We start from the raw sequence: 144,179 nt of genomic DNA, 5'->3' as shown, positions 1-144,179 counted from the left end.
GGAAGATCAATGTGTGTGGGGCAAGGTATTATACGAAGGTTCATTGACGAAAGCGGGAAGGGTAATGCAGGGGGAATACTGGCTTTGGACTGGCACACGGCATACGATTGTGTGGAGCGTGAGGCTTTATGGAAGTTTATGCAGTGGAAGGGATTCGGGAAGGAAATTGTAAGCTGGACGATGGCTTTGTATGAGCAGGCTATGTTTAGGGTACAGATAAACGGCAGGTTAGGGAATTTAATTGGAATGAAACGAGGTTTGAGGCAGGGGTGTCCTGTATCGCAGATTCTTTTTGCATTACTTCAGGACCCTTTTTTCAGAGCTGTACGGGAGTGTGAATGAGGGTGAAATGAGAGGGAGGGTGGGGATAAAAGCGGGAATCGTAGGTTATGTGGATGACACCACGATTTAATATAGGGGATCACAGGATTTACGAAAAGTGGGTGAATTGGTGGAATTTTTGGGGAGAGCAACAGGGATGATGATCAATAAGGAAAAGTCAATGCTTATGCACGTGGGAGATAGCATTAGTGGGGAAATAGGTCAGGAGGAGGGTTGGCCTTTAGTAAATCACATCAAGTTATGTGGGATTGTACATATGAGAAACATTCAGGAAGCGAGGAAGGTTAATTCGAGTGAGGTTGTGGATAGGGTGTTAGGTCGATTGGCGGGGTTGCGCGCAGGAGGCTTAACTTTGCATCAGCGTGTAATTGTGGCGAATGTGCTTTTGTTTGGCAAGTTGTGGCATGTGGTAAGTATGTATCCGTTAGTTGCGTGTGATGAGAAACGTTTATTGAAGCGTGTATTTAGATATATATGGGGTTCTGGTTGTGATTGGTTAGCGAGAGATGTTGTGTATTTACCGACCAGTCGGGGTGGACTGGGGTTAATGAATCTGCACATGAGAATCTTAGGTATGTACATTAAACATAGTTATTTGCGTGAGGGTCGGAGGGTTGGTACAGGTTTGAATTGGATTCGAGGGGATTTGGTACGATGGATGAATGGTGGGGACGTTACGAGATGCGAGAACATGCTGAGGGTTTTAATTTATGCAAGGGATCCAAGTCGAATCAAGATCAGAAAACTGGCAAGGGTGGGAGAGAGGGAGGGGGTGGCTAGCATAGAGGGTATATATCCAATGTATGCATGGCGTGATATTTTGGGTCGCTTGAAGGAGTTACGATTGAGGGCCGGGGTACAGGAGGTCATGTATAAATTCCTTCACAATATATTGCCTTCCGGGGAGGTTTTAGCGAATAGACGTGTGCAAGTGGGTAAGGAGCGTTGTGTGTGCGGGGATATTGACACGGCTTTCCACAGTGTATTTTTGCGAGAGATTGGAAGCGGTAAGAGTGTGGTTTAGCAGTTATACATATGGTGGGAGGTGGGGGAATTAGTGTCTTAAGAGCATTAAGTCTAGATGTGGGGGGTAGGGTTGCCGGTACAAAGGGCAATTGTATATCTAGTCACTGACTTTGTATATACTTCATGGGTCTGCAGAAACGTATCAGCAAGAGAGAGGATCAGGGCGCTGGCAGCGATTTTTTATGGTACACAGCAGAGGAATAGAGATTGCTGGAGGTAGATGGCTTTCGACTTTTTCGGTGGGATATTGTAATTTCCATGTTCGTGATTTATGGGCATTAGTACCGTAAAGGGTAGACGTGGCTGGCCTTTTCGTGTGTGGGCGAGGGTGACTGTTGGATTCGAAATGGTGAGGAATAATGATGAAACGTTGGGAAGGGGCGGTTATGCAAGGTCTAGAAGGTATAAACAAGAACGAACCGGGGCTTTGGAAAAAAACTTTATGTTGTATTGTATGCCAAGTGAATAGATCGCATAAAATGTACGATAACCTTTTATAATACACATAATTTGTGTAGCAGAATCAACACATGCTACATTGATATTGTCGTCAGTATGATGATGACTTAAGGTTAGATTTTGAAACTATAGGGTTTGAGCAATCCCTGGCATACGTCGGCGACCCTAGTCGCTATTAGTTGTACACTTATGTACCCTAGGGTCGACATTTAAGATAACTGTATTGTTATTGTGATACTAATAATAGATAAATATCGAACACCGACGCATGAGATAATCTCAAGCAATATCCTGTCGTGTATCACTAATAGGTGAACGTGACGGTCATGTGCATATATCCTGTTAATGCTTGGCTTAGCTCAAACATAGTCAAAAAAGTATGTACTTGATGTATGGTTCTTTAAAAGGTATCAGGAATCTACGGTTGTTTGACAAATAGGGACGTGGCAATAATGATTCGAGGCCCTGAAGAGCAGGTTAGAGTTAGCCTTCATATGGCTTCTATAATCTGAGATATATGTATATAAACCTACTATCACAATTTTTAATTATTATGTGTAAATGGTAGATCGGTGTGTACGTTTTGCGTGTTGGGTTATAGCGGGTTTCCCTTTAGCCGCAAGTACGTGGTGGGTACACGAGTTGGGTATGTATGTGTTAAATGTGTTCATCATATATTTCTTGAGGTCGTAATAGCACCGGATATTATGGCGTGATTATGGCATAACACAAAGAATGTTTTGCATTTTATTTCTACGTTAATGTTACTCAATGCCAGATTTAGGCTTGTTATATACTTTCTCATGTCAAAGCATGGTACAATTTAATTTTCGCAGTGATGTATTTTTGTGCTTCAAATAGGGAAATAAGGTTTTAATGTACTGTAACTAGATCGTTTTGATACCTTACGATAGGATTTTGTTATTTGTATGGACTGTACTTGTATACATAATGTTTAATCTTTTACTTGCGGCTGTGTCCTGCTCAGTGTTTAGGTGGGGGGGGGGGTTCATTGTGATATGCCCTAATGTAATGTTTATCATAGGCTTTGTTTTGCCTAACTTTTAGGTCAATGTTCTGTATCCTTTTAAAATTTGTAGGTTGTATGACATTTACAGTGCAACTTGTGCAAGGAGTCTTATTCAACAGAGCAGTGAGGGGTTGGTGTGAGCGCTGACATAAATCGTAAGCTTTGTTTGTGTTAATGGTTTTGTTCGGTACTGGAGCTCTCGCTATTTTATTGTCAAGCGGTTCCAGCAATTTGTGGGATGTATTATGGTGGTATGTCTTGGCAATTTTATTGAAGGCTTAAGTTTGCCTTTTGTTTCATTATTGTAATGTATAATGTTTTTATTCCTATGTTTATCATATCTTCTGTGTGCTTTGTGCAAGGGGGTTTTATTGTACAGTGTAACAGGAGTGTATTGTAGGTTTAGACTTAACGTATTTTCTGAGCAGGTGTTATCATGCTCTTTTCATAGTTAGGTGATGGTTTATCCTTTAATACGATATGATTGTAACACTTAGGGTCTGGTGGGGGTTGACGGTGGATCATTGTATTCGCAAATGGCTAATTATTGTATTATTTTATTTATTTATATCTTGTATTGTGTTTTTTTTAAATAAAAAAAAATTGTTACTACCTTGAATTACTTTAATAGCGGCGGCTTTCCCTTCCGCCTTGGTAGATGTCCTACTATACTTTCCTGGTGAAGAGGTTCTAGTTTGGCAGCCTGCCTGTTCAACCCCCCTACCCCCCCTTGTCTTTAGAACTATTCACCCCTTCATTACCCTTCCCCTATCTCCCCGTTTGGCTCACTTCCTTTTTCCAAGACTTTACCCCTGATCTCTGTCCTGGAGTGAGAACGTCATCCATTTCCGACGTTCCAGCCGATCGCTTACGCGAGCTTCCGTCACCACACGCTTCTTCATCTCTCGTTCCCTCCCTATGTATTTCTGCCACAACTGTGTGCACAGTGCTATTAGTGCGCAAATTTTCCCCAACCACCAAATCATTATGTGATGTCACCGACATGTGTGTACTCCTTGCTTCCTCCAGACCACCCTCAACTTCACTTAGAAAGGTGTTTATAACCTCCTCCAGTAATCCATCCTGTGGTCCTTCACACTCGTCATCACTCGTTCTCTTCGTCGCTGTTGCAGTCTGTGTCAACCGGTAACGTTACACATTCGTTCATTGCCTCCTCTGCCTTATCAACTTCCTCACTCCAACTACAAGGTGTCGTTTTGGGGCGTACCCCAGTCTCCGACGCCTCTATACTTTGCTGCTGACTTATAGGCAATGGTATCTGATCCCTCCTCCCTGCTTTCTTATGGCATTGGGCTGCCATATGGTCATAAGACCCACACAATCTGCATGTCTTCCTCTGTCCTGAGTAATACACGTAGACCTGAGTCCTGAAGACGTCCAGTAGCACATACGATGGAATTGGCTGCCGTAAGGTCATTTTCAGTGTAAATGATCCCTCAGGCAACCCCTCATAAGGTCCATCTTTTCACACTCCCAACTCAGCTGAGTGGATTTTTCCATAGTTACGGAAAACTGCTACCACATCATGCTCTGTCGCCTCAAATGGTACATTCCTTACTTTTACCCACGTCATTAACTCGACACATCATGGAGGCATACCTCCACTGCAGTGTTCACGGCCAGTCTTCTCTTGATATTTGTTAACGATGCTTGAGTAGAAGCCCTCCTCCTTAAACTTGATGAAGATCCTTGTGATTCCATTTATTGCTACCTGGAGTTTACCTGGAGAGAGTTCCGGGGGTCAACGCCCCCGCGGCCCGGTCTGTGGCCAGGCCTCCTGGTGGATCAGAGCCTGATCAACCAGGCTGTTGCTGCTGGCTGCACGCAAACTAACGTACGAGCCACAGCCCGGCTGATCAGGAACTGACTTACTCCATACAATTCGTCATTCGGTATGCCATATACCTCGCCGATGATCGTAGGCAGGAGCACCTGCATCGCTGAACTTGTAAGCGTTCCACGAACCAATTCGACACACACCGTATTTACACGGCGACCATGTCTATCCGCCATTTTGAATATTCAAAACAGGGAAAACTGCGCAGAAAGCCAGCCTAGACAGGAGCGTCTGTGCAGCAGGTCCACACGGCCCGAGAGCGATGCGAACAATGTTGCTAGATATTTAGATACTGTTCGGATTTTTAACCCAAAAAGAGTTAGCCACCCAGGATAACCCAAGAAAATCAGTGAGTCATCGAAGACTGTCTTATTTCTTGTCCCCTAGGATGCGACCCGCATCAGTCGGCTAACACCTAGGTACCTACTTACAGCTAGGTGAACAGGGACAGCAGGTGTAAGGACATATGCCCAAGGCTTCCACCCGTGCTAGGGACTGAACCATTAGCACTTAGTTTGAGGGAAGAACACTGCCACCCGAGCCACGTTGCTCCTCTAGAGTAAACTTGGAAGGTGTTCTGGGAGGGTCAACGCGCCCGCGGCACAGTCCTTGACCAGGCCTCCCGGTGGATCAGGACCCGATTAACCAGGCTGTTACCTCGTTGCTCATAGAGAAAAATTAATTTCCTTTTTATCTCAATATTGACTCAAGTTTTCCAGAGATACGGTGATCTGCATGTTAACCATTGCTTACATAGTTCGAACAATATTTCAGTAAAAACCTCGGTATCTTGACGACGTCCTTAAGAATAGCGAAATATGGACACAGTAAGAAATTACATATCGTCCAATGGTGTTCCAATAGAAAGAAACTAATACGTTGAGGAGATCAGGATCTTTTTTAACAAGTAAACAAATGGGTGATGACAGTATGAATGACATTCTGATAAATTATATTTATATTGTTACATAAGACTATAAATGTTGACAATAAGTACGTCTTAACCCATATAGTAATTGTAACACAATCATAAGGAAACGCTAAGCCCATTCGGGTTATACAGTGCCGTGAGAATGGACGGCAGGAGCCCTTCACCAGCATCCCTTGAAGGGATTATAACAAAATATTGCATATCATCGCCTGACAAAGTATATAATAAAGGATTTTCTAAGTAGTGACACAAGGATGACTGAGCATAAGTGGGACACTAAAACATTTAACAGTGTGCTTGTTAATTACTGTCCGATAACTGGATTTTTTTATGTAAAATCCTTTGTTTAAGTCTCACTTTCTCAAAGCTTGACAGAACATATTCTGATATGGCAACATTTCGCTTTCCATAAGCTCTTGGATCAAGAGCTCCTCACTGGCATCGAGGAGCTTTCCTTGGGAGGAAACAGTGTATCACGTCGAAGGCCAGGTTAGGCAAGATTCATCAGGAAACAGGAAAAGTGTTTCCTGACGCCGATCTTAAGTCACATTATGATCCGCCGCTGGAGCTTTTGGTCATCTGATAGAGGCCTTCCGCTGGCTTACCGGTCCACCCCTTTAAAAATTAGGGTTATATATCTATAACAAGTCGAAGAATAGCCTCGCTCAATAATGTCTTCCCCGTTACTCATGTACCGTTCATTATTAGATAATGAAGCACCATCTATTATATTTCATTGATCAGCAGTCACTGGCCTTCATACAATGCTATTTTATATAAGCATCCGTTAAAGCATAAAACATTTTATCTTCACGTTTTCCGTGATATAGACATGTTTTCTATTCAGAGTCCCCCCCCCCTTCCCCTCAAGGAAGGTTCCTTGATGTTGGTGAGGGGCTCTTGATTTCGGAAATTGAATCTGTGCTCGTTCCCCGAATTAAGCCTGAATGCCTTCCACATCCCCCCCCCCCCAGGCGCTGTATAATTCTCCGGGTTTAGCGCTTCCCCCTTGATTATAATAATAATAATAATAATAATAATAATAATAATAATAATATTATTCAGAGTTCTTCAAACATTCAGCCGGCCAAAAAACAGACCTTTCCGAAAACAAACACACACACACACACACACACACAACCAGTGTATGCATGAATATTGAAATGGTATAAAATACCGACAGGTTGTTAGGTAAGACACATATGCAACAGTTAGCTAGCTTTATTTCGAAACGTTTCAGCTACACAGTAGGCTTCTTCAGTCGAGTACAGAAAAGTTGATAGAAGCAGAAGAGACATGAAGACGATGTAATCAGTCCATCACCCTTGAAGTTTTGAGGTGGTCTTTTCCTCAGTATGGAGAAGAGTATTGTTTCATAGTCTGAAACAATATGGAGTTTAAGTGACAGGATGGAGCCTTATAAACCGCCAGGTGAGATGTAGGCCACTAGTAGAGGTAAGAATGTAGTCGTTGGGAGAATTGCTGGATTTGAGAGGGACGTGACCTCCCAACGACTACGTTCTTACCTCTACTAGTGGCCTATATCTCACCTCCTGGCGGTACATAAGGCCCCATCCTGTCACTTAAACTCCATACTGTTTCAGACTATGAAACAATACTCTTCTCCAGACTGAGGAAAAGACCACCTCAAAACTTCAAGGGTGATGGACTGATTACATCGTCTTCATGTCTCTTCTGCTTCTATCAACTTTTCTGTACTCGACTGAAGAAGCCTACTGTGTAGGTGAAACGTTTCGAAATAAAGCTACCTAACTGTTGCACGTGTGTCTTACCTAACAGTGTATGCGTGAACAAGTGTGAGTATATGAAAGTACATGTGAGCGTGTGTGCTGAAAACCCCACTTAAACTGAAATGACTGGCTATATATTTTGACCCCAATTGGGGTCTTCTTCAGCAGAATGTGCAAGTGATAGAAGGAGAGGGTTTCGGGGGTCAACGCCCCCGCGGCTCAGTCTGAGACGTAAGCGAAGTAATGGTAAAATTAAGTATATGACTGCACTAGGCCTACTGACACCTATTAGAATTCTTATATGGTTGCACTTAAATCTTTGTGTCTTGTCCTCAACTATGGTAAAGCAAAGAATACGATACAGTTACTAACCTATTGCTGAGGATGGATATTGGTACGATTTTACAGTGCAAATTTGACAATAACATCCAGCCTATAAATTTGTTGCTAACGCGATTATTCTCCTTTTGGACTGGCACTTTTTTTTATATGTGATATTCAAGCAATGCCAAGTGAATTCTAACATAGGCCAATAGGCCTACTCCTTGAAACTACTCGACATATGATGAACCCGCGATCTGAGAGTCATAAAACTCCAGTGCTGGAGTTTTATGACTGATGGCGGGTTTTAACCCCACCCGTGGTATGGTTTGTTTGCAATCGTGTCATTACGATTTCGCGAGTCATGCTTACAACTAGGTACTTGTTACCCTACACAGCCTATTCCTTACAGCTGGGGGTCGAAATACACATCCAATTTTTATGCGTTTTTTAAATAGGTTTCTTGATCATTCATAAATGCTCACTGCACTGCAACAACCTACCAACTCTCTAATTGCACGCACGCACAAGAGGTGGATAGTGAAGCATTTTCCCCTTCTACTAGGAGAATATTTAAATATTTAAACTAAAGGATAATTACCCCTGTTGTTTAAGACAAAAAGGAATTGGTGATCACCTATCAAGGATGAGGGACTGATCACATCAAAATTAACTCTCTACCTCTTTAGTGTTATAATCGTCTGTATTCGACTGAAGAAGCCTGCCGCGCAAGCGAATTTTTTCCAGTAATAAAACTACCCTTAAGATTGTTTTTAACAAATCAATTTTACAGAATAAAAACTTATCCTACCTTAGCTCAGCCCTATCTAAGGTATATTACCACCCACTGGAATGCGACCCACTACAACTAACACCCAAGTACTTACTGCTGAGTGAACAGGGGCAGCAGGTGTAAGAAGGAAAAAAAACATGCCCAACGGTCCACCAGTGCTATGGATCGAACCACGGACACTCAGTTGCGCAGGAAAGTGCTGCTTACAGTGTATATATTGTCTGGACAATATACAACTATCTTTCAAATGATCAAATCTGAATGAATCATTCCACAGGCACCACATGACGCTTCTAATTATAACATGCACCTCTAAAAAGTTTACAGTGGATTGTAGCGACAATGTGCAATACAGTTCTGATTTGTTAGGGTTAAAGCCTATCAACCGCATGGTGTCATATCACATACACCACCACCACTAGTCAAATATTTTATTTTCTAAAATAGGAGTTAAATTATTTATACACAAAAACATCGTGTATGTATACCACATGGTGATACTACTGAAAAACACCAGTTATTTATTCTACGAGACTTCAAACAGAAAAAAGTATGGAGAAATGTTATTCTGTTTATGAATTCATCACTACCTTAATACATATGACTAAGTCTGTAGGCAAACATAGTAACTGCATCTTGGTACATACCTAGAGGTTCACTGGCGTAAATAGTAAGGAACTTGAGGCCGTGAGAGTCTATAACATCTACACTTAGCAACATCAAATTTTGGTACAATGTTCTTTGTTCTTGTAGTGCAGATATTCCCCGCTCATGCCTGGTTGTTCTCCACCCTCCTGCACCATCATGGGTGTTCATGGTGAAGACGTCTACGATACCATTCATCCATCCATCTCCACTAACAAGCTGTGTTAAGGGCTTCTCAGAGGTGTCTATTAATTTATTACTGTTATAATGGACTTGGCAGTCACTGTACCTTGCCAATGGTGTTTCTGATGCCACAATGTTGTTTACTGGCTGCGAGAAATATAAATTTGTCCACATATTGCCGCCCTCTTTTCTTAGTGTTATTCCACGGACTTGTACGTAGATGACGCATAAAATAAATATAATTTCATTTAAACTAATCATTGTGCAATATTTAGACATGTTGCCTTGTCACATGCTTGTTATAATACGTGATACTCTTAACTGAAATATAAAAGTAATGAATTAAAATGCTTATATTTTAACGAGCTAAGATAGATCTTTGGTATAAAAAAAACAGTAACCTCATCCCAAAAGTTGCAATTTTTATGTAAATGGAACACTAATATCTAGAAAAACTAATACACAGACTTCGAAAAATTTTAAGTGACCATCTGTCTGTATTATTATTATTATAATCAAAGGGAAGCGCTAAACCCGTAGGGTTATACAGCGCCTGAGGGGGAAGTGGAAGGTTTTTTTTTTTTTTTTTCAACAAGTCGGCCGTCTCCCACCGAGGCAGGGTGACCCAAAAAAGAAAGAAAATCCCCAAAAAGAAAATACTTTCATCATCATTCAACACTTTCACCACACTCGCACATTATCACTGTTTTTGCAGAGGTGCTGAGAATACAACAGTCTAGAAGCATACACATATAAAGATACACAACATATCCCTCCAAACTGCCAATATCCCAAACCCCTCCTTTAAAGTGCAGGCATTGTACTTCCCATTTCCAGGACTCAAGTCCGACTATATGAAAATAACCGGTTTCCCTGAATCCCTTCACTAAATATTACCCTGCTCACACTCCAACAGATCGTCAGGTCCCAAGTACCATTCGTCTCCATTCACTCCTATCTAACACGCTCACGCACGCTTGCTGGAAGTCCAAGCCCCTTGCCCACAAAACCTCCTTTACCCCCTCTCTCCAACCCTTTCGAGGACGACCCCTACCCCGCCTTCCTTCCCCTATAGATTTATATGCTTTCCATGTCATTCTACTTTGATCCATTCTCTCTAAATGACAAGTGGAAGGTATTCAGGTTTAATTCAGGGAACGAGAACAGATCCAATTCCCTAGATCAAGAGCCCCTCACCAGCATCAAGGAACCTTCCTTGAGGGGCCATCTGTCTGTAATACAACAGTAGTCCATGACCCATTACATACAGCTAGTCCAAAGATTCGCTAGTATAGTACTTATTAAGTATCAAGTTCAACACGTGTGTACGAATTTATAAACAAAAAATCAGGATTTTCATCCAGAGGCAAGTAACACATGTACTCTGTGAATGGTTGTGGAATTTTGTACATACACCTAAATCTTCCGCCATAGGCTAATAAAAATTAAAGTATTTACTATTTTATTTTGCATACCCGTTAAAGTCATGTTACCCTTCATAACCCTGTGAATCCATAGACTCGCATTTTTTCAGAGGGTTTAGGCCTTAATATAAATTCAGGGTAACAAGGTAACAACCTGACAACACTCACCCAGGGTAATCAGTTTACTAATTACTTGTGTACGAATTATCCCAAGGAAAGTATAATGACCTTTGTAAAACAAGGTAAAAGATATTAAAATTTTACATTTATCTTTTCAAATGTAATTCAGCATGTTAGAAAAAAAAATGACTAATGTTAGGGAGCATTCTCATTTTATTTGATGTTTAGTTATGTGACGTTGTTAATATGGACATTATTGATGTCTGAAGGAAAAAAATAGTTCATGCAGAGATTTTATTTTTTTTCCTCATTTATGGAGGGGTGGGCTAAATCCGCAGGGTTCATACACTGCCTGGGGAACGGGAGACAATATAATCCGATCGAATGAAGGGTAGTTTCAATTCCACAGATCAAAAGCCCTTTCGCCAGCATCGAGACCCCTCCCCCTCCTTGCTCCAGGAGCACAGACAACCCAGCTGGTATTAACTATCTGGATCGGTAGTTGACGCACTCATTAATAAGCCTTGACAGCAACACTTCTGAATATTTCAGAGCTTCTGTGTACTCGTCAAAGTGTACAAAATTATTTAATTGTATTCAATAGCACTATTATACACCGAACCCAACGATGGAAAGGAGCGATTAACGCAATTCTGTACAGTCAGTAACACGAAAGTTTAGACGAATTAGTGGAAAAGGGAGGGGCTGATTTAGTTATGTTCGTCCAGTTACTAGTGTCTGAAGCTATGACTGGTATACTACCTGTCTATTTCTCTATGTAATACGAGTCTCCTGGCCCGGTGGCCTGGTGGCTAAAGTTCCCGCTTCACACACGGAGGGCCCGTTCGATTCCCGGCGGGTGGAAACATTTCGACACGTTTCCTTACACCTGTTGTCCTGTTCACCTAGCAGCAAATAGGTACCTGGGTGTTAGTCGACTGGTGTGGGTCGCATCCTGGGGGACAAGATTAAGGACCCCAATGGAAATAAGTTAGACAGTCCTCGATGACGCACTGACTTTCTTGGGCTATCCTGGGTGGCTAACCCTCCGGGGTTAAAAATCCGAACGAAATCTTATCTTATCTTTAATAAAGTAAACATGGTGATTTTTTTAGCACTGATCGTCCCCTCATAAAAGCTATAATCGTGTGATAGTCTTATTCAATTTCTTTTATATATTATCGCTCAGGTAACAGTGAAGAATATTCGTGCCCCTGTTCCCATAAGAGGCTATCACAATGCCAAAATTGTGTGTTTATGCATTTCTTACTAAATATTCTTTAGCATAAAAAAACGAAGTGATTTTTACCAATAATGAAAATTTGTAGAAATTTTCTATAATCTTTTTTTTTACATACCAAAACTAATCAGAGTGGCAACTGAGTTCATGGAACTTGACGTTTGAGCAATACTTCCCACAGGTGTGATAAAAAAAATCCTATGCATCATTCATTTAAAGCGAGATAGTTTTGATAGATAACATGCTAATGAATATCCGTTCCCCTGCTGCCACAAAAACTGCTCACTAACTGCCTGGTTAGTAATTTGCTACTGTATGGACAAGTGTTACTAAACTACTTGTTTTCTTAATTTAGCAAGGAGCTTAGATGCAGTTTTAATGTTTTGGAAAAGTGCTTGAGGACTACAGGTGGGTTGGCTCAAACATCTTAATACCAATTAGGGTATTAATTACAGATACAAGACCTTGGCTGCTAAGAATATTAAGATCTTAAGCTCTCGACTTGCTAAATTGTAAATATTTTCACTGTTTATTCACAGATTATCCAAATTATCCGTCTTTATCTCTTCGTGCAGCCTTTATAGTTTTAGCATTATTACAACGTAAACATACTTCCACATGACTGAAGCGAGTTTGCTTTTTGGCAAATATTTGTTAATACCTAGAGCATTCCTGGAGAGTTTCGGGGGTCAACGCCCCCGCGGCTTGGTCCGAGACCAGGCCTCGTGGTGACAAAATTACCTACTAATACAGGTGGTTCAGCAGGTTTATAGTTATTTATAACATCAAGGTAATTTTCTACCTTTGCAATGCCATATCGCTAAATTTAAGTAAAAATATTTGCTTTAGCTTACCGTGCTAATCATCACTGTCGTAAGAGTAATAATCATAAGAACTTTCTATGTATCCGAGTTAGTGAGCCAACAATTAATTACTTTACAAGAAATCCTGCCCTTAACATATTAAGATTACCTCACAGCAGCTACGTTGCTAATGATATTCCAAAGTTTTAAGATTATCAAGAACTCGTGGAGCACCGTACACAACACAACGCCTGTGTGGAGCACCGTACACAACACCTGTGTGGAGCACCGTACACAACACCTGTGTGGAGCACCGTACACAACACCTGTGTGGAGCACCGTACACAACACCTGTGTGGAGCACCGTACACAACACCTGTGTGGAGCACCGTACACAACACCTGTGTGGAGCACCGTACACAACACCTGTGTGGAGCACCGTACACAACACCTGTGTGGAGCACCGTACACAACACCTGTGTGGAGCACTGTACACAACACCTGTGTGGAGCACTGTACACAACACCTGTGTGGAGCACTGTACACAACACCTGTGTGGAGCACTGTACACAACACCTGTGTGGGGCACTGTACACAACACCTGTGTGGGGCACTGTACACAACACCTGTGTGGGGCACTGTACACAACACGTGGAGCACCGTACACAACACCTGTGTGGAGCACCGCACACAACACCTGTGTGGAGCACAGTACACAACACCTGTGTAGAGCACCGTACACAACACCTGTGTAGAGCACCGTACACAACACCTGTGTAGAGCACAGTACACAACACCTGTGTGGAGCACCGTACACGACACCTGTGTGGAGCACCGTACACAACACCTGTGTGGAGCACTGTACACAACACCTGTGTGGAGCACTGTACACAACACCTGTGTGGAGCACTGTACACAACACGTGGAGCACCGTACACAACACGTGGAGCACCGTACACAACACCTGTGTGGAGCACAGTACACAACACCTGTGTAGAGCACCGTACACAACAAACCTGTATGGAGCAACGTACACAACACCTGTGTGGAGCACCGCACACAACACCTGTGTGGAGCACCGTACACAACACCTGTGTGGAGCACAGTACACAACACCTGTGTAGAGCACCGTACACAACACACCTGTATAGAGCAACGTACACAACACTTGTGTGGAGCACCGTACACAACACCTGTGTGGAGCACCGTACACAACACCTGTGACTGGGGACTGATAGAGGAGCACTATGAACGTTACCAGGGAGCGGGACAGTCAGTAGAGTGCGATGGTTGCCTGTGTCTACCAGCCCAGGCTACCTTCCCATCCTGTGGGTGGTAGTCAATTGCTTATTCCCGGATTATTATTTATTCTACCTTTAGACCCCACCTTATAACATTGTTATAAACAACCCTCATAATAATTTAACAAACCAAACTTCATCGAAGTAAACCTCTTTACCAAGCCTTTCCAACTATCCTCACAATGATTACCCCTCTAGGGGGTTCCTTGACGCTGGTGAAGGACTCTTGGTCTAGGGAACTATCTGTGGTCCAGTTCCCTGAATTAAGCCCAAATACCTTCCATCCCCTCCCCCACAGGAGCTGTATAATCCTACGGATTTAGCGCTTCCTCATGATTATAATAATTATAATAACTCTCACTGATTACGACTCCACCATTCGTTATATCTACCCGTACCCTTTAGTCTCTTCAAAAAAACGCGCATTGAGATTCTTATATAACGGAGACTCCAGCCACCAAGTTATCTACATTAAATCCCGGGAAAGCCCTCACTGATTTAATATGCGTTGAAACCATTACGTAAATTTTACCTAAATGTAAACCGTATGTTCCCCGGACATAGGTATGCGGGGGAAGGCCTGGATGTTGTGGCATCCAATACACTCGTCTCTCAGTACCCCATTCAGTGCCTGGGAGTAGTAACACGCTACTCTAGGCGACATAGCATACCTCCTCTTGACTAACCTCAAAAACCATTGAGTATGGCTGATAATTAACTTTCCCTGACATGACCGTTAACAAATCATATAGTATCTCACTCATCCAGAATTGCCTCTGTCCCCATCGCAGTAGGATGTTCCTCGACACCTTCCATCACAATCTGTTGGGTGTTAACCTCAGGTGTTATAACACCTACAAGTGATGACAAGCCCTGCCACCAGTCGCACTCCAAGGTTATTCACGTTTCCGACCTGATGTAGCTCACTCCTCTGCCTGCTGCGCCTCATCCTCCCTAAGGCTCCCAACCACTAACATCTGGGTTCTTGCTTTCGCGTCTCGACCCTCCTGATTGAAACTTCAAGTGAGCATTGCCTCTTCTGATGTGTCTCCCCTTGAGGCTGGTCCCCTGGTCTTCGAATTCCCCAGACATTCTACAGCCATATGATCAGATGCATCACAAATGCGACACGTCCTTCTTCCCACATAAGCAACCATGACCTGAAACCCAATAGAGGATCGGTTGGTAAGGCTCTCGTCTCACATACTGAATGTTCCGTGGTTCAATCCCTGGCCAGGTGGAAACGTTAGGCAAGATTCCTTACACCTGCTATACCTGTTCATCTAGCAGTAAGTAGGTACCTGGGTGTTTGTTAGCTGGTGTATGTGTCGCATCCTTGGAGACAAGACCGAAGGACCCGTGAAAATAAAGTCCTCGATGACACACTGACTTTCTTGGGTTATTTTGGGTTACTAACCCTCCCTCCTGGCTAAATATCTGAACACATCTTATCTGAGTTATAATGTCGGCACGCCTCTGGTAAGACGGTACTCACCTAATTGTGGTTGCAAGGGTCGAGACTCAGCTCCTGGCCCCGCCTCTTCACTGATTGCTACTAGGTCCTCTCTGGTGGATGGTGAATGTGGAAAATTGCATTTACCTGAATGTATCATTATATACATAACAGTAAATGAACATAGATAATTATTATTTATCAGTTAGACAAGTAGGAATTTGGGACACCTAGGTCGCAAAAAATGTCCCCCTTCGATACCTACCACTGTCATATCCACAAGTTGCTCTGGACCTATTAATTAAATGAAATATACATCACCAGGAATTCTGGTAAATATATAAATTTGTGGACTGTATATTAAATTAAAAAATTATTATATATTACCATAAGTAATGATTATATATTACCATAAGTGACTTTCAACAAGTCAACTGCTTCCTTGTAAGAGTCATTTACATTGGGAAAGGCTTGTATGAGTATGTGAGCATCTCCTCTTACCTGTCCTTTGAGGTAAAATAATTTAGTTACACAGGCTAGGTCACTCCTGTCATGCACAGCTGCTTTAAAAATTGACCAAAATTCCTCCCAGTTTTCTCCAGGATTAAAAACAGGTAAACATAGTTCTGGGAGTTTTGGCAAAGACATATTATTTGTTGAAGCAGACTGATTAACTGCCTGGTTTACACATTTTAATTTATTCAAAGCCTGACTTTTACAAGAATCTTTTCTTCTAATTCATAATTATTATAATTATAATCATGGGGAGCGCTAAACCCGTAGGATTATACAGCGCATGTGGGGGGATGGAAGGTATTCAGGTTCAATTCAGGGAACCGGAGCACAGATCCAATTACTGATTAATCATGAGATCTACTTCAGTTTCATCTACACAGTTTACTAACAAATCTCCTTCATATTTGTTGTAATATAATTTTTATGAATCATATCTATTATCTAAAGCATCTAAATACAATTTTAAATCATCAGTATTCACAGTTTCTTGATTCATTAATTCCAAGCATTTATTGTATGCTTTTGTTACATGCCCCTTTCTAGCTTGCAGAGATGCTTTCTTTGCTCTATATTCCATATGTTTGTCTTCTACATTAATTTCCTCAATTTCAGCCATGATGCAATGTATTAAACTCATCTTAATAACACTGATTATGTACTAAATTATGTACTTTATAAAGGTAAATAGTACAACTTACCTTTGAATAAATCCTAGCTACCTGAGCTTAGCAATTACATGTATAATATAAATTTTAAATGTACAGTAACACAAACTTGGCTCATCAAAATTAATATTATACAAATTAATAAATCCTTGCCAGAATTTGGCATAGCACAATTAATATACACATTAATAATTAGCTACACATGGCTTATCAATTACACATACACTGATATAAATCTTGGCCAAAATTGGCTTATCAAATTAATATTATACAAATATAAATCCTTGCCAGAATTTGGCATAGCAAAATTAATATTATACACAATATAATCTTTATCCACACTTGTCTTATCAATTACACTTACACTGATATAAATCTTGGCCAGAATTGTCTTATCAAATTAGTATTATACAAATTAATATAAACTTAGCCAGACTTGAGCTAAGCTTATCAAAATTAATATTGTAATAATTATAATCCACTATACATTAAGTAAATTTATGAACTTAACATCCACCTCCTTCTGTCATTTCACATATAATTATTAAGTAATTAACTAATTAATGACTTCACTAATTACCTCCGGTTCAAGAAGGACCAACGGGCAAATTAAATGTGGAAAATTGCATTTATCTGTATGTATAATTATGTACATAACAATAAATGAGCATAGATAATTATTATTTATCAGTTAGACAAGTAGGAATTTGGGACACCTAGGTCGCAAAAATGTCCCCCTTCGATACCTACCACTGTCATATCCACAAGTTGCTCTGGACCTATTAATTAAATGAATTATACATCACCAGGAATTCTGGTAAATATATAAATTTGTGGACTGTATATTAAATTAAAAAATTATTATATATAAATACACATATACAGGGCCGGATTAAGAAGTCTCCGGGCCCTAGGCTATTCAGATTGGCGGGGCCCCTTTGAGTTACGGGTAAGCGAAGCGACCCCTTCCAGCTTGGGGGGTTGGGGGGTTGGGGGGGGTCGGTGTGAGCCTGTTTAACCCTTTGACTGTCGAAGGGCCCAATCCTGAAGTTGCTCCTGGTGTCGCAAAATATTCGAAAAAAAAAAAAAATATTTTTTCTTATGAAAATGTTAAGATTATTTTTCTGATTGTTTTAGTCCCCAAAAAAATTTTTTCCCATCAGTACTTACCGAGATATAGAGGCATGAAGTTTGCAGAAAATGAGCCGCGTATGGCAACAGCGGCGACTGCCGCTCACCCGGTAAACTTTGGTTTACTTGTATTTGAAGGTTTGTTGTTTTTTTCACTATTTTATTTTTTTACATAACTTATGTGGCCTGTGAGACCAAAGTAAGGTGCAATGTACATATATACACTCGTTGTATACAACACAATAAGCACACAAACATAATTATCAATATATTGTTTACAAAACTTGTTTACAAAAACAAACAATACAAAAAATTGTTTATTACTATTGTTCTATAATATATATACCAATATACAGTCACTGAACATACTCCTAGAAGTTCTGTAGCTTGTGGAACTCTGTGAAACATGGTGTCATACACAGTGGTGTTTTACACTCTTACACATAAAACATGGTGTCATACACAGTGGTGTTTTACACTCTTACACATAAAACATGGTGTCATACACAATGGTGTTTTACACTCTTACACATAAAACATGGTGTCATACACAATGGTGTTTTACACTCTTACACATAAAACATGGTGTCATACACAATGGTGTTTTACACTCTTACACATAAAACATGGTGTCATACACAATGGTGTTTTACACTCTCACACATAAAACATGGTGTCATACACAGTGGTGTTTTACACTCTCACACATAAAACATGGTGTCATACACAATGGTGTTTTACACTCTCACACATAAAACATGGTGTCATACACAATGGTGTTTTACACTCTCACACATAAAACATGGTGTCATACACAGTGGTGTTTTACACTCTCACACATAAAACATGGTGTCATACACAGTGGTGTTTTACACTCTTACACACAAAATATGGTGTCATACACAGTGGTGTTTTATACTCTCACACATAAAACATGGTGTCATACACAATGGTGTTTTATACTCTCACACATAAAACATGGTGTCATACACAATGGTGTTTTATACTCTCACACATAAAACATGGTGTCATACACAGTGGTGTTTTACACTCCTCACACATAAAACATGGTGTCATACACAGTGGTGTTTTACACTCTCACACATAAAATCAGTGTGTGTGCATTTTTGTTGAATTTTTTTTTTTATGTGCAAAGACAAAACACCTCGTCTGAGCAGCTTTCTTCACAGTATTAGCAGGCAGTTGTGTTATGTAGTTATCCTAGGTAAATGGTCGTGTGTCATCATTCCTTCCTAATTTCCTTCATTCCTTTCCTACCTGGAGGCTACCTGGAGGGCATTCCACCTCTCTTCCTACATTCCTTCATCTGTCCTTCATTACTTTTTTCCTTCCTTTCATCTAGTCCTTCCTTCATTCCTGCCTTCCCTTCTTGCTTCTGGTTTCTATAATATATATACACATATATAGTCACTAGATACTTTCATAAAACTGCTATTATCACCCTTCAGCAAGCTTGTCTTGTGTGCGAGTGTGTGGCTTATAATTGTTTTGAGTCAGGAGTGGGCAGCTGTCAAAATGACATATTGTCTCATTAGTCACTGCCCCTACCGCCTGTCAAAACAATGGGGTCGGATGCTGCTTCCCCCTCCATTCTATCTAATTATCTTTCTCCCTCATTCTATCTCTTTCAATCTGTCTCTCTTTCTCTCTCTCTGTCTATCTCTGTCTCACAGGTACACATAAATACAACTATACATAGTGTAAATTACCTAGGATAACCCAAAAAATCCAGACAAAGTGCTATACTCTGCTTGAAGATGTGAGTAAACGTGATGATGACACAGTCTTGTGGCTCTCTCTGAGACAGAGCTAGACGGATAGACAGGGAGTTTGGCAGACAGACAAATAGACAGACAGACAAATGTTCCTCCTCCTCCTCCTCCTGTTCCTCCTCCTCCTCCTCTTCTTCCTCCTCCTCCTCTTCTTCTTCTTCTTCTTCTTCTTCTTCTTCTTCCTCCTCTTCCTCCTCCTCTTCCTCCTCCTCTTCCTCCTCCTCTTCCTCCTCCTCTTCCTTCTCCTCTTCCTCCTCCTCTTCCTCCTCCTCTTCCTCCTCCTCTTCCTCCTCCTCTTCCTTCTCTTCCTTCTCCTCTTCCTCCTCCTCTTCCTCCTCCTCTTCCTCCTCTTCCTCCTCTTCCTCCTCCTCCTCCTCCTCCTCCTCCTCCTCCTCCTCCTCCTCCTCCTCCTCCTCCTCCTGGCTCTTGACAGATGGACAGCTGCCCCCCCTCCCTCCACCCTCGTTTACGCTCATCAAAGGTCAGCTCTTATCAGATGTTATCTCCCCTTATCTTGTCACTGTCATGGGGTGAACTGTTTTCATGCCTCAAGGGAACATATTATTACATATTATTATTATTAGGTATTAGGTATTCTTCTTCTTCTTCTTCTTCTTCTTCTTCTTCTTCTTCTTCTTCTTCTTCTTCCTCCTCCTCCTTCCACCTTCCTCCTCCTCCCTCCCTCCTCCTCCCTCCCTCCTTTCTCCTCCCTCCCTCCGTCCTCCTCCTCCCTCCTTCGTCCTCCCTCCCTCCTTCCTCCTCCTCCCTCCCACCTCCTCCCTCCTTCTTCCTCCTCCCTCCTTCTTCCTCCTCCCTCCTTCCTCCTCCTCCCTCCTTCCTTCCTCTTCCTCCTTCCTTCCTCTTCCTCCTTCCTTCCTCCTCCTCTTCTTCCTCCTCCTCTTCTTCCTCCTTCTCTTCTTCCTCCTCCTCTTCCTCCTCCTCCTCTTCCTCCTCCTCCTCCTCCTCCATTGCTTTTGGTCTCAAACTCCTCGAAATCATGAAATTGATCTTCATTGACACTTCCATCGTGTTAGAGCATCACTTGGGAAGAGAAGAGTCCCAGATTTGAAGGGAAGTCACATATTTCTTACCGCTAGACATGCTGAAAAAGGACGACTGAAATGGTATTCCCACAATGCACCACTGGCTCCCCGATTTTTTTTATATGGTGCACACTGACCATGGAGACCCATTCTCTCACATGTGGGCCTACCAGCTTTCTCCTGCTTGATTTGAAGCCGCTAGAATTTATGCATATAGATACGTCAAACACGGTATCTCCTATGGCGTACATATACGACCGCGACAGTCAAAGGGTTAAGGTCTAATTAAATACATTCTGGCTATTTAGATTAAATTTAATAGGGAAAGTACATCAAGACAACCAAAACCATTTACCAACAGCCATTATAACTATCTTGTTAAATCATGCATTTTAAAGAGAATAAACTCAAGACAGCATAGTATTACTAGATTAGGCTATTAAAGTAGTGACATCATGTACCTATTATATTCAGCATAACCACTACAGCACTATTATTCCCTTTATAAATCACTGACCATTATTGTTATCATTGCATCATGCATAAGACTATCAAATCATATAAACTCAAGAAAGTAAAGAATTGTTTATATTCACAAGCACTTCTTAAATAAAATTTTTTCTGGATTTCATATTGGCAAAATCATCAATTATATTCTGAAAATCAATATTTCTTGTTAGATCAGACTCAATGGTCAACAAGGCTAGGTTACACAATTTGTCTTGGCTCATTGTTGAACGGAGCTGGTTTTTCACTCTTTTCAAAACAGAAAATGAACGTTCTCCTTCACAGTTAGTAGCTGGAAGTGTTAGGTAAAGGCGATACACTATGTCAACATTAGGGAAGGTTTCTGAGATACCTGCATTTCTTAAATGTTTCAAAGCAGCTGAGGGCGCACATTTTTCAGGTGGAGCTTTAATCTGATTCATATACCCAGAAAAATGAACTATTTCTTCAACAAATGTGTCCTGAACATCTGCTGAAAGGTGTTGTTGCAACTTTAATGCAGCTTCTCTCAGTTCTGCATCTGGCATAGTAGTAATTTTGAACAGAAATCCAAACTTATCATTGAGATTCTGGTAGATTTCTTTTCTTTTCACCAATTCTGTAATCAGTGAATCCAGAATGACGAAGTATGTAGCTGTCTTACATTTCTGCCTTGGTAGCAACAGAATTTCATTGTCTGGCTCTTCAAAATTGCGTTTCCTCTTCCTTGACCGCTGATGATCAGTCCGGTAACTGTAGTCTTTCACCAGCAGTTTAGCTTTCTCTTCAAACATTTCAAAAGCTTCATCATTGCGAAGTGAGCTTACAAATTCCACTAAGCCTGCATAGAGGTTAGCACAAGTAGCCATTTCAATTTAAATTTTCTGAAGTGTCTTCTTGTTCGTGGCATTTAACCGTTCCAGTATACAGTCCCAAAGCACACAGAGTAAGGCCAATTCAAAATCTTCCAATTTTGATGCTAAGCTGGCTGCTTCGCTTCTTGTAGTTGCTGTCTGGTCTTCATCCTCTGCTATTTGGATCAAAGCAGAACGTATTTCAGCAAAGCTGTCTTTCAAAGCATGTGTTGCATCATGCTGCGCTGACCACCTTGTTGTTGATAATGATTTGATGACATCTCCATGAATGGTTGACTTGAGTATAGTCCACCGATGCGTTGAAGCAGAGAAAAAATTAAAGAGTGCTTGTAAAAGTCCAAAAAATGAAACTGCAGCGACACAACACTCCGCAGCACATGACCCAACAAGATTAAGAGAATGTGCTAAGCAGGGCACATATTCAGCAAGTGGGTTGATTTGCTTGATACGGGCTTGCAATCCATTATATTTACCCGACATGTTACTTGCACTGTCGTAGCTCTGGCCACGGCAATCCATAATAGAGAGATCATGTTCAAGCAGAGTATCCAGTACTACATTCATCATTGTTTCTCCATCATGGCCTGAAAGAGGAATGAATTTTATAAAGCGCTCTACAGGCTTACCACTGGAGTCGACAAAGCGAACAATGAATGTCAATTGATCTGTATGTGAAATATCTGGTGTTGAATCTACACTTATTGCAAAGTATTTTGCAGTTTTCACAGCTGCTATGGTGTTATTGAGGACCTTCTTAGTCATCAGTTCAATAAATTCATTGCATATAGTAGATGACATGTAAGATACAGTGCCTCTTCCTGCATTCCCAAGGCGTGACACATGATTTGCTAAGAATGGATCGAATTGTGCTAACAGTTCTATGATCCCTAAGAAATTGCCATTGTTTTCCGAACCAAAAATCTCATTTTCTCCACGGAAAGCAAGTCCTCTTAGAGCTAAGAATTTTACAACAGCAACAACTCTTTCTAGAACTATTCTCCAATAAGTGCGCTCTTTTTCAGTTTGATTTTCCAAATGAGAATCCAATAAGCCTTTTTTTCTGTGCACGAAATACACTGGCTAAAATGCAGCTCCTGTGAGTGGTGCTGTTTTCATGTTCCTCGAAACGCTTGGAATTTTTCCAGTCATTGAACCCCTGTGTGAAGGTATTTTCTTTGGTAGAAAATAGCTTGCATGCTGAACAGTACACTTTTCCTGAGCTTTCAGAGTATACCATCCATGATCTTTTCACAGTTTCTGAATTTGCAAGCTTCCTATAAAACACAGATGACTTTAAACAACGACGACTTCCATCATCATAAACCCTTGCTGATTTCCTAAAGTCAATGTTCAGAGTTTGACTGAAGTTTTCTGCAATGAAAGCATTACGTAGAGAATCTGAGATTACATTTGGCCATGAGGCAGGATCTTTTAAGACAAATCCTGTGGATGAAATGTCCGTTGAGACATTGAGAGGAGACACAAAAGAAGTAGATGCTGGCTGAGAAATAATGGAGGGAGGGCTTCCTGTATGATCTGACGTATCTGCATATTCAACTGTACTGGTAACATCAGAAACTGTTTTCGTGAGCATGTCTGTGATCTTTCTGCAGCTTCCTACATCTTTCTTTTTCTGTTCTTCTTCTTGAATTTTCTTCTTTCTTTTCTGTGACCCACTCGCATAAGAACGTCCAACATCACGTTCACGAGATGCCATAATGAGGATGTATCACTGTCTGTAATCATGCAAATACAAATTTTTCATTATCAATTATTAATTTTTTAATTATTATTAAAAAAAATTTCTGTCAATTGGGGGGATATGGCCCTTGTAGCCCCCTTTCCTCTGGCTGCGCATCTAAAAATTCAAAACGTTACCAGAAAGGAGTCATATACAGAACTTTTACCATAGATTAGGTTAGTGATTTGGGCTACGAATATTTTATTAATTCATCCTCCTTGATCTCCAATTTACTTAAACAGAAATCATACTGAGTCCAAGAACAATGCACAATGGTATTTATATTACCATTTTCATAACTAAACTAATCATTATGTTTTGCATGATATATGGCCTACCACCATAGATAAGGACATGAGAATTAAAGAATGCAGGGACAATTTTCAGTTTCACCCAACCAACGATTTTCTGATGTGGCTTATGTGTTTCTGGGGAAATATGTAGTAAATTAATTGACGTTCTACATCACTTCCATCGCAACTTGAAAACTAAGCATTTGCGACGGAAGTGATGTAGAACATCAATCAATTGAGATCTGTTATTGAAATGATAAAGACTTAAAGACAGGACAAAGTGCTTTTAAAACCTACAAACGGAAGTCAGTTTGCGTTTTTAGGTTTTTCTTTATAGTATTTTTACCAAAAATGCGTCTTTACTGGTCCATGCGTCTTTACTGGTCAAGTAACCCTATCAGGTACCTCCCTTAACATTTAAAGGCGAAAACAAACATTTATCCATACACATCAATGTCTATCAACAACACTTCAGTTAATTTGTCACAGTACAAGTCTAGATAACGTGTAATTACTACAGAAAATTGGAGAGGAATCTCCCATACTCACCCATTAGCGGGAAAACACAGCTGTTCTGATGTAAACAAAGGCGTGTTGAGTGTTGCCATCTATGGTTAGGTTTATTTATTTTTATTTTATTTTATTTCACTATTTATTTTTGTTTTGATTATTTTTTAAAAATCAATTTTACTCTACAAACACTTGAACTTTTTAGGTAGGGACCCCTTTGCACTTGCACCATGTGCGCAGTCTTGGATGAGCCCCTGAACCCCTTGGACTGCGGGGCCCCCAAATGCGCGGGGCCCTAGGCAAATGCCTAGTTTGCCTATGCGGTAATCCGGCCCTGCGCATATACATAACAGAAGGAAAATATATCTTAATATCACTCACCAATTTGACTGGATATTAAGTGGTATCATACTCAGAAAAACCTCACTAACTAAATTTATGAAAATAATGCTGGCCAGAATTATACACAAATCTAGAGAGCTTATCTGAGGTTCCTGGAGCTGTCTTGTCCAGTCGTCTGATATCTCAAGTTATGCAGGAATGCACATCCAACAATTTCGCCTCCTATCTGAGAGGTGTCAATCCAATTTTAACCTCTAGAGCACGAAAAATTCTTCCCATTACAACGTTTCTAATACAAATTCAAAACCCAAGATGGCGAGTCTCCTACACAGACGCAGGTTTTCCGTTTTCTATGACATAAATATTATTAAATACAGTATGGCCATCTATTTACATATAAATACTGAATTTCTGGAAAATATATACAGTATTTTCCACATTAATATCACTCACCAATTTAACTAGAGATTAACTTGTATCATACTCAGAAAACCTCACTGTCTATCTATGAAAATAACACTGGCCAGGTTACTACATAAGACTTATCTGAGGTTCCTGGAGCTGTCTTGTCCAGTCGTCTGATATCTCAAGTTATGCAGGAATGCACGTCCAACAATTTCGCCTCCTATTTGAGAGGTGTCAGCCCAATTATAACCTCTAGAGCACGAAAATTCCTTCCCATTGCACTAACGTTGTATCCAATTCAAATTAACAATGGCGACTCTCCGGTCTGCGCAGGCGCAGGTCCAGTTTCCCATTTTCCATAATATAATTCTTTTAAATACAGTATGGCCATCTATTTACATATAACTACTGTATTTCTGGAAAATATATACAGTATTTTCCACAGTGAAAGTGTTCCTTCTTTTTTGGGTCACCCTACCTTGATGAGAGACGGCCGGTGTATTATACAAACCATAATAATAATCATAATAATAATAATAATTATAATAATAATATTATATGACTACTACACCTACAACTACTACCACTACTGCATCTACTACTACTACTACTACAGCTGCAACTACTACTACTTATACTACTACAAACAGTGTCCAGAATATCTTGCTGCCAATTTTGTCAAAGCTGGGAACCAAAGCAATCATAGTACTAGGGGGAAAGAACACAACTTTGTAGTATCCACAGTCAGTTTACCTGGAGTTTACCTGGAGAGAGTTTCGGGGGTCAACGCCCCCGCGGCCCGGTCTGTGACCAGGCCTCCTGGTGGATCAGCGCCTGATCAACCAGGCTGTTGCTGCTGGCTGCACGCAAACCAACGTACGAGCCACAGCCCGGCTGATCAGGAACTGACTTTAGGTGCTTGTCCAGTGCCAGCTTGAAGACTGCCAGGGGTCTGTTGGTAATCCCCCTTATGTGTGCTGGGAGGCAGTTGAACAGTCTCGGGCCCCTGACACTTATTGTATGGTCTCTTAACGTGCTAGTGACACCCCTGCTTTTCATTGGGGGGATGGTGCATCGTCTGCCAAGTCTTTTGCTTTCGTAGTGAGTGATTTTCGTGTGCAAGTTCGGTACTAGTCCCTCTAGGATTTTCCAGGTGTATATAATCATGTATCTCTCCCTCCTGCGTTCCAGGGAATACAGGTTTAGAAACCTCAAGCGCTCCCAGTAATTGAGGTGTTTTATCTCCGTTATGCGCGCCGTGAAAGTTCTCTGTACATTTTCTAGGTCGGCAATTTCACCTGCCTTGAAAGGTGCTGTTAGAGTGCAGCAATATTCCAGCCTAGATAGAACAAGTGACCTGAAGAGTGTCATCATGGGCTTGGCCTCCCTAGTTTTGAAGGTTCTCATTATCCATCCTGTCATTTTTCTAGCAGATGCGATTGATACAATGTTATGGTCCTTGAAGGTGAGATCCTCCGACATAATCACTCCCAGGTCTTTGACGTTGGTGTTTCGCTCTATTTCGTGGCCAGAATTTGTTTTGTACTCTGATGAAGATTTAATTTCCTCATGTTTACCATATCTGAGTAATTGAAATTTCTCATCGTTGAACTTCATATTGTTTTCTGCAGCCCACTGAAAGATTTGGTTGATGTCCGCCTGGAGCCTTGCAGTGTCTGCAATGGAAGACACTGTCATGCAGATTCGGGTGTCATCTGCAAAGGAAGACACGGTGCTGTGGCTGACATCCTTGTCTATGTCGGATATGAGGATGAGGAACAAGATGGGAGCTAGTACTGTGCCTTGTGGAACAGAGCTTTTCACCGTAGCTGCCTCGGACTTTACTCTGTTGACGACTACTCTCTGTGTTCTGTCAGTGGCCAGGCTTCAAGCACCTTTTATTGTACAACAGTAAAGGAATGGAACAGATTACCCGCAAATGTCAAAGCCAGTCATAGCATGAACCAGTTCAAGAAGAGTGCCAAAGGGTGCCTAATGAATGTAGCGACAGAAAGGGAGGAGAATGATTTTTTATTTTTTTTAGCTAACACACTTGTAAATATAAATAACTCATTCTACCTTATTCCTAGCATATCTCCTTTATAGTATAATAATAAGATACTATCTCCTTTCTAGTATAATAAGGTATTAAAAGTACCCCAATGGAAATAAGTTAATCTGACTTTTTTGGGTTATCCTAGGTTCTCTATACATATGCTGATATGTATGATAATCTATGTAACTGTATTTGTGTATACCTGAATAAACTTACTTACTATTACATCAATAACTACTACTAATAATAATTATAATAAAGAAAGTAAAGGCATCATGTTAGTGACGTCAGAGTGCACATGGCGGCTCACGAACGTCACCTCAGACACGTCAAAGCATCTCTGAAGCAAAACAAACAATAAATGTATGTTTTATGGTCAGTATGAATCGTGCCACACGTTTTTAATAGGCTTGCATTAGTTACTTTAAGGTGTTGTGCCCGTAAGTATCATTTTCTACTCTGAATAGGGGGGTGGGAGAGGAAAAACTGGTCATTATTATTCCAGGTTAGATGGAACCCATCTTTTGCCACGTAAGTATATTGCTGTTAAAATCATCACTCAGGAAGCTTATATTGGTTTACCCATTGGTTAATTTTATATATATATATAGCTTTTTAAGTATTCTAAATGTGAGAAAAACTATGAGTTACGAAGGGTAATCGCGGAGAGCTACGATAAACAAAATTCAGTGGGATTACAGTAACTTCCTTCACTAATATGTATAAATAAGTTTATTTAGGTACAGTTAGGCAACTTTTGGATGGTTGCAATTGTCATACATATCGTATGTGTAAATTAACATAGGATGACCCAAGAAGGTCAAAGAAAGTGAGTTATTTCAGCTGAGGTCTTTGGGGTCGTCTTAATAATAATAATAATAATAAATGTTTGCTTCCTTGCAAATCTTACAATGTATTGTTTGCATATTGTAAAATATTAATTACAAGGAAGGCCTCTAGCATGCCTAGGCATTTCAGGGATAAGATATGATTTTGTTTGGATTTTTAACCCCGGAGGGTTAGCCACCCAGGATAACCCAAGAAAAGCAGTTCGTCATCTAGGGACTCTGTCTTTTTTCCATTGGGGTCCTCAGTCTTGTTCTCCAGGATGCAACCTACACCAGTTGACTAACATCCAGGTACCTACTTGCTTGCTAGGTAAACAGAAACAAAAGGTTTAAGGAAACAAGCCCAGTGTTTCTACCCTTGCCGGGGATCGAACTACGGACACTCAACGTGTGAAGAGAGAGCATTGCCTAATTCTCCTTCATGGGATTATATCCCTGTTGGTGCCTTGATGTTGGTGAAGGGCTCTTGATCCAAGTCATGGGAGTTACCCAACTCCCACAGTTCTAACCTGATTATCTCTATTTACCAAAGTTACTAACCCCTAGAAGTTTAACATATCCCCTTGAATATTCTAATAATTCAAATATATAATAATTCAAGACTATAATAGGTAGTTTAATTCTTTAATTACAATGCATGTATAATACTGTAATTTGTATTTCATCTTGAATAATTACAATTTCCATAACTGCCCTTCACACTTACCCTTCGCACATTCCTACTTTTGCCCATCCCTCCCTGCAGTGCTCTATGACCCTTTTGAGTTCAGCGCTAAAAATTATTATAATAATTTTAGCAAAACTAGGGATGCCAAGCCCATGATGACACTCTTCAGGTCAGTTGTTCTATCTAGGCTGGAATATTGCTGCACACTAACAGCACCTTTCAAGGCAGGTGAAATTGCTGACCTAGAAAACGTACAGAGAACCTTCATGGCACACACAACTGCGATAAAACACCTCAGTTACTGGGAACACTAACCTCAACCTGTATTCCCTAGAATGCAGACAGGAGAGATACATGATTATATACACTTGGAAAATCCTAAAGGGATTAGTACCAAACTTGCACACGAAAATTACTCCCTATGAAAGCAAAAGGCTTGGCAGATGCTGCAACATTCCCCCAATGAAAAGCAGCAGTGCCACTAGCATGATAAGAGACAACACAATAAGTGTCAGGGGCCCAAGAGTGTTCAACTGCCTCCCAGCATACATAAGGTGCTGGACAGGCACCTAAAGTCAGTACCTGACCAGCCGGGCTGTGGTTCGTACATCAGGTTGCGTGCGGCCAACAGTAACCGCCTGGTTGATCAGGCCTTGATCCACAATGAAGCCTGGTCACAGACCGGGCCATGGGGATAGTGACCCTCGAAACCCTCTTCAGATATAGTCCAGGTAATTCCAAAATTATTATATATGAAAGTGTAAATAACTCAGTTTACCTTATTCCTATCACATCTATTGTAACTGCTTTTCACATAGTTAAGTCACTTAGCTGTTTTATTTTTTAAGGTTTCAAAAATAAGATATTACAACACCTCAATAGAAATAAGTTACTTTGTCTGACTTTTTTGAGTTATCCTAGGTAATCTACACATACGCTGCTATGTATGATAATGTATGTAATTGTATTTGTGTACTAATACAGGTCAGCCATCACTTATCTGGCATCATTGGGACCTGTAGTGTGCCGGATTAGTGAGTTTGCCGGATTACAGAGTGGTTAGGTTAGAATACACTCAATTAACCTATCAATAGAGAGACTTTCTGTTACATCTTCATTTTCATCACTGCTTTCTCCTCTGGCTTGCTGCTGTGGATTTACAACCATCTGCACAATTTCTGAGTCAGTATAATGATGAAATTTGAAATTATGCTAGCCGAAATTAGTACCGGATTACTGATGGAACCGAATAACTGATTGCCCGATTAGTGATGGCCGACCTGTACCTGAATAAACTACTTATTCCTGGCCCAAATTACCTTGCAGTACATAGGTACTTGAAAGTTATTTATCTATTATGGGGTTGCATCCTGGGGAAAAGGACCAAAAGACATCAAAGAAAAAAAGCCACAGTGATGGGCATTCTTGGTTTAGTAACCCTCCTGGGTTAATAATTTGGACAAAGTTTATTTCTTCTTTTGCATGATCACACTTATATGTTGTTATATACAACACGTGTGTAAAATGCACAACAATGACGTATAATTAAAAGCAGGTTATTATTTAAATTTTTACAATGGTCTTGTATAGTAACTTATATGTATATTAACTTAGGATAAACCAATAAAGTATAATACTGTACTGATAATTTGTTTGCCATATCTGACATATATTACAGATATGCTTCTTAGCCAGCCCTCACTTCAGCTAGTCAGAGGTGTGTGGTGTCTACACTTTCATTCTGCTCCAAACAGTGACATTCCAGGTAGTAGACTGGTAGACAGCAACCAACTAAGGAAGTCAAATGAATGTGAAGTGAAAAACCTGTTTTTTTTTTTTTTTTTTTTACTCTGGCAAGATTGCTGATCTTTTCTTTCTACCTCATGAATATGTAAGAGGATAGGTAAATCTTATAAACTTATGCTTACATTCATTATAACAATACCTTTACTTTCCCATGTGCTTTTTAATACAATAGTTTTTAATCCTGTAATATTTCCTTTTTATCCTAGGAGGCCTGGTCTGAGACCGGGCCATGGGGAAGATAATTTCCAGAACCACTAACAGATAAACGATAACAGATAAGATACAGTACAGGTATTTGCAGAATTGCGGTAGATAGGGGCGTGTATCTCTTAATGGTTTCAGGATCATCACCACCCACAGCTCAATCTTTGACCAGGCCTCCTAAATTGGAAAGGAAACGCTAGAGGAATGAGAACTATTAAATAATGCAAGAAAGTAATTGTGTTCTGAAAGCAAATAGAAATTTTAAGATTTACCTTCTATTTCATGTTCCTGAGACAGAAAGAAAAGACCAGCAGTCCTGTCAGAACAAAACATTTTACAGGATCCCATTTAACACTTAATTATATGGCAAGATGGTAGTACCTCCCTGGTGGAGTGCTGTCTATAAACCTACTGCTACTACTGTACTTACATTGCTAAGACAATTTTCAGTAAACAGCTTTTCAAATTTCATATTAACAATAAAAAATTGGGGTGTTACTTACCCTGTATATTAAGTTCTCTGATTATCTTGTTCAATTGTGGCCATTTTATATCTTTCTATTTTTATATACTGTAGATCAAAACTGATCAAATATGATGTGTCAGGTAAAGCTCTAAAGTTGTTTTTATTTGTGTAAAACATCAGTACTTTTATTCTATTAATATGCAAAACATGGTAGATGATAAGTGTGAAAAAGTCCATATTGTGCAATCAAAATTAAACTAATTGGTTCATCAGGTTATGTAAAATCATTGAAATTTAAGCAGACATGGCATGAAATATCAGATTCACTTGGCTGATAGATGATAGTGTGAAATCACTTGGACAGAAAAATGAGGCATATGCCAGTAATTTCCATATTTTTTGTCATCAGAGGTCAAAATATAGATCTCATCTGAGCTTATTGGCCCAATAGCATTTTTGTACTGTATGTAGGTCTTGGCATAACATCCACTTTATAATAGTTAACATTAGGTTAATCATTGAATGTTGTAAGATAACCTTCATTGACTTGTTTTTTATTTTTATTCCCTTTTATCAGTAAGCAGATAATACTTTAGTGCCTCAACAGTAACCATGATAGCATTAATGTCACATTATAGAGGAAATAACACTGCTTAACTAACCTAACCTAAGTTTAACCTAAGTGCATTCACCATAAAAACATAACCAAATCACCTGGATATATCCATAACAGTCATGTCAAATATAGGGCTATAGTGCTCTCGCATCAGCAGAAGAGATGCCCATCATCCCTACCCACAACATTGGAAATAGTATCAGACATTACTTCCCTGGAACTGTTTAATTAAATTGTCAATATAGAATTTTAAAAATATGTAATTTTGTATGACAGGCAGGAAAGGGATTTATAGTGTCCTTTTTGGATTTTAGTATACAATATACAAGAAGAACATAAGAAAGGAGGAACACTGCAGAAGGCCTGTTGGCCCATACTAGGCAGGTCCTTCACAATCCCAAGTGGGAAATTTATTTCCATTGCATTTTATCACGGTAGCCTTCAGTTAAAGTAAGCCTTTCAAATTTAAGTAGAGTTTGAAAATAAATTAGCATTTTTTAAGCTGAAATAACATGTAAAAATCAACATTTTACAAGTAAGGTTTCTTTGGTTAGATCCTAACCCTAAATTTACTGACACAATACCACTCGCACATAACTATTCATTACAGGCTGGCAGGAAAGATTGTATTGTGATACAGTCTAGCCTAGAAACCTCTATCATATTTCACTAAATTTTTGTGCAAATGAGGAATGGTTGTATGAAATTTTATCTTGAAAATGAAGTTGTAAGCCAAAATTTAAATTTTGCTGCACTGTATCCTGTGGCTTTTTCTCAGTAATTATTTTTAGTATTTTTTAAACTCCATATTTCCTTCTTCACATCTTTTTTTTTTTTTCTCTGCTTTGACAAGTAGATACAAGTTGCGTGTATGAGGAAATGACAAAGTGGCTTGTTAATGCTAACCTGGCAAATCCTACTTATTTTAGATAAATCTCAGCAAAAATGTTCCTTACCAGATATTGAAATAAAGCAGCTAAAGAAACCGAGAATTTTTTACTTAAAAACTCTAAATAATAAAGTGGTGTCCCTAAACTTGTTTTAACTGTATTTGCTCATTCAGTGGTATAAATCATTTTGTCTTGATTACCTGGTGGTACTGTATGGACAAATTTTCAATGTAAGCATTTAGTTTTCTTCCCTTGTGGTTATATTACTTAAAAGTGGGCAAATTGGTTATTGTATACTACTGTACTATTGTATGATTTATTTTTGAGTGTGTAAACTTAAACAGTATTCCACACTGGTTTCTCATTTTTTGTTGTTTCATTATCAATATCCATTAAGGGAAACTCATTTCTGCACTTATCCACTCCAGACCTCTTTACAACATAACTGATGGAAATGGACGGGAGTTTAAAGAAGAATGAAAATGGTGAGTTGGAGAGGAAAACTAGAGTAACGTTAAGTTTATGGACACCCATTTACATTTGAGTTTTTGAGTGTATATTTTATATTTGTGACTTATTTTGAGAGTTTTGTACAGTTGCATTCTATGCTTCATTGGTGAACTATATGGATGGACTCTGATGATGACCTTTCTTTTTTTTATCTTGTTGGAAATTTTGATTTTAGCCAATATGTTTTCACTAGCTTGCAGTCTTAATGCTCAATAAAAAATAGTCACACTTTTGGTGGAAAAAGAGAAATAAATGGGGTAACAGTACTTTAACTATTGGCTCTAATTTTAAGAGTATTTATGTACTGAAGGTGTACATGTTAAAACATGCACTATGAGTATTCCTTTTTACTGTAGAATTGTTTCAGTGTGTATGCAAACTAAATCAAACCTATAATAATACAGTATGATAATTTCCCTAAACTCTGCTTGCAAACTTGTGTAACACATACCATAGTATTAACTAACTCATTGATTTTTATCTGTTATTGAACAAAGTGCAACTCAGCCTCTCTGCATGCAGAAGTTCAAGTTTTGAACAGTATGATAGCTAAGATATAAATTGCCAGTGCTACTTTACAAATGTCAAAAGCAATTACGTACATCAGAATATAAAAATTTCTGCAGAGGTATCCAGAAGTGAGAAATAAAAAAAACATTTAATGTTTGTAAATATCTTACATGGTTAAGACAGGAAATATCTAATGTGAGATATCACAAACCTTACTTTACAAAGGCCTGCAGCACCTGGTCATGCCATGAACCAGCTTTTAGTGCAGACAACGAGTAAGCAGAAAATGAGGAATAAAGTATACAAAATAGATTAGATTTGGTTTCACATATATTCCCACCACTAGAACATGCATTCAGTCTTTATGCATTGTGTATATAGTTCAGGGACACATTAAACCTATTAGTGAATAGTTCTGAAGAGTAATAATGAGAACACACTCCCTACTACAGTTATTGTACATTCATACAGAATGACAGAACTGTTATGGAGTGACCCAGTCAGAGGCACGAGAGGGTTTGGTTGTTTGAGGTATTCCTAGATGTGAGGTGACCTTTCCCAGGCCACCAACTATCCATCTGAAATCTCAGAGAGCTGTAGCACCTTGTTAGCCACCCCATGCTAGGATGGTCAGCTCCTAGAAAACAATGACTAACTGTGCTTCCAACTGGCTAAGATGACATGTAAGAAAGTGGTTGTATGTGAGGTGTGTCTAATACAGAACAAATGCCCCATAACACATGCCACATGAGATAGGAAAATGTCTAATGTAAGAGAGACAGTAAATATTTAATATGGGAAAGGCAGGAAGTATGTAATGCAAATAAAAGCTATTGGAAGTTAACCCATAAATGGTCCAAGCAGATCTACGTTTACGTGTGTAGTGCTACAAAAGTAGATCTACGTTTTTTTACATATTTTCAAATATAACAAAAAAAAAAGTAGATCAAAGTTTTTTACACATTTTCAAATGTAAAAAAACAAAAAGATCTACTTTTTTTACATACTTTCAAATGTTGAAAAAATGTATATACTGTATACGTTTGGACCGTTTACGGGTTAATCAGGATTGTGCCCAGTCAGATCTTAAGTTTTCCCTGGTACAGTATGCTCCAGTGCTTCTAGTATTAAAAGATTTAGGATAAGGCTATTAACCCCTAAATGGTCCAAACGTTATGTATATACGTTCTCTCGCCCAGCGCCCCGAATATTTTGAAAAAAAAAAATAGTCTTTTTTTTTTATAGAAATAAAGAGCACATTTTTTTTAAGTGTTATAGGATAAAAAAATTTTTTAGGGTCACTACTTACCGAGATATGAGGCAGCAAAGTTGGCACTTGGCGATCACCTGACAGCAACATGGAGCGATGCTGCTTGCAGGAATTCTACATATTTACTGTTTTCTTCCATTTTTTTTTTTTTTAACCCTTTCAGGGTCCAAGGCCAAAATCTGAAGTCACGCACCAGTGTCCAAGAAATTTTGAAAAAAAAATTATTTTTTCTTACAGAATTAAAGAGCATATTTTTGTGAAGGTAATAAAACAAAAAAAATTAGAATCTGATCAGTACTTACCGAGATACAGTGCCAAGAAGTTTGTAGAAAATGATGTGGTGGCGGCAACATCGACGAATTCCACATACGCGTATTATATTATTTTGTTGTTTTAGTTGTTTTTTCTTTTCTTTTCCAATTTTTTTCTATTCCTACTAACATTTGGGGCCTGAGAGACCAATACTGTATATAATGTATATATATAAACTCACTGTATTGAACACAATAACCGCACTAAAGTTATTATCATATTATTGTTTACCACTGTTGTTTATTACAATAAACATGCACAAATATTGTATAATACTAATGTTCTATCATATATTTACATATTTACAATCACTGGACATGGTTTTAGAACTGCTGGAGCTTGTGGAACTCCTTGAAACAAGGCACCATGCACAGAGGCACCTTACATTCCTCACACATAAACCGAGTGTCTTTGCGTCTTTGTTGCCGTCGTTTTGTTTGTGCACAGACAATGCATCTCTTCTGAGCAAATTTCTTTTGAGTTGAAGGAAGCTGTATTATGAAATGATCACTTTCTCTTCTCAAACGCTTGGGTATATTGTGATGAATTCGAGGACCATGTTGTATTGCAGGTGTTGTTACCTGGTACTTCATTATGAGTTGTCTGACAACAGACAAACAAAATTCACCATACGGTGGTCTGTTACCAGTCTTTATTTGGTACATATTATATGCATTCAGCATTGAAATGTCCATGAGATGGAAGAAAAGTTTCATGTACCACTTGTAACTCTTACGAACACAGTCAACAAAACCAATCTGCATGTCACACTTGTCAACCAAGCGCATGTTTTGTGTATAATCAATCACTGTCACTGGTTTTCGAATACGTTCATTAGTCACTCGATCAACTTTGCCACTGTCTTGCATTTCATTACGGTGAATGGTTGTCAACAATGTGACATCTCGTTTGTCATGCCACCGTAATGCCATGATGTCATTGGCAGTAAACACCTGCACGTCATCACCACGAACACCTGCGTTGAGCCTGGGCATATGTTTACGATTAGAACGCACTGTGCCACACACATCTGTCTTGTTCACTCGCATGAAATCACTGAGTAATGGGCTTGTGTACCAGTTATCGGTATATAATGTATGGCCCTTACCAAGATAAGGTGCCATCATGTTTCTCACTACGTCACCTGATATACCCAATAACATCTTGGTATCTTTCAATGTTTTACTACCCGTGTATACAACAATATCCAACACCAGGCCACTGTCACAATCACAGAGTACAAACAATTTTATACCAAAGCGGTTCCTCTTGCTCGGTATATACTGCTTGAATGACAGTCTACCTTTGAACAAAATCAAAGACTCGTCAATTACAAGATTCTTGAATGGATAAAAGTATATCCTGAACTTTTGTTTGAGATACATGAAAACATTTCTAATCTTGTATAACCTGTCACTTCTGTCAGGCCTGGTTTTGTCAGAGAAGTGCAACATACGTAACAGTAAGATAAACCTGTTCACTGGTATTATTTCACTGAAGGATGGGGTACAAATTAGCCGATCTGTGGACCAGTATGCTTTTATATTATGCTTATAGACATGAGGCATAAGCATTATTGTTGCAAAAAGCAAATACATTTCTGCAACAGTCGTCTCTTTCCACCTGTGTAGTCTTGACTGTGGTGATAAGATCGTATTTGCCATGGTGTACTGAAAATACTTATTACTTTCCCTGACAATAATTTCCATCAATGGCTGGTCAAAGAATAATTCAAAGAATTCCAGTTCATTGGCCGTGGTTCCAAGGGGACAGGTAGGTAGAATTCCACTTTGCGAGTCATCAAAGTGGTGAGGGCTGGGAACAAAATTGGGATTTTGCTGCCAATCCCAGATACGGTTTGCTGGTGGATACTGGACATCATAGGCTGGTTGTACGGGTGGTTGTGGCGGGCTGGTGGGTGACGCTCCGCTTTGTCCTTGAACTGACGAGTCAGCAGCGTGGGTTCCCGCGTGGCACAGCGAGTCACGCATGGCGGTGCCACTACCACCACCAGCCCCACTAACACCATCCACTGATGTCTGTGGCCCATCCATGCCAAGTGTAGCCACATCATCCTCACTATCACTACCTAAAACGGGTGTAGGGCCACGGGATGTACTCCGGGATGAACTCCGTCCCCTGGGCACAGCATAGGGTACACTACCCGAGCGCATGCGGCGGCGAACATACCGACGCTTCACTGGTGAATATGTTTCCTCACTATCACTACTCGAATGATCGTCGAGCGCAATAAAATCACAATCCACGTCAGAATCATCGTCATTACTGAAGTCAGAGGCCAGGCCACGGGAAAATATTAGTTTTCTCTTAAGTTTAGGAACACCCGACCGTGAGTCACGAGTGCCCACACCAGAGGTAGAAGGTCGAGGATCGTCGGGGTTTTCTGCACTATTATCGATATCCTGGTCATTATTTTCGGTCACTAACTTATCAAAGCCGTAGAATTCGTCTTCATTTCCACTTCCATCAGTGTCAGAACTATCAGACAGGAAGAGGAGAGTCCCAATTTTCCGGGGAGTGAGAGCTGACTTGCGACGAGACATGGTGAACAAGGGTGACTGAGCCGGCGTTCCCACAATGCTATGCAGGCGCCTAGATTTTTTGTTTATGGCGCACACCCACGGCGCAGACCCATTCTCTCATATGTAGGCCTATGAGCGCTTTCGCGCTAAATTTGACGGCGCTAGAATTTTGGCGTAGATCTACGGTTTGGACACTCACCGACCAGCCGTAGATCTACGGGACGGACCCTGAAAGGGTTAATTTTCTTGGTTTTCATGATATGATAATCATGTTTTATAGTAAATCTTTTTATTTCAATGCCAATTGTTGTTTATATACCAATATTATATACAAAATTATCATCATATCGTCATAAACACACATGTACACTCTGACAGGTGATTTTGCACACCTGACTGAATCACATTCTATTATCAAAAACTATATATAGTGTACAAGTATTTACATGTCCCACTTATGTTTCTAGAATTCCATGATTGTATGATACTCCATGTAGCATGGATTCATACAGAGTGCCACCCCACACTGGTGACACATGAATCATGTGTCCTTTCTCTGTTGGGGTCATTTTATGGTGGTAGCAAACATAACACACTTTTTCTGGGAATTTTTCTTCTTTGGGGTAGGTGGTATTGGTACCAGGAAGTGACAGTTAGGGATGATTCAGTCTGGCACTTCCTCCACTGGCTGTTGTTTTGGGACAAGTCGCTGTTGAGGGGCAGGTACAGGTGTGGTGCCATACTTTCTTGCTATCTGTTTTACAACATTCAGGGAGAATTTGGCAAAACGTTGTCGTTTTCCAGTCTTTATTTCGTACATATTGAATGCATTGAGCACTGCAATGTCTACAAGGTGAAAAAGCAGTTTTATATACCACTTGCTACTCCTACGCACACAGTCAACGAACCCTGTCATCATGTCACACTTGTCAACTAGTCGCATATTGTTCGTATAATCCACGACAGCAGCTGGCTTTACAATGCATTCATTGGTCTCCCTGTTCACTTTGTCTGTTTGTACCATCCCGTTTCTGTGGATGATTGACAGCAATGTCTCATTCCGTTTGTCATGCCACGTTAGTGCCATGATGTCATTAGCATGAAACACTTGCACTGCACCTTCAACACTGCCTTCACTGAACCTTGGCATATGTTTCCTATTCCTTCTCACTGTTCCACGTATATCAGTATTGTTCACATGTAGGAAATCAGCGAGCATAGGGCTTGTATACCAGTTGTCTGTGTACAATGTATGGCCCTTGCCAAGGTATGATTCCATCATCCTACAAACATTGTCACCGGAAATGCCCGACATCTGTCTGTCATCATCGAGTGTGTTTCTCCCGGGGTATACAATGACATCCAGCACAAGACCACTCTCACACACACAAAAAGTTTTATGCCAAAGCGATTACGTTTGCTTGGTATATATTGCTTGAATGACAGGCGTCCCTTGAACAGAATCAAGGACTCATCAACAACAATGTTCTTGAAGGGATAAAAGTATGCACTGAATTTCTGCTTCAAATACATAAACACTTCCTGGATTTTGTATAGAAGGTCATTTCTGTTTGGCGTATTCCTGTCTGAGAAGTGCAACATTCATAGCAGCAGAGTGAATCTGTTGCAGGGAAGGAGGTCACGGAAGACTGGAGTACTGATGAAGTGGTCTGTGGACCAGTAGTTACATATATGTATTGTTCTTATAGGTATGTGGCATAAGCATGACAGTGGCAAGGAATAAATACATTTCAGCCACTGTTGTGTCTTTCCACCTCTGCAGCCGTGACGATTCTCCAACCTCTGCTGTATTGTCCATGACATATTGGTAATAATTGTTTGTCTGGGTCACTATCAAGTTCATTATAGGCTCGTCAAAGTATAACTGGAAAAAGTCTAACTCTGTAGACTCATTTGTTAGGGGACATTCTGGCTGGATGCCACTTCCGCTCACATCAAAATCACAAGGCTGTGGCATAAATATACTTTGTGTCCAGTTCCATTCACGATCACATGGTGCAGCTTGGACCTGTGGCATGGGGCGAGGGGGAGCAGGAGGAGGGACAGGAGTGGAGGCAGCACATGGTTGAGGGGGTGCTGGGCGGTTCTTTGTCTGTCCACCCACTACACCATGTGGTCCAGGCACTGTGCCACCCACCACTACTTCCTCTATCCCCGCATATTCACCTTCATGATCACTATCACTATCAGTGGCCGGTGTTTTGGATCATGACCTGCCACGACCCTTGTGGATTGCATATGGCACACTGCCTGAATGTAGATGACGACTCCTAAAAGTACACTTCACTGGTAAATAATGAACTTCACTATCACTAGACGAATCCTCAAATGGCATAAAATCAATCTCATTGTAACTACATCACTTTCACTATCGCTAAAACACCGGGAAAATGATAGTTTCCTCTTGCGAAGTTGCCTATGGGTAACACTCACCACTCCAGAGATGCTTGGCCTATGGTCTTGTGTGGCCTCACTGGCCACCCCAGAAGCGCTTGGCCTAGGGTCTGCTGTGGCCACACTGGCTACCCCAGAGGTGCTTGGCCCAGGGTCTGGTGTGGCCACCCCAGAGGTGATGGACTAAGGGTCATCTGGGTTATCGTCCATATTTTCACTAATTCCTTGAATATTAGTGGCCCCATTGGTGTCATATCCACTAAATTTATGTTCTATGTCACTTCCCTCAAATAGTAGTGTTAATACGACGAGGCATGAGTGAATCACGAGGATGTGCCATGATGTTGACCCAAGATGGAGCTGAATGTAACTAGTCCTACCGTGCGGTAGGACTAGTTACATTCAGTGCTCACACCCATTCTCATGTCTAGGTGACTCAGGCCTATCACGCTAATTTTGAAGGAATGAAAAATGAAACGTACATATACGTTTGGGCGCTAGTGGTAAGAACGTATATATACAGGTACCATCCGACTTATGACCAAGTTCAGTTCCAACAAACCGTAAGTCGAAATGGACATAAGTCGAACCTTACTACTGAATATCAACATCGCATTTTTGTAATGACTTTATTTTATTGTTTCATTTTGGTATTTCATTTTTTACTTTACTTTTTATTCTGTTAGTACTGCATTTTATACTGTAAGGTTTAGGATAAACACTGTGTACAACACAAACAGTTGTTTATTTCCCAGAAATTTGGCATAGAAAACAAGGTCGTAAGTCGAATGGTCATATGTCGAGCAGGTCGTAAGTCGGATGGTAGGTGTATGTTTGGATCGTTTAGGGGTTAAAACCACACTTGGATCTACAGCTCTGGCAAGGTACTGGAATTTTAACATAGTTAACCAAAAGTTGTGGACTGCAAACTAGGTCATTGCAAGAGTACAGTGGACCCCCGGTTTGCGATATTAATCCGTTCCTGAGAGCTCATCATAAACCAAAATTATCGAAAAGCGAATCAATTTTCCCCATAAGAAATAATGGAAATCAAATTAATCTGTGCAAGACACCCAGAAGTATGAAAAAAAAAAATTTTTACCACATGAAATATTAAGTTTAATGCACACAAACTGAAGAAGGCATGCACAGTTTGTAGTACTCTACTAACAGTAGAATACATGACACTTACCTTTAATGAAGATCTGGTGATGATTGATGGGATGGGAGGAGGGGAGAGTGTTGAACTTATTGTTTAGAAGGGGAATCCCCTTCCATTAGGACTTGAGGTAGCAAGTCCTTTTCCGGGGTTACTTCCCTTCTTCTTTTAATGCTACTAGGACCAGCTTGAGAGTCACTGGACCTCTGTCACACAACAAATCTGTCCATAGAGCTCTGTACCTCCCGTTCCTTTACGATTTGTCTAAAATGGGCCACAACATTGTCATTGTAATAGTCACCAGCACGGCTTGCAATAGCTGTGTTAGGGTGATTTTCATCCATAAAGGTTTGCGGTTCAACCCACTGTGCACACATTTCCTTAATTTTTGAAGTAGGCACAATAGATTCCACAACTGGCATAGGCTTCTCAAGGTTAGCCCCAAACCCTTCAAAATCTTTCTTAATTTCCATACTAATTCTCACCCTTTTTACCACAGGGTTGGCACTAGAAGCTTTCTTGGGGCCCATGGTGACTTATTTTGCAGAAACAAGCACCAAAAACACTGTGATAACATGGAATGTACCGAATGTATCCTTAGATGCGAGCACACTGGCTGGCTTGTAAACACTGGCACGCACGGGGCAGTTCAGGCCACACGTGGACGTGTCTCGGATGAATCGCGTATGGCGGGTTTTTTAACGGGAACCGAGGCAAAATTTTTGCGTTAAAATGTATCGAATACTGGATTTATCGGATACCGATGCCATCGCAAACCGGGGGTCCACTGTATATCATTTGCTGAGGATGAAAATGACCTCTCTGAGCTAGGAGTGCTTGATTGTAAAACAAGACTTATGTCTAGATGACAGACATGTCTTAAATTTGATGAGTTATTGGATTTAACTTTTCCATTGAACATGCAGAGTGGGTACAAAGTCTGTCTGCCTATGGTTTGAGAATCTTTTAACCAATTTTCTAATACAGTACATTCATTGGATGGTTTATTGAACAAGGATCTAATATAGAATGGCCACCTCAGTGCCAAGGCTTAATGCAGTACCTGTATGTAACATTTAATGTAGAAGAAAATAGGAGAACATAAATACTGATCAAATCATTTGCCAAGAACAGAGTGTAACATAGAGATATGCTGTAGTTCCATCCCAAAGGAAGTTTGTGCCCACCCTATATCTGACAGTTGTAGCCACCATGTCTTTGTGCATATTTAAGATGATACTGTACAGTAATTAAATAACTAATATGTCTAACTTTTCCCAGTATTCTTTGCCTCTTTATTTCACATTTTCATTGACCATTAATATAAAAAACATTGCTTCCCTTTACAGTATGTAACATCACTCTAAACTGTTGTATTGACAAGCACTCATTTTCAACAGTGAAAGGAAAAATAAAACTAAATTGTCATATCTTAAATTCTTGTTTTGCTTTTCTTTATAAATTAATGTTGCTGATTCTTACATAAATGTATAGTCTTGAAAAGTATGCTATATAAGGATTCAGGAGGAGTATGGCAGTATGTAAGTACCTCTGGTATATAATTTCTACTAAATGACTAATTTTGACCATCAATATTGTATTCCAAAATTTGTGATGCATATTTATTGAAACCCTGCCAGTCAGTACTTTGTGAAGCATTTGCTAGTGATAACAATGAGATGGTGCTTTCTATAGCTGTTTGTCAGGTTCTTGAGAGGGTTATTCAACCACGTCAGCACCTGTAGGTTGTGTAGCTGTTAATCGAGGGTTACCTTTCTCAGTTAATACTGCATATCTTCTATTAAACTGAGTTATGGGACGTGAGATAACCGATTAACCCTTAAACTGTCGAAACATAGCTGTGTTTTCGCGCGTAGCACTCCGGCCTTTATTTTCTCTATAAGAAAGCATGTAAAAAAATAGATCTACGTTCGGAGCGCTACGTGAGCAAATGTAGATCTGTGTTTGGACAGTTTAAAGGTTAATAAAATAGGTTTTGTTCTTAGTTATGCTGGAAAGTCTTTTTGTGTTCAGTTTGAGCCTTTTGATAGTACAGTACCTCCACAGGCTCATAATATATCCACAGCAATATGTCAGTCATTTCTTAGTCTGTTCTTAATTTCTGTACTACATTTTCAGTAATTACATGACCTTTGAAACATTTTAATTTATAGAGAGTTGTACATTTTTAATTGTTTTTCGACATTAACATTTATTAACTTAACATAGTTTATAAAATACCAGTATATCTGCATTAAATAGGGATTTGCATGGCTCAAGATAACATTTAGGGTTAAATTAAATCTACTTTTTACAGGGAAGAAATAATATCTGTCAATGCAAGATACAGTAGAAATACAGTACAATAATACTGCTGTTACTAATACATTACTAATACAGTATCATCATCATTGTACTACTAATAATAATCATTCTACTTCTACTACTACAGTACTACTGTACTACTAATAATAGCTGAATAAGTAATGGTGAATGTGTTTCCTCTTTAAGTCACCCTTCCTTGGTGGGAAACAGCTGGTGTCTTAAAAATAAAATATTTTCATAAATGCTTGAACATTCATAATATAAATTCTAATACTATTGTGTATAAATGCAGATTATAGATTGTAGAACATGATTGTCCTCTCAGAATTTAATAGAAAATGATAGGATATGATTATCTAAAATTCAGATTCACTTGTTTTTTATTTATTATTCATTTCAGCTGAAGAGTCAAATATGTCTTGGATAACTGATTTGGCTGGTCGAGCTGAACACCTCCTTAATAAATTAGACACCGAAGCAGCCACAGTTCTTAACAAAGAGAGAAGAAACTCGGCCACCACTAAACCATCTTTCAAGTATGATGCTGCCAGAACCACTCCTCCTCCTACTAATTATGAAAGGTTACCTGTCACTTTCTTTTTACTTTAATATATTGTAGCTAACCATACTATATACATCTCAATTTTTAGCTTAAAACTTTTTTTAATTAAATACACTAATTTTTCGCTGTGTGAAAGTGGCGGGAGTTACAACAATTTAGGGATTTATGTTGTGTAGATGTTAATTGAATGTTGCATCAAGGAGGACAGTATATTTTATTGGCAGGAGAGAGATACAAAAATTTCCTGACACTGGTCTTAGTTATGTGATGACCCACTCACTGGCAGAGGTTATGCTTCAGAGTAATGTGAAGTGTGAATTTTATGGGGAAAATAAACAAGGAGAAATTAAGAGATGGTATAGTTCTTCTTTCAACAAACCAGACGTATTCCACCGATGGTATAGTTACAGTAATTTAAAAATCAAAAGTGTTGCTGTTGAGAAGATTAGTCATGTAGAAAGGGTGGGAACCAGGTAAGTGGATTAAGAGGGTGTATAAATCTGGGGGAGATGGAAGGAACTGTAGGGAATGTCTGAGGAAGGGTTGGTAGGTGAATATAGAATAGGTTTTGAGAGGGAGGGGCTTAATTAAGCATTCAGAAAAAGTGTGTATGATCGTATTAGATGGAACGTGTGAGAGAGTAAGTGAAAAGTGGAAGTTTATAAGCTAGAGGAGGAAGTAGTTACGGTAAGATTTAAGCAACTGTTGGGAGAAAGATGGGCTACTGAGAGTATAAGCAATGATGAGGTTACAGAGGTATGGGTTGGATTTAAGATTGCAGTGTTAGTGTGTACAGCAGATGTTTGTGGATATAGGAGAGTGGGTGCAGAAGGGAAGAGGAGTAGTTGGTAGAATGAGGTAAAGAGAGTGGTAAGAGGGAAGGAGGTTAGCTTATGAGAGTTTTTACAAAGCAGTAGTGATTTAAGGAGGATGGAATAGAGGGAGAGCAAAGGAGGCATTAAGAGAGAGGTGAGGGAGTGTAAAAGGAGAGCGAACGAAAGAGTGGGGGAGATTGTAACAACAAATTTTGCTGAGAATAAGAAAAAGTTTTTGAGTGAGATTGATGGGTTGAGAAAGCCCAGGGAATGAATAGATTTAATAGTTAAAAGCAGAACAGACTTATTAGATAGGGAGTTGAAGGTATTGGGAAGATGGAAGGAATATTTTGAGGAGCTGTTGTATGTTGAAGGGACGGAGGCAGTGATTTCCTGCATTGGTTTTTCTGGCCAATGCAGGAAATCACTGCCTCCATATTTTGTATAAAAGAAAAGGAATAAAAGACAATGTAAGAATTATAGGGGAATAAACCTGTTGAATGTATACCAGGTAAAGTGTATGATAGTTATTTTTGAAAGAATTAAGGGTAAGACAGAGAGCAGGATCGCAGATGAACAAGGGTTTAGCAAGGGTAGGGGATGTGTTGATGATGTGTTTCCATTGAAAAAATAGAAAGTTGAAAGTGAACATAGATAAGAGTAAGGTGATGAGGGTATCAAACGATTTAGATAAAAAAAAAATGGATATCACATTGGAGAGAGAAAGTATGGAAGAAGTGAATGTTTTCAGATACGTATTTGGGAGTTGACGTGTCAGCGGATGGGTTTATGAGGGATGAGGTTAACCATAGAATTGATAAAGGAAAAAAGGTGAGTGGTACATTGAGGTATATGTGGAGACAAAAAACGTTATCTATGGAGGCAAAGAAGGGAATGTATGAAAGTAGTATAGTAGTACCAACACTCTTATATGGGTGTGAAGCTTGGGTTGTAAATGCTGCAGTGAGGAGGCGGTTGAAGGCAGTGGAGATGTCCTGTCTAAGGGCAATGTGTGGTGTAAATATTTTACAGAAAATTCGGAGTGTGGAAATTAGGAGATGTGGAGTTAATAAAAGTATTAGTCAGAGGGCTGAAGAGGGGTTGTTGAGGTGGTTTGGTCATTTAGAGAGAATGGATAAAAGTAGAATCACATGGAGAGCGTATAAATCTGTAGGGGAAGGAAGGCAGGGTAGGGGTCGTCCTCAGAAAGGTTGGAGGGAGGGGGTAAAGGAGGTTTTGTGGGCGAGGGGCTTGGACTTCCAGCATGTTGAGCGTGTTTGATAGGAGTGAATGAAGATGAATGGTTTTTGGGACCTGACAAGCTGTTGGAGTGTGAGCAGGGTAATATTTAGTAAAGGGATTCAGGGAAACTGGTTATTTTTATATAGCAGGACTTGAGTACTGGAAATGGGAAGTACAATGACTACACTTTAACCCTTAAACTGTCCAAACGTAGATCTACGTTTTTTCAGCATTTGAAAGTATGTAAAAAAACGTAGACCTTTTTTTTTTTTTTCTTTTTTTTACATTTGAAAATGTGTAAAAAACTTTGATCTACTTTTTTTCTTGTTATATTTGAAAATATGTAAAAAACGTAGATCTACTTTTGGAGCACTACACATGCGAACGTAGATCTGTTTGGACAGTTTAAGGGTTAAAGGAGGAGTTTGGGATATTATCAGTTTGGAGGGATTTCTAAATTGTTGTATCTGAGTGCCTCTGCAAAGACAGTGATTATGTATGAGTGATGTGAAAGTGTTGAACGATGATGAAAGTATTTTCTTTTTGGGGATTTTCTTTCTTTTTGGGTCACCCTGCCTCAGTGGGAGATGACCAACGTGTTGGATAAAAAAATGTCATAAATTTCAAATACAGTGGACCTCCGCTTAACGATCACCTCCAAATGCGACCAATTATGTAAGTGTATTTATGTAAGTGCGTTTGTACGTGTATGTTTGGGGTTCTGAAATGGACTAATCTACTCCACAATATTCCTTATGGGAACAAATTCGGTCAGTACTGGCACCTGAACATACTTCTGGAATGAAAAAATATCGTTAACCAGGGGTCCACTGTACTATAGTTTAAAGATTTTCATTATGTATTTCATCTCTCATTTATGGTTCACATTTGGTTTGACATTAAATTCTTATTTGCAAGTGATGTTTCCTATACTCTATATAGTACAATTGTAATTCTTTTGATGTTAAGACTTACAAATTACATCATCTGTATTGCCTTTTATGCATTAAAATGTTTATTAAAAATGTAAATTTTTAAAACTATATGACATGTATAGCCAACCTATATCATTAGGAAAGGAATAGAAAAATTGGAGAAAACTTGTAGTTGTGTGTGAAAGTTGTGCTGATAAAGGACCCTACACAAGGGTGCTGAAAACATGAAATATGTATCATGGCATTTGCAGCCTTGTCCTTTTAATGCTGTTATTATTTGTAATATCAACAGATCAGGATTACACAGCTCATCAAGTGTGCCATCTAACTTGAGTAGTTATGGAATCAGTGGGAATTCTACATTTGCACCAGGAACAAACCTCCAGGCAGAACAAGGGAACTCCCTTAATTCTTCTCCAAAAGCAACCATTAGAAAGAGTAGATCCAAGAGAAAAGACGTTAGCAAAGATGAAGGACTGATGGATTTTCTAAACAGCCCCACACAGCAGGAGAATCAGCAGCATTCAGCCACTAGTACCCATCAAGTTGATTCTGTGAGTTTCTTTCAAAATCTGACATTATGAGGAGCAAGGAGATTTATAAGGACAGTTTATATGGTAGTATGAGTAGAGAAGAAAATTGTTGGATAAAGTTATAAAAGATCATTTTGCTTCAGTAAAATATCCATTAGTGTTTGGGAGGCTGTCTGGTGGGAAGGGGAGGCTAGGAGACTTCTTTCATATCAGTATTGAGGCTATCTGGCAGGAAGGTGGGCCAGAAAACCTTGTTCAAATCTGTTGTTATTATTATTATTACTATTATATATGGGGAGGCTTGGGGGGAGGGTGGATGGGTGAAGGTCCTCCCCATGTCCGAGCTTTGTGTCACCACTGACATTATTACAATTCATAATGTTTTCACTTCTGGTTAAAACATAGCAACATGTAGTGTGGGAACATGGCTCAAATGGTAAAAGCCAACAACAGGTTATCATACAGTGGCCACAAAAGAAATCTATACATTTCCAACACAAAAAAAATCTATACACTAGATTTTGGTGTATACATTTCACTTGAATTTCCGCCATAAGAAAAGTGGGCAGAGCTTGTGATGGCTTAGTGTACTGGAGCCCGTCTTGCTCCAGTGTTCCCCACCACTCCATGCTTCAGTGCTCTTCCAGAGCTCGATAAGGAAGGAGGATTACTGTGTTGTTACTCATAGCCCACTTTTTCACTCGACCACGAACTTTGCCATGCTATATCTCTGCTCCAAGTTGTCAGAATGGGTTAAACTGAACTTTCAATTGCAGAGAAGACTCGTGCACTCACCCAATTAGAGCAAGGCATGTCTGTGATATGCATAGTCGCAGACCTGAAGGAGACTAGGATGGCAATTTACAACCTCAATAAAGCAGCTGCCTCACTCCCACCTGGCACCATACCACCTAGGAAGGTGGGGTCTGGGGCCCCCAAAAAGACTTCTCTTCACACAGACAAGATCCTGAAGAGGGAGGTGTTATCAGATCCTGCCATAACAGCCGCAGACCTCAAGAAAAAGCATCCTGCACTCCTGAAAGATGTCGCAGTGTGAACCATGCAGCACTGACTGCAGAAGGACCTGAAAATGCCTGCTCAACGTGCTGCCAAGAAGCCCATGCCAACTGAAGCCATGAAGAAGAAACGGCTTCAGTGGCAGAAGGTGATGTTCACCGATGAGAGTATCTTCAGGCTCATTGGGAACAGCTCTGAGACCATTTGTTGTCCCAGTGGTGTGTCCCATTATGACCTGCGGTATGCCATGAAGACAGTGAAGCACCCTGATAGTGTTATGGTCTGGGGTGCTTTTAGTGGTTATAAGGGCAGAGGTGGACTATACTTTCTTCCTAAGAACATTATGATGAAAGGAAGTAATTATATTGAGGTGTTAAGGGACCACTTGCTGACATTTTGGAATATTCATGTGTGATTTTTTTTTTATTCATGATGGAGCCCCTGCCCATAAGTCAAAAGGAGTTAAAATGTTCCTCAAGGACAATAATATCCGTGTTTTGGAGTGGCCAGGCAATTCCCCTGACCTAAATCCTATCGAGAATGCCTGGCATGTGATGAAAAATGACATTGCAAAAGCTCGACCAACCATCATCACGGACCTGAAGGAGGCACTGAAGAAACTTTGGATCAACATGGACACCTCCCTCTTCATCCTCACCACTTCAATGCCCAGGCAACTTCAGATGGTGATAAAGAACAATGGTAACATTACCAAGTACTAGTTGGAAGCTAAAAAGTGAAAATGAAATACATATACATACATTAAGTTGTGTTTTTTTTGTTTTATTGACCAAAAATTGTTAATGCATAGATTTTTTTTGTGGCCACTGTATAAAGGTAAACTTTTCACAAAAAGCCATTGTGATTAAGAGTCAGCATACTTTCTCACTTTATATGCTTAAAGACATCCAAAAAAATTTATATTTTAAAACATTATATTTTAGTTTGGGCACTTTCTAATGTTGACATTTGATTTTTGAGTTAAACGAGTTGAACACTTGACTTTTTTTGCTTCATGTTTGGTGCTTCATTAAGTCTGTGAGTTTAGCTTTCTGATTGTTTTGTGTTTTCAAACACTGTAGTTGTAGCTTTTGTGTCAGTTTGAAAACTCACTAGCCTGTTGTGTGTGGTGCTTTCAAACTCTGCATCATCCTATGGTGTGGTGGTGAGAATTGTAGTTTTTGCTTACTCTGCTAGCTCACCTGATGGTTATATAATGTTAGTGCAGTTTACTTTTATTATCCTATCTCTCTCCTTGCTTACCTGCTTGTTTGGTTAATTTTCTTCAGATGTTGAGGTTTAATACTCATGGCTGTGCTGTTATTGAGTTATCATTCATGGTTGTGTGCTGCTTCATGCTGAGTCATTACTCATGTTAACATTTTTACAGATGGTAACTTCAGTCACCATGACCACCTCTAGTATCAGTAGCATGGGACATTCTCGGCAGTCTTCCGTGTCATCAGCATCTTCTTTAGTGGCCCTCAGTGGACGTGAAACACCAGGATCTGCCACTATTGACATTGGTAATTTGTAAAAATCTGAAAATAAAAAAAATTTAAATACTGAACTTGCACATAGTTACTGTGAACTAGTATTGATTACAGTTGTGGTATTTCCTGGCTTTTTGTGGCTGATTAAGTGAAAGCTATCCATATAAATTGTCTAGAAAACTTATAAGAGGTATATTTTCATAATTTGGTGCTTTTTTTATAACAAGAGAGTGGCAGCTGTGGTTCAGGTAGTGGAGGATCAGCCAACACAGATGCATATGTAACAGTAGACACTCCCACTGATGTTAATATCTCAGCCCCACCCAGCACAGATGGAAGCACCAGGTAACTAGATTTTAGCTACTGACTACTTACATATAAAATTTTAAGTTTCTTCGAGTTTAAAGTTATTTCTGAGAGTTTTAAGTTGTTTCTGAGTCACTACCCTTCTTGTAACCTACATATTCTGTTGTTCAACTAGTCTGTGAAGATCACCTTAGTATTCTTTTGATCTGTCTTTTTCTTCAGTTTATAATTTGGTTCTCCCTGTTAACCCTTAACCCGTAAACGGTCCAAACGTATATAGTATACTTTTTTTCAACATTTGAAAGTATGTAAAAAAGTAGATCTTTTTTTTGTTTTTCTACATTTGAAAATGTGTAAAAAAAACTTTGATCTACATTTTTTTTTTTTTTATTTTTTTTTATTATCACAGTGGCCGATTCCCACCAAGGCAGGGTGGCCCGAAAAAGAAAAACTTTCACCATCATTCACTCCATCACTGTCTTGCCAGAAGGGTGCTTTACACTACAGTTTTTAAACTGCAACATTAACACCCCTCCTTCAGAGTGCAGGCACTGTACTTCCCATCTCCAGGACTCAAGTCCGGCCTGCCGGTTTCCCTGAACCCCTTCATAAACGTTACTTTGCTCACACTCCAACAGCACGTCAAGTATTAAAAACCATTTGTCTCCATTCACTCCTATCAAACACGCTCACGCATGCCTGCTGGAAGTCCAAGCCCCTCGCACACAAAACCTCCTTTACCCCCTCTCTCCAACCTTTCCTAGGCCAACCCCTACCCCGCCTTCCTTCCACTACAGACTGATACACTCTTGAAGTCATTCTGTTTCGTTCCATTCTCTCTACTTGTCCGAACCACCTCAACAACCCTTCCTCAGCCCTCTGGACAACAGTTTTGGTAATCCTGCACCTCCTCCTAACTTCCAAACTACGAATTCTCTGCATTATATTCACACCACACATTGCCCTCAGACATGACATCTCCACTGCCTCCAGCCTTCTCCTCGCTGCAACATTCATCACCCATGCTTCACACCCATATAAGAGTGTTGGTAAAACTATACTCTCATACATTCCCCTCTTTGCCTCCAAGGACAAAGTTCTTTGTCTCCACAGACTCCTAAGTGCACCACTCACTCTTTTCCCCTCATCAATTCTATGATTCACCTCATCCTTCATAGACCCATCCACTGACACATCCACTCCCAAATATCTGAATACATTCACCTCCTCCATACTCTCTCCCTCCAATCTGATATTCAATCTTTCATCACCTAATCTTTTTGTTATCCTCATAACCTTACTCTTTCCTGTATTCACCTTTAATTTTCTTCTTTTGCACACCCTACCAAATTCATCCACCATTCTCTGCAACTTCTCTTCATATATTTGAAAATATGTAAAAAAAAACTTAGATCTACTTTTGTAGCACTACACATGTGAACGTAGATCTGCTTGAACCGTTTATGGGTTAAACTGTCCAAACGTAGATCTACATTTTTTCAACATTTGAAAGTATGTAAAAAAACGTAGAGCTTCTTTTCCTTTTTTTACATTTGAAAATGTGTAAAAAAACTTTGATCTACATTTTTTTTGTTATATTTGAAAATATGTTAAAAAACATAGATTTACTTTTGGAGCACTACGCATGTGAACATAGATCTGTTTGGACAGTTTAAGGGTTAAAGATATTTAGAAATATTTATCTATTCTTTTTGCAATTTTTTTAATTTTATATGTAGTTATCATGTCTCCTCTTTTACTTCTACCATTTATGAGGTCATCTCTAATGCTTTCAGCTTTTTTTCATAACATACACCTTTTAAAGGTGCCTTATGCTGGTGAAGGGATCTAAATTCAAGGAATTGGAGCTGCTCGCCCCATTTTATAGCACATCTTTTTATTTTTTCTGACTGGTCCATGTGTAATTTATATATATTTGTAAGTTTTTGTAAATAAATTAGTGTTATTTTCTCCTACAGTAGTAATGGCATTATGACTGGCTCTGTAGATAGTGAGACCAGCCTGTTGCGGAAAGAGGTCACAAGTCTCAACCAAGAGATGAGTCAGGTTCTACGGCGAGCCAAGGAAGCTGAAAGAGGTTAGTTTGGTCTCTGTGTGGTATGACTGAATGTAAGAAATAATTATTAAGAAATTTTGATTTTTATCTTTTGTAAGATGGTAATTAACTTTATATACCACAGCCTCTCCTCACTTAACCCTTAACCCTTTGACTGTTTTCGACGTATAAATTCGTCTTACGAGCCAATGTTTCTGACGTATATATACTCAATAATTCTAGCGGCTTCAAATCAAACGGGAGAAACCTGGTAGGCCCACATGTGAGAGAATGGGTCTGTGTGGTCAGTGTGCACCACATAAAAAAAATCCTGCAGCACACATTGCGTAATGAGAAAAAAAAACTCTGATCGTCTTTTTGGAATAAAACGCCGACTTTGAGGTGTATTTTCGTATAGTATTTATCATTGTATTCGCGTTTTAATGGTCTTAGGTGATAAAATGGAAAACATATTACAGAAATAGAGATGATTTTCATTACTTTGACGATGAAAACGACCTTGAAACTGAGCTCAAAGTAGCGGAAATGTTCGATTTTTACCAATGTTCAGGAGTAAATAAATCACACCACACGTCCAATACACGTCAACTGGGGAGTCTTATATTCTTTCACTAGTGCACTGATATTATTTATACCATTTTTACAATAATGCAGTAGTCTGCATAACAGTAAATTTTGTATTTTTTTGTATGAATAAAAAATCAAAATAGAAAGCAATAATAATATAAGAGGGGCCTAGAGATGTGACTAATGAACAGAGCATATGTTATTTTAGTGCCACAAATGTCTACCTTGTTTATTCTGGACCCTATTTTGAAATTGGCATCTTTTTTAGTTTGTGTGAAATTGGCCAAATTGCCAATTTCTGACCACCATATTGGGTAGTCCAAATTAGTAAATGGGAGGTTTTTTGTACTCAGCTGATAGATAAAATGGAGTTCTAAAGAAATAGCTATGAGTTTGGTCAACTGGAACAATGGAATTGGCTGAAAATAGGGCTCAAAGTCGGCGAAATCGCCGATACGCATATGTCGCCGAGACCGCTAACTTCGCGGGAGCATAATTCCATGAGTTTTCGACCAAATTTCTAACTTTTGGTGTCATTACCATCGCGAAAAGATTCTCTGTCATTTCATAAGAAAAAATAATTTTTTTTTTTTTTTCAAAAATTGAGCGACATAGAATGACAGTTTCAGAGAGGGGCCTGAAACAGTCAAAGGGTTAAACGGTCCAAACGTATATATACGTCCACGCGCGTAGCGCCCCAAACGTATATATACGTTTTCTTTGTCATTCATTCAACATTGCCACAATAAGCCTGAGTCACCTAGACATGAGAGAATGGGTGTGCGCACTCAGTGTGCCATATTAAAATAATTGGGGATGCCTGGGTACCATATGCTCTTTTTTCCTTTTAAAAGAAAAGATTTTTTTTTTTTTTTCCTCAAAAAAGTTGGGGCGCTACGCGAGTGAACATATATATATGTTTGGACTGTTTAAGGGTTAATGACGGAGTTCTGTTCCTAAGACCAAGTCATTAAAAGAATTCATCAATAAGTGAGGGGCATACTATAATGGTAGTGAGTTTGTGTCAACCATCTTTGATATTGTTTTAATGTTGCCTTTGCACCATTTATAACATTTCTGGTATATTTTTAAATGTTTATGCAGTAGTGTACTGTACATTGAAATAAACAGAATAGAGGAAATCAGCTGTAATATGCATTATTTAGGTATGAATGCTGGTCAGAGAGCCCGTCGTAAGTCCGAGATGTCGGTAAACGAGTATGTCACTGAGGGAGGAGAGGCTGTATTTATAATTTTTTCTTTTGTTTTAGATGCATTTAATTTTTTATATATTGTAATTTGGTATGAGTGTGATGTGCTCAATTTTTCCATTTTTTTAATTTGGTAAAGATGATTTCAATTTTTGCAAGTTAGTAATACTGGCTCAGTTGATATAGCATTTGGGTATCTTTATTGCCAAAATTTTTCACCTGCACACCAGGCTTCTTCAGTTGAATACAGGAGAATGCAACACTTAAGACAGCAGTAGTAATTTTGACATGATCGTTTTATCACCCTTGGTTGGAGATGGTCAATGTCTCAAGCTTATAGCATAGGCATTCACTGGATCCTATGTACTAGAGAAGTGAGGTGAAACAGTTAGAGTTGACATCACAGGTGGGTGTGACCCACTAGTGACTAGTGGAAGTAAGTCATGCTGAACAGTTGTCTAACAAAGGCATTGGAGAAGGCTTCCCCTGTATGAAGATGCAGATACAGGTGCAGTTACTCTACCTATAATCAGTTTTGGGGGTTTCTGCTCTTGCAGCCCATCCCAAACCATGCCTCTTGATTGCTGGCCTGATCAGCCAGGTTATTGGTGCCAACTGCATGCAGAGCAACATTTGCATCATAATCCAGCTGATCAGGAAGTGACTTAAGGAAATTATCACAGTCTCTCTTGAAGACAGTTAGAAGTCTGTTAGTAATTTCCCTTATGTATGAAGCCTTACAAACTTCCACTTGCACTCAGTATGCTCTTACATTTATTTTAATGTTTTTCTTAACAGCTGTCATTTGGTAATTTTTCTTTAATAGTTTAGAAAGTTTGGTTTGAGATCATTTCTCGGGAGCAATTTTCCCCTAAGCCATTAAATTAGCAAACAACAGATAATCAAGATTGACTATATTTTTCAGAGGCAAACCATCTAAGGACACAAGTGTCAGGAATGTTGAGTCAACAGTCAACTACTGATAGATTATTACGTGAAGCGCAGCACCGAGAAATGGATTTTCAGGTGAGATTCGAAAAGAAAATTGAATGAAGTTTTCCCACTGTGAATCTGATAAAAATGATGTGTCAGGCTGTGAGGCTTTTTTTTTTTTTTTTTTTTTTTTTTTTTTTTTTTTTTTTTTTCAGAGAGACTGTAAAGATCCCAGAGAAATAACTGTCAAATGTAAACATTCCACAGTTATTTCTGATTAAGAAATACTTTAATTTTCTTGAAATTTTCAAGCTTTTGTATTTGCCAGAAGTATTTTCAGAATGTTGCAATGTCTCTCTCAACAATACCTGGAGTATACCTGGAGAGAGTTCCGGGGGCCAACGCCTCCATGGCTTGGTCTGTGGCCAGGCCTCATGGTGGATCAGGGCCTGATCAACCAGGCTATTACTGCTGGCCGCACGTAATCCAACATACGAACCACAACCCGGCTGGTCAGGTACTGACTTTAGATACCTGTCCAGTGCCTGCTTGAAGACATCCAGGGGTCTATTGGTAATCCCCCTGATGTATGCTGGGAGGCAGTTGAACAGTCTTGGGCCTCTGACACTTATTGTGTTGTCTCTTATTGTGCTAGTGGCACCCCTGCTTTTCATTGGGGGGATGTTGCACCGTCTGCTGAGTCTTTTGCTTTTGTAGGGAGTGATTTTCGTGTGTATCTTTAGGATTTTCCAAGTGTATATTGTATCTCCTTTCTGCGTTCTAGGGAGTGCAGGTTGAGGAACTTCAAGCATTCCCAGTAATTGAGGTGGTTATCGCAGTTATGTGTTCCGTGAAGGTTCTCTGTACATTTTTTAGGTCAGCAATTTCACCTGCCTTGAAAGGTGCTGTTAGTGTGCAGCAATATTCCAGCCTAGATAGAATAAGCGACCTGAAGAGTGTCATCGTGGGCTTGGCATCCCTGGTTTTGAAGGTTGTCATTATCCATCCTGATGCGATTGATACAACGTTATGGTCCTTGAAGGTGAGATCCTCTGACATGATCACCCCCAGGTCTTTGACATTCGTTTTTCGCTCTATTGTGTGGTTGGAATTTGTTTTATACTCCAATAAAATTTTAATTTCCTCATGTTTTCTATATCAGAGTAATTGGAATTTTTCATCATTGAACTTCATGTTGTTTTCTGCAGCCCATTTAAAGACTTGGTTGATGTCCGCCTGGAATTTTGCAGTGTCTTCAATGGAGGACACTGTCATGCAGATTCAGGTGTCATCTGCCAAGGAGGACACTACGCTGTGTCTTATATCCCTGTCTGTGTCCGATATGAGGATGAGGAACAAGATGGGGGTGAGTACTGTGCCTTGTGGAACAGTGCTTTTCACCGTGGTCGCCTCAGATTTTACTCTGTTGACTACTACTCTTTGTGTTCTGTTTGTTAGGAAATTATAGATCCATCTACTGACTTTTCCTACTCTAAACCCATGCTGCCCTGGGTTGTGTAACTGATGGGTTTCTAGATGGGTGGTGATCTTACTGCTTAAAACCCTTTCAAAGATTTTTATGATATGGGGTGATAGCAGTATCGGTCTGTAGTTCTTTGCTATTGCTTTACTGGCCCCTTTGTGGAGTGGGGCTATGTCTGTTGTTTTTAGTAACTGTTGGGCGACCCCAGTGTCCATGCTCCCTCTCCACAGGATGTTAAAAGCATGTGATAGGGGCTTTTTGTAGTTCTTGATAAACACGGAGTTCCATGAGTCTGGACCTGGAGCAGAGTGCATGGGCATGTCATTTATCACCTTCTCGAAGTCATTTGGTGTCAGGATAATATCAGGTAGGTGTGTGTCTTCCAAATTCTCTCTCATAAAAAATTCATTTAGGTCTTCGACTCTTAGTCTGGTTAGTGGCTCGCTAAAACCGAGTCATATTGGGACTTGAGTAGTTCGCTCATTTCCTTGCTGTCATCTGTGTGTAGGACCCATCCCATTTAAGTAGGGGCCCAATACTGGATGTTCTTCTATACTTTGATTTGGCATACGACGAGAAATACTTTGGGTTTCTTTCAATTTCATTTATGGCTTTTAATTCTTCTCGTGTTTCTTGACTCCTGTAAGATTCCTTTAGCTTTAGTTTGATGACCAAAGTCATCTGAAAGTAGCAAATGTGATAACTCCTAATTTATATCCCATTCATTGTCAGGCCATACCTCTCCCCAATACCACAGTATTTCGTTCTTTTACAACCCTATCTATATAACCATGGTGATGTCACACATTCTTGTCTAAAGCTAGCTTTTATTGGAAAATTCTGAGCCTCATTCTCATAAAAAGCTTCTACAGCTTTGAACAACGTACCACCTATTACCATGCTTCTTTCTATACAAAATTCAAATACAGTGGACCCTCCCGTGTTTAATTCATTCCAGAGAGTCCAACGAAATGTGAAGACTAAAACTGAAACCATTTTACCCATAAGACATAATGTAAATCCAATTAATCCATTTCAGACATCCTAAAGTATAACAAAAAAAAACATTTTATAGAGAAGAACTATATTCCTCAGCTTATTTATCCATAACAATTCATCTGATATGACATAATAAACAATATTAATAACATAGAAACATGGTATATACATACTTAGAATGAATAAAATATGTCATTATGTATGTGAGGAGTAAGTGGTGGTGGTGGTGATGTTGGGTTTATAAGGGCCACTGAGAGAAACCATACATATTAGTGGTAGGGTAGGCAGCAGCAGAAGCCGCCAACACTATTCACACAAACAATGTACATAATTTATAAATAAGAAATATTTACACTTTAATTTATAAATAAATATTTACACTTTATAAATAAGACACATGTGCAACATGTGTCTTATTGGTGGATGAATTTGGTAGGGTGTGCAAAAGAAGAAAATTAAAGGTGAATACAGGAAAGAGTAAGGTTATGAGGATAACAAAAAGATTAGGTGATGAAAGATTGAATATCAGATTGGAGGGAGAGAGTATGGAGGAGGTGAACGTATTCAGATATTTGGGAGTGGACGTGTCAGCGGATGGGTCTATGAAAGATGAGGTGAATCATAGAATTGATGAGGGAAAAAGAGTGAGTGGTGCACTTAGGAGTCTGTGGAGACAAAGAACTTTGTCCTTGGAGGCAAAGAGGGGAATGTATGAGAGTATAGTTTTACCAACGCTCTTATATGGGTGTGAAGCGTGGGTGATGAATGTTGCAGCGAGGAGAAGGCTGGAGGCAGTGGAGATGTCATGTCTGAGGGCAATGTGTGGTGTGAATATTATGCAGAGAATTCGTAGTTTGGAAGTTAGGAGGAGGTGCGGGATTACCAAAACTGTTGTCCAGAGGGCTGAGGAAGGGTTGTTGAGGTGGTTCGGACATGTAGAGAGAATGGAGCGAAACAGAATGACTTCAAGAGTGTATCAGTCTGTAGTGGAAGGAAGGCGGGGTAGGGGTCGGCCTAGGAAGGGTTGGAGGGAGGGGGTAAAGGAGGTTTTGTGTGCGAGGGGCTTGGACTTCCAGCAGGCATGCGTGAGCGTGTTTGATAGGAGTGAATGGAGACAAATGGTTTTTAATACTTGACGTGCTGTTGGAGTGTGAGCAAAGTAACATTTATGAAGGGATTCAGGGAAACCGGCAGGCCGGACTTGAGTCCTGGAGATGGGAAGTACAGTGCCTGCACTCTGAAGGAGGGGTGTTAATGTTGCAGTTTAAAAACTGTACTGTAAAGCACCCTTCTGGCAAGACAGTGATGGAGCGAATGATGGTGAAAGTTTTTCTTTTTCGGGCCACCCTGCCTTGGTGGGAATCGGCCAGTGTGATAATAAAAAAAAATAATAAATAATAATGTGCAACATCTGGGTATCTTTATTGTAGACATTTATTGTATCTTTATTGTAGAGTAGGTGCGAAGAGCACCGTAGTCGTGGAGATTCTGAAGCAGAAGCAAGGAGCCTGGCACTTATATAGTAACGTCAGGTGTAGCAGACGAAGGCATAATCACTGGTAGGCGGGATTCCCCAGTGGAAGTAGGTCCTTCCCAAAGAGATGGGTTAGTTGTCGTAGTAGTTGTCGTAATCGTGAAGGTTATGTACATGTCCTCAGAATCAAGATTCCATTATGTTGCAGTGTCTGACAAGTTGTGCAAGAATGGTATATAATACCGACAAGATGATTATGGAATCTTGATTCTGAGGACATGTACATAACCTTCACGATTACGACAACTACTACTACAACTAACCTATCTCTTTGGGAAGGACCTACTTCCACTGGGGAATCCCGCCTACCAGTGACTATGCCTTCGTCTGCTACACCTGACGTTACTATATAAGCGCCAGGCTCCTTGCTTCTGCTTCAGAATCTCCACGACTACGGTGCTCTTTGCACCTACTCCAAGGTTGAGGGACTGGTTACCTCATCTTCTGTACATAGTCTTACTGTCTTCAAGTTATGTCCTAGAATTTGTATTGATAAAGCCACTGGATGGCGAAACGTCTACAATAAAGATACCCAGATGTTGCACATGTGTCTTAATTTCATCTTGTCGGTATTATATACCATTCTTGCACAACTTGTCAGACACTGCAACATCATGGAATCTTGATTCTGAGGACATGTACATAACCTTCACGATTACGACAACTACTACTACAACTAACCCATCTCTTTGGGAAGGACCTACTTCCACTGGGGAATCCCGCCTACCAGTGACTATGCCTTCGTCTGCTACACCTGATTTTACTATATAAGTGCCAGGCTCCTTGCTTCTGCTTCAGAATCTCCATGACTACGGTGCTCTTCGCACCTACTCCAAGGTTGAGGGACTGATTACCTCATCTTCTGTACATAGTCTTACTGTCTTCAAGTTATTTTATTTTTTATTATCACACCGGCCGATTCCCACCAAGGCAGGGTGGCCCGAAAAAGAAAAACTTTCACCATCATTCACTCCATCACTGTCTTGCCAGAAGGGTGCTTTACACTACAGTTTTTAAACTGCAACATTAACACCCCTCCCTCAGAGTGCAGGCACTGTACTTCCCATCTCCAGGACTCAAGTCCGGCCTGCCGGTTTCCCTGAATCCCTTCATAAATGTTACTTTGCTCACACTCCAACAGCACGTCAAGTATTAAAAACCATTTGTCTCCATTCACTCCTATCAAACACGCTCACGCATGCCTGCTGGAAGTCCAAGCCCCTCGCACACAAAACCTCCTTTACCCCCTCCCTCCAACCCTTCCTAGGCCGACCTTTACCCCGCCTTCCTTCCACTACAGACTGATACACTCTTGAAGTCATTCTGTTTCGCTCCATTCTCTCTACATGTCCGAACCACCTCAACAACCCTTCCTCAGCCCTCTGGACAACAGTTTTGGTAATCCCGCACCTCCTCCTAACTTCCAAACTACGAATTCTCTGCATTATATTCACACCACACATTGCCCTCAGACATGACATCTCCACTGCCTCCAGCCTTCTCCTCGCTGCAACATTCATCACCCACGCTTCACACCCATATAAGAGCGTTGGTAAAACTATACTCTCATACATTCCCCTCTTTGCCTCCAAGGACAAAGTTCTTTGTCTCCACAGACTCCTAAGTGCACCACTCACTCTTTTTCCCTCATCAATTCTATGATTCACCTCATCTTTCATAGACCCATCCGCTGACACATCCACTCCCAAATATCTGAATACGTTCACCTCCTCCATACTCTCTCCCTCCAATCTGATATTCAATCTTTCATCACCTAATCTTTTTGTTATCCTCATAACCTTACTCTTTCCTGTATTCACCTTTAATTTTCTTCTTTTGCACACCCTACCAAATTCATCCACCAATCTCTGCAACTTCTCTTCAGAATCTCCCAAGAGCACAGTGTCATCAGCAAAGAGCAGCTGTGACAACTCCCACTTTGTGTGTGATTCTTTATCTTTTAACTCCACGCCTCTTGACAAGACCCTCGCATTTACTTCTCTTACAACCCCATCTATAAATATATTAAACAACCACGGTGACATCACACATCCTTGTCTAAGGCCTACTTTTACTGGGAAAAAATTTCCCTCTTTCCTACATACTCTAACTTGAGCCTCACTATCCTCGTAAAAACTCTTCACTGCTTTCAGTAACCTACCTCCTACACCATACACTTGCAACATCTGCCACATTGCCCCCCTATCCACCCTGTCATACGCCTTTTCCAAATCCATAAATGCCACAAAGACCTCTTTAGCCTTATCTAAATACTGTTCACTTATATGTTTCACTGTAAACACCTGGTCCACACACCCCCTACCTTTCCTAAAGCCTCCTTGTTCATCTGCTATCCTATTCTCCGTCTTACTCTTAATTCTTTCAATTATAACTCTACCATACACTTTACCAGGTACACTCAAGAGACTTATCCCCCTATAATTTTTGCACTCTCTTTTATCCCCTTTGCCTTTATACAAAGGAACTATGCATGCTCTCTGCCAATCCCTAGGTACCTTACCCTCTTCCATACATTTATTAAATAATTGCACCAACCACTCCAAAACTATATCCCCACCTGCTTTTAACATTTCTATCTTTATCCCATCAATCCCGGCTGCCTTACCCCCTTTCATTTTACCTACTGCCTCACGAACTTCCCCCACACTCACAACTGGCTCTTCCTCACTCCTACAATTCAAGTTATGTCCTAGAATTTGCATTGATAAAGCCACTGGATGGCGAAACATCAAACAATAAAGATACCCAGATGTTGCACATGTGTCTTAATTTCATCTTGTCGGTATTATATACCATTCTTGCACAACTTTATAAATAAGAAATATTTACACTTACTTGAAAATAGAAAAGAGTAAGATGATGAGGGTATCAAATGATTTAGATAAAGAAAAATTGGATATCAAATTGTGGAGGAGGAGTGTGGAAGAAGTGAATGTTTTCAGATATTTGGGAGTTCATGTGTCAGCTGATGGATTTATGAAGGCTGAGGTTAATCATAGAATTGATGAAGGAAAAAAGGTGAGTGGTGCGTTGAGGTATACTATGTGGAGTCAAAAAACGTTATCTATAGAGGCAAAGAAGGGAATGTATGAAAGTATAGTAGTACCAACACTCTTATATGGGTGTGAAGCTTGGGTTATAAATGCTGCAGTGAGGAGGCGGTTGGAGGCAGTGGAGATGTCCTGTCTGAGGGCAATGTGTGGTGTAAATATTATGCAGAAAATTTGGAGTGTGGAAATTAGGAGAAGGTGTGGAGTTAATAAAAGTATTAGTCAGAGGGCTGAAGAGGGTTTGTTGAGGTGGTTTGGTCATTTAGAGAGAATGGATCAAAGTAGAATGACAGGAAGAGCGTATAAATCTGTAGGGAAGGAAGGCAGGGTAGGGGTCGTCCTCAAAAAGGTTGGAGGGAGGGGGTAAAGGAGGTGTTGTGGGCGAGGGGTTTGGAATTCCAGCAATCGTGCATGAGCGTGTTAGATAGGAGTGAATGGAGATGAATGGTATTTGGGACCTGACGAGCTGTTGGAGTGTGAGCAGGGTAATATTTAGTGAAGGGATTCAGGGAAACTGGTTATTTTATATAACCGGACTTTAGTCCTGGAAATGGGAAGCACAATGCCTGCACTCTAAAGGAGGGGTTTGGGATATTGGCAGTTTGGAGGGATATATTGTGTATTTTTATACGTATATACTTCTAAACTGTTGTATTCTGGGCACTTTTGCAAAAACAGTGATTATGTGTGAGGCAAAAGTGTTGAATGATGATGAAAGTATTTTCTTTTTGGGGATTTTCTTTCTTTTTGGGTCACCCTGCCTCGGTGGGAGACGGCCAACTTGTTGAAGAAAAAAAAAATTACACTTACTGTACCTTGGAGATGCTGGCATTGGTTTAGGGTGGTGTATGTTTGTCAGTGCCCTATATACCTCAAACAGCAATGGAGGAGTCAGTATCATGCTGTCCTTTTTCTATCGTTTACTCAGTTAACTTACTTACTACATGTTAATGCTACACTTTATCGCTGGCTGGCACTATAGCCTTTATCAACTCCTGCTGCTTTAGTATCATACATATCATAGAATCACTGAAGAAGGCACATTCTCCTGTCTCTCTGCCTCCTCCACTTTGGTACTTTGCTACAAGTTTTTTCTTGAATTCTATTGTGTTTCTTACCTTTATCAACGGATTGGCACTAGCAGCTTTCTTTGGGTCCATCACAGAGTAAATAAATACAAAAAACAATGAATTATTACGAAATGTTTCCTATGGCCTCGCAGGATAATGTCCACTCACCCATGAACAAAGTGACACTGCCTCCTCAGAATGCCGGTGTGGGAGGTTTTGTGCGCGGCACACTCGGACATGTACCGTACCACCAGTGAGAATGGAGAAAAGCAACGGAAACAGAGCCAATATTTTTGCTGTACCACTGACAAGAACGGAGGAAAACAACGAAAATGGAGCCAATAATCTTAAGAAAAAAATCGGCGATAATCGAAATGAGCAAAAACAGAGCCCAACAAAAAGGGAGGGTCCACTGTAAAAGCCCTCATCATCATTTACCCCTGGTACCCCAAACTTACCTACTACACCCTCAACAACAGTTTCACCCACCTTTAGCATTTAAGTCAACCACCACAATTACACTCTCGCTTCAAAACTTTCTAAGTACAGTGGACCCCCGCATAACGATATTAATCCGTTCCTGAGAGCTCATTGTTATGCGAAATTATCGTTATGCGAATGAATTTTCCCCATAAGACAGTGGTTCCCAAACTTTTTCAGCTTGTTACCCAATTTAACATGCCACATAAAGCATGTTACCCCTTTCACAAAATGTTGTTATTATTGATATATATGGCTAAACGTGAACGTATACAGCCTCGCATACTCTGCTAATCCTAGCAAAACCATTGAAAACGTAAGAACCACACATACATTATATATAAAATTAATAATAGCTACAAATTCACAGTAACAGTGGGTAAATACTAACTATATACTGCACAGGGCAGTACACATACATACCAGCTTATGTCTACCTCGGCTGATGCTCACAGATAAACTGACAGTGTGAAATAGAGGCAGCCTCAGGAAGTGAGTGACGCGTACTGGACAGGTCGATCTGGGCTACTAAGTGACTTTTGTCCTGAAGCATACTTGTCAAAATACTTTTGGGTTTCCACACACTTAGCTATATATTTCTTCTTTTCTAATACTGTATATTAGTTTTTGATGTTTATTGTTATTTGGTTTAACTTTATTACTTACTTATAATAGGTTTACTTTACAACTTTATATACTAAGACAAAGTTAACAATAATCCTCATACCGGGTACCGCATTGTTTTCTTGATTTTCAGAATTCATAACTTTTCTTCTGTCACCCCTCCATTACCCCCCAAAAATGGTTAAATTACCCCCAGGGGGTAATTTACCCCCAGTTTGGGAACCACTGCCATAAGAAATAATGGAAATCAAATTAATCCGTGCAAGACACCCCAAAGTATGAAAAAAAAAAATTTTACCACATGAAATATTAATTTTAATACACACAAACTGAAAAAGACATGCACAGTTACATGACACTTACCTTTATTGAAGATCTGGTGATGATTGATGGGATGGGAGGAGGAGAGAGTCTTAGTGTTTAGAAGGGGAATCCCCTTCCATTAAGACTTGAGGTGTCAAGTCCTTTTCCGGGGTTACTTCCCTTCTTCTTTTAATGCCACTAGGACCAGCTTCAGAGTCACTGGACTTCTGTCGCACAACATGTCTGTCCATAGAGGCCTGTACCTCCCGTTCCTTTATGACTTTCCTAAAGTGGTTCACAACATTGTCAGTGTAATAGTCACCAGCACGGCTTGCAATAGCTGTGTTAGGGTGATTGTCATCAAAAAAGGTTTGCACTTTAAGCCACATTGCACACATTTCCTTAATCTTTGAAGTAGGCAACTTCTTCAATTTTTCTCTCCCCTCCTCCGAAGCAGTTTCCTCAGGTCTGGCCTCATGCTGATGAAGATGATCTAGCAGCTCATCAGTGGTTAGTTCTTCATTGTCCTCCTCCACCAACTCTTCCATATCATCCCCACTAACCTCCAACCCCAAGGATTTTCCCAATGCCACAATGGATTCCTCAACTGGCATAGGATTCCCAGGGTTAGCCTCAAACCCTTCAAAATCCCTTTGGTCTACACATTCTGGCCACAGTTTCTTCTAAGCAGAGTTCAAGGTCCTCTTAGTCACTCCCTCCCAAGCCTTACCTATAAGGTTTACACAATTGAGGATATTAAAGTGCTCTCTCCAAAACTCTCTTAGAGTCAATTGAGTTTCTGAGGTCACTACAAAGCACCTTTCAAACAGAGCTTTTGTGTACAGTTTTTTGAAGTTTGCAATAACCTGCTGGTCCATGGGCTGCAGGAGAGGAGTGGTATTAGGAGGCAAAAACTTCACCTTAATGAAGCTCATGTCCCCATAAAGTCGCTCTGCCACGTCTGTAGGATGACCAGGGGCATTGTCTAACACCAGGAGGCACTTAAAGTCTAATTTCTTTTCAGTTAGGTAATTTTTCACATTGGGGGCAAATGCTTGGTGTAACCAGTCATAGAAAAAGTCCCTAGTGACCCATGCCTTACTGTTTGCCCTCCACAGCACACACAAATTAGCCTTGAGGATATTCTTTTGCCTGAATGCTCTGGGAGTTTCAGAGTGATACACTAATAAAGGCTTCACTTTGCAATCACCACTAGCATTGGAACACATCAACAGAGTAAGCCTGTCTTTCATAGGCTTATGTCCTGGGAGTGCCTTTTCCTCCTCAGTAATGTAGGTCCTGCTTGGCATTTTCTTCCAAAACAGGCCTGTTTCATCACAATTAAACACTTGTTCAGGTTTCAGTCCTTCACTGTCTATGTACTCCTTGAATTCCTGCACATATTTTTCAGCTGCTTTGTGGTCCGAACTGGCAATCTCACCATGCCTTATCACACTATGTATGCCACTACGCTTCTTAAATCTCTCAAACCAACCTTTGCTGGCCTTAAATTCACTCACATCATCACTAGTTGCAGGCATTTTTTTAATTAAATCCTCATGCAACTTCCTAGCCTTTTCACTTATGATCACTTGAGAGATGCTATCTCCTGCTATCTGTTTTTCATTTATCCACACTAATAAGAGTCTCTCAACATCTTCTATCACTTGTGATCTCTGTTTCAAAAACACAGTTGAACCTTTGGCAAGAACAGCTTCCTTGATTGCCGTTTTCTTGGACACAATAGTAGCGATGGTTGATTGGGGTTTACTATACAACCTGGCCAGCTCGGAGACACGCACTCCACTTTCATACTTAGCAATGATCTCTTTCTTCATCTCTATAGTAATTCTCACCCTTATTCCTGTAGGGTTGGCACTAGAAGCTTTCTTGGGGCCCATGGTCACTTATTTTGCAGATAAAATCACCAAAAACACTGTAATAATACGAAATGTTCCGATTGTATACTTGGATGTTACCACGGAGGCTGGCTGGTAAACAATGCCACCGGTGGAACATGTGAGGCTGGCTCTGGCCACACATTAGACGCGTCTCAGACGAATAGCGTTGAGCGGGTTTTTTAGCGGTATGCGAGGCAAAATCTTAGCGATAAAATGTATCGGTATGCGGATTTAACATTATGTGATGCCAACGGTATGCGGGGGTCCACTGTACGTACTTGCTACAGGTACCATCCGACTTACGACCAAGCTTGGTTCCGACCAACCGCTCGTAAGTCAAAATGGATGTAAGTCAAACCTTACTACAATGAACCCTCAGCTAACGAACGCATCGCATAACGTTAAATCCGCCCAACGAAGTATTTGAGCGTAAAAACTTTGGCCTGGCTAATGATAAAAAACGCACCCAACATGATTCGTCCCGAATCTGTCCGTCCAGCCTGAGCGCCTCAGCTGCCCTGCCGTCATTGTTTACAAGCCAGGGTGGCCGGTTTCATGCATGCATTCGATACGTTTTGTAATTATTCCATTGTTTATAGTGCGTAAAAAGGATGAGAAATGCTATCATACCACAGTCAGCTGCTGCTGCACCACCGTCAGCTGCTGCTGCACCACCATCAGCTGTTGCTGCACCACCGTCAGCTGTACTACTTGAAGATATGAAGAGACTGTTGTTGGTGTGGCTTAATGAGAAACAATTACCGAGAAACAATTAACCCCAGAGGGTTAGCCACCCAGGATAACCCAAGAAAGTCAGTGAGTCATCGAGGACTATCTAACTTGTTTCCATTGGAATCCTTAATCTTGTCCCCCCAGGATGCGACCCACACCAGTCGACTTACACCCAGGTGAACAGGAAAAAATGCCTGGAACTAGTGCTCATATTGGTAAGTTTAAGGCCAGCAAAGGTTGGTTTGAGAGATTTAAGAATCGTAGTGGTATACACAGTGTGATAAGGCATGGCGAAGCTGAAAAATTCCAACCCCAACATGTGTTCATTTGTGATGAAACTGGCCTGTTCTGGAATAAAATGCCAAACAGGACCTACATTACTCAACTCCCAGGACACAAGCCTATGAAAGACAGGCTAACTTTCTTGTTTTGTTGTAATGCTAGTGGGGATTGCAAAGTGAAGCCTTTACTCATGTATCGCTCTGAAAATCCCAGTGTTCAAGAAAAACAATGTCTCATCACTCATCAGTACTCTTCAATATAGGTAAGTGTCATTTTAACATTTATTTATATAGTTATTGTGCATGTCTCATTGTTTTCTTTGTAGGGAAATGTATATTTCATGAAAAAAAAAAAAAATTTAATACTTTTGGCTGTCTGGAACGGATTAATTGGATTTCCATTATTTCTTATGGGGAAAATTAATTCGGCTAACAATAATTTCGTCTAATGATGAGCTCTCAGGAATGGATTAATGTTGTTAGCCAAGGGTCCACTGTACTGAATATCAACATCACACTTTTGTAATAATTTTATTTTATTGTTTTATTTTGGTATTTCATTTTATACTTTGCTTTTTATGCTGTTAGCACTGTATTTTATACTGTAAGGTTTAGGAGAAACACTGTGTGCAACACCAACAGTTGTTTATTTCCCAGAAATTTGGCATAACGAACATTCAAAGTTTATTCTCTATAAAGATTACAATGTTGAATTTACAGAATTTGGTTGTTGTGTGGTTTACATATAGTTAAATAATGATTACAGAGTGTACCACTAGAACGCCTAGCATGGCTAGGCATTTCGGGCAGACTTAGTTTAATTCTTTATTTTAAAATATTACAAATTATGAGGTAAGTTGGTATTATGGCTAAGTGACTAAATACTAGTTTGTGAGTTTAGCAATGTGAATGCTTTTGTTTTGGCACAGTACATAGTTTCAGTATTGGAGTATCATAGGATTCATCATTTTAAGATTGAGATTAATATTTCTGTTTATGGTCAAATGGGTGAGTGAGTGTAAGTGTGAACCACCAGGTGGTATTCGTGTAGTTAGTTGATGGGGTTTATCAGGGAGATAAGATGTTTTCTAATGGTAGTTTTGAAGGTGATGAATGTGTCTGCAGTTCTAGAGTTCTCAGGTAGGGTGTTCCAGATTTTAGGGCCTTTGACATACATTGAATTTTTGTAAAGGTTTAGTCGTAAGTCAAGTGGACATATGCCGAGCAGGTCATGAGTCGGATGGTAGGTGTATATTATTATTGCCTTTTATTATGTTCACTGCTTTCAAATGGTGGTTTTCTTTTTTCAGGAAACAGTGCGAGCTAAGGACAGCCAACTTGCAATTCTGCGAGTGCGATTGCAAGAAGCAGATCAGAACACAGCAGCAAAAGTTGCTACCTTGCAACAACTACAAGTTGAAAATAAAAGGCAATGGCTTATTAATGTACAGTGACTGATTGAGACTGTTATGTTTCATTATACTTTTGTCATTTTTTTAAATGTCTTTTAATTTTTTTTTTTTTTTTTTTTTTCAACAAGTCGGCCGTCTCCCACCGAGGCAGGGTGACCCAAAAAAGAAAGAAAATCCCCAAAAAGAAAATACTTTCATCATCATTCAACACTTTCACCACACTCGCACATTATCACTGTTTTTGCAGAGGTGCTCAGAATACAACAGTCTAGAAGCATACACATATAAAGATACACAACATATCCCTCCAAACTGCCAATATCCCAAACCCCTCCTTTAAAGTGCAGGCATTGTACTTCCCATTTCCAGGACTCAAGTCCGACTATATGAAAATAACCAGTTTCCCTGAATCCCTTCACTAAATATTACCCTGCTCACACTCCAACAGATCGTCAGGTCCCAAGTACCATTCGTCTCCATTCACTCCTATCTAACACGCTCACGCACGCTTGCTGGAAGTCCAAGCCCCTCGCCCACAAAACCTCCTTTACCCCCTCTCTCCAACCCTTTCGAGGATGACCCCTACCCCGCCTTCCTTCCCCTATAGATTTATATGCTTTCCATGTCATTCTACTTTGATCCATTCTCTCTAAATGACCAAACCACCTCAACAACCCCTCTTCTGCCCTCTGACTAATACTTGTATTAACTCCACACCTTCTCCTAATTTCCACACTCCGAATTTTCTGCATAATATTTACACCACACATTGCCCTTAAACAGGACATCTCCACTGCCTCCAACCGTCTCCTCGCTGCTGCATTTACCACCCAAGCTTCACACCCATATAAAAGTGTTGGTACTACTATACTTTCATACATTCCCTTCTTTGCCTCCATAGATAACTTTTTTGACTCCACATATACCTCAACGCACCACTCACCTTTTTTCCCTCATCAATTCTATGCTTAACCTCATCCTTCATAAATCCATCCGCCGACACGTCAACTCCCAAGTATCTGAAAACATTCACTTCTTCCATACTCCTCCTCCCCAATTTGATATCCAATTTTTCTTTATCTAAATCATTTGATACCCTCATCACCTTACTCTTTTCTATGTTCACTTTCAGCTTTCTACATTTACACACATTCCCAAAGTCATCCACTAACCTTGGCAATTTTTCTTTAGAATCTCCCATAAGCACAGTATCATCAGCAAAAAGTAACTGTGTCAATTCCCATTTTGAATTTGATTCCCCAAAATTTAATCCCACCCCTCTCCCGAACACCCTAGCATTTACTTCCTTTACAACCCCATCTATAAATATATTAAACAACCATGGTGACATTACACATCCCTGTCTAAGACCTACTTTTACCAGGAAGTATTCTCCCTCTCTTCTACACACCCTAACCTGAGCCTCACTATCCTCATAAAAACTCTTTACAGCATTTAATAACTTACCACCTATTCCATATACTTGCAACATCTGCCACATTGCTCCTCTATCCACTCTATCATATGCCTTTTCTAAATCCATAAATGCAATAAAAACTTCCCTACCTTTATCTAAATACTGTTCACATATATGCTTCAATGTAAACACTTGATCTACACATCCCCTACCCACTCTGAAACCTCCTTGCTCATCCGCAATCCTACTTTCTGTCTTACCTCTAATTCTTTCAATTATAACCCTACCGTACACAAATATAATATGAATACAACATGGTTATGTACTACAACAACTTTAAGGGTTACTTTGATCCAAGGATTTGGATCTTCCTTTCCCCTTCTTTGGATTGAACCTGATTGCCTCCTATTCCCAAGGCATTGTATGACTTTGTGTGTTCAGCACTTCCTCATGATTGTATAATGATAATACATGATTCAATTTTCAGATTATTAGATGGTGCACATGAAAGCAGTGGACTACACAACCATGCACTGCAGTCCCTTCAAGATCGTCTGGTAGAGACACAAAATACTCTGGATCGTGAGAGACAACAACACGTATCAAATTGCAGTGAACTTTCTAAGAGGTAAATTTATTCAGTCCTGTGAAATTCATTGCAAGCCTAGACCTTAATATTAATGTTGCATCTTGAAATAAGGATTGTGCTTTACCTTTATCATCTGTGTTTCACCTCCTGTCACGATTATAGTAAGACGTCAACTTACAATGTTCCAACTTACAGTTTGAAGTTTGAGTTTCTAGTTGGAAGTTTGGAACCAATTATTTGCTTAAGAACAAAGCCTCTCCCTTCCAAACAGTAGACTTTTTACAGTGGCAGAGGATGCAGGCAGGGCAAAGAGGGTGTTACAGCTTTTAGTAAACATTGTCACCCTTTGTTCAGGCGCTGCCTCATGTTTTTTTAATACCTGGAAAAACGGCCATGCATTATGGCAAGAAAGCACAAGAGTGATGGTAGGGATATGCAAGTGTCACAGAAAAGAAAATCTCTGACCTTTAAAATGAAATTGGCCATTACAAGTCATTCTGAAAAGAATGAAACTGTGACTAACCTTGCATGAGTGTTTGGCATTAACAGGTTGACCATTGGAACTATTATCAAGGATAAAGTTCATATCTTGAAACACATTAAAGGCTCTGCACCAGTGTATTTGATAGTCATATCCAAGAAATGCAATGGTTTGGTAAGTAAAATGGAAAATCATTTGATGTGGGTAGATGACCAGTGCCCAAAAAAATTCCTCCTTCAAAAAATTCCTTCCTTCGGAAATGTAATGGCAATATCTGCATTTCTGATTTTGACAGTTTTGGAAATTCAGTTTTCTTTCTGGAAAGATAAAAAAAAGGTGTCTGGATAACCTTCTTAGTTAAAATGTTAACAAATACAGTGACAATATACAGGGTGTGGCATACTTGTAACTTTCTGTTCATCCTACAATTCTGTGAAACAGATTAAAAAAAAAAAATACACAGAATGGATTTTCTACTAAACTACATGCTAGTTAACTCACTACTGAATCCAGCACATAAAAAGAATTGTTACTAAATTTTTGTTGCCAAGTAAAAAAATATTTATTCTCTTTAAAGTGACTTATGCTGTACCCTGTATAATTACAGATCAGTACACATTTAATTGTGAATGTGACTTGTTTTAATTATTCCTAAGTCCCATTTAAGCTTTTATCTTTTGAGCAAAATACAAATCCTCACTATCACAAGTCCCAATAACATGAGCGATGGCTGTGAGGCCAACTTAGTCAGTCAGACAGTGATAGATGTACTACAACATACTGATGATGCTATATACACATTTTACAACGCTGTTCTTTACCGACCAGTATCTTTACTGGCTTGTAAAGAACAGTATCTTTGCAGTGTGTGTATCTCATGCTTAGTAGATGGAGGATCAAGCCTCCACCACTCTTTGGCCAAACAGTCCACATGAGTTTAGCACTTTTTTTTTTAATGTACTGGCCATCTCCCACCGAGGCAAGGTGGCCTAAAAAGAATTTTTTTTTTTTTTTTTTTAACCATCATTCACACATAATAGCTGTCTTTGCGGAGGCGCTCAGATACGACAGTTCAGATGTCACTCCAAACAGCAAATATCCCAGGCATTACACTTCGCATCTACAGGACTCAAGTCCGGCTAACTGATTTCCCTGAATCCCTTCACAGCATATTACCCTGCTTACACTCCAACAGCTTATCAAGCCCCAAAAACCATTCATCTCCATTCACTCCTTTCACACATGTCTGCTATATGTCCAAGCTCCTTGCACATAAAACCTCTTTACATTTAGTAATTTATATAGGAGAAGGGATTACTAGTCCCTTGCTCCCAGCATTTTAGTTGCCTCTTACAACACATGTGGTTTAGCACTTCTCATAATACAGCCTCTCGTCACTAAGCAACATACTCGATTACCAACCACTCGGACTTACAACCTCCTCTCCAACCAGTATGCAAATCTAAATAGGTATATTAGAGCTGATTTCCTCTATTCTGTTTATTACACTATATAGTACACTACTGTATAAACATTTAAAAATATACTAAAAAATTTATAAATAGTGCAAAGGTGACATTTAAAAAAAACTAAAGATGGTTGACACAAACCCACTACCAGTATAATATGCTCCTTGCTTAACCAATTCGCTTACCGACCTACTTTTAGGAGCGGAATTCCGTCGTTCAGTGAGGAGAGACTGTATATGTAATAACAGTTCAATGAGTGAAAAAAGAAACAAGTTTAAGTTGTATTTCATTTTATTGAAAATTTATTTTACCTTGTTTCTTAGTATTTTCTTTTTCTTGCAGAATAAATCATTTAGAAGAAGAACAACAGGAAGTAGCAAAAGCACTCTTTGAAGCACAACGTAAACTAGAAGATGAAAAAAGTAGATCAAATCAACTCTCACTGCAGGTATTAATACTTACATAACTAATCATAGTCATAAATTTGTTATCTATTGTATAATCCTAAAATGTCTTATTTTCTATTATTTATTAAACCTTTCACTGCCACAAGCCCTAAAATTAAATGCCCTGTCAATGTCATGATTTAAAAAAAAAATCCTCAAAAAAGAACCCATTTAATTGGTAACTAAACAAAAAATCAAAATCCAATCAGGTAAAAGTTGTTGGCAGCGACATCGGGTGTTGCTGCAGGCTGTATATTTTAAGAATTTACATTTTTTCCACTCTTTTTTTTTCCTTGCACTTTTCCATTTTTTACACTTAACCCTTTCAGGGTCGAGAGGCCCTCTCCTAAACTTGTTCTCAGGGTCGAAAATTTTTTGAAAAAAAAAAATTATTTTTTCTTATGAAAAGATAGAGAAACTTTTCCCGATCATAATGACACAAATAGTATGAAATTTGATGGAAAACTTACGGAATTATGCTCTCGCAAAGTTAGCGGTCTTGATGATGTTTACGCCCGGTGGCCTGGTGGCTAAAGCTCCCGCTTCACACACGGAGGGCCCGGGTTCGATTCCCGGCGGGTGGAAACATTTCGACACATTTCCTTGCACCTGTTGTCCTGTTCACCTAGCAGCAAATAGGTACCTGGGTGTTAGTCGACTGGTGTGGGTCGCATCCTGGGGGACAAGATTGAGGACCACAATGGAAATAAGTTAGACAGTCCTCGATGATGCACTGACTTTCTTGGGTTATCCTGGGTGGCTAACCCTCCGGGGTTAAAAATCCGAACGAAATCTTATCTTATCTTATGCATTGGCGATTTCACCCACTTTGAGCCCTATTTTCAGCCAATTCCAGTGTACTAGTCGACAAAAATCATAACTATTTCGCTAGAACTTCATTTTTTCTATCGAATGAATACAAGAAACCACCCATTTACCAATTTGAGCTCTCCAATAAAGTGGTCAGAAATTAGCAATTTTACCAATTTCACACAAATTTTAAAAGATGCCAGTTTCCAAATAGGGTCCAGAATAAACAAGACAGACATTCCTGCCACTAAAATAATAATTCCTCTGTTCATTAGTCACGTTCCCAGGCCCCTCTTACATTTCTTTTGCTTTCCACTTTGAATTTTTATTCTCACAAAAAAATAGAAGATTTACTGTTAAACAGACTACTGCATTAGTGTAGAAATGAAAGAGTATTAGACTCACCAGTTGACGTGTATTGGACGCATGGCATGATTTTTTTTACTTTTGAACTTTGGCAAAAATCGAACATTTCTGCTAATTTGAGCTCAATTTCAAGGTACTTTTCATTGTGAAACCAATCAAAATCATCTCAATTTCTGTAATATGTCTTCCATTCTATAAAATGAGACCAGGAAAACAAGAATACAACCATAAATACAATATGAAAATACAGTGCAAAGTCGCTGTTTTAAACCAAAACCACGGTCAAGGTTTTTTTTTTCTCATTACGCACTGTGCTGCAGGATTTTTTTATACTGTGCACACTGACCACATAGACCCATTCTTTCATATGTAGGCCTACCAGCTTTCACTTGCTAGATTTGAAGGTGCTAGAATTTAGGCGTACTAGTACGTCAATAACCCTGGTGCGTAAGCCGTATTAGTACATTGGAAACCCTGAAAGGGTTAAATACTGTGGGCTAGATTAAGTACTGTGAGCTAGAATAATCTTCGTGTCCATTGTCTCTATAATTAAGGCCTATTATAAAACAAAAATGTCGCACTAAAAGTGTCAGCAGTATACGATAATATACCCTGCTTTACGTCATTTCCTCCTACGTCGAATTCGCCTTTACGCCACTTTTCTAGAGTAAATTTCAGTTCAAGGACATCATTACGCCCGATGTTATGTCACTCAGCAACGTCACCCACATCATAATAAAAGGATGTGAAATAAATTTTTCCTTAAAAATATTTTTTTTTTTTTTCAACAAGTCGGCCGTCTCCCACCGAGGCAGGGTGACCCAAAAAAGAAAGAAAATCCCCAAAAAGAAAATACTTTCATCATCATTCAACACTTTCACCACACTCACACATTATCACTGCTTTTGCAGAGGTGCTCAGAATACAACAGTTCAGAAGCATATACGTATAAAGATACACAACATATCCCTCCAAACTACCAATATCCCAAACCCCTCCTTTAAAGTGCAGGCATTGTACTTCCCATTTCCAGGACTCAAGTCCGACTATATGAAAATAACTGGTTTCCCTGAATCCCTTCACTAAATATTACCCTGCTCACACTCCAACAGATCGTCAGGTCCCAAGTATCATTCGCCTCCATTCACTCCTATCTAACACGCTCATGCACGCTTGCTGGAAGTCCAAGCCCCTAGCCCACAAAACCTCCTTTACCCCCTCTTTCCAACCCTTTCGAGGACGACCCCTACCCCTCCTTCCTTCCCCTATAGATTTATATGCTTTCCATGTCATTCTACTTTGATCCATTCTCTCTAAATGACCATACCACCTCAACAACCCCTCTTCTGCCCTCTGACTAATGCTTTTATTAACTCCACACCTTCTCCTAATTTCCACACTCCGAATTTTCTGCATAATATTTACACCACACACTGCCCTTAGACAGGACATCTCCACTGCCTCCAACCGTCTCCTCGCTGCTGCATTTACCACCCAAGCTTCACATCCATATAAGAGTGTTGGTACTACTATACTTTCATACATTCCCTTCTTTGCCTCCATAGATAACGTTTTTTGACTCCACATATACCTCAACGCACCACTCACCTTTTTTCCCTCATCAATTCTATGATTAACCTCATCCTTCATAAATCCATCCGCCGACATGTCAACTCCCAAGTATCTGAAAACATTCACTTCTTCCATACTCCTCCTCCCCAATTTGATATCCAATTTTTCTTTATCTAAATCATTTGATACCCTCATCACCTTACTCTTTTCTATGTTCACTTTCAACTTTCTACCTTTACACACATTCTCAAACTCATCCACTAACCTTGGCAATTTTTCTTTAGAATCTCCCATAAGCACAGTATCATCAGCAAAAAGTAACTGTGTCAATTCCCATTTTGAATTAGATTCCCCATAATTTAATCCCACCCCTCTCCCTAACACCCTAGCATTTACTTCTTTTACAACCCCATCTATAAATATATTAAACAACCATGGTGACATTACACATCCCTGTCTAAGACCTACTTTTACCGGGAAGTATTCTCCCTCTCTTCTACACACCCTAACCTGAGCCTCACTATCCTCATAAAAACTCTTTACAGCATTTAGAGACTTACCACCTATTCCATATACTTGCAACATCTGCCACATTGCTCCTCTATCCACTCTATCATATGCCTTTTCTAAATCCATAAATGCAATAAAAACTTCCCTACCTTTATCTAAATACTGTTCACATATATGCTTCAATGTAAACACTTGATCTACACATCCCCTACCCACTCTGAAGCCTCCCTGCTCATCCACAATCCTACATTCTGTCTTATCTCTAATTCTTTCAATTATAACCCTACGGTATACTTTTCCTGGTATACTCAGTAAACTTATTCCACTATAATTTTTACAATCTCTTTTGTCCCCTTTCCCTTTATATAAAGGGACTATACATGCTCTCCGCCAATCCCTAGGTACCTTCCCCTCTTTCATACATTTATTAAACAAAAGTACCAACCACTCCAACACTATATCCCCCCCTGCTTTTAACATTTCTGTCATGATCCCATCAGTTCCAGCTGCTTTACCCCCTTTCATTCTACGTAATGCCTCACGTACTTCCACCACACTTACATTCTGCTCTTCTTCACTCCTAAAAGATGGTATACCTCCCTGGCCAGTGCATGAAATTACCGCCTCCCTTTCTTCCTTAACATTTAAAAGTTCCTCAAAATATTCTCGCCATCTACCTAATACCTCCCTCTCCCCATCTACTAACTCCCCTACTCTGTTTTTAACTGACAAATCCATACTTTCCCTAGGCTTTCTTAACTTGTTTAACTCACTCCAAAATTTTTTCTTATTTTCATTAAAATTTCTTGACAGTGCCTCTCCCACTCTTTCATCTGCTCTCCTTTTGCACTCTCTCACCACTCTTCACCTTTCTTTTACTCTCCATATACTCTGCTCTTCTTATAACACTTCTGCTTTGTAAAAACCTCTCGTAAGCTACCTTTTTCTCTTTTATCACACCCTTTACTTCATCATTCCACCAATCACTCCTCTTTCCTCCTGCCCCCACCCTCCTATAACCACAAACTTCTGCCCCACATTCTAATACTGCATTTTTAAAACTATTCCAACCCTCTTCAACCCCCCCACTACTCATCTTTGCACTAGCCCACCTTTCTGCCAATAGTCGCTTATATCTCGCCCGAACTTTCTCCTCCTCTAGTTTATACACTTTCACCTCCCTCTTACTTGTTGTTGCCACCTTCCTCTTTTCCCATCTACCTCTTACTCTAACTGTAGCTACAACTAAATAATGATCCGATATATCAGTTGCCCCTCTATAAACATGTACATCCTGGAGCCTACCCATCAACCTTTTATCCACCAATACATAATCTAACAAACTACTTTCATTACGTGCTACATCATACCTTGTATATTTATTTATCCTCTTTTTCATAAAATATGTATTACTTATTACCAAATTTCTTTCTACACATAGCTCAATTAAAGTCTCCCCATTTACATTTACCCCTGGCACCCCAAATTTACCTACTACTCCCTCTATAACATTTTTACCCACTTTAGCATTGAAATCCCCAACCACCATTACTCTCACACTTGATTCAAAACTCCCCACGCATTCACTCAACATTTCCCAGAATCTCTCTCTCTCCTCTACACTTCTCTCTTCTCCAGGTGCATACACGCTTACTATAACCCACTTTTCACATCCAATCTTTATTTTACTCCACATAATCCTTGAATTTATACATTTGTAGTCCCTCTTTTCCTGCCATAGCTTATCCTTCAACATTATTGCTACTCCTTCTTTAGCTCTAACTCTATTTGAAACCCCTGACCTAATCCCATTTATTCCTCTCCATTGAAACTCTCCCACCCCCTTCAGCTTTGTTTCACTTAAAGCCAGGACATCCAGTTTCTTCTTATTCATAACATCCACAATCATCTCTTTCTTATCATTTGCACAACATCCACGCACATTCAGACTTCCCACTTTGACAATTTTCTTCTTCTTATTCTTTTTAGTAATCTTTACAGGAAAAGGGGTTACTAGCCCATTGTTCCCGGCATTTTAGTTGACTTTTACAACACACATGGCTTACGGAGGAAAGATTCTTATTCCACTTCCCCAAAATAAATAAATAAAACACATAAAAATTGACACTGTGCTCTTGGAAGATTCTGAAGAGAAGTTGCAGAGATTGGTGGATGAATTTGGTAGGGTGTGCAAAAGAAGAAAATTAAAGGTGAATACAGGAAAGAGTAAGGTTATGAGGATAACAAAAAGATTAGGTGATGAAAGATTGGATATCAGATTGGAGGGAGAGAGTATGGAGGAGGTGAACGTATTCAGATATTTGGGAGTGGACGTGTCAGCGGATGGGTCTATGAAAGATGAGGTGAATCATAGAATTGATGAGGGAAAAAGAGTGAGTGGTGCACTTAGGAGTCTGTGGAGACAAAGAACTTTGTCCTTGGAGGCAAAGAGGGGAATGTATGAGAGTATAGTTTTACCAACGCTCTTATATGGGTGTGAAGCGTGGGTGATGAATGTTGCAGCGAGGAGAAGGCTGGAGGCAGTGGAGATGTCATGTCTGAAGGCAATGTGTGGTGTGAATATAATGCTGAGAATTCGTAGTTTGGAAGTTAGAAGGAGGTGCGGGATTACCAAAACTGTTGTCCAGAGGGCTGAGGAAGGGTTGTTGAGGTGGTTCGGACATGTAGAGAGAATGGAGCGAAACAGAATGACTTCAAGAGTATATCAGTCTGTAGTGGAAGGAAGGCGGGGTAGGGGTCGGCCTAGGAAAGGTTGGAGGGAGGGGTTAAAGGAGGTTTTGTGTGCGAGGGGCTTGGACTTCCAGCAGGCATGCGTGAGCGTGTTTGATAGGAGTGAATGGAGACAAATGGTTTTTAATACTTGACGTGCTGTTGGAGTGTGAGCAAAGTAACATTTATGAAGGGATTCAGGGAAACCGGCAGGCCGGACTTGAGTCCTTGAGTCCTGGGAAGTACAGTGCCTGCACTCTGAAGGAGGGGTGTTAATGTTGCAGTTTAAAAACTGTAGTGTAAAGCACCCTTCTGGCAAGACAGTGATGGAGTGAATGATGGTGTAAGTTTTTCTTTTTCGGGCCACCCTGCCTTGGTGGGAATCGGCCAGTGTGATAATAAAATAAAATAAATGAAATAAAAATTAACAATTAAAGATAAAAAAGCTAAAAACAATTTAAAATACAACAAAGACACATTAAAAACATAAAAATGTATATACAATTAAATATTTACATTAAAAAATTGTAAACAAATGTCTACCATTGCATAGTTTTGCCATCTTGCCACATGGTGGTGTTGCTGCTAGAGGAACTATGACTAAAATGTGTTTCTAGTGTTCTTTAGGGTTTAACAATAGTTATATATTTTTGCTAATTATTTACGCTAGTTTTACGGTGTTATCATTTTGCATTTTTAAGGCATTACGTCTGATTTATGTCTAAAACCAGATTGTCACGGGTTTTGGAACCAATTAATGATGTAGGGCAGGTTATGACTGTTGTTTATAAAACACTGTTTCACCTAACATCCATTTGCCTCACATTCCTCTTATTCTAGCTTTTTTTTATTTTTAACACTTTGGCCGTCTCCCACCAAGGAAGCTCCTGAAAGACAGCTCTGTACACAGCAGTGTTTTATATTCCCTACACATACTATGTGTATATCTACATTTTGCTGGCCACCTTGACATATGTGCATGGACATAATGTCTTTTCTGACCCACTTTTTTCTTGTCAGTAACAGAAAGTGCAGTTGGGACATGATCCCCTAACCTCAAATGAGAAGGTATTTGGTCATCAGCATGGCATTATGCTGATGGTGTGACCTGGTATTTCTGTATTATTCGTTTGATGATGAAGAGAAGTGGCCATATGGCAATCTGTTCCCAGTCTTGCCCCGGTACATACTGTAGGCAGTCACTATTGCAATGTCAACAAGTTGAAAAAAGCTTTGTGTACCACATGTAACTCTTTCAAACATAGTCAACAAACCCAATCTGTATGTCAGATTTGTCCACCAAATGCATATTTTTTGGTGTAATCACTAACAGCAGCTGGTCTCATAATGGGTTCATTCATTTTTCCATTCACTTTTCCTCTTTCTTTCAATTCATGCTTGAGGATGAATGTCAACAATGTCACATTGTTTGTCATGCCATCAAAATGCCATGATGTCATTGATATGGTTAGGGTGTTGAACCTGGCTTCCTCACAGGCTGGTGCCATGTGCTTCTTTGTCCTCAGTGTGTTACGGCCATCACCAAGCTTTGCTCTCCAGCCTGTGCAACACCTGAACCAACCCACTATGTGATACTGTATTGGATTGATAAAGTCCCTGCTAGGCAAAACATCTCTTTTACAAATGTCCTAATGCCACATGTGTGTGTCTTGTATACATTTAGCACACCATTGATGTCCTTTTAAACAAACTGATATAAGATTCAAGTAACTGGTCTGGCTGTAGGGTTTTTTTTTTTTTTTTTTTTTTTTTTTTTTTGCAGACAATTTTTGCACTCCTTGAATGCATTTGCCAGTCACCCTGCCTCGGTGGGAGACGGCCGACTTGTTGAAAAAAAAAAAAAAAAAAGTTACATCCCTCCTGTAAAAAACATACGTAATGTGATTATAATCATAATTCAAATGCTTCTTGATAGATAAGTTCTTTGCGTGGTGAACTGGCATCTTCAAGAGAAGAACTAACAGAATACAAAGCTAAGGCAAGTAGAATCCTTCAGAGTAAAGAAAAGTTGATAGCATCTCTTAAAGAGGATCGAAGCAGGGGTGGCAAAGGAGTCAGTGGAGGGGAGACTGTGCTCAATCTTCATGAGGCAGAGTTACACCAGATCAGGTAAATTAGTTCAGTGAAGTGTATCAGTAAATATATTCTGGCATAAAAATAAAGAAACTTATTTATTCTTATATGTACCAGTCTTCCCGGTCTACTGAAGTTTATTCAATTTCAGGGCTGAACGAGACTTGTTAAGGGAAGAGTTGGAGAGTGCAGGAGTACACATTAGACAAATGATGGCAGAAATGTCTGATATGGAAAGTACTTCTCAAGACCAAGCTGCACTTGCTGCTCAGAATACCACAACACTAGAAGAGTCCTTAACAGAGGAGCGAAAAAGGAAGGTGGAAGTAGAATCTGAACTAAGGCAGATACAGGAAGTGAGTGATTTTTTCCAAGTGCTTTGGTATCTTTATATCATTATTAGATGGTCATCTTGTTTATAAAAAACATTGAAATCTTTGGTTAGGCTTACAGTGACTGTGCATAAAGGTTTTTCCCACTTTTTTAATGAACTGAACCACTAGTAATTTACTCACTGCTAGTGCAAGGAGAAATAATCCAGTAATTGATTATACAGCTTAAAACATTTACTGGCAGTCTTGGTTAACTTTGAAAAAATTATGTACATATAACTTCCCCCTCACTTTATGAGTTCTGTTCCTAAGACCACATCAGTAAACAAATTCGTCGCTAAGCAAGGAGCATACTATAATAGTAGTGGGTTTGTGTCAACCATCTTTGATATAGTTTTTAATGTCATCTTTGTAACATTTTTAGTATATTTTTAAATGTTTATACAGTAGTGGACTGTATATTGTAATAAACAGAATAGAGGAAATCAGCTCTAATATAAATTATTTAAATATGCATACTGGTCAGAGAGCCCATTGTAAGTCTGAGTCATCGGTCAACGAGTACGTTGCTAAGTGAGGAGAGGCTGTACTGTGATCCAGTAATTGCCGAAAAACTGCTACCTCAGTCCAGCAGTGGGCCACCACATGGTCCACAAACAGTTAAACAAAGAAGCCAGTGTTCTAACACAAATAAATATTTATCCATTTGTCAATGCAGCATCTTCTGTCAGAAATAGGGCAGCAAAAATATATTTTTACCTCAACAGCCGTCTCTGAAACCCTTCATAAATATTATTGTGCTCACACCAACAGCACATCAAGCATTAAAAATCACTCATCTCCATTCATTCTAATCTAATACATTCTTACTAGCCTATTGGATGTTCAAGCCCCTAGCATCCAAAATCTTTACTCAGTCCTTCCAAATGTTCCTGGGATGACCCCTATTCCTCCTTCCTTCCACTCCAGATTTATACATGTTTCATTATCTCATCCCTCTCCATGTTCTTTGAATGCCCAAAATATCTCAGCCACACCTTCTTGGTGACCCAACACAGTCTTTTAATTTCTACACTTTGAATTCTCTGCACAATATTCAAATATGACATCGCCTCTGTGTCTAGCCTTCTCCTCACTTCAGTGTTCAAAGCCTATGCCTAACACTCGTATAAAATTCTCATGTCACTATACTCTGGTACATTCCTCATTTTGCCTCGGTACACCGCCTACCTCTTTTTTTTTTTTCTTCATCTATTCTATGATTCACCTCATCTTTTACAGACTCATCTGCAGACTAACTCCACTCCATTTCCACCCTGTCACAAGCCTTTTCTAAATCCATAAATGAAACAAATAATTCTTTACCTTTATCTAAGTATTGTTTGCTTGCACGCTTCAATGTAAACACTTGGTCTACACATCACCTGCCATTCTTAAATCTTCTTTCATGCATATATTGAACAAATTCACCAACCACACCAACACTATCCCAGCCTGCTTTTAACATCTTTGTCTTAATCCCATCTGCTTTACCCCTATTCATTCTACTCACTGCCTCAAGCATATTCCACACATTCATCTTTGGCTTGTCCTTTTCTTGTGAGGTGTTATTTGTTTTGTTTGTAACTACCAAGTCTTTCTTTCCAGCCCTTTTAACTTCATTAACCTCTCCCCAAAACTGTTTTATATTCTCAGCAAAATTTACTGGTAAAGACTCTACCCTTCTCCCACTGGGCTCACTTTTTGTACTCAAAACTTTTTTAAAATTTTCTTATCTATATCCTTAGCCTTCCATATCATATGTCTCTCTTACAAAACTACACTAAAGCAATACATTTTACAGGAGTTACGTTGTGCCCATGAGGAACTGACAAGACAAAAAGTTCATCTTTCAATGCGGTTACAAGAACGTGATACTGAAATAGATAGACTCAGAAAACAGGTTGGTGTTTAATTAGTTGCTGCTCCTCCTAATTTTGTTTCTGGTATAAATCTAACTCCTCTTGTTGAGTGTTATTACCGTAGTAATTTTTTTATCGTACTGGAGGATTAAGAAAAAAGCTCACCTCTGAATAATAGTGATGAAAGGTTAAATTGATAAGAGTCAAGCTTCACCTCAGATCATTAAAATAAATTATGCATTTAATTTGTGTCAAGGACAGGGACAGTTTATACAGGATCGTACTACTTAACATATATAGGTGAGTAAAACCTAATGGCATGTATAGGTTGACCCAACATTTTTGCCCCAAAATCCTTACTTTTTCATATATCTCAAGTATAAGTTTACCCTAGTTTTTGAGGGACTTTAAAAGGGGTCTTGTGATTCTGATGCAAAATATATTCTAGCCAACATTTGGGGAAAAATACAAAAAATGTGAAAATAGTGCCAAAAACCTCACATTATTTGTGACAAAAACATAGAAATAGTCTGGCCAAAGATTTGATAACCATAATACCTGCTTACTCTTGCTAGGCAAGTCCTACTCACACTCAATCATTATATGAGGACATAAGATTAGAGGAACACTGAAATAGGCCTACTGGCCCATACTATTCATATTCACTCTGTCACAAGAACAGATAAAGTGCAAGCCCATTGACCCAGGCTAGACTGGCCTTACTCACATCCAACTTGTGTGTTTTGTAGATATTGGCAAATAACTGGAGATTTATTATTTACATAATACTGTTTGTCAGCAGTTCTTTCTTCTTTCAACGCACTGGCCATATCCCACCGAGGCGGGATGGCACAAAAAGAAAAACAAAAGCTTCTCCTTTTCCATTTAGTAATATATACAGGAGAAGGGGTTGCTAGCCCCTTACTCCTTGTCAGCAGTTATCCATGTGTATTTGGTGGACAGGGAGATGACTGGGTGTAGGATGTAAGATTGGAGAATGGGCAGGTAATACCCATTTCTCTCTCTCTCCAAGCAATTATTATCAACAGTCTTCTCCCACACCATAGTTAACTGAAGATTAATTATTAAATTATTCTTGGCAACTATGATTCGCATTTCGTATTAATAAACTGAAAGAACTCCATGGGGAAGTGGAGAAGAATCCTCCGTAAACCATGTGTGTCGTAAGAAGCGACTACAGTGCCAGGAGCAAGGGGCTAGTAATCTCTTCTGTATAAAATACTAAATGTTAAAAAGAAGAAAAACTTTCATTTCTACTTTTTCGGGTCACCCTGCCTCAGTGGGAAATGGCCGATGTGTTAAAAAACTGAAAAGATAAATAAAATATTGTTAATATTAAGGTTGGAAGAGTGGCTAATCTGGCAACTCTGAAGTGATCACCTGTTGTAAACAAACAAGGACAGTAGTGATCTTCAACATTGGCCTTGGTGGAGCACATCTGGATGTCTTGCTCTACACTGCTCTGAGCATCCATTCTCTTCCAGGATGTTTGTCCTTGTCATACATTTCCTGTTGGGCAGTTTATTCCTGCTTTTGTTCTTGAAGGAAACTCATGTTCCTTTCCTAATTTCTGCCCAGTTTTAGACACTTCTTCAGAAATTGAGAAGCAAGGATAAATATGACATAACTTGTGGTGGTCTTATAAAATCCCAACATTGAAAGGTAAACAAAAAAAGGGAAGAGAACACCCTCAAATGAAACTACTAGATACTATCTAATTTATGTGTATGCAGTATGTATATGGAATATGGTTACCAGGTTTGGTTTTGCCATTGAAGCACTTAAGACAGTAAAGATCTAGTGTACAGTAGGCCCTCACTATGTAAGGACTTCAGCCTCTCAAAATTATCACTCATGAAAAGGTCAGTCCCGTACTTCTGAATCTGGCTTAACCCCTTGACTGTTGCAACCCCCAATCCAGAGGTGTCTCCTGGTGTCGCAAAATTTAAAAAAAAAATTATTTTTTGTTATGAAATGATAGAGAATCTTTTCCCGATTGTAATGACACCAAAAAAACGAAATTTGATGGAAAACTGACGGAATTATGCTCTTGCGAAGTTAGCGACATCGGCGATATTTGCAAATCGGCGATTTCGCCCTATTTTTGGCTAATTCCATTGTTCCAGTCAACCAAACTCATAGCTATTTCTTTAGAACTCCATTTTTTCTATCGATTGAGTGCAAGAAACTGCCCATTTACCAATTTCAACTACCCAATAACATGGTCAGAAATTTGCAATTTGGCCAATTTCACGAAAATTAAAAAATATGACAATTTCAAAATAAGGTCCAGAATGAATAATGCAGACATTCCTGGCTCTAAAATGACATTTTCTTTGTTCATCAGTCATGTCTCCAGACCCCTCTGATATTACTCTTGCTTTCTATTTTGAACTTTTATTCAAACAAAAAATAGAAGATTTACTGTTATGCAGACTACTGCAATACTGTAATAATTGTACAAATAATGTCAACCCATTTATGACTACCTCCAGGTAAACATATTAGAATGGCTAGTTGGACATTTATTGGACAATGACATAATTTGTTTACTTTTGAATATTGGCAAAAATTAAACATTTACCCTACTTTGAGCTCCATTTTCATGTTCTTTTTATAGTAAAACCAATCAAAATCACCTCTATTTCTATAACATGTTTTCCATTCTATCAAATGAGACCAATAAAACGAGAATACAACCATAAATACTATACGAAAATAGACCACAAAGTCAGCATTTTAACAAAAAAACAGTCGTGTTTTTTTTTTTATTATTATGCACTGCATGCTCCAGGATTTTTTTTTATATGGTGCACATTGACCACACAGACCCATTCTCTCACATGTGGGCCTACCAGCTTTCTCCTGCTTGATTTGAAGCCGCTAGAATTTGTGAGTATATATATGTCAAACACAGTACCTCGTAAGACGTATATATACGACCGAAACAGTCAAAGGGTTAAGAATTTAGTCTTGAAACTTCATTGTATACTTAAGCTGATAATGTACATTAAGGTTTATATGGGTTTGTTGGTGTACTTTAAAAGGTACAAGAATTTGAAGGTTAGCTTTTTATTATTGTACTGTATAGAATGTTGCAGTCATTTTTTTACTCATATTAGCTTAGAGATTTATCTTGACATACATACCAAAAGTTTAAAAAGTAGAGCTCATGTTAAATGAGGAACACACATTACCACTGCTAGTACACAATAAAATTGTATAAATAAACAATTGTATAAGTAAACAGTGTGACATTACCACACCTTGCCCAGGGAAATGATGCAGGAATGCACCTTCTCCTGGGCATCACTCCTGTGTTATCCCTAATTTGCTCAGTTTGTAAAAATTTACTAGTGTAAAAATCTAAAGTTTATTTTTTCATAGTGTAGAATTTATTGTAAAATTTGAATCTGGTAAATTCGTGTAAATTATGGAATTTTTTGAAATAATGATATTCTTCCTAAAAAGGTGACTTTACCTTTTTATACAGTGAAAAATATTACTCATTTTCATAAACTATTGAGCTTCTAATATTTTCTAATGTTTTTGTATAATGTACTGGAAAATATTTTCCTGCTAATGTTGTACATTGACAGGTTGCCCACAAGCAGAGTTCATCGAGCAGCCACTTAGAATTAGAACAACGTGTTCATGGACTGACAGAATCTCTCATTCATAAGCAAAACACTATAGAAACTCTAAGCACTGAAAAACACTCATTGATCATCCAGATGGAGCGGCTTCAAGTAAGTTTTTTAACGTGCATATTTTGAGTAGCTTTCTTGTATATATGTATACCAGATACTACTTTTTGTCATAGGGCAACATTTTTGAGGAAAAAAATCCTATCACAGATTTTGTACCAAATAACTCAACTATCTGTTATGTTCAATACATGAAGATCTAACATATGCTGAATAATTCAACATACTGGTAGGCCATCACATATTGTGACCACTGCTTATTTTACCTGAGAAACATGAAGATATAGAAGGAACACGTTGGCTTCATTAGACTTACAAGAGTATTAAAGTAGAAAAATTATTGCAGTTTTATAGAAACATTTCAACAAAAAAAGTAATAAATGCAGACAAAATAACACGTGATACTGATCAATTTCAGGTGTGAATACACACTGCTATTCAACACTAAATGAGCATTGTTGCAAGATAGTCATTTGGGTGTCAATCATGTTACACTTTTTAGGTTATAAGTACAGTCAGTTCCTCATTTAATGACCAGTATAGAGACTAAAAAAAATAATTAGAATTGATTTCCAGTTAAGTGAACCCCATTTTTCCAAAGACAAGCATGTATAACTAGTGACATGATTCTGGAAGATGCAGATGGATGTAGACAGTCAAACCCCCAAATTAGTGGTCTTCCAAATTTATGTACTTCAGTTTTCTGACTTTTTCACAGAAGGGTTTCTGCAAATACAGCAGTTTTGATTAATCAAACTTTTTGTAAGCCCATTTTGTTTTGGCCGGGTGCATGACTGTGAAATTAAAAAGCAGCCAGTGCGTGTCACAAGAGGCGACTCAAGTGCTGGGAGCAAGGGGCTAGTAACCACTTCTCCTGTTTACATTACTAAAATTAAAAAGAAAAACTTTTGTTTTTCTTTTTAGGTCATCCTGCCTCAGTAGGGTATGGCCAGTTTGTTGTAAAAAAAACTCATTCGGAATGTTCTCACTGGAGTTTTTATTGAATAAATATAGAAAACTACATTCAGTCTCTTCTTAGTTTAAACTGGAAGTACCAGGCCAAATATTCACTGTCCTGTATTTCCTCCAAAATATGGGCCCTAATGATGTAAATAGTTGTAACATTAATGTATAATTTTTCTTTTCAAAGTATGAAAATACTATAGTTTGTCACTGCCTGAGTAGGCAGCCAGCAGTTTCAGTACTAGGATCTATGGCAGTTATCATAAAATCCTGAGAAAGAATTAGGAAAATAGGAAATGCAAACTCAAAATGATGCTTTATATTTAAAAATGTGTAAGAGACATTCAAATAATCCTGAATAGTTAATGAGGACAAAAATATCATCACTAGATCCAGTTACTGGTTAGGGTGTCATAAAGAAGGAAACACTTGCTTGACTCTTCTTCCTTCAACAAACTGGCCGTATCCCACTGAGGCAGGGTGGCCCAAAAAGAAAAAGAAAAGTCTCTCTTTTTAACTTTAGTAATTTTTTTTTTTTTTTTTAACAAACCGGCCATATCCCACCGAGGCAGGGTGGGCCCCCCAAAAAAAAGCTTCTCTTTTTAAATTTAGTAATCTATACAGGAGAAGGGGTTATTAGCCCCTTGCTCCCAGCATTTTAGTCGCCTCTTACAACATGCGTGGCTTATGGAGGAAGAATTCTGTTCCACTTCCCCATGGAGATAAGTGGAAATAAACAAGAAGAAGAACTAGTAAGAAAATAGAAGAAAACCCAGAGGGGTGTGTGTATATATATGCTTGTACATGCAAGTGTAGTGTAACCTAAGTGTAAGTATAAGTAGCAAGACATACAGTGGAACCACAGTTTTTGTCTTTAATTTGTTCCAGAAAGTCTGACGAAAACCGAATTCGACGAAAACTGAAGCAATATTTCCCATAAGAAATAATGTAAATCCAATTAATCCGTTCCAGATATCCAAGAGTATTAACAAAAAATACATTTTATAGTGAATAACTATAGTTTTACATACAGAAAGCAATGTGAAATACTAAATATAAAGGACTAATGAAATGGATAAATGAATATTTAACATAACTTTTACCTTTATTGAAGACTCTTGTTGGCATATGGAAAACAGTGAGGAGGGGAGAGGGAGGAGAGGTTATTGTTTGGAAGGGAATTCCCTTCCATAAGGACTTAAGGTATCAAGTCCCTATCTGTGGTTACTTCCCTTCTTTGTCTTTTACTGGCACTAGGACCAGCTTGAGAGTCACTGGACCCCTGTTGCACAAAAAATCTGTCCAGAGAGGTCTGTTTCAGGCATCTCTCTAAGATTTGCCTAAAATGGGACAAGGCATTGTCATTGAACATGTTGCAGACACTGCTTGCAACAGCTTTATTAGGGTGATATTTCTCCACAAAACTTTGCAACTCACTCCACTTTGCACACATGTCCTTAATCACTGAAGAAGGCACATTCTCCCCTCTTTCTTCCTCCTCCTCTGAAGCAATTTCCTCAGCTACAATCTGTTGCTGTTCCAGTTGATGGTGTTGCAGCTCTTCAGTGGTTAGCTCTTCCCTGTGGTCGTCCACCAACTCTTTCACATCCTGGCCGCTCACATCCAACCCCATGGTGGCTTATTTAGCAGCTGCATTCAATAAACAAGCACAAAAAACAATGGATTATTATGAAATATTTCATATGAACGTGCAGGGTAATGTTCACTCGACGAGAAACAAAGCCATACTGACTCAGAACGTGTGTATAGGGTGCTTTGTGTAGGCAGGCAGGTAGACATGTTTGGTACGGCAGACGAAAATCAAGGTGATGAATGAAAACTGAGACAAAATTTTGACGAAAAAAGTCATCGAAAACCGAATTCGATGAAAACCAGGGCAAACAAAAACCAAGGTTCCACTGTACCTGAAATCTTGCATGTTTATGAGACAGAAAAAAAGACACCAGCAATCCTACCATCATGTAAACCATTACAGGCTTTGCTTAACTATTTTACTATATCTTTCTTTCTTTCAACACACCAGCCGTATCCCACCAAGGCAGGGTGGCCCAAAAAGAAAAATGAAAGTTTCTCTTTTAAATTTGGTAATTTATACGGGAGAAGGGGTTACTAGCCCCTTGCTCCCGGCATTTTAGTCGCCTCTTACAACACGCATGGCTTACGGAGGAAGAATTCTGTTCCACTTCCCCATGGAGATAAGAGGAAATAAACAAGAACAAGAACTAGAAAGAAAATAGAAGAATACCCAGAGGGGTGTGTATATATATATATGCTTGTACATGTATGTGTAGTGTGACCTAAGTGCAAGTAGAAGTAGCAAGACATACCTGAAATCTTGCATGTTTATGAGACAGACAAAAGACACCAGCAATCCTACCATGATGTAAAACAATTACAGGTTTTCATTGTACACTCACTTGGCAGGACGGTAGTACCTCCCTGGGCGGTTGCTGTTTACCAACCTACTACCTAGGATTTTACTATATATATTATTATTAACACATTGGCCGTTTCCCACCAAGGCAGGGTGGCTCAAAAAAGAAAAACTTTCATCATCATTTACTCCATCACTGTCTTACCAGAGGCATGCTTACACTGCAGTTATAAAACTGCAACATTAGCACCCCTCCTTCAGAGTGCAGGCATTGTACTTCCCATCTCCAGGAATCAAGTCTGGCCTGCTGATTTCCCTGAATCCCTTCATAAATGTTACCTTGCTTACTATTATGTAAGTAAAAAATAACACTTTCTTGCACTGAGATAGAAATAATTGGAAAAAGTAAAATTTTCTTTATTAAACTAATGCAAGTGGAAAAGTAGACAATAACAAACTGGGAGCTTGACAGACACAAGTATAAGGAAAAATGAAGACTTGGAGAAGCAAAATAGTATTTGCTGAAAACTGTTTTAGGAAAGAGTAAATGTAATTAGACAAACAAGTGGCACTGCGTTATAAGTAGTGTATACAAGTGTAGCCAAATATATGAACCATTCATGTGGGAAAGGATACCTCTTACTTTGTGGTACTGTACTTCTGTAGTTGTAATGTAGCTCAGGTGCAGTATAATACTGTTCCAGAAGTTGGAGAATATGTAATGTATTTGTTCATTATACACTATTAAATCTTTGAACAGTTTATACCATCCAGTCTCTTGTTACTTCAACTTATTCATTCTTTTTTAAATAATATATTAAGTTATATTTTCTTTTACCAGCAACAGTATCAGGAATCCCAGAAGATGCTCAATAGAGATCCTCCAGCAATGTTCCGGCAAGATGATGGTGAGATTATACTGTATTTGTAATGAGCTATGATGCTCATTACAAAAGTAAATAATAAAATATGAAATATCATAATGTGATTCATTGAAGATGTGGTAAATAAGTTTTAACAATAAATGAAGCAATATGACTACAGTACTCAGCTAGAGTAGAGGTTATTTTTAGTGTCCATTCAGTGAATAATTCATATACTACAATATTCATATTGCTACTAGTTTGTCATATAGCTAGATGTGTCATGTGTCTGCCCCTACTTATAATTTTTTGTTTTCAGTGAGAAATCGCGTGCCAAGTTTTCTGGTAGAGTCTCCATTTGACGGAGGTGTAGCACGCCAGGTCAAGCGTGCTTACTCTACCTTGGATAAGTTTTCCGTCAGATTAGGAGTATTCTTAAGACGCTATCCAATAGCTCGAGTATTTGTTATTGTATACATGTGCCTTTTGCATGTTTGGGTGATGATTGTGCTTCTCACCTACACACCAGAAATACATGGACCAGATTATCATCATCATCCAGTAAACACTGTGCCCCTCTCACAGTGAGTCTTGTCATACACTCTAGTACATATTCCTCTTTTAATTTATTCACAATCATATTTTGGCAAACTAGTCCAAAAATAACACCCCTTCCTCCCTAAAGAACTGCTCATTTGTGATCTATTTGTTATAAATTCTCATATGATAGTCATCTTTATCACTCATTGTCAAAAAATTTTGTCATTTTTTCTTTCAGTTTTCCAGTTTGTATTATTTTCTCCTTTATCCCAACATCATAGGATTAATGATTAATTAAAATATGGGGTTATTGAGATGGTTTGGACATGTAGAGAGGATGGAACAAAATAGAATGACTTAGAGAGTATAAATCTGTAGTGGAGGGAAGGCGAGGTAGGGGTTGGCCTAGGAAAGGTTGGAGGGAGGGAATAAAGGAGGTTTTGTGTGCAAAGGGCTTGGACTTCCAGCAAGCACGTGTGAACATGTTAGGAGCGAACGGAGACAAGTGGTTTTTAGGACTTGACATACTGTTGAAGTGTGAGCAAGGTAACATTTATGAAGGGATTCAGGGAAACTTGCAGGCTGGACTTGAGTCCTGGATATGGGAAGTACAGTGCCGGCACTATGAAGGAGGGTTGTTAATGCTGCAGTCTTAAAACTGTATTGTAAGCATGCCTCTGGCACGTCAGTGATGGAGTGAATGATGATGGAAGTTTTTCTTTTTCATGCCACCCTGCCTTGGTGGGAAATGACCGATGTGTTAATAATAGAAATAAAAAAGTGTTTAAGCAAGAAAGTTGTATTGGAGGTACGTATGCATTCCCTGAGGCTGTTTGTCATCACTCGCTACCCAAACACATCATGTTTTGTAGAGATTAATTCACAGCATGCTAGGTATGAAAGTAATATTTTTTAACTACTAAAATGAAAGATGTATGGATAAGTCTCCTGTCAGCTGCTGACCCTCTTAGTGTATATTATCATATCGACATAGCAGTAATACTTTGAGAGAGGAAGTGGAGGCATCCTATTTCACTGCAGACATGGCTTGGGTTCATCAAAAACATACAGTAGTACAGTACTTTCTTTTCCACTATACATGACACAATCAGCTCCTCATGCATGTATCATACAGTAGTTGTACAGACAATTCAAATATACATTGAAGATTTAGGTTTAGAGTAGAAATCTGCCCCCCTTTCCCCACAACATTCTGAGAACCCATTCCACACTCGGTACCTCTCTCCACATTTCCCACACAGCCTCGCTAACCAGTTTAGTATTCCTTTCTTTTTGATTAATACTTAATCAGGCAGTGCTGTATGACCCTTGTGGGTTTAGTGCTTAGTTATAATTATAATAATAATTTCTCATATGCATTCATCTGTAGTATATGTTTGGTATGGGTGTTATGAGTATCATGATAGCCCACCATCTTTCGTGCCTCCACCCAGTGCATTTCTACCTTTCACACCAAAGGTTTACCACATATCATGGTGACTCTTCCTTTAGTTTTTGTCAGTTCAGTTTCATTAGTTGAATTATAATTTTTTTTTTTACCAAAGGCATTCATTCTGTGTATGCTCATTTTATGCAGGTATTGAGAGCTAACATTTGTTTGGTAAAGATAGGTCAGGAACCTCCGATTTAATAGTTGAAAACCACAAGTGACTAGATGTTCATTGCTCACCATCTCAAAGAGACATGAGGTGGGATGGCTGGCACAGCTGGCTGCCTCACTCACCTCCACACTACTGATTGCATTCACTCAGTTTTTCGTTTTATCACCCTGTCTTGTCTGGAGATATTAACCATGGCATTGAAAACGAATACTAGTAATGTTGGTGGTGTTATGAGGAATAAGAGTGATATTCTGAGTGTTTTTAAAAAAAAAACAAGAAAACTGAAGAAATAAATTGCCCTAGGCATTGCATTAGCTATGTCCATTTTCTCTGGAAGGAGTACATGCTCATTTTCTGTGGAATATATAGTAACTGTCAAACACACAATTCCCTCAAGAGCTTTACTTAAAGTTTATTAATAAGTTTTTTCATTCAGGTTTTAGGTACAATATGTACCCAAAACCTAAATGGCAAAACCTGATGGCACATATGCTATGGACACATAAACTTTAACTTTGGATAACCTATTTAAGTCATACATTATACACATGCTTGAGGGTCTGAACATCACTACATCCAACTAGGCCTGGTAAGGTAACATGAACCCTCTCCACTCATTTCTAGGTCAACAAGAAACAACAACTACAATGTAAATTGTCAATAGCATTCTTAATATTGACGATTTAAGAATTGAAAAAACTTGCATGGCTTTTTTCAAGGTGTCAGGGCACCCAATCCAATTTTTCAAAAGTTTTTCACTCCACCCAACACATCATGTATAGCTCCATTTTTCTGAAACCTAAATGACTTAAAAGGTGGTTGTCTACTGTATTTAGTAAAATTTGGTAAGGAAATGTCTATTATAATTAAGCCAACTTGAAAATTTCATATTTTATTTGTACATTTTAAATTATATTTTGTATACATATGTGAGCACAAGAGCTGGTATTTATAGGACAACTAGAATACAACATTTCAAATGGTAACTAATGTACTGCTGATGTCTGTGTGTGATACACTGTAGTATATATATGTATATATTTTACTGGCATCCTGTACAGATTTAAGTATTGTTAGTTTGTTATTAACTATTGAGTAATACAGTTGGTGTGTATAGTACACTTATGGTGTTAATGTAATAATGTGAATGCAGAGGTTCACCACAAACAGGGAATTTTAAGAAATATTTTAAAGTGTAAAATTAATTATTATTGGTTATACTCTTATAAAAGAATAATTTTATTAATTAATGTATTTTTTTTATCCTTGTATAATATGAGTTAAAATACATTATCACACTTGATCACTTTGCATTCTGCAAGTGTAATATTGTAACTGGTTATCTTATTTTCTGTATTCATAGAGAATATGTTCCTAGAGTGATGTGTATGAATATATGTAAGCTATGTACTATATTCTGGTCCCATGTACATCAGATTCTGTACACTCCAATCCAATTTGAAAAATTGAAATGACCATCAAATTGTCAAAGACTTGACCTGTTAACCCACAACTCTCATTTCATATATGTAAAATCAAAATAAGTTTTTTTTTTTTTTTTTTTATTAATACATCAGTTATTTCCCACCAAGGCAGGGCAACCTGAAAAAAAAAAAACACTTTCATCATCATTCACTCCATCACTGTTGTGCCAGAGGCATGCCCACACTACAATTAAAAACCTGTCACATATCTACACCCCTCCTTCAGATTATTATTATTATTATTATAATCAAGGGGGAAGCGCTAAACCCGGAGGATCATACAGCGCCTGGGGGGGATGTGGAAGGCATTCAGGCTTAATTCGGAGAACTGGAGCACAGATTCAATTCCCTAAATCAAGAGCCCCTCACCAACATCAAGGAACCTTCCTTGAGGGGCCCTCCTTCAGAGCTCAGGCACTTTACTTCCCACCTTCAGGACATGAGTCTGGTTTCCCTGAATCCCTTCATAAATGTTACTTTGTTCACACTCCAACAGCACATCAAATCTTAAAAGCCATTTGTCTCCACTCACTCCTCCTCTTCAAGGGGGGCTCCTTGGCGTGGTGAAGAGGCTCTTGGTCTGAGGAATAGACCTGTCGGTCTTCTTCCTCAGACCGAACCTAATTACCCCCCAGTCTTCCCTCCCCTATCCCATCCTCCCCTTTTTCCATTTCTCCTCCTCCTCCCCACCCCTCCCTTTTGCCCTTCCTCTTTTTGGCCTTTGGGATTTCTCCCACAGGCGCGCTAGTTCTTAGGTAGGGGAAAGGACACCGGAGTCCATCCCATTCCGTTGAGGTTCTTGGCGGTGGCGTAGTTTGCCGTGGAATCTGGATCGCCTGGGGATGTCCCGATCCCTCTCCGGTATCCCGGAGTAGCTTTGGGTGTCTTTCTGGCGACGGGTGTATCTCTGGAAGCCACCTTTCGGATTCCGGGGGTGGTGGCCGAAGGAGGTATGCTTTGTGGCGGATATCCGGCCGCCCTCTCTTTTGTCCACCGAGGTAGCTCAGCAGATGTGAGGTTGCTATCCCGGATTGCTGGTTTACTGGCATGAAGGGTAGGGTATGGCACGGGTTCCATGCTGCATCTGCGCTACTAGCGGTGCTGAGGTCCTCTTGGGCGTGGAGGGAGATTTCTGGCCCTTTCATTCCTCCTGGGAACTATTCCTCCCCGCTCCCCCCTTTTTTTATTTTTTTATTTTTATTTTCTTTTCTTCTTTCTTTTTTTTTTTCTTAAAAACAAAAAGCAAAGGAGTAACCTAACCATGGAGAACCCAATCCATGAACCCACTACCCCCGGGCCCCTTCTTGATACCGCACCCCATTCTGACCCTGCCTTGTGTTTAGACCACGCTTCGGACACTCCTGATGCCCCTGTACCTCTTGCTGGTGCTGTTTCCTCACCCGCTTCAGGTACTGGGGCTTCGACTGACTCCTTCGATTTGTCTGAACTCTGCTCTCCTTTGACTATGCTTCCGGCTTCTCCCTCTACGGTACGGCAATTTTCGAATCGCCCGCCCATTTCACGCCGGACCAACTCCGGTCCTACTCCTAAACGCCAACGTCAATCTCCTGATGATGCTCCTTCGTTACCTTCCCATTCTACTCGGAAAAGACCGACACGTCAAGCACTCCCTCTCCACGCTCAGTTTCGGACCACACAATGGACTAAATTCTTTACTTTAAGACCGACTTCTTCTTCTGCCTACCTTTCTGACCATAGTATTGGCAAAGCGCTCCTGCGTCATGTTGGTAGAGATATTTCATTTCATGCTCTCAAGAGCGGTACGCACATCGTCACTGTCCAGAATGCTACCCAAGCTCATGATCTTTCTCTCCTTTCGAATATCAATACTACTCCTATCACTATTGAAAAACATCTTTCTCTCAATTCTTGTAGTGGTACTGTCATTCTGCCCCATACCATAGTCCAACAGAATTTCCAGTCATGTGGCAATGACATTCTTGAACAGCTGGAACTCCAGGATCCCCCAATCCTCAAAGTAGACACTTATGTCCTTCCTGCCCGGGGGCAGAGACGTTACCCTTGCAATGTGGTTCGTTTAACTTTTGGCAGCCGAGAACTCCCGTCCTCTGTATATGTCGCGGGACATCGGTTACAAGTTCGAAAGGTGATACCTACACCGCAACAATGTAGAAATTGCTGGCGTTTTGGTCACCCAGCGAAATATTGCAGATCTATGGCCGAATGCCCAGTCTGTGATGCCGATGACCATTTTAATACATCTTGCTGTCAACCTCCATCTTGCCTTAATTGTAATGAAGCTCACCCTTCGTACTCCCACCGTTGCCAGGTCTACTTAAATGAACGTGAAATCCGTTGCCTCAAAGAGGCAGAAGGTCTCCCTTATGCTATGGCAGTTACTCATCTCCGCCTCCAAGGGAGACTACCCCGTGTTTCTTATTCTCGTGTTTCCAAACATCCCCCCACTTCTGGGGTCCCATCTTCTGCAGCCTCCTCTGTTGTTACCCCTCCCATAGCCACTCCGGCATCTAATCCTTTTGCTGTCCTTGGCTCTGACGTCCCGACTACAACTCGGTCTTCGCGTCCTTCCTCAAGCCCCAGTATCGACAAGACCTCGTACGACACCTAATACCAATCACCCCTCTACTTCTCAGAAGTCCAAAAAATCCGCATTGCTCAAATCTTCTTTGCCCCTTCCTTCCCTTCTTCCACCTCCACACTTTACCTTTCCAGTCTCTGTACCTAGTTCTTCCCCTCTCTCTGGCTCTATTACAAGTGTGGAGATTCACCCTCCTCCTCGTACTATGCCTTCCACCCCCGTCCCCTCCCAAGTTTCTCCCTCTTCTGCCACCTCCCAGGTTTCTGCCTCTTCTGTCCCCCCCCACACTTCATCTCCAGTCCCTTACACTCTTCCCTCCCCCTCTACTTTGGTACAGTCCATTACTGTCCCAATCTTTACTCACCCTCCTCCTTCTATCTCCAATATGGTCTCCCATACATCTTTGAATTCAGAAACACTTGAAGCCATTTTAGAATATATTGCAGAGGCTAAACCTTCAATGGACACTGATTCACTTCCTGTTCCTTCTCTTCCCTCTCCTCCATCTTCACAACCCCATTCTTCGCAACGCTCCGTTCCTTCGCTGCTTGAACGTCTTCCAATGCCACCACACGTTGACTTTTCTAACCCCTCTAGTCCGTAGGTGCCTTTACCTACATATTCCTGGTATTTTCTTCATCGCCAATCATGGCCTATTTACAGTGGAATATCCGCGGCCTCAGGGGTAATCGGGGTGAGCTTCAGATGTTGCTTTCCAGGTTTTCCCCTGTTGGTGCTTGCTTACAAGAACCAAAATTACACTCGGCTGTTTTCCAACCCCATCTCAGGCTATACTTTATTGTATTCTTCGGATCCTTTCTCAGATGGGACCTTTAATGAAAGTGCCCTTCTTCTACGCAATGATATTCCGTACTATCAATGACAGATGACACCCGAATCTGCATGACAGTGTCTTCCATTGCAGACACTGCAAGGCTCCAGGCGGACATCAACCGAATCTTTCAGTGGGCTGCAGAAAACAATATGAAATTCGACGATGAGAAATTTCAATTACTCAGATATGGTAAACACGAGGAAATTAAATCTTCATCAGAGTACAAAACAAATTCTGGCCACAAAATAGAGCAAAACACCAACGTCAAAGACCTGGGAGTGATCATGTCGGAGGATCTCACCTTCAAGGACCATAACATTGTATCAATCACATCTGCTAAAAAATGACAGGATGGATAATGAGAACCTTCAATACTAGGGAGGCCAAGCCCATGATGACACTCTTCAGGTCACTTGTTCTATCTAGGCTGGAATATTGCTGCACACTAACAGCACCTTTCAAGGCAGGTGAAATTGCTGACCTAGAAAATGTACAGAGAACCTTCACGGCGTGCATAACGGAGATAAAACACCTCAATTACTGGGAGCGCTTGAGGTTCCTAAAACTGTATTCCCTGGAACGCAGGCGGGAGAGATACATGATTATATACACCTGGAAAATCCTAGAGGGACTAGTATCGAACTTGCACACGAAAATCACTCACTACGAAAGCAAAAGACTTGGCAGACGATGCAACATCCCCCCAATGAAAAGCAGGGGTGTCACTAGCACGTTAAGAGACCATACAATAAGTGTCAGGGGCCCAAGACTGTCCAACTGCCTCCCAGCATACATAAGGGGGATTACCAACAGACCCCTGGCAGTCTTCAAGCTGGCACTGGACAAGCACCTAAAGTCGGTTCCTGACCAGCCGGGCTGTGGCTCGTACGTTGGTTTGCGTGCAGCCAGCAGCAACAGCCTGGTTGATCAGGCTCTGATCCACCAGGAGGCCTGGTCACAGACCAGGGCGCGGGGGCGTTGACCCCTGGAACTCTCTCCAGGTAAGCCCTGTAGCACTCTATGATCCATGTGGGTTTAGGGCTTAATTTTGATTGTAATAATGATCAAGGGACTCCCTTGAAGGAAAAGTGTAGGTAAACGAAATCTTGACAAGTGTGTGCACTGTGCTCCCTTCTGCAATCTATAGCACGTCATTCCTTGAGAGTAACATAACCCATACAAGCTCAATAGTATCTTAACTGCTGGTACTGTGGCCTCCCAGCAAAATAGTGCAGTTCACCTACAAAATACCTACTGGTAAAAACAATCACAACAATCCCTCCTTGCTGTATAGCCCTTGTGGCTTTGCGCTTCTTTTTGATAATAATAATAATAATAACAACAACAATCCCTCCAGTAAGCACTCTCCTTTTGATGTCTTGAGCTTCATATAATTTTTATTAATAGATGATCCCCTCAAGGGAGGTTCCTTGATGCTGGTGAGGGGCTCTTGATCTAGGGAATTGGATCTGTGCTCCGGTTACGTGAACTGAGCCTGAATACTATCCATCCCCCCACATGCGTTGTATAATCCTGAGGGTTTAGCGCTTCCCCATGATTATAATAATTATAATTTAAATCTCAACAGTGTCAGTGATCCCGAAAGTGAAAAGGTTAATTAAAGAATTTTACGAGAACTTTTTACATGTGTAAGAAAGGCTGGTTTGATCGGGATATAGTATTTTCTGACTATTTTAATTTCATCCTCGAAGTACACAAGCACCATAGCTAGAGAACCTGAACCTAACAAAATCAAGGCTCTTCTATTGCTTGATTACACACCTGTTCATTCAAGAGCTGAAAAATTAATCAGCAGTGATGGTAAAATTAAGGTCTTGTTTCTACGCCCTAGTACCACCTCCCTGGTCCAACCTATGAATCAGGGAATTATTGTAGCCTGCAAGAGGTTGTACCAGCCATGATGTTTAGATGAAGTACTGGTAGCAACTGAGGAGAAAGAAGATACCAGAGGCCAATGCATATTGGGGAACTTCAAAAAGTATAACATGAATCTGTCGTCTTCAACACTGATGCGCACCAGCTTAAAGGGATTTAAGAAAGCAAATTCAAGTGGCGTTGTAGCAATACAATTCTGTTGTTTTTCACAAGAAAGCGTCATACTTGATGAACCTCAGTACTTAAATTTTCCACTTTGATATAATTAAATGCTATCTCCAAAATATGAGATTTCTCTAGAAATGAAGCATCTTGAGGATTCACTGTCGACGAACCTTCCAGTATGTTACAGGGGTTGATTGAAAATCGCCTGTTTAATTCGTTGACTAACCTGTCTATGACAGGATAGTAAGCATGTGAGTAGAATTCACGAGATGAGGTCATTTAATGACGATTTCCAAATTGAGAGTCAACAACAAACTCCTGTAAATGACCTGACTGAGAGCCCCGTCGCACTTTTTCTTGTTGCACATCAATGCCTGCCGCTCACACAAATGAACTGCATCTTACCTGATACCTTGTCATGAATTTCCACAGCGTTTTCCCTGAGGTTCAGCTAGGACTGACTCAACAAGATCCACAGCAGAGGAGAGGGGACTGAAGGTAGTCAGACAGTGACCTTGTGATTTGCAGTAAAGTTTTCATCACTAAGAATGATTATGAATGCCATTAATGAGACTATAGGGCCCCTGATTCTGTCACACTATGTGCATTTGAAGTTTTCATGATTTCTAGCAGGGCTGCAGAAATTGCTAGTAATGTTAATGTAACAGCAGAACAAGTATTATGTTGACAGGACCATCTCGTGTCTGATTTAAAAAAAAAAAAATCATGTCTGATAGCCAGTAGGGTAGTATAATGGCAGCGTATATCGAATGTAAATAAGACACAAAGCAGATTATGGCATCTATTTGTCAAGACGTTTCATCCACCACGAACTTTATAATTTCACACAGAACAAGACATGGGTGTTTATAGGGGATGGAGAGAGGTCCTGAGGTGAAGGAAAGAGGTCTTGAAGTCACAGGTCAATAAACAGCCGGGTAAGTGAGATTAAGTAATTACATTAGATTAGATTTTGCCACCGAAGTGGCTAGTTTATTGTGCACCCCATATCCATCCTGTGGACGGTAGCGCGAGAGCATATGGATACACAAAAGGCCTAGGAACTAGGCCCCAAAGGGTTAACAGGAATACATATGGATTTATATCTACATATCTATAGTTCACTTATCTGTTACAAGCAAATTTAGGAAATTTGCTTAGTATATCTGGTATCTTATTTTCATTAATAAGATATCTTGACATGTCACATAGGTTATTATACTGTCTGTCTCTGTATTCTTCAATAAGTGGACAATTAAGCACATAGTGTTCAAGACAGTGACCATATGCGTGATCACATAATTTACATTTAGTTTGATCATCATCTGTGTGTCTCTCAAACTGCCAGAAGTACTTGTAACCAAGCCTAAGCCTGGCCACTACAACATCAGTCAGTCTGTTCACATTGCAAGTTGCTCCATAAACATACTTATCTACGTGCATGTTATCATAGTGGGTTATAGATCTACTCAGGCTTCTAACTGCATTCCTATAACAATCATTTTCATTGTTTACTTCTCTCCTAATATTATTCCTAATGCTAGACACAGTTATACCAAAGTTATATTCTACATTCTCCTTCTGGGTACTCTTCTTGGCTAACATATCAACTTTATCATGAAGGAGTAATCCAATGTGTGATGGGATCCATAGCAATTGTACATTAATTCCTTTGTCCCTAATTTTTGAGTATCTATACCTGGCTTCTCCAATGAGCATGTTGTTGGAGTCATTATATGAGTCAAGAGCCTTCAATTATGACATAGAATCAGTAATGATGATAGAGTCAAGCTCAGTGTCATAGGTTAGCTTTAGCGCCATTAAGATTGCAAACAATTCAGTTTGCAGTGTAGACGCTCAGTTGTTAATTCTTATGCCTAACTCAACAAATTTATTATCGTTTTTAACAAGGGAGGTGACAACAAGAGCAGATGCAGCCCTGCCAGAAGACTCCTGTTTAGATCCATCAGTGTATATAACTTGTGATAACTTATTACTACCAGCTAGGTGAGAAATTTCTTCTTGAGCAGTTGCTCTAACAAGAGATTTAAGGAAGGGATTACTAGCAATGAGCTTCTTGGGAGGGACTTGCAGGTATGTGATATTAAATGAGCATATCTTCCACGGAGGGGTGAAATGCTCTTGTTGCCTACAGTGATACAGTTCATGCAGGTTATAAAACTTGATGTAATTGCACGTTTTCACAATCCATTTAGATCTGTGTGTATTTACCTCTAGACACTTGGTAAGATTCATTGTGACAGTGTCTGGTTCGTTTCTCAACATTCTAATACCGAGTACAGTGTTAATCTCAATAATCCTATCACTGATACTAGAAATACCAAGCTCCTTCCTAATGTTAAGAACTTTTGTAGATCTGGGACAGCCAAGAATAATCCTGAGAGCTTCATTTTGCATTAACTCCAAGGGTCGGAGAGAACTTTCTCTAGCTAATATCAACATGGGAGCAGCATAATCAATTAAGGACCTAACATAGGCTATGTACATCATTCTTACGATTCTCACATGAAAAATTACACACAAACGTATACATTATTATTATTATTATAATCAAAAAGAAGCACTAAACCATAAGGGCTATACAGCACAAACGTATACAGTGCAGCCCAATAAAAGTATACAGTATTAGGTGTAGGGAGAATGAGCAAATGTAGTCACAGTTTTTAAGAAAGGAGACAGACAGCATGAAACTACAAACCAGTGTCACTGACATATACAGTATGCAAAGTCGTGGAGAAGATTATCAGGAGCAAAGTTGTGGAGCATCTAGAAAGGAATGAGCTTGTAAACGATAATCAGCATGGTTTCAGGGAAGGGAAATCCTGTATCACAAACCCACTGGAGTTTTACAACAAGGTGACAGAAGAAAGAAGGGCGGGTAGATTGCATTTTCTTGGACTGTAAGAAGGCTTTAGACACTGTACCACTCCGGAGATTAGTGCAAAAGCTAGAGTAGCAGGCAGGATCAGAGAATACATAACAGGAAAGAAATAACGAATGATGCTACGTGACGAGGTGTCAGAGTGGGCGCCTGTGGCACCACAGGGGTCAGTCCTACGGCCAATGCTTCTTCTGGTATATGTGAATGACATGACGGAATAGATTCAGAGGTGTCCCTGTTTGTAGGCGATGTGAAGCTAATGCGAAGAATGCATATGGATGAGAATCAGGTAGGACTACAAAGGAACATAGACAGGCTGCAAGCCTGGTCCAGCAACTGGCTCCTGGAGTTTTTCCCCACCAATTGCAAAGTCATGAAGATTGGGGAAGGGCAAAGAAGGCCGCGGACAGAGTACAGGCTAGGGGACCAAAGACTGCAAACCTCACTCAAGAAAAAGGATCTTGAGGTGAGTACATTACCGAGAATATCTTCTGAGGCGAACATCAGCCAAATAACTACTGCAGCATATGGGGCCTGGCGTTCCGACACAGTAAGGAATCAAAGAAGACTTTGTACACCGTGTACGTCAGGCCTATACTGGAGTATGCATCACCAGTTTGGAACCCACACTTGGTCAAGCACGTCAAGAAATTAGAGAAAGTGCAAAGATTTGCAACAAGACTAGTCCCGGAGCTAAGGGGCATGTGCTACGAGGAGAGGTTAAGGGAAATCAATATGACAACACTGAAGGATAGGAGGGATAGGGGGGACATGATAAAGACATTTAAAATAATGAGAGGAATTGACATGGAGGATAGGGACAGGATGTTTCAGAGATGGGACACAGCAACAAGGGGTCACAATTGGAAGTTTAAGATTCAGATGATCACAGGGATGTTACGAAGTATTTCTTCAGTCACAGACTTGTCAGGAAGTGGAATAGTCTGGAGAGTGATGTAGTGGAGGCAGGATTCATACATAACTTTAAGAAGAGGAGAGGTATGGTAAAGCTCATGGAGCAGGGAGAAAGTGGACGTAGTAGTGACCAATGAAGAGGCAGGGCCAGGAGCTATGACCCGACCTCTGCAACCACAATAAGGCGAGTAATTAAGCGAGTACACACAAACACACACACGCACACACTGCACCAGGAGCTATGAATCGACCCCTGAAACCACATTAGGTGAGTACACACACACTGTAAAAATATATACACATACTTAACGACTTACACATAAAAATAAGTGTTACAATTTGCAGTTTATTAAGTCTAGCGAGCTTAATTTAGTTAAAGTTAATTTCTGTTATGTAATGCAAAGAACCTAAATTGAAAATTAGATGCCATTATCATAATAATTTTATTTAACGTTATATTACCTCATTCATTTATATTAATGCATTATATAATAATGTTTGTGTTATAATAACGCATAAATTATGCAAAACATTATATTACTGAATCACACAAACCAAGTAACTGCATTTAGAAGCTGTTTATATTAATACTATTCTAGTTCACATCTCTAAAATGTCATTAAAAGAACCAATTTGCTACTGAAATTGGATAAAAACTTCCATTTAGTTGATAAGTGTTATTATTAATTTCTGAAATAATATGTACACTGCTAGTTTTTTTAAATAAAGCGACATTTAATGATGAAAGTGACTACGAATTCCGGTTTATAATAATAATAATAATAATAATAATAATAATAATAATAATAATAATAATAATAAATTAATAATAATAATAAATAATAATAATAATTAATAATAATAATAATAATAATAATAATAATAATAATAATAATAATAATAATAATAATAATAATAATAACACTATTCCTAGTTCCATAACTTGTAAACTATACTAGTATGTGCTTAATATTTAATCTTGGGTTTAAAACCTATAGGCTATACTAGGCCACGTGTAACCTTCTCACCACCTGACAAAATTACCTTAATTAATCCCTATTTTAGGAAGTAATCTCTCAGCAGATTTACGCTGAGAGAAACAAAACTCTTGGTGAATATATCCTGTGGTGAATCTAGGTAATAAAGTCACAGGTGGGGAAAAAATTAGCGGGAGGAAAGTCACGTTGAACATAGTGTTGGGAAATCCAACCTAACATAATGTAACTTAACCTAATCTGATTTTGACTAGGTTAATCTAGTCAAAAATCGCTGTGACTTTCTGTATGTGTGTGTGTGTACTCACCTAATTGTACTCACCTAATTGTGGTTGCAGGGGTCGAGACTCAGCTCCTAGTCCCGCCTCTCCACTGAACGCTGCTAGGTCCTCTTTCTCCCTGCTCCATGAGCTTTATCATACCTGATCTTAAAGCTATGTATGGTTCCTGCCTCCACTACCTCATTTGCTAGGCTATTCCACTTCCTGACTATTCTGTGACTGAAGAAATGCTTCCTTACATCCCTTTGACTCATCTGAGCCTTCATCTTCCAAGTGTGACCCCTTGTTTCTGTGTCCCATCGCTGGAACATCCTGTCTCTGTCCACCTTGTCTATTCCACGCAATATTTTGTATGTCGTTATCATGTCTCCCCTAACCTTCCTGTCCTCCAGTGTGTGTGTGTGTGTGTGTCTATGTGTTTTAATGTGACTTTTTTCCGGGGAACATTATTTTCGCGAATTTCTTGACAGAACAGACACTTAAGAAAAACAAAATCCTAAATTATTATTACTATTATAATTATTATTATTTTTAATAATAATAATAATAATAATAATAATAATAATAATAATAATAATAATAATAATAATAATAAAGAGATAGTAAAGCCTACTGAAACTCCAAAATATTTATTAACCAAAAATAAATTCTATTTGATTCGCCGGTTTAACCAAAAATAAAGAAATGATATCAGGTGTGATATTAACTTCTGTTAATAAAATCTTGGAACTATCTTTGTTAATTTTTAAGTCATGAATAACTAGATTTAATCATTGAGAATAATAATAATAACAATAATAATAATAATAATAATAATAATAATATTATTATTATTATTATTATTATTATTATTATTATTATTATTATTATTATTATTATTATTATTATTATTATTATTAATTTTATTATTATAGTATATTGTATTCGTTAGGAAGCGCTCGGGCGGTAGTTATTGAATTTAAAAAAAAAAATCAAATTTTTGATGAAATTAGTGTGTAAATATTGAATAATGTAATATTGTTTAGCAAATGTAGTGTTGGTGTGACTTTCAAAAAAAATTCTAGCCACGAGAGAACCAACACCGGGGGGGGAGGAGGGGGGTTAGAGGGCGTCAAAATACGGCGTTGTGTAAATAGGCGGGAAAGTGTAATAGAGAAAATCTTGTGTAATCGAGGCCGAAAATGACTATATCGGTGATAATGGAAGACTATAAAACAATTTAAGGACGTGAGCATCTACAATCGTGCATCTCAAGACTAATTGGGCTACAATAAAGCGGATAAATAGCATATGAAGAGACGCGGCTTCGTCTGGAATTTTGGTACACCTCATGTATGTAACTTTCCCAGTTCAACAGTAGATTACTATGTTGGCCAGCCTCTAGTATTTATCTGTTAGGGGAATATTAGGATATATAACCCAAGAAATATATGGGTAAGCGAATTTTTAAATTTGTGTAATTTAAAATGATCCATGTAAATGAGTTCCACCTCTAGTCCCCTCAAGGAAGGTTCGTTGATGCTGGTGAGGGGCTCTTGATCTAGGGAATTGGATCTGTGCTCCACTTCCCCGAATTAAGCCTGAATACCTTCCACATCTGCCCCCACAGGCGCTGTATAATCCTACGGGTTTAGCGCTTCCCCCTTGATTATCATAATCATCCACCTCTAGTGCAAATTGTGGGAACATGTAATATATGTTTATCAGGTACATTCCCTCTATATATATTCTTTCAATATATTTGTGGACCAAACCACCAATTATCAAAGTCAGGTCATTAATATTCCATATATAGTCAACAACCATAATCAAGAGCCCTTCACTAACTTCAAGGCACACACACACACTTTGAGGGGCCTACTGTTTCCAGTTATCAGTGTTCAAAATTTATAGAACGAATAATGGAAATGTAATAATGACGTGTCTAAACCAAACTTATTGACTCAGCATTTGTGTTTACTCATCTATTTGTGATTGCTGGGGGTCGATTCACAGCTCCTGGCCTCGAGTGTGTGTAGTGACCTATGTATTGTGAAATGACGTAGTATAGTGTTTAATGTATAGTAGTAATTAACCAGCGTCATTGAATACCGTGCATTATGAATTAAGTTATCCTAGGTTCTCTACACATATGCTGCTATGTATGATAATTCTATGTAACTGTATTTGTGTATACCTGAATAAACTTACTTACGTACTTACTTACTAAATTGAGTTATCATCGACCTTATCTGCTGAGTGAGGAGGATTAATGAACACCGAAATGAACCTTGTTAATGTACTATAACTTGTGCTGGAAATATCACCAGTTTGTTCTAATTTAGTCATTAAAGTTGTGAGAGTATTCTGATTCAGTCATTAAAGTTGCCTATGTAACCATAACTTTCACCAACATTTTTTGAACGTTTGGAAGATTAGAGTGTTAAACATTTCGATTAACCAGGTTTATGACAGTAATATGCTCCTTGGAGTCGCCAGGTTTGACTTTGTTTTGATACTTAGATTTTATGAACATGAAAATTTACAAAAAAAATCTTCATCTGAAAATTGATGTTACAGGAAAATATACATATGATGCTTGCAAACTCATTCTTCACTGGTGGTATGTATGCATTGATGCCTCTGAAGGTTTCTTTATTGAAGGAATTAGCTCTACCCTCTTCCTTGGATCAAACCGGATTGCCTCCCATGCCACAAGCGCTATGTGGCCCATAGCAGTTTAGACCCCCCTCCCCCCTCGAATATAATAACCTGTACACTAACATCAAGGGCAGTTTAGTCCCTAAAATAGTTGATATACGCTGAGAAATAAACCCTTGTCGGTGTATATTTCCCGTGATGCAAACTCCACAGTTTCTGATGTACTATGAGACGGTTATTAACCTCCTGTACTCTATACTCTATCTTTATTGTTGCGAATTTGGCTGATTTTCGAATGCAGTCTATTTTTACATTAGCTGTGATGCGACTGTTATTTTTACATCCTCTTTCTAGGCAATAGCAGCTTATTTTTATATTGTAAGTAAAGGCGGGGTGAGCATTTGCCGCGCCATCCTAGTTGCAATTGTCTGACCAATTGTTTTAATAGGAACGTAGCGCTCGCTTTTAAATCCTTTAATATTTAATTTGCTTTCAGGTTTTCTTTGGTTAATTGCACGTTCTATTCCGTAACTTGATTATTTGGCGCTGAGAACCAGTGTAACTATTTTCTTTCATCACGGAGTGAGTTCCACACTCAATGATACAACACAATAAGGCTAGGTTATTTGTTAACGGTTTCTAGTATTACGTACAAGTGTCACAACGTTTAAACTGAACTCTGCATACATACATATATATACTGACTATATAGTTTTGAACTAGTTAATTGAACTAGTTAATTTGATCTAGTTAATTGTAACTTCAGTCAGGCTGTTGGCAGACTGCGTTCAGTAGGCACCAGTAGTCTGGCTGATCATTCGGTCAGTCAGAAGGCTAGGTCTGTGACTGGGACGCGGGGGCGATGATTCTTGGCACCATTAACACGTAAACACTAGCAAGCTGAGTATGAAATCTTGTACATAATAACTCCGCGAAAGTAAAAATCTTCAACTGGAAATTGTATCACTATATACACCCAGAGGAATATATCTCAACGTATGTACAGGCCTTGATGCTGGTGAAGGGCTCTTGATTCATGTAATTGAAGTCTATTTCCTTGGATTAATCCTGATTGCCTCCCTTAACCCAGGCATTGTATGACCCCCACCAGTTTAACGCTTCCATATATATATATATATATATATATATATATATATATATATATATATATATATATATATATATATATATATATATATATATATATATATATATATATATATATCTGTGTGTGTGTGTGTGTGTGTGTGTGTGTGTGTGTGTGTGTGTGTGTGTGTGTCGTGCCAAATAGGTAAAACTTGTTATTTTGGCTTAAATAGCAACGCCCTTCTTGCCTAATAAGTTAAGCGAAAATTTGTGTATGCAGTAATTTTGCAAAAATCATTCTGAACCTGACGAAAAAAAAAACTAATTTCATTGGGTTCGTTTATTATTAAATTATTGTAAACTTATCTAAAATATATTTAGTATTAGTTGGTTTAGGCTAAATTAAACTGCGCTTGTTATAATAAGATTAGGTAAGTTTTCTAAGTTTCTTTTGGTACAAAATTATTAATTTTTACATAAACATAAATGAAAAAATATATCTTTAAACGTATAAGAGAAATTTTTAGAAAGGACTAAATTTTAAATGAGTTGTTGCTAATTGGAAGGAAGGGGTAAGGGAGGTTTTGTGGGCGAGGGGCTTGGACTTCCAGCAGAAGTGCGTGAGCGTGTTCGATAGGAGTGAATGGAGACGAATGGTATTTGGGACCTGACGAGCTGTTGGAGTGTGAGCAGGGTAATATTTAGTGAAGGGATTCAGGGAAACCAGTTATTTTTATATAGCCGGACTTGAGTCCTGGAAATGGGAAGTACAATGCCTGCTCTCTAAAGGAGGGGTTTGGGATATTGGCAGTTTGGAGGGATATGTTGTGTATCTTCATACGTGTATGCTTCTAAACTGTTGTGTTCTGAGCACCTCTGCAAAAACAGTGATTATGTGTGAGTGAGGTGAAAGTGTTGAATGATGAAAGTATTTTCTTTTTGGGGATTTTCTTTCTTTTTGGGTCACCCTGCCTAGGTGGGAGACGGCCGACTTGTTAATATATATATATGTATATATATATATATATATATATATATATATATATATATATATATATATATATATATATATATATATATATATATATATATATATATATATATATATATATATATATATATATATATATATATATATATATATATATATATATATATATATATATATATATATATATATATGTACTCACCTATTTGTGGTTGCAGGGGTCGAGTCATAGCTCCTGGCCCCGCCTCTTCACTGATTGCTACTAGGTCCTCTCTCTCCCTGCTCCATGAGCTTTATCATACCTCGCCTTAAAACTATGTATGGTTCCCGCCTCCACTACTACACTTTCTAGGCTATTCCACGGCTTGACTACTCTATGACTGAAGAAATACTTCCTAACCTCCCTTTGATTCATCTGAGTCTTCAACTTCCAATTGTGACCTTTTGTGTCTGTGTCCCATCTCTGGAACATCCCGTCTTTGTCCACCTCGTCTATTTCGCGCAGTATTTTATATGTCGTTATCATGTCTCCCCTGACCCTCCTGGCCTCCAGTGTCATCAGGCCGATTTCCCTCAACCTTTCTTCGTAGGACAATCCCCGTAGCTCTGGGACTAGTCTTGTTGCAAACCTTTGCACTTTCTCTAATTTCTTGACGTGCTTGACTAGGTGTGGATTCCAAACTGGTGCTGCATACTCAAGTATGGGCCTGACGTAAATGGTATACAGAGTCTTGAACGACTCCTTACTGAGGTATCGGAACGCTATCCGTAGGTTTGCCAGGCGCCCGTATGCTGCAGCAGTTATCTGATTGATGTGCGCCTCAGGAGATATGCTCGGTGTTATACTCACCCCCAGATCTTTTTCCTTGAGTGAGGTTTGCAAACTTTGGCCATCTAAACTATATTGTGTCTGCGGTCTTCTTTGCCCTTCCCCAATCTTCATGACTTTGCATTTGGCGGGGTTAACTCAAGGAGCCAGTTGCTGGACCAGGCTTGTAGCCTGTCCAGGTCTCTTTGTAGTCCTGCCTGATCCTCATCCGATTTGATTCTTCTCATTAACTTCACATCGTCCGCAAACAAGGACACTTCTGAGTCTATCCCTTCCGTTATGTCATTCACATATACCAAGAACAGCACAGGTCCTAGGACTGACCCCTGTGGAACCCCGCTTGTCACAGGCGCCCACTTTGACACCTCATCACGTACCATGACTCGTTGTTGCCTCCCTGTAAGGTATTCTCTTATCCATTGCAGTGCCTTTCCTGTTATGTGTGCCTGATCCTCTAGCTTTTGCAGTAACCTCTTGTGAGGAACTGTGTCGAAGGCCTTCTTGCAGTCCAAAAAAATGCAGTCGATCCACCCCTCTCTCTCTTGTCTTACTTCTGTCACCTTGTCATAAAACTCTAATAGGTTTGTGACACAGGATTTTCCCTCCCTGAAACCATGCTGGTTGTCAATTATACACTTGTTTCTTTCCAGGTGCTCCACCACTCTCCTCCTGATGATCTTCTCCATGACCTTGCGTACTATACACGTTAGTGATACATGTCTGTAGTTTAGTGCCTCATGTCTGTCTCCCTTTTTAAAAATTGGGACTACATTTGCCATCTTCCATACCTCAGGGAGTTGCCCAGTTTCAAATGATGTGTTGAAGATTTTCGTTAATGGTACACACAATGTCTCTGCTCCCTCTTTAAGGACCCACGGAGAGATGTTGTCTGGTCCCACCGCCTTTGAGGTGTCAAGTTCGCATAGCAGCTTCTTCACCTCCTCCTTGGTTATATGTACCTCATCCAGCACTTGCTGGTGCACCCCCCTGCTCTGATTTCCTGGAGTCCTTCTCGTTTCCACTGTAAATCCCTCTTTAAATTTTGTGTTGAGCTCCTGACATACTTCCCAGTCGTTTCTTGTGAATTCCCCATCACCCTTCCTCAGTCTGATTACCTGGTCCTTGACTGTTGTTTTTCTCCTGATGTGGCGGTACAGCAGCTTCGGGTCAGTCTTGACTTTCGATGCTATGTCATTTTCGTATTGCCGCTGAGCCTCCCTTCTTATCTGTGCATATTCGTTTCTGGCTCTTTGGCTAATCTCTTTATTTTCCTGAGTTCTCTGTCTTCTGTACCTTTTCCATTCTCTAGTACACCTAGTTTTTGCCTCCATACACCTTTGGGTGAACAAAGGACTCATTCTGTTCTTCCCATTATTTCTGTTTCCCTTGGGAACAAACCTCTCCTCTGCCTCCTTGCATTTTGTTGCCACATAGTCCATCATTTCTTGTACTGGTTTTCCTGTCAGTTCCCTCTCCCACTGAATGTCTTGAAAGAAGTTCCTCAAGCCTGAGTAGTTCCCCCTTTTGTAGTTTGGTTTTTCCCACCCTATTCCTGCTGCTCTCTCCACTTGGAGCTCAACTATGTAGTCGAAGCACAGAACCACATGATCACTAGCTCCCAGGGGCCTTTCATACATGATATCCTCGATGTCAGAACTACTCAAGGTGAATACAAGGTCCAGTCTTGCTGGTTCATCCTCTCCTCTCTCTCTGGTAGTGTCTCTAACATGTTGATGCATGAGGTTTTCCAGTACCACATCCATCATCTTGGCTCTCCATGTTTCGGGACCCCCATGGGGCTCCAGGTTTTCCCAGTCAATCTCCTTGTGATTGAAATCACCCATAACTAGTAACTTTGCTCCCCCCATGTGTGCTCTCCTGGCCACCTCGGCTAGTGTGTCGACCATTGCTCTGTTGCTCTCATCGTATTCTTCTCTTGGCCTCCTGCAGTTCTGTGGTGGGTTGTACATTACTGCAATTATCACCTTATGTCCCTCAGACTGGATTGTTCCTACTAAGTAGTCCCTTTCGCCCGTGCCATCCATTCCTTCCATTTTCTCAAACCCCCACTGGTTTTTAATGAGCAGTGCAACTCCTCCTCCCCCTCTCCTCCCTCTGTCTTTCCTGAGGATTTGATATCCGGATGGAAAGATTGAATCTGTTATTATTCTGGTGAGTTTTGTTTCTGTGAGTGCTATTATGTCTGGGGATGTCTCCTTGATTCTTTCGTGCCACTCCTCATACTTATTTGTTATTCCATCTGCATTTGTATACCACACCTTCAACTTCTTTTCTAAGATTGTGGTCTGGGAGGTGTATTGGGGTTGGGGAAGTGGGAGACCTGATAAGGAACTATGGGTGGTTGCTGTGGGGGTGGAGTTTGTAATGCAGTGGGTGGGGGCATTGGATGTGGCATGGGTGTTTTGGTTTAGAGTGTTTGGTTGCACTGGGGTTGACCTGGTTGAGAGGCTTCTATAGGAAGTTGTGAGGGAGGCTGTATTTGATCTTCCTGTGTCTGTGATCTCCTGTCTGTCTTCTCCATCCCCTCTCTTTCTCCTTTCGCCTTTGTACCATCTCTCTCTGTTTCTTCCTTTCTGCTTGTGTTCTGTCGCGGTCGAGATACACCTTCCTGTATGCTGGCATGTCCCTTAATCGTGCTTTCTCCTGCAGGATCCTGTTCCGAGTCGATTCTGCCTTGAAGGTCACTTTCACTGGCCGGGTTCTTTTTTTTACAAACCCCCCTATTCTCCGAAAATTTTCCAGCTGGGTCATGTCGTCTTCTCCTATTGCTTTCATGATGCTTTCAATTGCTTTTTTTTCCCCTTGTTTTCTTGCTTCATATGTTTCCCCTTCAACTTCCTGGAGCCCATACACAAAGACTGACCTCACCCTTTCATGCTCCCACTGCATATCCCTGTGTATCCCCTCATTCAATTTGATTTCCTCCATTGCAGCTTTCCTTTCTTCAGTTTCACTAGCTAATGTACTTGGGCTCAGTGGCCTGTCATTTTCCCTTCTCGGCTTTCCCTGGGCTCTGCTGTGGTCTGTTAGGGCCTCCACATATAGCTTAGCTCTTTCATTTACTACAGTCTCCACTGATTGAGCTTCTACATGCAGTTTTGCTCCTTCTTTCCTTACAGTCCCCTTATTTGTGACTGAGGTAGCAGTCTCTGTTGTCAATCCCAAAATGTTCTTTAGTTCTTTAGGCTGTTTCAGATTTTTCAGTTCCTCTTCTAAACTCTGTATCCTGGCCTCTGCTGCTTTGACTTGCACCTCCCACTTCCTGCTTTCCATGTCTATCCTCTCTTCCATTCTCATGCTAAGTTCTTCTAGTTTCTTTTCCCATTCATGTTCCCTTTTTGTGAGCTCTGCTGCCCAATCTTCCCTTGCAGTTTCCTCCTCCTGTCCCTTGGTTTTTCTTGTTGCTCTCTGGCAACCCATTTTTGTTTTATCCTGATTGCCTCAGAGTGGGAAACCTATGTAATTCTGTATGTTAGGTTAGTATTGTGTATGTCAGAGTGTGGGGGGGGGAGGTAGAGGAGGAACTGTGGCTATGTGGGAGAGTAGTGGGGAGGGGGAGTGGGAAGGAGAGTGAAGCAAGTGGGTGAGTGGGAGAGGGAGAGGGGGAAGGAAGGAGAGGTGGGGAGGGGGAGGGTGAAAGAGGGAGGGGAGGGATCAGGTGAAGGAGTGAGATGTCGGTGGGGGAGGGGGGAGTGTATGTGTGAGTCTGGCAATGTGTGTGTGTGTGTGTGTGTGTGTTGTGTGTGTGTGTGTGTGTGTTGCGTGTGTGTGTGTGTGTTGCGTGTGTGTGTTATGTGTGTGTGTGTTGTGTGTGTGTGTGTGTGTGTGTGTGTGTGTGTGTGTGTGTGTGTGTATGTGGTGTGTGTGTATGTATGTGTGTGTGTGTGTGTGTGTGTGTGTGTGTGTGTGTGTGTGTGTGTGTGGATGTGTGTGGGTGTGTGTGGGTGTGTGGGTGTGTGTGGGTGTGTGTGTGGGTGTGTACTCACCTATTTGTACTCACCTATTTGTGGTTGCAGGGGTCGAGTCTTAGCTCCTGGCCCCGCCTCTTCACCGGTTGCTACTGGGCCCTCTCTCTCCCCACTCCATGAGCTTTATCAAACCTCGTCTTAAAACTGTGTATGGTTCCTGCCTCCACTACGTCATTTTCTAGGCTATTCCACTGCCTTACAACTCTATGACTGAAGAAATACTTCCTAATATCTCTCTGACTCATTTGTGTCTTCAACTTCCAATTGTGGCCTCTTGTTTCTGTGTCCCCTCCCTGGAACATCCTGTCTTTGTCCACCTTGTCTATTCCACGCAGTATTTTATATGTCGTTATCATGTCTCCCCTGACCCTCCTGTCCTCCAGTGTCGTCAGGCCGATTTCCCTTAATCTTTCTTCATAGGACATTCCCCTTAGCTCTGGAACTAACCTTGTGGCAAACCTTTGTACTTTCTCTAGTTTCTTGACGTGCTTTATCAAGTGCGGGTTCCAAACAGGTGCTGCATACTCCAGTATGGGCCTGACATACACGGTGTACAGTGTCTTGAACGATTCCTTACTAAGGTATCGGAATGCTGTTCTCAGGTTTGCCAGGCGCCCATATGCTGCAGCAGTTATCTGATTGATGTGTGCTTCCGGAGACATGCTCGGTGTTATACTCACCCCAAGATCTTTCTCCTTGAGTGAGGTTTGCAGTCTTTGGCCACCTAGCCTATACTCTGTCTGTGGTCTTCTGTGCCCTTCCCCTATCTTCATGACTTTGCATTTGGAAGGATTAAATTCGAGAAGCCATTTGCTGGACCAGGTGTCCAGTCTGTCCAGGTCTCTTTGAAGTCCTGCCTGATCCTCATCAGATTTAATTCTCCTCATTAACTTCACATCATCTGCAAACAGGGACACTTCTGAGTCTAACCCTTCCATCATGTCGTTCACATATACCAAAAATAGCACTGGTCCTAGGACCGACCCCTGTGGGACCCCGCTCGTCTCAGGTGCCCACTGTGATACATCATTACGTACCATGACTCGTTGTTGCCTCCCTGTCAGGTATTCTCTGATCCATTGCAGTGCCCTTCCTGTTATATGCACCTGATGCTCTAGCTTCTGCACTAATCTCTTGTGAGGAACTGTGTCAAAGGCCTTCTTGCAGTCCAAGAAGATGCAATCAACCCACCCCTCTCTCTCGTGTCTTACTTCTGTTATTTTATCATAAAATTCCAGAAGGTTTGTGACACAGGATTTGCCTTCCGTGAATCCGTGCTGGTTTGCATTTATACTCTTGTTCAGTTCCAGGTGCTCCACCACTCTCCTCCTGATAATCTTCTCTATAATTTTGCATACTATACACGTCAATGACACAGGTCTATAGTTTAGTGCCTCTTTTCTGTCTCCTTTTTTAAAAATGGGAACTACATTTGCCGTTTTCCATACCTCAGGTAGTTGCCCAGTTTCCAGGGACGTGTTGAAGATTGTGGTAAGTGGCACGCACAACATATCTGCTCCCTCTCTAAGGACCCATGGGGAGATGTTGTCCGGTCCCATTGCCTTTGAGGTATCGATGTCCCTTAGCAGTTTCTTCACCTCCTCCTCATCTGTATGTATGTCGTCCAACACTTGTTGGTGTATTCCTTGCTGGTGTCCCCATCTGGTCTGTCCCCCCAGAGTCCTTCCTGTCTCTACTGTAAATACTTCCTTAAATCTCGAGTTGAGCGCCTCACATACCTCATGATCGCTTCTTGTGAGTTCTCCACCTTCTTTCCTCAGCCTTATCACCTGGTCCTTGACTGTTGTCTTCCTCCTAATGTGGCTATACAGCAGTTTCGGGTCAGATTTGACTTTCGATGCTATGTCGTTTTCATACTGTCGCTGGGCCTCCCTCCTTATCTGTGCATACTCGTTTCTGGCTCTTCTACTAATCTCCTTGTTTTCCTGGGTCCTATGCCTCCTGTACCTTTTCCATTCTCTGTTGCACTTAGTTTTTGCCTCCCTACACCTTCGGGTAAACCAAGGACTCGTTTTGGTCTTCCTATTATTTCTGTTTCCCTTGGGAACAAAACTTTCCTCTGCCTCCTTGCACTTTGTTGCCACATATTCCATCATCTCGTTTACTGATTTTCCTACCATTTCTCTGTCCCACTGAACCTCCTGCAGGAAGTTTCTCATACCTGTGTAGTCCCCCCTTTTATAGTTTGGCCTGTCCCCTTCAGTTCCTGTTACCTTCTCCACTTGTAACTCTACTATATAATCAAAACTCAGAACCACATGATCGCTAGCTCCAAGGGGCCTCTCGTAAGTGATGTCTTCAATGTCTGAACTGCTCAGGGTGAACACAAGATCCAGTCTTGCTGGCTCATCCTCCCCTCTCTCTCTGGTTGTGTCCCTGACATGTTGATGCATGAGGTTTTCAAGTACCACATCCATCATCTTGGCTCTCCATGTTTCGGGCCCCCCATGTGGCTCCAGGTTTTCCCAGTCGATCTCCCTGTGGTTGAAATCGCCCATTACCAGTAACTTTGCTCTGCTCGAGTGAGCTCTTCTTGCCACCTCAGCCAGTGTGTCCACCATCACCCTGTTGTTTTCTTCATACTCCTCTCTTGGCCTCCTGCAGTTCTGTGGTGGGTTATACATCACTCCAATGACTACTTTATGTTCTCCGGACTGAATTGTACCTACAATGTAGTCTCTTTCTCCAATCATGTCCATGCCTTCCATTTCCTCAAATCCCCATCGGTGTTTTATGAGCAGTGCAACCCCTCCTCCCCCTCTACTCCTTCTATCTTTCCTCAGGATCTGATATCCCGTTGGGAAGATTGTGTCTGTTATTGTCTCAGCGAGTTTTGTTTCTGTGACTGCTATGATGTCTGGGGATTTTTCACTGATTCTTTCGTTCCACTCCTCATGTTTATTCATTATTCCATCCGCGTTTGTGTACCAAACTTTCAGTTTCTTTTCTATCATTGTGGTCATGCAAGAATATTGGGGTTGGGGGAGCGAGAGCCTTGGTGGGGGCCTATATGGGGCTGTGGTGTTGGTGGGGTTTGTGATGATGGGGGTGGGGTCAGAATGCCCATAAGGGACAGCTGTTGGGGTGAGGTTTTTGATATGGGGGTTGGTGGCAGAGGGAACAGTGAGTGGGTTGTAGTATAGGTTGCTCAGTTGCGTTGGGAATGTCGCGGTTGGAGTCTTTTGGTGGGAGATTCTGTGGGGTGTGTTTTCCCTTCCTCCTGTGTCTGGGTCCTGCTCATTTTCGTCATTGCCTCTCGTTCCTCCTTGCATCTCTGTACCCTCTCTTTCAATGTAGTCCTTTCTTCTTGTGTTCTGTCGCGGTCGAGGTATACATTCCCAGGGATCCGGGAAGTCTCGCGTGTTTGAGCTCCGCCAATTTCGCGTGTATCGGAGGTCCCAGAGGGGACAGAGTGTGGAAAATAGGCATGTGAAAACCTAAAGTGCATATACGTTTCTAAACCCACAGAAGGGAAGCATCAGTGTCCATTGAAGAGAAAAAAAACTAGTTTTACAATGCTATGTGTAGAGTGCCAGGCTCAGTATAACGGTTGTTGTGGAAGGTGCCATATAGGAAATGATTTGTGACTAGTAGTGAACGTAGATCAGTGAGGGGAAATGAAGATCAGGGATTAGCATAAACTCAGAGAGCAGAAAAGTTAAGAAATGGAAAAGGATTATTGCTAAAACCACGGGAGAATATAAGATATTGTTATTAATAAAAGTGAGGAGAGCAGTGTGTAGGCCTACAGATGATACCATACAGTGGGTCGTGTTTTATACTGAAGGACTGTTCCTCATACCATATAAGGAATATAGCGAATGGTGAGGTATTGATGTTCAGTGATATAGTGATCTGAAATTGTGGATTACAGCAATCTGTCAAATACCCAATATATAGTGTACAATATATGGAATATATATATGGGTTGACCACCACCAGGAAAATTATTGCCAGAGGCGACAGAGAAATGTAAACTATCGTACAGGTGTTATAACGAGGAAAAAGGATTTGAATAGGCAGTGATATAGTGTACTGAATTGTGGATGAGAGTAATCCTTTTAAAATCGAGTGCTAGTGTAAGCTATGGTGTAATTATATGGGAACAAACTGCGCAAGTTTACGGTCACCCCACTGATCCCCCTACCTCTCCCCCCGCCCCTTCGTACCCCAACCAGCGGGGGTTGTTCCCTCCCTGCTGGTACCCATACCATGGACCCACTTATCACCAAACCAAGCAAAGTGGAGACGTGGGGATACAAACTGGATAAGTATTAAGCCATAGTAGAAATAATAAAATAAGAGATAGTTGATTGATGTGCAGGGAAACAGTGAACATGCAGTGACTGGATAGTGGAAAAGGATAAACCACCACCAAATCCTCTCACCACCCTCCCCCTCCAACACCCCAACCAGAAGGGATGGTCCTCACCCCCCCTACTGGCACCCATACCCCATTCTCCTGACCACCGAACTACCTTTCATCACCGAAACCCAGCCACCACCACTACATATAACTGTCCAGGACAAGATAAACAGCAGTGATCATGACAGGAATCAGATGCTGTAGGATGTATGATATATGATGTTATACAACATAAAAGTTTTTTAATGGGTAATAAGTCTCTATGCTAATTACATCCCACATACCCATGTATTGACCTATAACAACCACACCTGCGTGCAGAGCTGAAAGGTAAAGTGAAGATCAGGCTCTTGTGGTACCCAGTTGCAAATAGGATGCAGGCAGGATGGCAGTACAGTATACCTGTGGGACATGTGAAAAGGCTCTTGGGAAAAAATCTAAAATCACATGCAATCTTTGCTTTTCAAAACATCATGTTACCTGTGCAAGAATAAACACTGCAACCAAAAATGACATCTATCTAGATAGGTGTTTCTGGATCTGCAACAGGGATGTGGAACTATGGATAGATATCAGGAAAGCACTCAGGAGGTTAATAAACAATAAACACGAGAAAAATGAGGAACTATTGAACAGTCTACCTGGAATATATAGAGCATGGGAAGATAGGAGAGGAGTAAAGTCTAACACAGAGCAATGCCCAGTCTACAACAACTGACCCAAAAATAAGCAGATACACACTAGAAAAAACACGGGAAACAAAAACAACAGCTAGTTCAGTCCCCAGCCTTAGGGCTGACCCAGACCCAACCCCCAGCCATTGTGAAAATCTGGATTCAGTTAAAGACTCCTCCACAGCTACCAATGCCATAGCCCCTAGTACAGATGTAGAAGAGGAGCCCTCCTCTTGGGTAGACTCTTCTGCAACCATCACAGTCATAGCCCCAGCCCCACCCCCCAGCCCCAGTGCTGACCCAGACCCAGCCCCCAGCCTTACTGCCAGCCCAGACTCTCCTAGGGACACTACCCAAACCACCACAAAAACAGTAAATATACAACCATCATTGCACAAGACCGTGGCCCACAGTACAGATGTTGGAGAGGAGTCTCCTCCTTCCTCTACTGGGGAAAGTAGATGGAATCCAGGACGGGGTGGCCCTGGCTTGGATACTGAGGATTATAGTGCAGTCCCAGAACCTGCAGAAATTGACAACACACCTCCCAACAATTCTCAACCAAAGGTGAATTTGTGCAAATATTATGCTTGGGGCATCTGTAAGCATGGAATAACAGGGGAAAAAAATGGGACATGCAACTTTGACCATCCCAAAAAATGTAGCGACCTCCTGTCTAAAGGAGTGTGTCGCTCTTCTTCCTGTACTTTCTTTCACCCAAAAATGTGCCACTCCTCGGTCCGCCAGAAGCAGTGTTACAACATCGAGTGCCCTGCATACCATCTAAAAGGGACCAGGAGGCACAGACCCCACAAGACAAACAATAGTAGCTACGACAACCCAACTCCAGGTGATTTTTTAGTGGCAGGAAACGAAAAAAGAAAATGGAAGGAAATAACAAAAATAGTCCACCACCTTGGAGCCTTGTTGGACTGGAGGCGCAGCCAGTGGCCACCCATGGCCCTCCAGAATTACAACTACTGATGCCAATAACAAAATCCCCCCAACAAACACAGAATACAACCTCGTTCATATTTGCTAATATACAGGGCCTTAAGCCATCCACCAACAACAAAATACCTTTTATCAGTGGACTTCTAGTGGAGTCTAATGCAATGTTTGCAGCCTTCACAGAGACTCACACAAAAGATCACTTTGACAGTGAAATATGGATAAGTGGTTACAACCTTTTTAGATGCGACAGAAAAAACAGGCAACAAGGGGGGGTTGGCCTGTATGTCAAAGAGTTGCTGAACACCACAAATGAGGTAGTTGAAGTTCTATCAATAAAGATCGAGAACCAAAACCTAGTCATTGTGGTTGTATACAAGCCACCAGATGCAACCTCCCAACAGTTCAAGGAACAGCTACTGAAAATCGATTACTGTTTGGAAAACCTTCCAGCTCCATCCCCAAACATCTTACTGCTTGGTGATTTCAACCTAAGGCATACAAAATGGAAGAATGTAGCAAATAATGTTATAGCTGAAACAATCCCCGGAGGTAGTGCAGATGAAAGGTCACACACACATGAGCTACTAAGTCTCTGCGAAAAACACACCTTAAGCCAGCAGATAGTGGAGCCAACAAGACTAGAAAACACACTTGACCTTATCTTCACAAATAATGAGGACCTGATAAGAGACATAAGAATATCAAAAACAACTAATTCCGATCACAATCTAATCGAAGTCCAGACGTACATGCATAGGGGTCCTGAACAGCAGAATGCATGTACCTGTGAAGGTGTCTTCACAAAATACAATTTCAACAACAAGAACATAAACGAAACATGTTGGGAAGATGTCTTAAATGACATGGATCCAAACCAGTGCCTTGAAAGGATCAACTTCCTGGTAGCCGAAGCATGTTCTAGGCATATTCCCCTAAGAAAGAAGAAGAGCAGGAGTAAACTGGAGAGAAAAAGACGCTCCCTCTACAGAAGACGACAAAGAGTCACTGAGCTCCTCAGGAGTGCTAGAATATCTGATACACGAAAGGAGGCGCTGACCAGGGAAGTGGAAACTATCGAACTTAAGCTAAATGACTCTTACGGGAACCAGGAGAGGCAGGAGGAGCTTAAAGCTATTAGTGAAATTGAAAGAAATTCAAAATATTTATTTTCATATGCCAAAAACAAGGCAAATACCACATCTAGTATCGGGCCCTTACTCAGACAGGATGGGACTTACACAGACGACAACAAGGAAATGAGTGAAATATTGAAATCCCAGTACGACTCTGTGTTTAGTGAACCACTAATCGGTCTGAGGATCGACGACCCAAATGATTTCTTCATGAATGAGCCTCAAAACTCCATAAATGTATGCCAGATTTCCGACATTACCCTAACTCCGATAGATTTCGAAAAAGCCATTGACAACATGCCTATGCACTCAGCCCCGGGCCCAGACTCGTGGAACTCTGTTTTCATTAAGAACTGCAAGAAACCCCTCTCGTGTGCCCTAAGTACACTATGGAGGAGGAGCTTGGACATGGGTGAAATTCCACAGTCACTTAAAACAACGGATATAGCCCCGCTCCATAAAGGTGGCAGCAAAGCATTAGCTAAGAACTATAGACCAATAGCTCTGACGTCCCACATCATAAAAATCTTTGAAAGAGTGCTAAGAAGCAGGATTGCAAATCACCTGGATTCCCAAAATCTGCACAATCCAGGGCAACATGGGTTCAGGGCAGGTCGCTCCTGCCTCTCACAACTACTGGATCACTATGACATGGCCTTGGATGCACTGGAAGAAAATCAGAATGCAGATGTAATATACACAGACTTTGCAAAAGCATTTGACAAATGCGATCATGGCGTAATAGCCCATAAAATACGTGCTAAAGGAATAACTGGGAAAGTGGGGAGATGGATCTTCAACTTCCTAACAAATCGAACACAAAGAGTAGTGGTCAACAGAGTTAAATCGGAGGCTGCCATAGTGAAGAGCTCTATTCCACAAGGCACAGTACTCGCCCCCATCTTATTCCTTATCCTCATATCAGACATAAACAGAGATATACACCACAGCACCGTATCATCCTTTGCGGATGATACTAGGATCTGCATGAGGCTGTCATCTGCTGAGGACGCGGTTAACCTCCAAGAAGATATAAACAAAGTTTTCCAGTGGGCAACGGTAAACAATATGATGTTCAATGAGGACAAATTCCAACTACTCCGTTATGGAAAACTGGAGGAGATAATAACTAGAACAGAGTATACTACAGACTCCGGCCATACAATAGAGCGGAAAAATAATGTAAGGGACCTGGGAGTAGTAATGTCTGAGGATCTCACTTTCAAGGATCACAACAGTGCCACGATCGCACGTGCAAAGAAAATGATAGGATGGATAATGAGAACTTTCAAAACGAGAGATGCCAAGCCCATGATGATCCTTTTCAAATCACTTGTTCTCTCTAGGCTGGAATACTGCTGTACATTAACATCTCCATACAAAGCAGGTGAAATCGCAGATCTAGAGAGTGTACAGAGATCCTTTACTGCACGTATAAGTTCTGTCAAGCACCTTAACTACTGGGAACGCTTGGAAGCACTTGACTTGTACTCGTTGGAATGCAGGAGGGAGAGATATATCATAATCTACACTTGGAAAATCTTGGAAGGAATGGTCCCAAATCTGCACACAGAAATCACTCCCTACGAAAGTAAAAGACTGGGCAGGCGATGCAAAATGCCGCCAATAAAAAGTAGGGGCGCCATTGGTACACTAAGAGAAAACACCATAAGTGTCCAGGGCCCAAGACTGTTCAACAGCCTCCCATCAAGCATTAGGGGAATTGCCAATAAACCCCTGGCTGCCTTCAAGAGAGAGCTGGACAGATACCTAAAGTCAGTGCCAGATCAGCCGGGCTGTGGCTCGTACATCGGACTGCGTGCGGCCAGCAGTAACAGCCTAGTTGATCAGGCCCTGATCCATCGGGAGGCCTGGTCATGGACCGGGCCGCGGGGGCGTTGATCCCCGGAATAACCTCCAGGTAACCTCCAGGTACTCTGGTACCCCTGTTTGTCCCTCAGTCTTGCTTTCTCTTGCAGAATCCTGGTTCGAACTGATTCTTCCTTGAAAGTTACTCTGACAGGCCATATCCTTCCACTCGCAAACCACCCAGTTCTCTGAAAATTTGTCACCTGGGTCATATCGCCCTTACCTATTGTTTTCATGATGCCTTCAATAATTTTTTTCTCCTCCTGTTTTATTTCTTCAAAGTTGTCCCCCTTGGCTTCTTGGAGCCCATACACAAAAACTGACCTCGCCCTTTCCTCCTCCCACTGAGTCTCCATCTGCTTCCTCTGAGGCATTTTATTTCCTTCCATTGACATGTTCTTGCCTTCAGTCCCTGTCATATCTGAAACTTCTATTCTCAGTGAACTGTCTTTCATGACCAGCTGTCCCTTGCTATTGCAGTTGGCTGTTAGAATCTCTGCATATAACATACCTTCATTGTTTTCGGACCTGTCATTTGATCTTAGTGTGCTCCTCGTCTTTTCCCTGGCCCCACGTGGGTCTGATAGGGCCTTCGTGTACGTCATGTCTCCGTTGTTGCTTACCATCCCCTTGTCTGCGCCTGACATTGAATTTCCTGATGTCATATCTGAATTGTCATTTGTCTCTCTAATCTGTTTCAGGCTTTGCAGTTTCTCTTCTAAGCACTGTATCCTAGCTTCTGCTGCTAAGACCTGTACTTCCCACTTCCTGCACTCTTCAGCTATCCGCTCCTCCATTTTCTTACCAAGCTCTACTATCTTCCTTCCCCACTCTTCCTCCCTCTTTTGGAGCTCTAACTCCCAGTCTTTCCTCCCTGGTTCGTCTACCAGATCACTGGTTTTCCGTCCTCTAGGGCCACCCATTTTTGTTTTTTTTTTTTTTTTGTTTTTTTTTTTTTTTTATTACCACAGACAGAAGGCTAGAGGAGGGAGAGGGTGCGAGGGGGAGAGAGAAAGGGTAGAAAGAGGGAGAGAGAGGAGAGAGTATGGGGGTGAGGGATAAGACCAAGGGGGAGAGAGAGAGAAATGTGAGGGGGAGAGAAAGGGTAGAGAGAGGGTGTGGGTGTATGGGTGTGCGTGCGCACACTAGGCTACGCTACTCTTTTGAAGATTATAAAAATTTTTGTGTGTGTGTGTTTACTAGCTTGTCGTTCTTTGAAAAAGAGGGGGGGGGGGTTACGTTAACACTATTTGTTATTGTTGTTGGTTCACCAGTACTCTCCCGGCCTAGATCTTCGCACACTACGCTACTTTACTTTTTGAAGATTATAGGATTATTTTTTCTCACTCGATTCCTTATTAATATATACTAATGTTTATTATAATAATAATTACGGGTGCACACGTGTGTTTGTATGTGCGTACTTGTTTACTAGCTTGTCACTGTCAGGGTGGGGGTCACTAGGCTACACAACTCTTCTGGAGTTTACCTGGAGATATTTAGATAATTTACTAAACATTATCAGGGTTACCACTATCTATCTCCTGGTACTGAAATAGGGAGAGAGTGATGGTATAGCAACAACCAGCAGGGCGAGACACTGAGACTTTAGACACTAACCAAAATTAACCACAAATAGGCAAGTGTTGTCGTCTGCACAACAATGGAGGTTCCTGCTGGTCGGCTGCTATCAACTCCTTCAATTTTGTAACTCCTTCAGGAACTTTGTCATGTATTCAAGTTTTTATTTTCTTTTTCTTTTAAGACTTGGTATTCCCTCTTTTTTCTTTAGTACAGTATTATGGTCATAACAAGTCTGATGATGTTAGCTACATTCACAACACCAACAGCTGGGGATTGACTAATTTTTTCTTTCAGTATTTAATCACTCTTTTATGACCTTATCACTACACTGCTGTTATAACCAACTAACATATGTATTTGTTAATATTTCAGATCACACCGTTAACCCAATTAACTGTTTGGATATTTTGTGTCAACACTGCGGCCAGCAGCCTGATCAGCTGACTGCTACCCTCCCTCACTCACAATTCATTCAAATTTAAATTGTAAAATTCTTGATCTTATCACATTATTCGCACTCTTGAAAGCTATTACACTCTTGTAGGTATGTTCACTGATTCACTCACGTACGATGACCGCTAATAATATCTTAGGACAGCCACTAGAACGCTAAATCCTGGGAGCACTACTCAGCGATACTGCTTCACGTGTGTGTGTGTGTGTGTGTGTGTGTGTATATATATATATGTATATATATATATATATATATATATATATATATATATATATATATATATATATATATATATATATATATATATATTTAAATAAAATATAGGGAGGTACCACCTCTAGAACTGTAATAGGGACCTTCATCCTCAGAGAAAAGAATAAACTTGCTTCAGGGAAAACTCAAGGTTCTTCCTGAAGCTGTTCGAGAATTTTCTCCTACCACTCCCCTATATTTTATATATATTTTATTTAAAGACAAAATACATTGACAAAACATTCACAAAAAATACGATAGAAAGTAAAACAACATAGGTGACTCAGCGCTACATCTCGAATACTTCGTCCAGCTCCCCGGTGGTGGGCCGCGTGCCCAGAATGCTGCAGGCATTTCCTCTCTGGATTGCAACACTGAGTCTCTGAAAGAGGAAGCTGGTCGCCCTGTGGTCCTTGGTTTCTATGATGAGCTTTTCACCCAGCTCTATTAGGAACTTTAGAGCACACTTGCCCCATGCTCCAAGTGTCTCCGACCCTATTGGGATGAAGTTATAGCAAGGGGGAAGGTCTTCATATTTGCGGATCTTCTGGGTCTCCCTGTGGCTGGCAGCTCCACCCCCTTCCACTACGGAGTATGGCAAGTAGGTGTCTGCCAATGTGGCGGCACATGTGTAGTCCCAGGCAATCTGCTTTCCATCCTTCCAAGGTAGCATAGTGGCTCCATCAGGACGCTTTTGACTTCTGTCAGACCTCTGCACTTGGGGTTCCCGTTGAGCTGGGCAACGGGCTGTGGCGAGGTTTCTCTTTATGATGTCATTGACCTCCTCATGCCTGGCATACTTCCCTTCTGCTGTGTGACACACGAGACCATGAAGTCCGAATTGATCAGCTGTCGCCCTGCCGCAAATACACCTATGTTCGGTGAGGATGGGGGCGTCTAGGCGAAGAGCAACACCAATCCGAATGGCCTGTGGGTCTAGTCGAGTGCCCAAGGAGGAATTGGGAACAGCTAACAGGAAATCTCCTGAGTGTGGTGCCTTCACTGCCAGGAGACGAGCTTTGTCCTTTCCTGAGGCATTGGAGAGCATTGTGTTGGCGATTTTTTCCATGATCGGTTTGTCCCAGTGGGACTGTTTGTGTTCTTTGAGAGGAGCTGGTCTACTGGAGGAATCTGTAAGGGTGTCCCACCGAATCGCTGCTTCAGTAAACCTGGGGTCTTGAGCTCCTACCACGTCTCTCAAGCGTTCGGGAACAATCTTCTTGACTAATGCACTGGAAGCCAAACACGAAGACAGAAAAGCAGGTAAAGCAACATGCGTTGCTTTGCGCACCCCTATACCTCCCAGTCGCACTGGGAGGGTTGCCTGATCCCATTGCTGATCCTCTAGTGACAGGTTCAGTGCCTTCTTAAGGGTTGACCTCAGGTGTGCGTCATATTCGTCGAGTGTTGGGTTGTCGAAAGAGGGTGCACACCTCAGGAAGTAAGTGAGTCTTGGAATAGTAAGGCACCTTGTGAGGAGATACAGAGCATCTTGGGCATCAAGATTGCTTATTCTCTCCTCCATTCTCATCAGGTCTTTCAATTTGTCCTTGAGGACTGTGTCGATGGCCTGGTGACCCAGCGGTGCTCCCAGGAGGGTACTGTTGGACGGAGTGGTAGTAGAGACTTCTGGGAGGATTCTTCGCACAGCATTGATTATTTCCTGGTTCGCTGTGATGATTTCACACTTGGAGGGATTGAGGATGAGTCCCAAGTCTTCTCCCTGTGTTTTCACCAGTTGTAGGTCCCCTACCAGGGACTCTTCAGTACCTGCCAGAGTGCCATCATCCAGGTACCAGATGTTGAGCTCGCTGCGTAGGCTGGAAGTTAGTTCTCTTACTGCCAAGCAGAAGAGAAGCGGAGCTAGTGGGTCACCCTGCTGAACACCTTCTGATGATTGAATTTCATGTTCTCCAAACAAAAGAATTGAGGGTTTGCTGTAGCCAGCTGAGATGAAGGGAAAAAGACTGGGTAAGCGATCCCGAACAGCTGGCAAGACAGCATCTCTCTTTACCATATTAAAGGCATTTCTAAAATCAAGTTTGACTACAGCCTTGTCTTCTGGTAGGTCCCTGATGTAGGCCCTTGCCGCATGAGCTGCAGCTTCACTGCCTTGAGGGACCCCAAAGCCCAGTTGGTGTGGCATATATATATATTTATATATATATATATATATATATATATATATATATATATATATATATATATATATATATATATATATATATATATATATATATATATATATATATATATATATTAACAAGTCGGCCGTCTCCCACCGAGGCAGGGTGACCCAAAAAGAATGAAAATCCCCATACAGTTGAGTTACTTAGCTGTTTTAAATTTTAAGGTTATATTCATGATTGAGTTCTACTGTAGCTTACGGATAGGTTTTAAATAATAAGATATTACAAGGACCCAAATGGAAATAAGTAACTGTCTTTCTTGGGTTATCCTAGGTAATTTTGTACATATGTTACTATATATGATAATTGTACTTACGTGAACCTTTACCTAAATAAACTTATTCACTTGCTTACTAAAAGAAAAGAGCCAGGGCTAGACCTAACAGCTCTTCACGACTGGTCGGGCAAGATTGCAAAGGACCTCTTTCGCTACACTGAGACGCACGTCCACGACTCTGGTGTTATAATGACAAAGATGGTGAAAAACATAATAGTAAAAGTGGTGTTTGCATAAGAAGAAACGGGTCACTACTGAAGGTCAGGGAGAGTGGTTCATGTATAAGCCTAAATATAAAGTGGTAAGCCGTATTTAAACATAAGAAAGCCAGAAACGAGACACTGGGAGTAGCATCTATAAATAAAATTAGGTCACACACCACTTGTTGTGGTGCGAGCAATTCAGACTGCAGAAACACAATTTTACCTTAAAAAAGAAAAAGTTTGGAGAGAAAATAGCCTTTATTTGAAGTCCTGTTGATTGAACACTGGTACTAGAATAGCAGGAGGATTCAATTATTTATATATAGTCTAAAGCAAGTAATGATTTTGGGGGGGATACACGCTTCCCTTGTAAGAAATGTGATGACTTGCCAAACGAGTGATGTCCCTGAACCCTGATATCCTCTGACCCTCTCCCAGCATATCTCACGAGGTAGGAATTAGTATAGTATAATTGTTTCCATGTCTTCCTACTCCTGCGGTGGAGGAGTGTGCGTTAAGGAATGTGGGTGTATGTTGGAGAAGTGTGGGTGCATGTTGGAGAAGTGTGGGTGCATGTTGAGATGTGGGTGCATGTAAGAGAAGCGTGAGTGATTGTTGAAGTGTGGGTTTATGTTTGAGAAACGTGGGTACTTAGAGAAGTGTGGGTGATGGTTGAAATGTGGGTTCATGTTTGAGAAATGTGGGTACATAGAGAAGTGTGAATGGCTGCTAGAAGTGTAATTACACACTGGAGAAGTACGTGTTTGTGTGCATGTTTGAGAGGTGTATGTTTATGTTAGAGAAGTGTGAGTGCATGTCGAAGTGTAGGTGCATAATAGAGAAGTGTGATGCTATGTTTTATTCGTGGAGTGTAGGAGTGAGCTTGATTTCTTTAATTGGTCTAATATATTTTATAAGTAGTTTTTAAGCATTTCTCCGTCCATATATGTATTGGAAAACTATTTTATAGGTAGTGTTCCATATGCGTTTCACACAATTTCATTTATATGTATATGATATAGTGACTTTTTTGTATTATTAATAACTCCTAGATTCTCTTATTTCATATTCGCAAAATTGTTACATTATCTGCATTTTGTTATGTGATTGATCTCGCTTTCGTTCATTCCCATTACAATTAATTTATCATCACTGAATCCATCTTCCATCTGTCACTGTTCGTTCAGTGTGTTCGAGTCATCTTAGGAAGATGTACAGTATTTTTATTTATTTCTCACAAGATTTTTGCATCATCCTCAAACGAATTAAAATAATTCTCTATTCTTTCTGTTAAGTTATTTGTGTAAATTAAAACCTTAGCATCCCACTGGCACCATTTATCCGAGAGAACATTTTTCCTGTCATCATTCTTAAACAAAAAAGTTTCATCCAAATTAGTTTTTCGTGAGAAACTATCAATTTGTTCATGAATTTTTTTTCTTGAGCAGTCCTAGTGACTGTCACAATATCTTAATAGATTTGACATGCAGGATTTTTTAGACTAAGATCCGAACTATTGACTAATCAGTACGTTATTTCTAAGTGTCTTATTCAGTTTTCTCTTAAGATTTTTTCCATTGTTTCTGCAATACTCGTCAGCAAAATAGACCTGTAGTTTTAACTGTCTTCTTTGTCACTTTTATCCAAATGTATGAGTGAGATTGACTTTTGTGGGGGTAAGTTGTAGGGAGTGTGGGAGTTGATGAGTAGCAGGCAATGGAACTATAGAGCTTTAATTCTTTCCAGCCTCTGCTGATTCAGTAGCAGTCCCAATCTTCGCGTTTCTCTCAAACAGCATAACATACCCAGAAGTTGGAGCTCAACCCATTCTTTAACAAGTAACCCTCCTAGAAACCAGAGTTTTTAATCTACTCAAGCAACATAGCTTGCCTTCAAACAGCTAAGTAGCAGGTTCGAGTGTATTTCAGTCTCTGCACTATCTGATAAAGATATCTCAGTATTCCATAATCCCAGTCCCCCTGTGCCTCGATGCATATAACTGGAATTGTGGCATAAGTTGATAATGTAGCTAAATATTAGCAATGGAGATTTGAAAGGAATCAGACGAGGCATTCATAAGTCATCATTAGGAAACTAATATCCAAATTTCTTTAATAAAATGGAAATTAGGATATTACACAGCCTAAATCTAATTCAGACTTTTAAACGATACCAAAACGACCAGTAACCTTAAATACACAAGCACGTTAAGCTTGAAGACTCACATAAGTTGCATTAATAAGCTATCAGTTTAAGAGGGCTGAAACTGATCAGATACGACACTTAGAAATTATGACATGAAAAACAGCATTTCAGTTTAAACAGTTTCCCCCAAAAAAGCAAACTGAGACCTACACAAGCAAAACTCAATCCCGACTTTTCTCCAAGTAAGACTGATCACCTTTTAAGAAATGTAAGTGCAATAATTACATCAGTCAGTTTTATGTAGGCTTACAGTACATAACATACATATTTTTAAGACTGCTTTTGAGGACACAGTCGTTATAGGCACATAACATTAAGTTGATTTAACCTAGGATGACCAAAAAAATCAAATACCGTGATTTATTGCTGATGAGAAGAGACATTCTTCAATTGTTTCACAGAAACCAATTTAATTAATAAAACTGACACATGATAACTTACACAGGATCCATACATAGCTTTAAGAAGAGGTATGATAAAGCTCACGGAGCGGGAAGAGTGACTGAGTAGCGGCCAGTTGAAGAGGCGGGGCCAGGAGCTGTAAATTGACCCCCGCAACTACAACTAGATGAGTACAACTAGGTGAGTACAACCTAACATCAAGACTCACGAAATCGTAATGACACGATTGCAAACAAACCATACCACGGGTGGAGATAGAACCCGCGATCAGAGTCAAAACTCCAGACCGTCGCGTTAGCCACTGGACCTGGCTAGCTGGTCCAGTGGCTAACGCGACGGTCTGGAGTTTTGAGACTCTCTGATCGCGGGTTCTATTGGCTAGCTGGTCCAGTGGCTAACGCGACGGCCTGGAATTTTTGCGACTCTCTGATCGCGGGTTCTATCCCCACCCGTGGTATGGTTTCTAACATCAAGAGATTGTTTCGTATGAAAAAACACACATCAACATTAAAAGTTTAAAGCTGACGAGAAGATGGATTTTCCAGTTATTGCATAGAATCCAACAAAATTTGTGCCTACACAGCCTAAACCCATGAAACGTTCCATATCATATAATGCATCAACCATTGAAGATTGATGCCGTTCAGAATGGTTATATTTTAATCAGAGGAAAGCGCCTGTGGAATGTGGATTCTGTCCAAGGAAAGAGAAGATAAGTTCAGTTCCTTGGATCAAGAGCCTCTCACCAACATCAAGGGACAATAAAGCAGTAAGGTGAAAAAATGGCATAAACACTCCATTAAATGTATTAACCTTCTTCTAAGTAGGCTACACCTGTGTTGAAACTGAAATCGATCCGAGGAGGTTGTCTCCATCTACCACACGGAAACAAAATTTGAAAATAGCCTGTGTAGCATTGCGCATAGGGCACTCATGCAAATAATCTTATTAATCTTTCGCAAAATATATTGTACCAACATTGGAAATTTTAACCCGATCAAATAAGGCGTTCTCGAGTAATAAACGAAAATTTGTGAGAAAACAAACGATAATTGCCGAGAATGTTCCGAAAAATAGGAGTCTCTCCTCGTTAAACTTTAAAAAACACCATAAACCCCCGAGTTTTTATTCTTTTTTCCCCAGTTTACTGTTCTTATTGAAATTCTTTTTAAAGTTCTCTAAAATTCTGTAATAAAAATATTTTATTTGATTATTTAAAAACTCTAGTTGATAAAAGTGTCAAAAAATGGGAAATTGACGTCCACACAGCCCAAGATTAATAAAAAATGCTTCCTATTAAGGTACATCAGCATATATAGTTTGAAGCTGATCAGAGACGGCATTCTCTAGTTATCACACGGGAAGTAGCTTGCCTAATACAATTAGCAAATTGAAATTTACACAATTCAGAGTAAGTGACAGGCTGTGTTTTCATAAAGTCCACCATTGGTAGAACTTTGAAGCCGATTAGAAAGGGCATTCTCCAGTAATTGATCTGATTCCAACGATTCCAAGTTTTTTTTTTTTAACTATTTCAGTAAAATTTCAAATTTGCGCCTACTCGGACTAAACTTATGGGTTATTATCCTTATTAGAGAAGGCATCGTCGTTAACATTTTGAAGCCAGTCGGGAGAAAATTTGAAGCCTATCAGATAAGTCATTCTCCAGTTGTGGCATGGATCCCAACGATTCCACTTGTTTATTACTATTTTACTGCATCAAGAAGTTTACCTGCACTAAAATGAAATTTAATAGGTACTATCCTGGCTCTAAGATGCATCACCCATTAAATATTGAAGACGTTCAGAAAAGGTAAACGAAAAATTATTTAACGTGATTTAAGATTAATAAAATTTTCATACTATTTTCCACATAAAAAGGTCAAATCTGCACCTATGCATTTGAATTTCTCTCCGCCGTATTTTTTTTTTTTTTTTTTTTTTTTTTTTTTTTTTTTTTTTGTACATTTGACGTTACTCCACCGAAGATTTTGGAAATTATTTGAGGCATTCCAGTATGCTGGGAATGAGTTAAACAACTTTAATCGTAGGACACATGAACATGCCAAGTGTTACAAGAATTTAGTCCTCGTTACTGTACACAGGTGTTGAAGATTTGAACCCGAACTATGAGCAAAACAATGTCGAAAAGTTTGAGGTAAAAAAAAAAATATCCGGCACCCTCTTAAAGATACATCTTAGGGGATACCTGAAGAGTGCCTTAGAAAGCCCAGAAGGTGACCTTTTGAAATCTAAGCGACTCCTGTCATGATCATGGAATGAGAATTGCGGTGGAAAATATTCTTACTGCTGGCAAGAATATTACAGATTTGACTCTTCTTTAACAAGTGTCCCACCCGTGCTATACTATCCTTGAAGATTTTTTTTTTTCCAAGTTATTGACACCAAAACGTTAATAACTCAGAAAAAAAGGCAAATAGTGTGGCCTTTGTTTTCGTTAGAGTTCTTTGTCCTCTCCCCTAGGATGGGATGCGACTCACAACAGCTGACTAAATCCTAGGTTTCACTGTTACGCAGAGACAGCAATTGTAAGGAGACTTCCTAATACGTCTCGCCTCGCGCAGGTTCAAACTAGGGTCCTTTTGGTTGTGAGCTGCAGAAGTAGCCGAACGGTAGTCAGTCCTCATCGGTTAGCTTTGGCTTGTACTGTAAGGTCTTCTATCGGCTTTTCTTGTATACGATTTTTGGTAGAGGAAGGTATTGGTTGGTCCAGGGCCGGGTTCCGGGAGTAGAAAAACTCAAAACTCATCAAGGGTAAAAAGGTTACAACTGAGATGGAGAAGGGATGAGTGGGAACTTATTCGAGCTGGGAAGACGTGTCTTGGAGCGATGGAGATGGGTGGTCGTATTTTACACATCAGGAAACAGGACAAATGTTTCCTAACAAGGATCAAAGTCATACGATGACCCGCTGGTAAGCCAGCTTTCCACTGACTTACCAATCCACTGCGTAAAAAAAAAATTAAAGATCATGTCACTTTATGTGAATAATGCAGAGAGCTGTTAATATCTATACAGTATTCAACAAGCTTGTCTAGTATTCTTATTAAGTCAAGGTCACAATAATCAAGCAGTATCACAATGAAATCCCTATAACCCTCTTAAGGAATAACTGGGAAAGTGGGGAGATGGATCTTCAACTTCCTAACAAATCGAACACAAAGAGTAGTGGTCAACAGAGTTAAATCGGAGGCTGCCATAGTGAAGAGCTCTGTTCCATAAGGCACAGTACTCGCCCCCATCTTATTCCTTATCCTCATATCAGACATAAACAGAGATATACACCACAGCACCGTATCATCCTTTGCGGATGATACTAGGATCTGCATGAGGCTGTCATCTGCTGAGGACGCGGTTAACCTCCAAGAAAATATAAACAAAGTTTTCCAGTGGGCAACGGTAAACAATATGATGTTCAATGAGCACAAATTCCAACTACTCCGTTATGGAAAACTGGAGGAGATAATAACTAGAACAGAGTATACTACTGACTCCGGCCATACAATAGAGCGGAAAAATAATGTAAGGGACCTGGGAGTAGTAATGTCTGAGGATCTCACTTTCAAGGATCACAACAGTGCCACGATTGCACGTGCAAAGAAAATGATAGGATGGATAATGAGAACTTTCAAAACGAGAGATGCCAAGCCCATGATGATCCTTTTCAAATCACTTGTTCTCTCTAGGCTGGAATACTGCTGTACATTAACATCTCCATTCAAAGCAGGTGAAATCGCAGATCTAGAGAGTGTACAGAGATCCTTTACTGCACGTATAAGTTCTGTCAAGCACCTTAACTACTGGGAACGCTTGGAAGCACTTGACTTGTACTCGTTGGAACGCAGGAGGGAGAGATATATCATAATCTACACTTGGAAAATCTTGGAAGGAATGGTCCCAAATCTGCACACAGAAATCACTCCCTACGAAAGTAAAAGACTGGGCAGGCGATGCAAAATGCCGCCAATAAAAAGTAGGGGCGCCATTGGTACACTAAGAGAAAACACCATAAGTGTCCGGGGCCCAAAACTGTTCAACAGCCTCCCATCAAGCATTAGGGGAATTGCCAATAAACCCCTGGCTGCCTTCAAGAGACAGCTGGACAGATACCTAAAATCAGTGCCGGATCAGCCGGGCTGTGGCTCGTACGTTGGACTGCGTGCGGCCAGCAGTAACAGCCTAGTTGATCAGGCCCTGATCCATCGGGAGGCCTGGTCATGGACCGGGCCGCGGGGGCGTTGATCCCCGGAATAACCTCCAGGTAACCTCCAGGTAAGGAGCCACTGGGCGAGCCATCACATGATCCTCTACCCACGGCAGATGATTTTTCCCTGACGTATAATTCACAAGAACTGAGTTACTAGTGGGTGGTGACTGGACCACGCAGATCTGCACTTCTCTTGTCATTGTTTCGATGTTTACTAAATAGCAGTCAATAAGTGTCTTTTTATTTATATGCATTAGGGATTATTTGTATCTTATCTGAAGCAATGAGATAAGAACCAAGAGTGGATACCAAATGGTTAAACAAACACTTGTCAGATAAATGAGGTTCTGTTTCACCTGAAAGAGCTCGGGTGATTTAGTTGGTCTATTCCAATTTTACGATGAAACAAATTATACCCGTGAAGTGTTATTCAAGAGAACTCTTGAGTGGTTGAGGTGTTGTGGAGGGAGTGGCTTGCTGACCCCGCCTATCCTGGCTGCCTAGCCAATCATGGCGCGAGTTCTTGATGGTCCTGATGGGTGACAGGTTACTCGCTAGGGTCGAGTTACGCTCCCGGGTACTCTGCTGCCTAAATATATGAGTAAAAGCTCAAACTAAAATGCTTTAAGCGCAGTGCAGTTCGTATCCCGTCGTGCGAGTAGCTTTCATCAGGCACTCACGAGTGGCTACAAAGGCTACTCGGGAGACTGCTCTTAAAAAATGGGTAATGTTCTGAAATATTTTCCTTTTTTTACGCTTCCTGTTCTGGCCATCATCTCGAGAACTCATTCTTACCCACGTTCTGGTGACATAACAAGTGGGGAAATTATTTTCAACAATAAATGTAATGTGGTTGCAATGCATAGAGGTGTAAGAAAGTACCCGCCGGGGGTATAGTAAGTGGGCAGGTAAGTCGGCATTAGAGGAAATAAGACAAGGATCGTCCATAAAGTGGTGCCAAGCCGGGCCTAAGAGCTGGCATCGGGCCTCACTTGCTATACATAGGAAAAGGCTGTAAATATAGCTGTGCCATGTTGCCAACTCCTCGTACTCACTACTTTGTCTCCATTGTTACACAGTATGAGTTCAACACAACTCTCTATCCTCCCCGTGGTGTTTATGACAACCAACAAATCTTTTTCACTCTTATGTCGTAGGTATATAGAGAGGTGTGTGAGAGTGAGCTCAGGTGTGTACAAGATAAGCGCGGCACCAGGTAATGGCCAACCTGATGTCACTCTGGCAGTCAGCTGTTTAGCCAACGTGTAGCTGTAGTGTGTGTGTGCTGTGTCGCGTCCCGTCTGCCTTTCCACCACCTTTTTTTCGCCACCGTTCGTGCTTATCCCTCTTCTGTGTCGTGGATATGTTCTCCAAAAGTCCATTCGACAGACCTACCACCTCTAGGTAAGTCTAACCTCCATGAGGGTGTCGTGGGTACGTTTGTTTACCTAGCTGATGCTGCCAGTTCGCTTCCCATCACAACCACCAACCATCCATCCATCCATCCGAATTCACTCCACGTGCCTTTCTTTTTGATATAAGAAAGACGTTTATTAAATATTTTTTAATAGTTATATAAAAATTATGAGACTGTATCGGTGACAACAAAGGGAAGCTTGACGCAACTTGAACAAATGGTCAGTTAAGCGAATCTGTTAAATTTGTGAAGCTTCGCTAGAAAGTGTTTCACCGAACTGCTCTCCCAAGTGGCGACGTTTAATGCTGTAAAATATGGCCAACAGAACCTGACGAACTTAGCTAAGCTAGATTAACTTCAGTCAATCACTGTTACCACCGTTGGTCAGAAAGGCAGACTTGAGTGTGGCCTTCACTCGGAGATACTAAGATAAAACTGAGAAAAACGTCGAATATGATTGAGTTACTATCATGCGGAGTGTATGAGGGCCACGTGAGGGGCTGGCTTGTGAGGAGTAATATTGATCGTTTACATTATGAGTGTTCAGGTGTTGCTGAGACCCCGATAACTGAGCACGTGTGGCAGATATGTACCAGACCCTGACAGACTGCTACCCCTCACCCACCTCTCGCCCTCCTTTTCCCCCTCCTCCAACAAACAAGCACATACAAACACACACTCTAACACACGTGCATGGGCGTACGCACACACACACACACACACACACACACGAGCACGCACACAAACACGTATACATAGACACAGGCAAACACACACATTCATGCACACACACATGCACGCAGACGTGAACACATGCAAACACACACACACACACACGTGCACACACATGAACGTACACACACACGCGCGAGCACATAAACACATGCAAACATATATGCACACACACATGCACACAAAACATACATGTACTCACGCACAAACACACAGAAAGTGGTAATTTACTAGAATGCTAAGTTGTCATACCATATTAACAAGTGCTAGACAGCATCAGCACAACAAAAGAGGAATCGAGGAAACTTCTTGTAACAAAAGCAATGGAACCAGATAACATATCTCCATGGGTGCTGAGAGACGGGGAGTAACCACTATGTGACCCACTAGCAAAGGTGTTCAACCGGTCTCACCATTCAGGACAAGTAACAGAAAAAGAAACCACAGAACAGGTTTGGTTTAAAACCATGGAGTTTTACGACTCACTTGCCATGGGTTTTACACCCCACCCGTACCGTGGCTTGTTTGTAATTATGTTATTGCCATTTCCTGAGTCATAAAGCTACAGAAAAGTGGAAAAGGCGAATATGGTCCCCACATATGAAAACGAGGACAGCCAAGAAGCAATGAACTGCTGGAGAAGATTGTGAGAAAATATTATATTGCCGCACTTGGAGAGATTTCTCACAGAGAACCAGCTCGGATTTAGGGATGGAAAATCATATCTTACAGATTTGTTAGAGGTTCACAACTGTCACGGAGATAAAGCACAGTAAGACTAGGCGGACATGCTATGGTGAAGGAGCTTAGACACAGGCGAGATTCCACAGTCAATGAAAACAACGGATATATCCCCACTCCATAAAGGTGGCAGCAAAGCAGTAGCTAAGAACTATAGACCAATAGCTTTAACGTTCCATATCATAAAAATCTTTGAAAGAGCTCTAAGAAGCAGGATAGCAAACCACCTGGACTCCCAAAAATTGCACAACCCAGGGCAACATGGTTTCAGAGGTCGCTCCTGCCTTTCGCAACTGCTAGACCACTATGCTATGGTCTTAGATGCACTGGAAAACAAACAGAATGCAGATGTAGTATACACAGATTTTTGCAAAAGCCTTTTGACAAGTGCGACCATGGTGTAATAGCACATAAAATGCGTGCTAAAAGGATAACTGGCAAAATAGGCAGATGGATCTTCAAGTTTCTAACCAATCGCACACAAAGAGTAGTGGTAAACAGTTAAATTGGATGCTGCCATAGTAAAGAGCTCTGTCCCACAAGGCACAGTACTCACACCTATCCTGTTCCTCATTCTCATATCAGACATAGACAGATGTAAACCATAGCACTGTATCATCCTTTGCAGACGATACTAGGATCTAAATAAGAGTGTCATCCATTGAGGACACGGCAAAGCTCCAAGAAGATATAAACAAAGTTTTCCAATGGGCAACAAGGAACAATATGATGTTCAATGAAGACAAATTCCAACTACTCCGTTATGGAAAACTGGAGGAAATAATAACTAGGACTGAGCATACTACAAACTAATTACACAATAGAGCGGAAAAGTAATGTGAAGGACGTGGGTGTGGTAATGTCCGAAGACCTCACCTTCAAGGACCACAACAATGCCACTATCACATCTGCGAGGAAATTGATAGGATGGATAATGAGAACATTCAAGACAAGAGATGCTAAGCCAAAGATGATCCTTTTTAAATCGCTTGTTCTCTCTAGGCTGGAATACTGCTGTACATTAACATCCCCACTCAAGGCAGGTGAAATTGCAGATCTAGAGAATGTACAGAGAACCTTTACTGCACGTACCAATTCCATCAAACACCTTAACTACTGGGAACGCCTGGAAGCACTTGACTTGGTGGGACTGGTCCCTAATATGCACACAGAAATCACTCCATACGAAAGCAGAAGACTTGGCAGGCGATGTAACATACCCCCAGTGAAAAGTAGGTGCATCACTGGTACACTAAGAGAAAACGAAATAAGGCGATTGTGATATATACATATATATATATATATATATATATATATATATATATATATATATATATATATATATATATATATATATATATATATATATATATATATGTATATATATATATATATATATATATATATATATATATATATATATATATATATATATATATATATATATATATATATATATATATATGTATATATATATATATATATAAATATATATATATGTATATATATAAATATATATATATATTATATATACATATATATGTATATATATATATTTGTATATATATAAGTAGTCATAATTTCTACAGAGGCATCCCTTCCGGTTTAGGGCCTTCCACTGGGCGCACCCTTCCGGTTTAGGCCTTCTACAGAGACTGATCCCTTCCGGTCTAGGACCAGCGGCTGGAGGGTCACCTTTTCACACCTAGGTGTTACTTCCGGTTTTGACCATGACCTCGCCCTCGAGACTACCTCACCCTTGACCCCCCCAACCAGTACCCCCGCCCCACGACCCCCCCCTTCGCGACCCCCGCCCCGCGCGCCCGCGCGCCCGCGCGCCCGCCCGCGCGCCCGCCCCGCGCGCCCGCGCGCCCGCGCGCCCGCCCGCGCGCCCGCCCGCGCGCCCGCCCGCGCCTTTCGCGACCCCCGCCCGCGCCTTCTGCTGCGCCTTCTGCAGCGTCGTCCGGATCGCCCCCGCGCCTCGAATTTTTTTTTTGATCTATTTGGATCGATTTTTTTTCGAATTTTTTTTGAATTTCATTTTCTTGTGCTCTCCATCTCCTCGGATCAAGTTTTTAAGGTTCCCCCTCTCACTTTCACCCCCATCCCAAAATTTCTCGATATTACCAAGTTTTTGGATTCCCCCCTATGGGGGTTTCGAAATTCTCCATCTCCTTGGATCAAGGTTTTTTTTTGGATTGTCCCTCCTTCCACCCCCCCAATCCCAAAAATTTCTCAATATTACCAAGTTTTTGGATTCCCCCCTATGGGGTTTTCGAAATTCTCCATTTCCTTGGATCAAATTTTTGGGTACCCCTCCTTTCACCCCAAATTTTCTCGACAATACCATAACTCCATCTCCTCGGATCAAATTTTTGAGGTTCCCCCTCTCACTTTCACCCCCCATCCCAAAATTTCTCGAAATCAAATTCTCCATCTCCTTGGATCAAGTTTTTTGGGTACCCCTCCTTTCACCCCAAATTTTCTCGACAATACCATGACTCCATCTCCTCGGATCAAGTTTTTTGGATCCCCCCTATGGGGTTTTCGAAATTCTCCATCTCCTTGGATCAAATTTTTGGATTACCCCTCTCACTTTCACCCACCCCCCAAAATTTCTCGATAATACCAAGTTTTTGGATTCCCTCCTATGGGGTTTTCGAAATTCCTTGGATCAAGTTTTTGGATTCCCCCCTCTGGGGGTAAGCATTCAAAATAGACTCCTCCTATGGGGGCATGCTTACTACAGGTCTAAACATCTTCCCCTTATTATTTTAAAATGAACTAAAACCTTCCTCTCATTAAGTTAAATGAACTAAAAAAAAAAAGCGTGTTTACTCGGCGGTCAGTGACGTCACACATACAAGCTAAATCTTGTCGACTTACCCCTATGTCAGTGACGTCACGCACACAGGCTGAATCATGACGACCCTTTAGTTCATTAAAGTTAATAAGGGGATATAGTACCTACATCATAGGGAAAACATTTTCATCATCAGAAAAGTCACATTTTTTGTTTCGTTAATACCCACAACAATCCAACAATTTCTTTACAACACAAGTCTAGACATTTTTTTAACTATTTCATCTCAGGTCACTCCCCCCCACGAAGTAACCTCCTCCCCACCCTCCCGAACCCTCACACTCCAACCAACACCTCACAATTTTCACTCATAACCCCCAATTTTTCTCGTTTTAACCCTTTTAGTTCATTAAAGTTAATAAGGGGATACAGTACATCAGAAAGTCACCACAACACTTATAACCACTTTTCGATAAATTCACTAGTCACAATTTTACATATTACGAAGTTAAATACGCACTTTTACTTTGAACACCTTCAAAACACTCTCTTAAATCATTTGAATACTCACAAAAATACCTTTATACATTTCCAAACAACACTGAAATACTCCAAAACATCATTCGAACACCCCCCAAAATCACCTCTGAATACTCCCAGAACACCTTCATAAGTACTCTTGCACATCATTTGAACACCTTCATAAGTACTCTCATAATCATTTGTACACCTTCAAAAAACACCTTTGAATACTCACATAAACACCCTTGAACACCTTCAAAACACCTTTGAATAACCTCAAAACACCTTTGAACACCTTCAAAACAAAACAACATTTGAACACACTTAAAACACCTTTGAACACCTTTGAACATTTCCAAACAACACTGAAACACTTCCAAAAACACCATTTGAGTACTCCCAAATACACCACTGAATACTAAAACACCACTGAATACACTCAAAACACCACCAAAATCACCATGAAACACTTCCAAAAAACACAATTTGAGTACTCCCAATTACACCACTGAATACTACTAAAACACCACTGAATTCAATCAAAAACACCCTTCAACACCTTCAAACACCCTTGAACACCTTCAAAACACTCTTGAACACTTTTCAAAAACACCTTTGAACATTTCCAATCAACACTGAAACACTTCCAAAAAAAACACAATTTGAGTACTCCCAATTACACCACTGAATACTACTAAAACACCGCTGAATTCAATCAAAACACCCTTCAACACCTTCAAAACACCTTTGAACACCTTTGAACACCTTCAAAAAAACAACATTTGAACACACTCAAAACACCTTTGAACACCTTTGAACATTTCCAAACAACACTGAAACACTTCCAAAAACACCATTTGAGTACTCCCAAATACACCACTGAATACTAAAACACCACTGAATACACTCAAAACACCACCAAAATCACCATAAACTAAGATCAACACCCACATCCCACAACACCCACAACCCACAACACCCACATTTTTTTTTTTCTCGTTTTATCTAATTTCATCAGAAAAGTCACAACACCCACACCCCCCATTTTTTTCTCGTTTTAACCCTTTTAGTTCATTAAAGT

At 40.2% G+C, this 144,179-nt stretch overlaps 2 protein-coding genes across 12 annotated transcripts in view; one reads left to right on the top strand and one right to left on the bottom strand.

Annotated features, from left to right (window-relative positions):
- LOC128689102 (probable glutamate receptor) overlaps positions 1–14,225 on the bottom strand; it is a 128,961-nt gene extending 114,736 nt beyond the window's left edge. For 2 of the 6 annotated variants that reach the window (XM_070087311.1, XM_070087313.1), the window contains exons 1-2: positions 14,070–14,195; positions 9,159–9,660 (exon numbers count right to left, since the gene is read on the bottom strand). In XM_070087311.1, coding sequence (XP_069943412.1) covers positions 9,159–9,618 — 460 coding nt within the window. In that variant the 5' untranslated portion in view covers positions 9,619–9,660; positions 14,070–14,195. Of the gene's footprint in view, positions 1–9,158; positions 9,661–13,095; positions 13,280–14,069 lie in introns of those variants that run through there. The other 4 variants (XM_070087312.1, XM_070087317.1, XM_070087314.1 and 1 more) reach the window with 4 other exon arrangements.
- A 13,583-nt stretch (positions 14,226–27,808) lies between these two features.
- LOC128689101 (golgin subfamily A member 5) lies at positions 27,809–95,732 on the top strand. 6 transcript variants are annotated; one of them, XM_053777210.2, is made up of 17 exons: positions 27,831–27,911; positions 33,462–33,518; positions 44,478–44,658; positions 47,924–48,185; positions 50,572–50,707; positions 50,902–51,019; positions 52,960–53,078; positions 55,761–55,861; positions 69,557–69,675; positions 71,563–71,703; positions 73,957–74,062; positions 81,985–82,178; positions 82,294–82,498; positions 84,318–84,416; positions 87,996–88,145; positions 92,303–92,369; positions 92,644–95,732. In XM_053777210.2, the coding sequence occupies exons 2-17, from the start codon at positions 33,482–33,484 to the stop codon at positions 92,910–92,912; spliced, it is 2,304 nt and encodes a 767-aa protein (XP_053633185.1). In that variant the 5' UTR covers positions 27,831–27,911; positions 33,462–33,481; the 3' UTR covers positions 92,913–95,732. The 6 variants fall into 6 exon arrangements, with proteins under 6 accessions (XP_053633186.1, XP_053633187.1, XP_053633185.1 ...); XM_053777211.2 differs by lacking the exon at positions 33,462–33,518 and having other exon boundaries at positions 27,809–27,911; XM_053777212.2 differs by lacking the exon at positions 33,462–33,518 and having other exon boundaries at positions 27,823–27,899.
- The last annotated feature ends 48,447 nt before the right edge of the window (positions 95,733–144,179 follow it).

This window comes from Cherax quadricarinatus, chromosome 21, assembly GCF_038502225.1.
Source record: "Cherax quadricarinatus isolate ZL_2023a chromosome 21, ASM3850222v1, whole genome shotgun sequence".
Classification (NCBI taxonomy): Eukaryota; Metazoa; Arthropoda; class Malacostraca; order Decapoda; family Parastacidae; genus Cherax; species Cherax quadricarinatus.
This window is presented reverse-complemented; position numbering and strand designations above follow the sequence as displayed.

Bases quoted from the DNA above. Each gene is read 5' to 3' on its own strand.
- LOC128689101 (XM_053777210.2), top strand. From the start codon at position 33,482: ATGGAAATGGACGGGAGTTTAAAGAAGAATGAAAATG. The intron at 55,862-69,556 runs GTGAGATTCGAA...TTCTTTTTTCAG, and splicing joins ACCGAGAAATGGATTTTCAG to GAAACAGTGCGAGCTAAGGA. The intron at 71,704-73,956 runs GTAAATTTATTC...TTTTTCTTGCAG, and splicing joins TGCAGTGAACTTTCTAAGAG to AATAAATCATTTAGAAGAAG.